The 144,179-nt window shown below is 45.5% G+C and overlaps 2 protein-coding genes and 1 pseudogene across 2 annotated transcripts; all 3 read left to right on the forward strand.

Moving 5' to 3' along the window:
* The first annotated feature begins 28,935 nt into the window (after positions 1–28,935).
* Positions 28,936–34,896, forward strand: LOC130490985 (zinc finger protein 501-like). The gene is made up of 3 exons (XM_056864813.1): positions 28,936–29,008; positions 33,329–33,443; positions 33,864–34,896. The coding sequence occupies exons 1-3, from the start codon at positions 28,936–28,938 to the stop codon at positions 34,894–34,896; spliced, it is 1,221 nt and encodes a 406-aa protein (XP_056720791.1).
* A 16,888-nt stretch (positions 34,897–51,784) lies between these two features.
* LOC130491071 (zinc finger protein 493-like) lies at positions 51,785–119,387 on the forward strand. Its single transcript, XM_056864833.1, has 9 exons — positions 51,785–51,844; positions 52,616–52,745; positions 62,030–62,138; positions 62,220–62,829; positions 82,917–83,916; positions 84,337–84,791; positions 114,508–114,637; positions 117,990–118,180; positions 119,379–119,387. The coding sequence occupies exons 1-9, from the start codon at positions 51,785–51,787 to the stop codon at positions 119,385–119,387; spliced, it is 2,694 nt and encodes an 897-aa protein (XP_056720811.1).
* A 9,700-nt stretch (positions 119,388–129,087) lies between these two features.
* LOC130491135 (zinc finger protein 347-like) lies at positions 129,088–130,913 on the forward strand (annotated as a pseudogene).
* The last annotated feature ends 13,266 nt before the right edge of the window (positions 130,914–144,179 follow it).

The following is a 144,179-nucleotide window of genomic DNA, read 5'->3' on the forward strand; positions in this document are numbered from 1 at the left end:
CCTTAGCTGACTTTGATCCTGACAGAAGTCAGCTCCAGGTAGCCAACTCAAGGTTGACTCAGCCGTGCACCCTTCTGAGGTGGATAAAATGAGGACCCAATTTGCTGGTAGTAAAGTGTACATGACTGGTGAAGGCTATGGCATACCACCCCATATACAAAGTCTGCCTAGTAAATGTTGGGATGTGACATCACCCCATGGGTTAGTAATGACCCGGTGCTTGCACAGGGGACTACCTTACAATTTAAAGAAGACACCAGGATTTTTACTTCATAGATATTCAATTACAATAAAGCATAATAATGTGTTGAAAATTGAGCTCGCGACATACGTAATTCTAAGCACTGAGATCTCAGCTGGGAAGTTCTGTGGGTCAAATTGGTCTGTATTTCTGTATGGAGTTTTGACTGCAACAGTAATAAGCAACATCCATGGTGGTCCATTGGCAAATAAACGAGAACCCAATTGGCATGTGCCTCCGCAGCTTTTTTTAGTGATTCTGAAATGGACATTGAAAGGGTGCTTTGAGGATATCAGAATGATTTCAGTCATCAGATAATGTCCTTATCACAGTTTCATAACATAAAGTTGAAAGAAAACATCCTTCATTTTTAAAATCACTTTCTACATTTTAACTCTTAAACAGACCTACTACTGCACACACACACACACACACCCAAATTTCAAGTTTGGGAAATGGGGTTTACTTGGCCTTGTCACATAGCCCTCCTTCCCCCCATCTCAAGAAAAAACATTACATAGATAAATGAAATAATTGGCCTGGTTACACACCAACATCTAGAAAATCCATTTTTTCCGTTTGGTTTGCAACCCAATTTAAATTGCAAAACCTGCCCTCCATAGTACCCTGAATGTATGATATGTGGTGTATGAGATGTGGTGCTCAAAACTTAATTTTAGGGTGCAGAAGGCTCACAAATGTCCCAAACATTTCTTCACAATACAGGATTTTCAGGAGCCACCACAAATAGAAACAGGTGATACCAGAACCAGTGTGTGGACCGAGCACCACTGCATGTCCTCTTGAAGGGGACAGTAGTTCCCTATTCAAAACGTCTTTGCAATACAGGTTTCTGGGGGTGGGGAACGACCCAGAAAGAAGGCAGTGGTGCCAGAACCAGTGTTTGCACCAGGCACCCCGGTATGTCTTCTTGGAGGGGACAGTCTCTGGAGTGTGGGGATGTGTCATTTGGGGTGGTCCAAAGATTATTTTGGGGTGCAGTGTCTGTATGTGCATCTGTCCTGGGTCACCCCACTTGGGAGCCGCTGGCACAAGAACCGGACTTTGGACCAGGACCCAGCACACGCCATCTCTAAGAGCACAGCCCCCTGAATGTGGGGGTGTATGATATTTGGTGATCCAATCCATATTTTGGGGTGCAGAGCTTGTGCATTGTCCTCAAAATCATTCAGCAACTAGGAAATGTGAATAAGGAACTGGGAATAGGCAACGAACTGGGAATAAGGAACAAACTTCAGCCTCCTCTTAGGCTGCAGAGTGCTGAGTGTTCTTTACCCTGCATCTCTCACCCACCAAGCCCTGAGGATCACAGGGCCTGGGTTTGTTGGGGGTGGGGGGAAGAGAACCAAAGACAGGATGGCCTAAATTAGGTCAATTAACATTTGCTAAGATGGATGCAAACTTAAGAGTAGCACAGAAAGCTTCTGCAGAAAAAGATGTTTAAAGCAGAAACCTACGAAATTACGATTTCTGTGTATGTTTGCAGTTACACATGAAAGGTAGTTCTGTTGTTGAACCTGGTGTACAGTCAAATTGGTCATTCCCCCCCCCCCCATTTAATTGGACTTGGCCAAAAGAAGCCCACTTCTGTGCATTTTTCTGAATTTGTATTTCTTGGAAACTTTCAGTATATTCTACTTGTCAGAAGTTGGGGGAAAAAAACGTATACAATTGTCATTGCTGTCGGTTTGATGTACATAATTCTTTTAATCGGTTGACTGGTCAGTGGTATTCTTCTTTGTTCCTTGAATGCTTGGGGACAGGAATAGATGATCAAATGGGCCATCTTTTCCTCTTTCAGAGATCTCTGCTGTCTCTTGAGGAGGTAGCCGTGTTCTTCACGGAGGAGGAATGGGCTCTGCTGGATCCAAGCCAAAGAAAACTCTTCTGGGAAGTTATGGAGGAAAATTCTGAGAATGTGGCCTCTCTGGGTAAGGATTTTTCCTTTTTATTGTGAATGAAGAAGAGAAGGGTGGGGGTGGCAGCTTTGTCATGGGCTAGGATCAACATGAAGAATAATATGCTCATAGAATCCCATATCAAACTCTTAGATGTATCAAATGAAGCAGAATAATGCTGTGATATATTATTGTAATGATTATTCAGTGCTTGTTCTCAGTACTTCTCTGAGGAGGGCATGGTTTGCAGCTCTCTGTTACAAGGTCATGAGCTGGGTATAGTCGCCTGCCATGTGGATGTGTGAGACACCAGCACTACTTATCAGAGGCAAAGGGATTCCCTTCCTTTTATGAGTTGAGCTGATAGTGCTGTCTTGGAGCAATGTCATGAACTAAAGGGTCTTGCTCCTCTAGGAGTGAGAGCTCCTCTCAAGGTCAGATAAGAAGTGAGGAGATGTTTAAATATCCTGTGAAAGTGCTGACTGTGAACTGTATGATGTAATGGTGTGGTAGGTTAGCCTTTCTCGCAGCTGCTAACCTAGAGAAATAGACTATTCTCCTTATTGTATCCTTGCCAAAGATGCAGTGCTAACGCATTGTCAAGGACAAACCTCCCATTCTGCAGGTACAGAAGGTCCACAACCCTATATTCCACAGGTGCAGGAGACAACTTTCCAAGGATTCCCAGGTGCAAGAGCACCATAACCAAGGGTGTGGAAGCCCTGCCACATACTGCAGGAACATCTCCCCTTAGATAACCATTGATCTGGAGAGGATATAAGGGAGAGCCAAACACGCAGAAGGCAGAAGTGTGAGTGGAGGACAACAATGGTTGTCTGGCCATTTGCTTTCTCCATCTCTTGCATGAGACGTAAGAACTGAGTTATCGGAGGGCAGCATTTCTGTCTGGCCATGGCTCATTCCATCATTCCATTTCTTGCGTGAGATGGAACTCTAACATTTCACAAGCTTCATTGTGAGAATGGGAAAGACTCCTCTTGAAGGAGACTCATTTCAAGATGACTGAAATGAATGCTTGCAGACTATTCCATAAGATGGAGGCTCTTACAATTGCTACTAACCTTAATGTGGATCTAAGAATATTGGATCATTCCATATTTGGAAACACTGACATCTCATTAATTCTAGCAAGGATTGATGGGTTCTCACTAAAAGATCTAAATGGTCTAGCTTGACTTTCCTTGCAAGACATGGAAGTTGTGAAACCCAGAGCTTCCTTAATACAGGTCCTTCACAGAGCTGAAGAGACTAAGCATATAATTCATGGAGATACTCTTAGAGATTCCTCTAACCAACCAGAGATATCTCTCAGGGCAAGAGCCAGACGTTTTCCCAACAAAAGAGGGGAAGCTTCTGCACTCAGTGACATGATAGTGCATACACAGAAACTCTTGCACAGAACTGTAGGTTCACATACAGATCTCTCTACAATTGGCATATAGAGAGACTTCAGAGGTTTAAGAACAACTCTTGAATAATAAAGCTACACATAGCTACAAAGCACTGACTGATTTCAGCTTTGCATACAGATAAACCTGTTCCTAACATGGATCAGAGGCCTTTACATAGGCTGAGAATAATGTAAGAATTCTCCATGGTTTCCTAAAACTGACATGGACTACTTAAAGAGCTTTTTGACTACACCTCTCATATAAACTAGGAACCAGAGATTCTCTGACCTTTGCATATCCCAAAGTGTATGTAAGAACATGGAACTATTGGAATAATACTATGTCCTTACAGAAAAAGGTTTGCATATCCTGAAAATGAATAGAGGTCCTAATTTATGTTTAAGCCTTTACAAAGCTCCCTAAACTAAGCATATGAGCTGATGAGATTTAGAAATAATATGAGATTATACTTGGATTACTACAATTTATGTCTGACATTTCAGGTACTCTGAATTAAGATGCTTTTAACTATCACAGGTCTTTTTTCCCTTGGTACTAATCATATTTTACAGGATTTCTGTAACTGTTATATTCCTGAATGAAAGTACATTACAGGTTTAAGGTTTGAACTCTTATATAGAGAAATATAAAGAAACATAGAAACTGCTTAAGGTTGTTTAAGATTGCTTGCATATATGACATGTAAAAGAATCATAATGTTTGTACTTCATGACATGTTTTGAGAGTGTGTAAATATTCACATGCATACATTTTATGTGAAATAAATGGTAAAATGAAACCCACTGTTTATAAATTTACTGTCACATTTCAGTAGAAAGTCTGCTTTGGTAGGAATCTTTGAGTCCTGCTTATTGGGTAACTGGCTGAATAAGATAATATATCACCTCAGGAAGTGGTCCTTTCTAAGAGCCTAGTTACTTTAACAGCATGACCCGAGACAGCTTCCGTTGGCCCTCTTGAATTTCTGGACATAGTTGTATTTGCCACAGAGGAAAGGGTGGAGGTTCCACAACTGGCATCTGAAAAAGAAAGCATTCAACATTTCATGCTGTAAAGAGCAATCTGTTGATCAAGAGGGCTCTGATTGGGAGAGATGGACAATCTCCAGTAACATTGCAGCTAACAACAAACCCGTGCAGCTCCTATTTTCTTCTCTGTCCTTTCCATTTTGATGCAGAGTGGCTCTTCCACAGTCCTTTGTTTGAGTGACTGAGGCTGATAGAAGGAGAAGGTCTTCTTGATTTGACTGGGCCAGAGGAAGGCTCCTCCCTCAGTGGCAGAGCGCCTGTTCTGCCTCTGGAAAGTCTGGAGTTCCATCCATGGAGCTTGAAAAAGGGTTTAACCCGGAGGGTCTTTGGTTGCAAGGTTGGGAAAGGCCTGCGACCCTCCTGAGGCACCACCCCTTGGGGAGAATCAGCTGGAAAATTTACGGCTTTCAGTTTTGTTCTTGTGGTATAAGCCTTCCCTTCAGTGACAAGATGTTCTGAGGGTAGGAAGCTGCACCAACTCTCCAGGAATTTTCCAGCACGGTGTTTACAGTCCTATCTCTGCTTTTTGACGAAAGGTTTGCAGCAATACCCTACAAAGGAACAGCCTCCGAGATCATTATTTCCTGGCAGACTATGGGCAAAATGAAACGTATAACAAACGTCCTACTGCCTTTCCTCCCTGTGGGGTCCCAAAGTCACTGCTGTGAGGTAAGTTTTGTATTAAGCCTGAAGGGGACAGAAATCACCCAAGCAGGTGGTTTCAGAAAACAGCAAAGATTTATGTATTGCTATACATGTGAAGCTGCCCCACACAGTGACAAATAAACAATGAAACTTTATTTTCCACGTTCCCAAATACTTCAGGTTTTGTATTCTGTTTGCGTCCATTTGCAGGGAACTACATTTCCCAGAGGACCTTGCGAGCACCAGAGAAGTCAACCCTGCCTTTCCTAGGTGTCCATGGGGTGGTTTTTCCGGAAGGCGGAGAAGGAAGTGCATGGAATGGGCAGTTCCACGGGGCCTCTCTTCTTTCTCGTTTCCCCCGGCCTGAGGGAGGATTTGGCTCTCGCACCTCTGCTGGAAAGGTGAGTTGGGGATTTCTTCAACAGCATGAACGGGGGTGGGGTGGGGAGGAAGTCTGTGGAAGTGGAAGAGAAAGAGGAGGCATTGAGAGAGTGGACCTTAAAGCCATTAAAAGCATCCTTGAAAAGGATCCAATGTTATTTACCGTATATACCCGTGTATAAGCTGACTTGCGTATAAGCCGAGGTGCCTAATTTCTCCCCAAAAATGGGGAAAAATTAGGCACCCGCGTATAAGCTGAGGGTTGGCTTATAACCCCTCCCCCCTGCAGGCTTACCTGATCAGGCTCCAGGCACGCAGGCAGGCGGCGGCCCCCTCCTCCTCGCCGGGGAAAGGTGCGTGGGCACGGCGGCGGCGCGGCCTTCCTGTGGACGCAGGAGGCCCCCCCAGGCCGCTGCTGGCTGGGGAAAGCTGCGCGGGCCCGGCGGCAGTGGTGCGGCCTTCCTGCGGGTAAGCCGTGCAGATCCGGTGGCGGCCTTCCTGTGCCTGCAGGAGGCCGCCCCAGGCTGCTGCTGGCCAGCGGCAGCAGCGTGGGCCCGGCAGTAGCGGCGCGGCCTTCCTGTGGGCGCAGGAGGCCCCCCCAGGCCGCTGCTGGCCGGGGGAAGCCGCGCTGGCCCGGCAACGGCGCGGCCTTTCTGCGGGCGCAGGAGGCCCCCCCAGGCCGCTGCTGGCTGGGGGAAGCTGTGCGGGCCCGGCAGCGGCGTGGCCTGTCTGCGGGCGCAGGAGGGCCCCCCAGGCCGCTGCTGGCCGGGGAAAGCCGCGCGGGCCCAGCGGCAGCGGCGCGGCCTTTCTGCGGGTGCAGGAGGCCCCCCCAGGCCGCTGCTGGCTGGGACAAAACATCATTTTAAGTTAAAAATATATTGAAAATACTTCTTGCCTGCTTCACACTGAGTGTCCAATGGGATCCTTTCTTCTTTCTTGAATACTGGAAGACAAGAATCGATGACCAACAGTGACATATTTTCCTCTTTCAGAGATCCCCAGTGTCCTTTCAGGAGGTAGCAGTCTTCTTCACTGGGGAGGAATGGGTTTTGCTGGATCCAGGCCAAAGGAAACTCTACTGGGAAGTGATGAAGGAAAGTTATGAGACGGTGGCCTCTTTGGGTAAGGATCTTTTCCCTTTTATTATGATCATGGAAGGGAGGGGACGGCATCTTCCCTTTTCCCTGTTGAATTTCAGAACACACTTCAATCCATCACAGACAAAATAACGGAGCTCCCAGGGGTATGGAAAGTACCTTGCCTGAAAATGAAAGCATTAATTATTTCCTTGCGGTAAAGAGAAATGTGTTGATGAAGAGGGCTCTGATGTGGAGAGAGGTACAATATCTGGTTAGGTTAGAATCATAGAGTTGGAAAGGGCCATACATGCCATCTACTCCAACTGTGCTCAATGCAGGATCAATCTAGATCATCCCAGACAAGTGTTCATCTGACTGTTGCTTTTAGACTGCCAGCAAGGGGGAGCTCATCACCCCCCCAGCCCATTCCAACGAGAAATGCTGCACAACCTCTTATTATAAAATAAAATTACTATTTAGCCTTTCCGTCCCTAATTGATAGCCATTATTGGGTATGGGACAGACTTTCAATACATCAAGAGAGCAATTGTGTCCCCACTCAATTTCTTCCTGACTGAACATTCCCAAGTTCCTCAGCCTATCCTCGTAGGGCTTGGCCTCCAGGGCCCTGATCCTCCTTGTCGCTCTGCTCTTCACCCACTCCATTCTGTCCACATCCCTTTTGCAGTGAGGCCTCCAGAACTGCACACAGTAGTCTGGGTGCAGCCTGACCTATTTGGAATACAGCAAGACTATGACATCTTTCAATTTACATGTTGTGCCTCTGTTGATAGACCATAAGACCGCATAAGCCTTTTTTGCAGCTGTTTTGTAGAGGGGAGATAATTCCCATCCTCTGTTTGCTGTGGCACTTTTCACCACCAACCATAGCTTTGAATGCTAAAAGCACATGGCACCGGGCTGGAGGGGGGAGTCGGGGTTCCTTGGTCCAGGATGGTCCAGTTCCTTGAATAGTTGGCATAGTTTCTGGGGGCAACTAATGTCCCACCATATCCCCTGTCCAACACTATTACCTGTTTCCTTCCTTGTGGCAATCCCCATTTCCTCACCATTTCATTCATTCATCTCTCTTTCCCACCTACCAGCCAACCTACCTTTATTCCCCCCCCCTTCTTCAGCTTTCCTTCTACCTGAGAGAAATCTGGCCTAGTAATGTGCCTGCTCAGCTGCTAGGCTGGGCCCAGTTGTGTGGTGCTGGCTGGTCACTGTTTTCTGCCTGTGCCTCTAACTGACAGAAACCAAGGCTTGAAAACTGACAGTACTGTGTGATGGCCTTGCAATGGCCACTGAAGGCATGCGTGTCTTACGTTACAGGCACTACTTCTATTATTTTGGGTGTTCTACGCCACAATGTTTCTTTTCACCAGATTTTTCTGCAAGCCTGGATCATTTTCCAGGTTTGTAGAAAGAGCTACCTTGTCTGTCCATGTCTTCAATCTCTAGATTTGTTTATTTCTTTTATTTGTATTTAGATTTGTATCTTGCCCTCTATCCTGGCTTAAGCCAGGCTCAGGGTGACTAACATCAATGATATCATTAAAACATAATAAAACAATAAATGCAATTCATAATTAATTTAAAAACAATCATTCCAGATTGAACTATAACATTAGTGGTGCTCTGTTTCAATGATAGGACTTTGGCCAACTTGAAAAGGCGGTCAGGCTTTTCCACTTAGATGGTAGGAAGAACGTAGGGGGAGGTGGGAGGCCAGCTTCATGTGAACCATTTCAGCCCTCAAACATAGGCCTGGCAGCACATCTCAGTTTTATAGGCCCTGCAGAACTGCGACAGGTCCTGTAGGGCCCTGGTCTCCTCTGAGAGGGAGTCCCATCAGTCCTGGGCAAGGCCGAGAAAGCCCTGGCCGAGGAAAGCCGGACAATTCTCAGGCCATCTTTCCATCTTTCATTCCTTTTGTCATGATTTTAAAAAAAACATTTCTTTCCCTATTCTCTTTCTGTATGTTTCCTAAATAGGCACCAGAAAAAATACTAACCTGAATGTGGTCTCAAGAGCAGCTTTCTGCCCCTTCCTTTGGTCATCTTTTTCTCTTTTTCCTAGTCATCCTAGTGTGTGGTTAAATTTTGCTGACATTTGTCCAGGACTGTGGCTTCCATTATAGGAAATGCCATTCACTAATGACTTTACGTGATTACTGGTAGTTGGGGTAGGTTCATTCTTACTTAATTTTTCTCTCTCTTATGCGGTTGCAGATGTGAGGGAGATGCTGAGTGAAAAGGAATTAGGAAGGAGAGTTTTGGAAAAAGATAAAGATCAGCAGGTGGAAGTGAAATCTGGGGATCAAACAGTACCAAAGAAGGACTGCAGAAGGAAATGGAAAGTAAAAGCGAAGAAGAGGAAGGAATTGGTTGGCTGTCAGAGCACAAATAAGCCAGAGGTCGCTGCCCAAAATGAAACACGGAAAAGAAAGAGAAGGCGTAAGGGTTCAATGGAGAAGAATGGGTTGAGCTGCAATTTCGGAAGTAGTGTGCTAAAAACACATGAAAGGATACACTCAGGGGAGAAGCCATATAAATGCTTGGCGTGTGGAAAGTGTTTCTCTCATACTCTGAGCCTAACCACACATGAAAGGATTCATACAGGGGAGAAGCCATATAGATGCTTGGAGTGTGGAAAGTGCTTCTCTAATAATAGCAGCCTGACTACACATCAGAGGGTTCACACAGGGCAGAAGCCATACAAATGCTTGGAGTGTGGAAAATGCTTCTCTCTGAATAGCAACCTTACTGCACATCAAAAGACTCACACAGGGGAGAAGCCATATAAATGCTTGGCGTGTGGAAAGTGCTTCTCTCAGAATGGTAGTCTAACTGCACATGAGAAGATTCACACAGGGGAGAAGCTATATAAATGCTTGGAGTGTGGAAAGTGCTTCTCTCAGAATGGTAGTCTAACTGCACATGAAAGGGTTCATACAGGGCAGAAGCCGTATAAATGCTGGGAGTGTGGAAAGTGCTTCTCTCATAATAGCAACCTAACTAAACATAAAAGGGTTCATACAGGTGAGAAGCCATATAAATGCTTGGAGTGTGGAAAGTGCTTCTCTGAAAATAGCAACCTTACTGAACATGGAAAGATTCACACAGGGGAGAAGCCATATAAATGTTTGGAGTGTGGAAAGTGCTTCTCCCACAGTAGCGGCCTTGCTACACATCAAAAGATTCACAGAGGAGAGAAGCCGTATAAATGCTTGGAGTGTGGAAAATGCTTCTCTCATACTAGCACCCTAAGGAGACATCAAAATATTCACACAGGGAAGAAGCCATATAAATGCTTGGAGTGTGGAAAGTGCTTCTCTCAGAATGACAATCTAACTGCTCATCAAAAGACTCACACTGGGGAGAAGCCGTATAAATGCTTGGAATGTGGAAAGTGCTTCTCTCACAATGGCACCCTAACCATACATCAAAATATTCACACAGGGAAGAAGCCATATAAATGCTTGGAGTGCGGAAAGTGCTTCTCTCACAATGGCACCCTAACCAGACATCAAAAGATTCATACAGGAGAAAAGCCATATAGATGCTTGGAGTGTGGAACGTGCTTCTCTAATAATAGCAACCTATCTAGACATCAAAAGATTCACACAGGAAAGAAGCCATATAAATGTTTGGAGTGTGGAAAGTGCTTCTCTGATAATGGCGTCCTAACTAGACATAAAAAGATTCACACAGGAGAGAAGCCGTATAAATGCTTGGAGTGTGGAAAGTGCTTCTATAGGAATAGCCACCTTACTCAACATCAAATGATTCACACAGGGCAGAAGCCATATAAATGCTTAGAATGTGGAAAGTGTTTCTCTCACAATAGCCACCTTACTGTACATGGAAAGATTCATACAGGGGAGAAACCATCTAAGGACGGTGTGTTCACAGTCTTCCCTGCCGCCCCCCTCGAAGGCCTCCGCCAGCAGCACCGAGCCCAGCCCGGGGGGCGACAGCGGCGGCAGGGAGGCCAGCAGCAATGAGGCCAGGCCTCCTCCAGGCTCCAGCAGCAGCAGCTCCTCCTTGCCGCCTTCCTCCTCCTCGTCCCCCTCAGGCGGCTCCCATCTCCAGGCTGCTGCCACTGTTGTCCCCCAGGCTGGGCTTGGTGCTGCTGTCACTGGTGGAGGCCTTCGAGGTGGTGGCAGGAAAGAGCACCAATACACTGCCTCCCCCCCCACATGCGCACGCAGCCCAGCAGGGCTGAAGGCTTCCTGCCTCGCCTGCCCGCATGCACATGGCTTCCTCTTCCCCCCCCTCCCACCGCCTGACAGCTGACCAGCAGTGAGTGGAGGTTTAAAGGGTGCCTCAGTATTCCTGCAATCTGCGGCTTCTGGAACAGTTTTGGGGAGGGCTGTGCTGTGCTGCGTTTCAATGGCAGGGCCCTGGAGCTCCCGGGGCCATTGAAAATGTCCTCGCGGGCCCGATGTTGCCCATCCCTGGCCTAGAGCATCTGTGACGTGCTTGTCCTGCCTCTGCTTAAAGACTGCCAGTGACGGGGATCTCACCACCTCCCTAGGTAGCGGATTTAAATTTCCCCCCCTAATATCCAGCTGTTACCTTTCCACCCTCAATTTAAACGCATAATTCTATCTATGGTCCCAGAATCCAAATCGCTCCTGCCTGCACCACCAACTCAGCCAGTGGTTCACCTTCGTTATCTTATGTTCCCGTCATATTCCCCTTCCTCTGACAGGAAGGACTGAAGAGAATACCTGCGCCCCCGTTCCCTTCTGCTTCCTCCTGAGAGCTTCATAGTCAGTCTTAACATTTTTGATGGTGTTCATGGCTGTGTCGTTGGTTCCCACATGGACCATCACAAATGGGTAATGAACTTGAGGTCTGGCCAGTTTTGGTATCTGCTCTACAATATCTTTAATTTTCGCCCCTGGCAGGCAACACACTTTTCGGACCATGGGGTCAGGCCTGGACACATGACATTCTATACCCCTCAATAGGGAGTCACCAACAACCAACACCTTTCTTTCCCTTCCGGTGCTATTTCTTCATGTCTCCCTATTCTCCTCCCTCTGTCTTCCTTGTGCTTGTGATTCTTCTGCTGGCAGCGTTTCCAGCTCTGCTGCCCCCGCAAGGACCTGGAATCTATTCCTGAGTTCTGATGGCACACAGTACCATCTTGCTCAACGCCTTTGGGGACATCCTGAAACGCTCTGTTACAGGCTTTGACATATTAGAACATGAACTGTTGTATTCGGGTTGTACATATGCAGAATTCTTCAACGTACAACCATATTTTTCATGAAAAGCCGTTAGAGGCTTGTCTTTCATTTAAAACAGGGGTGGGGAACCTTTTTTCTGCCAAGGGCCATTTGGATATTTATAATATCTTTCGTGGGCCATACAAAATTATCAACTTAAAAATTAGCCTGCTATATTCTTGGGTGGTCCTAGCAGCTCCATAGCTAATGACTCTTCTGCAAGGGAAAAAAGGTTCCTTTTCTCAGCAAAACAAACTCACATCCACCTTGAATAGAGGCTATTCCTGTCCACGGGAGGGGGTGGATCACCAGTCTTAGATCCTTCTGAGCTAGAGATCTGCCAGGACCCACGAAGGGCCAGACCAAATGATTTCGCGGGCCTTAAACGGCCCCCAGGCCTGACGTTCCCCACCCCTGATTTAAAATGACACGCCTGGCCAAAAGACTCTTTTTGTCTTCTAAGCATAAGAACTTATTTAAACGATCTTTTGGTTATTTACGCTGTCGTATTGAACAAGCCGTATTTAGCCGATTAACTAACTAATAATGACTGCATAGAATGACTTGGTCAGCTGCAGCTGTCTGAAACATTACCTAATGGTGTTGTATAAATGTTATACTGGGTTTGAAGGTTTAAATATGAAGGAGTTGTAGTAGAATATTGAAAATATATTCATTTTTATTGTGTTCTTTAGGAGATGAAGATGTTGGTAAAATTAATCATTATAGAGATATAACAAAACTAAAAACTGACTGTCTAGGAAATAGCTATGACCAGCAAATAACCTGCTGGAAGAGGAAATCCTTATATGGTAGTCTGCAGGAAGCTTGCAGCTACAGAGGATGTGTTGTAAAAAAAAATACCAAGTCATAAATAGGTGACTTTTGACAGTATAAATAAAGGAAAGGCTAGAAAATTAGATCTCTCTAAGTCTTTGGACTAAGAGAATCTCAGAAGGGATTGGCTTTTGGTATTTACTTATATACTATTCTAGATAGTGTGAATCAGATTCTTTTAACTAAATCAGACTTCTTTAACTGTTATATTTTAAGTATTGGATTTTAAAACTAAATAGTATGTAGAACTTGCTTGCATTCTTGTATACATTATTACTGCTTTGAATACTTTGTAATACTGGCATATACACATACATTACGTTGAAGCTATTCAACAAAAAGACTTTTGTGAGTAAATTGAGTCCTGTTTAGTAGGTGACTAACTGAATCAGATAGCATACCACTTCTCAGGAAGGGGTCAATTCTAAGAGCGTAGGCACTGAAAGGCACTGACCCGCTTCAGCTCTGTGGTGTCTCCTTAGGGCAGTGTCAGCGAGGGCCCCGGATAAACGAGCTCCGGCTCCTTTCCACACACACACCCCGTTCCCATTACTTTGTTCGCCAGGCATTTGCATTTCACTAGAGATCCGCTGTAAGGTCTCTGGCGCTGCGGAACATTGCCTGGGAGCCCGAGTGATCACCCAGTCGTTTACTAACCAATTCCACCAGGAGTCTTACTGTGAGCAATCACCGGCGAACACTTCCTTGTTGTCCCCTTGTGTCCTTTGAAATTCTAAACAACTCTGCTGTATGTCACCCTTTCATGTCTTACCTATGATGTAATCAATTGTATGTTCCGTATAAAGTTGACCCTTATTCCCCCAATCTTCATTCTAACCTTAAGTTTGTATAGACATGCTGACCCGTTTGCTTTCTTAATAAATCTTAAAACTCTCTGCAACGCCTGGAGTAAAGTTTATTGCTGAGATGCAACGAGGTACTGAAGTCTGACAGGCAGGCAACCCTACTGTTGACCTTCTGAATAGTCTCCCCTTCCTTATGCATGGCCTCCAGGCTTCTGTTAACAAAATCCTCCCCTTTTTTGATGCCATGGAGAGTAGCAATCCTCTCCTCCAGACTCCGAACCTTCTGAGAGACCTACCAATTTATTCTTGTGGCATGTGAAGTCCATCTTGTCCTCAGGGAGAAACACAAACATGGCACACTCCTTGAGGTGACTGGAAATGGTTTGGGAGCATCCATCATCACCCTCGTAGTGAATCTTTTCACACCGGAAATACCTCGGTGTGTTGATCTAACCTGAAACTAACAAACCTCGCCTGCAGCTCTGTCTCCTGCTCTGACTTCTGCCTCAGCTCTGACCCCACTCTGCCTCTGGCAAGGAGAAGCATAGCAGTTTAAAGGATCACAGCCCCACCTCTCAACAGCCAACAGCACAGGTTGGGGCCTGCAATCAACCCCCAGGCAAACAAGTCCTTTTCACTCAGCAACGACTCGACAGCCACTGTGTCTCCTGCTCTGACTCCCAGCTCAGCTGCCTCAGGTCTGATCCAACTCACGAGGCAAAAGAGTGTTGTTGTTGTTTTAGTGGACGTACCCCTCCTGTTTTTGCTTCTACTTAAATATAAGGCTCCATCTGTCCATCCATCTGTCTGTGGCAGGCATAACTCTTCCAAAGGGGTCTCTCACCTCTGAATGATGACAGGAATTTCCAAGTTGATACGGAACCATCATATTCAAGGTTATTTCCAGAGCGTTCCCTTCCCCCCCCCCCATCCGCATGTGTACTGGAAGCTATGGTTGTCTGTGGCTGGCATAACTCGTCCCGAACTAAAGCCAGGAGCCTCAAAATTGGCCCCCTGCTTCAGGGTGATGGTGGGCCCTTCAGAGCCAAAAATGAAGGGAATCACACCCTCCGGGCACAAATTAGCTGCACAACATCACTCTGGTGTTTGTGATAGAAACAAAGGTCTACTCGTGTGAAGCCAGGTAAGTGCCGGCAGCAAAGACAGGGAGGGTGGAAAACTCTAGATCGTGAAAAAACACCGGGTGGTGGTGGAGGATAACCTGATTCTTAGAGTCATCATGAAGAGAAAAACTAAAGAACCAACTTGCCAGAATCATCTTCCTGATGCTTCACTCATGCCGATCTATCTACCTTCATGTATGTCAGTGTATGCTAGGAAGTTACACGTTTCTATTTTATTGCACCTACTCATTTGCCTTATGTATGTACATGAACCTTTCAATATTCCTTTTAAGAAAATGCTTTTATTGGTGTGCTTTACTGCATATGCAAGAGTCCTAACCAGTCTCAGTTGAGCTACCTTAAAGGGGATTAATCCCAGGGCTCCAGGTTTGGGAGAGGGGGAATGAATCACCCAGGCAGACTGGAAAATCCCATCTGTCTGTGATAGTGGGGAATGGTGTCTTGACTTGCTGGGAAACTCCCTTAGGCCAAGGATGTCCCTGGAAAGCACTCTGATCAACAGCCACCACAACTCGGAGATCTCCTGCAAACATCTAGACTTGGCCTGCTGAGAAGGCATCCTTCTAGCACACTCAGCAAAGATCCTTGTGCTGTAGTCGCAGTCGCTTCCATTGCAATGTTTTTAAAAACTTGCACAAGCAATCAGCTCTTCCAAAGGCCAACCAGAAGCCTCGCTGTACCAAAGTCTCATACGGCCTTGCCCATTTCCCAAAAATACTTGGTGGGTGTGAAGAAATTTTTTGGCAGGCACCATGACCCCTACGAGCCCTGCATTAGGGACCCATATGCGGGTGTGAGGCATATAATACCCAATTTAATGTACTGCATTTGTGTTATTTATGGAGAGAAAGAGGGCATCCTTCCTGCCCTCCCTTGGGAAAAGTGTCAGGCCCTTGAATGGCGTTGCCAGCCTCCAGGTGGGGCCTGGAGAAAATGGGTGCTTGGGGAGGTGGGCTCCATCATGGCCCTGTAGCCCACTGGTGTCCTCCCCAATCTCCAGACGCTTCCCCGTCCAGAGCTGCCAACCCCACCCATCAGGTTGTCGATGCCTGGGAAAGTGCGGTTCCCAGCAGGAGAACAAAGTGCTGTGACCAACTGTACACTTTTAGGCAGAGGAGGTTTCTCCTTCCCCTTCGCCTTGGGTCACTTTCCCAGCCTCTCTCCAGCCAGCCTCTCCTGATGCAGTGGGGGGGTCAGAGGAAGCTGCCCCCCCCTCACCCACCCACAGCCCCACAAGAGCAAAGAAATGGCCTTTCCCCAAAGACCTCTGTTCTGGGTCTGGTTGTTGCAGGGAACTACATTTCCCAGAAGGCCTTGCGAGCACATTGCTCTCAACCCTGCCTTTCCCACGTGTTGGACGGGGCGGCTCTTCTCAGAGAGGGAGAAGGACAATTGTGGGCAATGGAGCCCCTCGGGGTCTCTCCCCTTTCTGGTCCCCCCCGGCTGGAGGGAGGGTCTGGCTTTTGCACGTCTGCAGGGGAGGTGAGTCGAGGGTTTCATGCAGCAGATCTTGGGCAAGAAGAGGGGGAGAGAAGACACGTGTGAAGCGGAGGGAAAGAGGAAGAGGGGGCCGGAAGGGAGGATATTTTCTCTGCATCCAGCCTGGGTTTATTTTGTTCTTAAAAGCCCAACGGACCCCTGATCGGATCCAGCAGGGCTCGTGGCCTATTAGTGGCCCCCGTGGCTCGATGCACATGGAGTTTGGCCACCTGCTGCTAGCTGCATTTCCTGTGCATGCGGTTGCTTTTTTCTGGTGTCTGATCCCAGTGAGCAGCATCCTCAAGAAGATCTCTCTGACCTGGCCATTGGTATTCAGTTTAAAAATGGAACTCAAGCAAAGCGTTAGACATTAAATGGTGCAAAAATTACATTGCATGATCCTACTTACAGTAAACTATACCCACAGGTAGAGGCCATAGTCCCTAACAGATGCACCGGGGTTTGGGCACATGTTGCTAGCTGCATTTTCTGTGCATGTGTGTTTGTGTGTTGTGCCGTCAAGTCGCTTCCGACTCATGGCGACCCTATGAATGAAAGTCCTCCAAAATGTCCTGTCTTTGACAGCCTTGCTCAGATCTTGCAAATTGAAGGCTGGGGCTTCCTTTACTGAGTCAATCCATACGGTTTTCTGTGCCTACTACGGTTGCTTTTTTCTGCTGTGTGATCCCAGCGAGCAGCATCCTCAAGAAGATCTCTGACCTGGCAACTGGCCTTCAGTTTTGCAAAGGAGCCGGAGGGGGTCTGATTCAGACTCCCTGCCTGTCCGGCCTCCGCCTTCCTGGCCAACCTTTAGTGGACCATCACCCCCATTGCAAAATATTAGAGGGATTTTGTGTTGTTTGTCTGGGCCAAGAGGTTTCCATCCCCTGGGTTTTGGGCACTGGGACTCCCACAGTCATTCTGAGGCTGGTGCCAATTTCCAGACTCTTAGTTTTCGTCTTCTTCCATATGAGAATAAACCCCCATTCAGTAAATCTCCTGCCATATGTTAATCTTTGCCTGAAACCATTTCTTTTGTATGCAGTTTACATCCTTTGAGCTGATGCACTACTAGCTTCCTGCTCTTGACCCTGCGTCTCTCACCCACCAAGCCCTGCGGATCACAGGGCCTGGGATTGTTAGGGGGGAAAGAGAACAAAAGACAGGACGACCCTAATTAGGCCAGTTGATGTTATCAGAGCTGGACACAAGTTTAAGAGTAACACAGAACGCCTCTGCAAACAATTATGTTTAAAGCGGAAACCTTCAGTGGAATTACAATTTCTTTCTGTGTCTGCAGTTACGCATGCAAGGTAGTTCTGTTTTTGAACCCACTATACAGTCAAATGGGTTTTTTTTTTTTTTAATTGGACTTGACAAAGAGAAGCCCAGTTCTTTGCAGTTTTCTAAATTTGTATTTCTTGGAGACTTTCAGTATCTTCTGATTTTCAGATGTTGAAAAACAATGCCATTGCTGTGGGTCTGATGTATATAGTTCTTTTAATCAGTTGGCTGGCCAATGGGATTCTTCTTTCTTTCTTGAATACCCGGGGACAGGAATAAATGATCAACTGGGCCACCTTTTCCTCTTTCAGAGATCCCAAGTGTCCTTTGAGGAGGTAGCCGTGTTCTTCACAGAGGAGGAATGGTCCCTGTTGGATCCAGGCCAAAGAGAACTCTTCTGGGAAGTTATGGAGGAAAATTATGAGACCCTGGCCTCTCTGGGTAAGGACTGTTTCCCTTTTATTATGAAGACAGAAGAGAAAGGAAGGGGTGGCTGCTTCCTTTGGCTCTGTTGAACTTCAGGACACACCTCCAGTTGCCACAGAAAACATTGGAGATCCCGCAACTGGGGGTCTTAACAGCTCCTGCAAAAGAAAGCATTAAATACTTAAGTGCTATAAAGAGCAATCTGTTGATGAAGAGAGCTCTGCTTGGGAGAGACAGACGATGTCCAGGGTTGGTCCTGCTAGCCAATCCCTGAGGCACCTTTTTCGGCCTTTCTGTTTTGGCGCAGAGTAGTTCTTATACAGTATTTTGTTTGAGTGGCTGAGGCTGATGGGAGGAGAGGAGGAATGGCCTTGTTGATTTGACTAAGCCAGAGGAGGAAGAGTTCATGTTCTGTATCTCAACAGTGTGGAGTTCAGCAGTGGCATTTGGGGTTAAGGCAGGAAGATTTTGGGTGGCAGGGCTGGGAAAGGCCCCTGCCTGAGACCCTCTTGAGATACCTCCCCCTTGGGGTGGAATCAGCTGGGCTTGATGGAAAGTTGCAGGCAAAATGTGGGCAGAGGGAAAATGAGAGTCGTCTGTGAGCAGGTCTGTTTTGTGAGAAAGATGGTGAGGAAGGAAGGTGGAATGTGGAAGAAGAAAAGCCAAGCAAGAGGTGCGGCAGCCATGTTCCAGGAGATGCACGTGGATTTGGAAGTCAAGTGGTTCTCTTCGTAATGTTCTGCTGTTCTTTGTCAAGCTCAGAGCAGACCCAGGGGGAGCCAAGCCAGACACAGATCAGGCCCACAATTTAATATCATTAACAGAGTTAACAGTTTTCAGTTGAGTAATTTCCTGCTTTGGGCAGGGGGTTGGACTAGATGACCCTCCCCCCACCATGCAGGATCCCACAATCAAAGCACTCCCGACAGATGGCCATCCAGCCTCTGCTTAAAGACTTCCAAAGACTCCACCACCCTCCGAGGCAGTGCATTCCATTGTCAAACAGCCCTCACTGTCAGGAAGTTCTTCCTAATGTTTAGGTGGAATTGCTTTTCTCTTAGTTTAAATCCATTACTCCGTGTCCTAGTCTCTGAAGCAACAGAGAACAAGCTAGTTCCCTCATCAACATGACATCACTTCAAATATTTAAACATGGCTATGATGTCTCCCCTCAACCTTCTCTTCTCCAAACTAAACAAACCCAACTCCCTAAGTCTCTCCTCATAGGGCATGGATTCCAGACCTCTGACCACTCTTGTCGCCCTCCTCTGGACACGCTCCAACTTGCCCAAAACGACACAGTATTCCAAGTGAGGTCTGACCAATGTAGAATACAGTGGTAGTATTACTTCCCTTGATCTAGTAGAAAAGGGCAAGATGCAGGGGGACCCGGAAAACAAGAAGAAGAGGAGTTGGGTTTTATATGCCGACCTTCTCTACCACTTAAGGGAGACTCAAACCGGCTTACAATCACCTTCCCTTCCCCTCTCCACAAAAGACACCCTGTGAGGTAGGTGGGGCTGAGAGAGCTCTAACAGAGCTGTGGCTAGCCCAAGGTCTCCCAGCTGGCTTCATCTGTAGGAGTGGGGAAACAAATCCAGTTCAGCAAATTAGCCTCCACCAGTTGTGGAGGAGTGGGGAATCAAACCCCGGTTTTCCAGATCAGACTCCACTGCTCCAAACCACCAGTCTTAACCACTACACCACTCTGACTCTCCGCTATCTCTGGAGGAAAGGTGGGGGGGAGTGTGGAGGAGTCTCCACCTGTCTCACAAGGCCACCGCTATCTCTTCCTGTTGCTGCCGGCTTGGCTCGGCTGAAGGGAGGCTCCATTGCTGCCTGTCCTGCTGCCTTTAGGCCTGCCATGCCACGAAAGAGCAAATGAGAAGGGCGCCGTCCACTTCCCGGGCTGCTGTGCGCACTGGCTCCTCCCCGCCTCTGGCTGATAGGGGCTCTCCATCTGCCCAGAGGGAGGGACGCATGCGGTGTGTGTGTGGGGACCATTGGAACCGCCAGCTGTGATGGCCGGGCTTTCGGTGCCCAGTCTCTGTAGCCGCCCTTGCCAGCTCCTCCCAAGATCCAGCCCTGCGGGGAAGTCCGGGGAGGCAGACTCCGGACAACTTTGTCTGCAGAAGCAAAGTCTGCAGCCCACCCAGATCAGGAATGCGGGGGGGTGAGGGGTGGAGCGCGGGAGGTGGCTAGCTCACGGGCCAGATGACAGCCTTTAGGAAGAAGAAGAGTTGGGTTTTCTATGCCAACTTTCTCTACCACTTAAGGGAGGATCAAACCTTCCCTTCCCCTCCCCACTACAGGAACCCTGTGAGGTAGGTTGGGCTGAGAGAGCTCTAAGAGAGCTGTGAATAGCCCAAGGTCCCCCAGCTGGCTTCATGTGGAGGAGTGGGGAAACCAACCCGGTTCACCAGATTAGCGTCCGCCGCTGATGTGGAGGGGTGGGGAATCCAACCCCCTTCTCCAGATCAGAGTCCACCGCTCCAAACCACCGCTCTTAACCACTACACCACACTGGCGGATCCGGTCTGTGGGCCGTATCTTTGACATCTACATCCTAGTCGGACAGTCTACCCAGTAAATCTGTTTCGCACCAATAGGTGAGGGACATTTTAACCTTCTCCCCCCTTGTGTGTGTTTTATAGAGGGCAGATTTTCCACCTTCATGTCTCTACTACTGGCCCTTTCCTGGCTTCTCGTGAGAAAACCTTTGCTTCCCTGGCGAATAGCAGAGAGATGTCGTGGAGCTGATCTATGCCAAGATGGTCTGATGCATTTCCTTTTTGGCACTGCAGGTCGCAACATTATCCCGAAGCAAGTTTCTAGTTTTGAGGCAACTGGCTTTCTTTTATGATGAGTTATGCCTTCCGCCTTCAACCGTAGCTTCCAATGTCGAAAGCACTTGTCTGGGGGTGGGGTCTGGGGATTATTTGGTCCAGGATTTTCCGGTTCCTTCCATCTTTGGCCTGGCTTTTGGGAGGAGGATGCTCATTATTACTCCATCCTCTGTACGATACTCTTTCCTTTTTGTTCTTGTGGTATAAGCGTTCCCCTCAGTGACGAGATGCTCTTAGGGTGGCAACTGTAAAGGCTTTGGGTTGCTGCTGTGAGGTAAGTTTTGTAGTGGGCCTGAAGAGGACAGAGATCACTGTAGCAGGTGGTTTCAGAAAACAGCAGATATTTATTGGTATACCTGTGAAGCTGCCCCACAGAGCAACAAACAAACAACGAAACCTTCTCTTCCATGTTCCCAAATACTTTAGGTTTTTTCATTCTGTTTGGGTCTTGTTGCAGGGAACTGCATTACCCAGAAGGCCTTGCTAGCACCGGAGACGTCAACCCTGCCTTTCCTAGGTATTCACGGGGTGGTTTTTCCGCAACACAGAGAAGAAAGTATATGGAATGAGCAGTTCCACGGGGCCTCTCTTCTTACTCATTTCCTCCAGCTGGAGGGAGAATTTGGCTCTTGCACCTCTGCAGGAAAGGTGAGTTGAGGATTTCATCAACAGCTTGAATAGGGGAGGGGAGAGGAAGTTGTGTGAATGGGAGTGAAAGAGAAAGAGGCACTGAGAGAGCCACTTCTCAGGCAGGATCTGTGTTTCAGGGTGTTGCTTGTGTTTTCACTCGTTTGAATATGTTCCATGTAACCAGCTTGGGTTTATTTTATCGTTAATAGCTAGATGGAGCCCTGGTCTGATCTAGCCAGGTTCATTGTCTGTTCTTTCTGGCCCCCGTAGGTCGCTATGCTTACAATTTTACTTTTTGCATGCTGCACAGGCTAACCCCAAAACAGGCGTTTGGACATATTAGACTCCTATAGTGGAAGTATTTTAAGTACCTTGCTTCCTGTGGAATGTATATCCCATGAGCATCATCCCCAAGAAGACCTCTGAATGGGCAAGTGGTTTGAAGGTTTGTTTTGTGATGGAGGGGATCTAATTCACCCTCCCTGTCTGTGCTGCCCTCCACCTTGCAGGGATTTTCCAGAAATAATCTAGGCCAGGATACTGTGATTCTCAACATTTCTGGAATCTCATGCCAATTTTGAGGCTCCTAGCTTTCATTGTATTGTTATAGATAAGATCATTTCCCCCCACTTACAAGATTTTTATTTTTGCTGTATACCATTGATTTAATGTGAAATCCTAAAACCGTTGAGACGATGCAGCGGCTTTCTTGTAGTTCAAGAATGTGGTGTACAAGCTGAAGCCATTCCACAATCCACAAATATTTGGAAAGATCTCTGACCCTGCCTCTGTCACCCTCCAAACCCCAGGAATCACAACAGCCTGGGGTGATTAGGCCTTGGGTTTGTTAGAAAAGAATGATCAAAAAAACACAGTTGCCTTAATTAGGCCAATTTATGTTTAGAGAGCTGGAGGCAAGCTTTAGATTAACACATGGCACCTCTGCAGACAAACATGTTCAGAGCAGAAACCTTCTCTGGAGATACGATAGGGGGGTCTGCTATAGACCACCAAACCAGGCAGAGGACTTGGATGAAACACTCCTAGACAAGATTACAAAGTTCTCAAAGAGATGGGACATGGTGGTCATGGGAGATTTTAACTACCCGGATATCTGTTGGAAGTCCAACTCTGCTAAAAATGCAAGATCCAATAAATTCCTGACTTGAATGCTGACAACTTCCTTTTCCAGAAAGTGGACAGGCAAACAAGGGGATCTGCTATCTTACATTTGATTCTCACCAACAGGGAAGAACTGGTTGATGAGGTTAAAGTAGTAGGCACCCTGGGTAGTAGTGACCATGCAATCTTGGAATTTACAATCTTGGGGAAAGGGAAAACTGTACATAGTCAGACATATAGGTTGGACTTTAGGAGAGCTAATTTTAACCAACTTAAACTTATGCTGGGTAGAATCCCATGGTCAGAAATACTTGAGAAGAAAGTTCAAGAAGGGTGGGAGTTGCTTAAAAGTGAAATACTGAAGGCGCAATCACAAACTATTCCTTTGAGAAGGAAAAATGGGAGGAGCCTAAAGAGGCCAGGGTGGCTCCAAAAACAGCTTTTTCAAGAGTTGAGAAATAAAAAAGACTCATTTAGGAAGTGGAAGGAGGGCCTTATAACCAAAGAGGAATATGAGCAAATAACTAGTGCTTGTAGGGAGAGTGTTAGGAAAGCTAAAGCTCAGTATGAACTTAGGCTAGCCAGAGATGCTAAACACAACAAAAAAGGGTTCTTTTCCTATGTACAGGGTAAGAACAAGGACAAGATAAGCCCATTGCTGGGACTGGAAAGTGAAATTGTAACAGGAGATGAAGAGAGGGCAGAACTCCTCAATTCCTACTTTCCCTCAGTCTTTTTTTGCGAGGGAAGAGGTGCTCAACATGGCATGAACAGAACACGTGATGAGGGAAGGGATTTGCAGCCAAGGATTGGCATTGGGGGTAGTGCACAAACACCTAGTTTCTTTAAATGAAACAAAGTCCTCTGGGCCAGATGAATTGCATCGAAGGGTACTCAAAGAACTTGCAGGTGTAATTTCGAAACCTCTGTCCATTATGTTTGAAAAGTCTTGGCAAACAGGTAGAATATATGGAGAAACAGTGGACATCCGGTCATATCAGATAGCATAGGTTGGCATGGCAACCCCTTAGTCCAACGGGCCTGGCTCCCACGAGCTTCAAAGCCTAGAGAGGAATGTCAGTTAGGAAAACAGTCCTTGAGCAGAGCAGAGCATCTGCGAAAAACCAAAACAATCCAGAAACGCCGAGAGCAGAAAGCAGGCCTGACAGAAAGTTACTACCTTGCTGGATCAGGGGAATGCTGTAGACATAGTTTATCTTGATATCAGTAAGGCTTTTGATAAGGTTCCACATAGTATTCTAGCTGTCAAATTGGGAAAATGTGATTTAGATCCTATTTCTGTTAGGTGAATCTGTAACTGGTTGACAGATCGCACCCAAAGAGTGTTTGTTAATGGTTCCTCATCCACTTGAAGAAAAGTGACTAGTGGAGTGCCTCAGAGATCTGTGCTGGGCCCTGTATTGTTCAATATCTTTATGAATGATTTGGATGAAGGAATAGAGGGGATGCTTATTACATTTGCAGATGATACTAAATTGGGAGGGGTAGCAAATACGGTAGAAAGAGCCAAGATTCAGGATAATCTTGACAGGCTGGAGAATTGGGCTAAAACTAATAAAATGCACTTCAACAAAGATAAGTGTAAAGTTCTGCATTTAGGTAGGAAAAATCAAAAGCATAACTATAGAATGGAGGAGACTTGCCTCAGCAGTAGTGTGTGCAAAAAGGATCTTGGGGTCTTAGTAGACCAAACACTGAACATGAGTCAGGAGTGTGATGCGGTAGCTAAAAAGGCAAATGCAATCTTGGGCTGCATCAACAGAAGTAAAGTGTCCAGATCACGCGAAGTGATGGTATCACTTTGCTCTGCTCTGGTTAGAGCTCACCTAGAGTATTGGGTTCAGTTTTGGGCACCGCAATTTCAGAGAGATGTAGACAAGCTGGAAGGGGTCCAGAGAAGGGCAACAAAGATGGTGAGGGGTCTGGAGACTAAGTCTTATGACCGTGTTGGCGAACCTATGGCACGCGTGCCGACTCCGGCACGCGTCGCCCTCTCTGCTGGCACGCACGGCTCAGCTGGGTGGCGGGGCCCCTGCCCTCCCAGCCGCCAGCTCTGTGCTGCCTGCAGGCAGCGCGGAGCAGTTCAAAGACCCCACCCCCTTCCCTGGACTCTCCGCCGCCCAGCCTTTCCCCTCTCCCCCCCTCCCCGGCCAAAAAACCCTTTGCAGGGCGCACGAGGCGGCTGCCGCCCTCCAGCCCCCTTCTCCCTCTCCCTCCCCCCTGGCCCAAAACCCCTTTGTGGGCGCACGAGGCAGCCGCCGCCCTCCAGCCCCCTTCTCCCTCCCCCCCTCCCCGGCCAAAAATCCCTTTGCAGACTAAGGAGGCCAACACAGAGCGGCAGCGCCTCCTTAAAAGCGGGCACACATGGCTGGCCTCCACTGTTGGCTTGCTAGTCGCTAGAGGAGATGGTAGGTTGGTAAATTGCTCCTCCTAACCCGAGTCCGCCTCCCTCCCTGAGTCCCCGGGTAGTTCTCCCGACCTGGACTGGAGTCTGCTGTGTTTCCAAGTGCATCTCTTCCCCCGCCCCCGTTTCCTTTCCTCCCAGCCTGGGCTGGAAATGAAGCAGCAACTTTCCTTAGTTGGAGGGGGAGGGTAGTTCTCCCGACCTGGAGCCTGCGGTGTGTCCAAGTGCATCTCTTTTCTCCCCCCCCCCCCCGTTTCTTTCCTCCCAGCCTGGGCTGGAATTCTCTCCTCTGATCCTGGAGAGAATAGCGATGCATCATGACTAGTATCCATTTTGACTAGTAGTCATGAATACCCTTCTCTTCCATGAACATGTCCACTCCCCTCTTAAAACCTTCCAAGTTGGCAGCCATCACCACACCCTGGGGAAGGGAGTTCCACAATTTAACTATGTGTTGTATAAAGTAATACTTCCTTTTATCTGTTTTGAGTCTCTCACCCTCCAGTCTGGCGGCAGGGGGGAAGGAGAGGAGAGTTCTCCCTTTTCTTTCCACCCAGCCTGGGCTGGGCAAGAGGCAGGAGCTGCCCTTTACTAACCCGCAGGAGAGGCAGGCACTGGCCTTGGCTGGCTTGGGAAAAGGGATGTATTAAAATGAATGAGAGGATTGCCCATTTGAAACAGTGGGAGAGGTTGCACAGCCCATTGAAGATAATGGGAGCCAGGATTGCCCATTGACTTGCATGCGCTCCTTTGAAATAGGTTACAGCACAAAAAATTGCAAAGAAAATGTGGCATAGATATTCTATTAAGGTATTTGGGCCTAGCTACATTACTCTGCGACTGGAATGACAGCTGCCAGGACTAGTAGAAGTGTTCTGCGACTGGAATGACTAGCCTTGGAGTGGAATGACAGCCCCTGAGATTAGGAGAATGATTCTGCAACTGCAGTAACAGCCCCAGGAGTGGAATGACAGCCTCTGGGACTAGCAGAAGTGTTCTGGGACTGGAATGACAGCCCCCAGAGTGGAATGACAGCCCGGTCATTCCAGTCCCAGAACACTTCTGCTAGTCCCAGAGGCTGTCATTCCACTCCTGGGGCTGTCATTCCAGTCCCAGAATAATGTAGCTAGGCTCAGAAACCTTACTGGAAAATCCATTCCACATTGTTTTTGCTACTCTTTCTCCATGAAGCTAAGGGTGGCTCATTTATTTAGCCTTAGTTTTATCCTTACAGCACTCCTCAGAGATAGCAAGAGACACCGTGTGTGTGTGTGTGTGTGTAAGTGTGGTTTCCATGGTAGAGTAGGGATTTGAACCTGGGTTTCTCAGATCCTAGTCTGACACCTTAACCACTATATCATGCTGGAGAACAACCAGGAAATTGTTAATCATTTAAGCTAATTAAAACCTCAGTATTCAGGTTAAATTTCCGTGTTGGCACTTGGCGATAAATAAGTGGGTTTTGGGTTGCAGTTTGGGCACTCCGTCTCTAAAAGGTTCGCCATCACTGTCCTATGAGGAAAGGTTGAAGGAGCTGGATATGTTTAGCCTGAAGAGGAGAGGACTGAGAAGTGATATGATAACCATGTTCAAGTACTTGAAGGGCTGTCATATAGAGAGGATGGTGCCAAGTTGTGTTCTGTTGCTCCAGAAGGTCGGACCAGAACCTATGGGTTGAAATTAAAAGAGTTTCCGTTTAGACATTAGGAAGAATTTTCTAACATTGGTTCTTGTAGGTTATCCGGGCTGTGTAACCGTGGTCTTGGAATTTTCTTTCCTGACGTTTCGCCAGCAACGTTCCAGTAAAAGACACAATCTCATTGATTAACCAGATTTTTCCAGAAGATATAACAGCCTTATTTCACCATTGTTTGACAACAAGTTATTTCCTATGGGATCAAGAATTTTATGAACAGATTGATGGAGTAGCTATGGGAAGTCCACTCAGTCCAGTAATAGCAAACTTTTACATGGAATATTTTGAAAAGACAGCATTAGAATCAGCACCTTACAAACCTACAGTCTGGTTCAGGTTCGTAGATGATACATTTACCATTTGGAGCCATGGTGAAGAAAAACTAACGGACTTTCTAAACCATCTTAATAATATCCATCCAAACATTCAGTTTACCATGGAAAAGGAAATTGAGGGTAAACTCCCATTTCTTGATACCCTTGTCATCCGTAAATCAAACCTTCAGTTAGGTCACAAGGTCTACCGGAAACCAACTCACACAGATCGCTACTTACACAAAAACTCCAACCACCACCCCCGACAGAAAAGAGGAATAATCAAAACATTAATGGACCGTGCAAGACGGATCTGTGAACCACAGTTTCTCAAGGAAGAAACTAATCATCTAAATCACGCACTGCTAGCAAACGGCTACTCCAAGAATGAAATCAGAAGGGCCATTAAACCAAACAAAAATCAGAAAACTCAAGAAAAACAGTCTCCCATAGGAAAGGTATTCTTGCCATTTATTAAAGGAGTCACTGATAGGATGGAGAAACTTTTGAAAAAACATAACCTACAAACAGTGTTTAAACCCACCAAGAAAATACAACAAATGCTACGATCAGCAAAAGACAAAAGAGACCCCCTCACCTCTGCAGGAGTATATCGTATACCTTGCAGCTGTGGAGAAGTTTACATCGGGACCACAAAACGCAGCATACAAACAAGGATAAAAGAACATGAAAGATACTGCAGACTTGGCCAACCTGAGAAATCAGCAGTGGCTGAACATGGACTGACACAAACAGGACACAGGGTCTTATTCCAAGACACTGAAAGACTGGACAATTCTACCAACTATTTTGTCAGATTGCACAGAGAAGCCATTGAAATTCATAAACATCAGCACAACTTTAACAGAAAAGAGGAGAGTTTAAGAATGAATAAGGCTTGGCTTCCTGCCCTGAAAAACCTCCAGACAAAGACAACATTCAACAATAGCCATACAGATTAGCTTTGGATTACACACATTAACAGATCACTTCAGGATACAATGGTTCCATATTAACATACCATACCCTCATTAGCACATTATCTTGATACTTACAGGACAATACTTTTGCAGGACAATACTCAGATCAAACCCAACCCCTTTCTGACTATATATTACTCTCCCTACACCCTTGACACTGAGAGACACTGTCCTTCAGTGTTACTACTCTGAAGATGCCTGCCACAGTTGCTGGCGAAACGTCAGGAAAGAAAATTCCAAGACCACGGTTACACAGCCCGGATAACCTACAAGAACCAATGAACTCTGACCGTGAAAGCCTTCGACAAAATTTTCTAACAGTTAGAGCAGTTTGTCAGTGGAACAGGCTTCCTTGGGAGGTGGTAAGCACTCCTTCCCTGGAGGTTTTTAAGGCTAGATGGGCATCTTTCAGCAATGCTGATTCTATGACCGTAGGCAGATGATGAGAGGGAGGGCACCTTGGCCATCTTCGGGGCATGAAGTATGGGTCACTGGGTGTGTGTGGGGAGGTAGTTGTGAATTTCCTGCATTGTGCAAGGGGTTGGACTAGATGACCCTGGTGGTCCCTTCCAACTCTATGATTCTGATTCAGTATAATTTCTGTGTATTTCCCATGGTTAAACGTGCAAGATAGTGTAGTTGACAGTGGTAGACAGCCAATTAGGGTATGTTTTTAAACATTTGATTGCTCGACCAAGAGAAGTCCAGTTCTTTGCAGTTTCCTGGATTTGTATTTCTAGGGGACATTCAATATATTCTAAGACTCAGAGGCTGAAAAAAATGAATGCAATTTTCCTTTCCATTGGTTTGATTTATTGCATTCGTTCAATCAACTGAGTGTCCGATGGCATCCTTTTTTCTTTCTTGAGTGCTCGGGGACAGGAATTGATGATCAGCACAGACATATTTTCCTCTTTCAGAGATCTCCAGTGTCCTTTGAGGAGATAGCTGTTTTCTTCATGGAGGAGGAATGGGCTATGCTGGATCCAGGCCAAAGGAAACTCTACTGGGAAGTGATGAAGGAAAATTATGACACAGTGGCCTCTCTGAGTAAGGATCTTTCCCCTTTTATCGTGAACACGGAAGAGAAGAGAAAGGAGGGGGTGGCCTCTTCCTTTGGCCTTCTTGAATTTCTGTCAGACTTCAGTACCTCGTTGCATTTCAGTAATAATAAACTTTGCTCCAGACGTTGCAGAGAGTTTCAAAGTTTTATTAAGAAAGCATAACGGATTCAGAAGGTCTATACAACTTAAGGTCAGAATACGGAATACAGAATACTGGTCATCTTTATAGGGAACATACAATACAATTGATTACATCATTGGTAGGACATGAAAGGGTGAGGTGCAGCAGAGTTGTTTAGAATGTGAAAGGATGCAAGATGACAATAAGGAAGTGTTCGCCGGTGATTGCCCCCTACTAAACCTCCTGGTGAGATGCCTAGCAAACAACCGGGCGATCTCTCGGACTTCCAGGCATTGTTTCGCAGTGCCAGAGATCTCGCAGCGGATCTCTATTGAAACGCTAATTCCTGGCGAGCAAGGAATGAGAAAGGGGGGTGGGAAGGAGACAGGGCTTGCTATCCGTGGCTCGGCTGGATGCCCTCTCTGACAATTTCAGAACACACTTGAATTTGCCACAGACGAAAGAACAGAGCTCTCACAGATATGGATTTTGCAACGTCTGAAAATGAAAGCATGAATTATTTCCATGCGGGAAAAAGAAATGTGTTGATGAAGAGGGCTCTGATTAGGAGAGAGGACCTACGAATACGAAAGCCTTTATTGGCATTAAAAGGGAAACGTACAGTGGAGTTTACAGTAAAATCATGAAATAAAGTATGCAGGTATCATCATATGGTAAAGGTTAGTATAAAATCATTTTTATAAGAGCATACAAATCCCACTAGATTGGTTACTTGGTTGTTTAATCCTGAGTTAACCATTATATGGTGCAGAGTAGCAATCCCGTTCTCTAATTACAAGCAAAAAAAACCCTTGCCACTGAGTCAATAATTGTTGGATTCTGCGTGGTCATAAAGTAGGACACCTTTGAATTAGTAGGTAACCATTCCCTATCACTGAGTAACGGATCTATGAGATTGGAACGGCCCCTATCGTAGAGTGGACATGTAAGGAGGATATGTGAAACTGTTTCTACGTCGCCTTCTCCACATGGGAAGACCCGATCCAGAGAGGGCCTATTTCTAGTTAGGTTAGAATCGCAGAGTTTGGAGGGCCATACAAACCGTCTGGTTATCCTTCTGCTCAATGCAAGATCAGCCTAAAGTGTTCATCCAGGTTCTTCTTGACGACTGCCAGTGAGGGGGTGCTCACCTCCTTCCTAGGGAGCTGATTCCACTGTTGAACTACTTTTACTGTAAAACAAACGAATTCCTACTGTCTAGCCGTTACCTTTTTGTCTGTAAATTTTACCCATTATTGCGAGTCCTAACCTCTGCTGCCAACAGGAACAGCTCTCTGCCCTCATCTAAGTGACAGCCCTTCAAATACTTAACGAGAGCAATCATGTCTCCTCTCAACATCCCTTCTCCTGACTGAGCATTTCCTCATCACTCTGTTCTGTACTCACTCACTCTTTTTCACATCTGCCCTTTTTTCCAGTATGTTCAGATCTCATTGAATTCTATATCTTCTCAAATGTTCGCTGCTCCTCTCAATTTTGTTGTCAAGTGCAAATTTCTAAAAATATTGGAAAGTATCTGGCCCCAAACGAAGCCGTGTAGCACCCAGCTGGACACCTCCCTCCAATCACACGAAATGCCACTGACAACTACTCTTTGGGTATGGTTCTTCAGCCAGTTCCCTATCCACTTAATTATCCTAGAGTCCAGTCTGCAGTCCTCCTGTTCACCAACCAGAATATCATGGGGAACCCAGTCAAAAGCTTTACTGCGATCAGGTAAAAAACGGCAACAGCATTCCCACGATCCAGGAAGCCGTTCACTCAACCAAAGAAAGAAATGAGGTTGGTCTGGCAGGATCTGTTGAGGACAAATCTGTGCTAACTTCCCCAGATCACCAAGTTGTGCTTCAGTTGACTGGCAAATTCCTGCAGCTCCTGTTTTCCTCTTTGGCTGTTCACTTTTGACGGGGAGTGGCTCTCCCACAGTCCGCTGTTTGAGTGACAGGCTGATGGGAGCAGAGGAGGAATGGCATTGTACATTTGACGAGGGCAGAGGAGGAATTTCCCACACCAGTGTTTACAAACCTAGCTCTGCCTCCTGACAAAAGAGTTGTGGCAATACTGCAAGAAGCAGCAGCCTTGGAGATCATCCTATCCTGGCAAACTGTAGGCAAAATTAGATGTATAGCAAATCTCTCTACCCACCAAACATAACTGCCTCAGAAAACTCAGGGACAGTCTTCGAACCCTTTTGTTTTGTAAAGGAGACAATGTTTTCCTCTCTCCCCATCTTTGCAGCTTTTCTCCTTTAAGGGGATGCAAAATTGCATGGTCTGATCCCATTCATTTTTGCCACTAAAAGTCCCACTGTCATTGTGAAGCAGGCGTGGGTGCAATTTTGAGATGCGTAGCTTTGTTTTTGGATAAGTTATTCCTTACACCATCAGGCATAGCTTTGAATGCAAAAAGTATTTGGCATGGGGGCGGGGAGTCTGGGGGTTTCATAAACCAGGGTGTTCCAGTTCTTTGAATGGTTGGCACTGCTTCTGGGGGCAGCTAATTTTTCACCGTGTTCCCTCTCCCACACAATTACCTCTCCTTCCTCGTGGCAACCTCCATTTCCTCACCATTCCATTTCCTCACTCAGCAGCTCACCTACTTTTATTCCCCCCTCCCGGTCTTCAGCTTTCCCCTCCCCCTGGCAGCCTCTACCTGGGAGAAATTTGGCCCAATTATGATGTGCCCTCCTAGCTGCTAGAGGCCCTATTGCATGGTGCTGGTAGGACGTGACTCAGTTCCACAGTAGTGAATCGGCAAGGGTTTGTGGAGAGTACTTTATTTTCCCCTTTCCCTGCACTATTTGTCTCCTCTTGGCAGACCTTCAATGCTCCGCTTTCCATCTTCTGTACTTCCCACCCACCAAGTGCCCCCCATGTTCAGCTATACTGATGATTTAGAAGAAGAAGAGTTGGTTTTTATATGCCGACTTTCTCTACCACTTAAGGCAGAATCAAACCAGCTCACAATCACCTTTCCCTTCCCCTCCCCACAACAGACACCCTGTCAGGTAGGTGAGGCTGAGAGAGCGTGACTTACCCAAGGTCACCCAGCTGGCTTCATGTGTAGGAGTGGGGAAACTAATCCAGTTCACCAGGTTAGCCTCTGCCGCTCATTTGGAGGAGTGGGGAATCAAACCCTGTTCTCCAGATCAGACTCTACCGCTCCAGACTACTGCTCTTAACCACTACACCAACCTGGCTCTCATTTGCTTTATATACCATCTTTCTTCCCAATTGTGGTTCAAAGCAGCTTCCACAATTCCCCACTCCTGCATTTTATCCTCTCAACAACTCTGTGGAGTAAGTTAGGCTATGTGTGTGTGATTGGCCCGAAGTCTCCCAGTGACCTTCTATAGCAGAATAGGGATTTGAATCTGAGTCTTCTAGGCCCTATTATGAAATTTTAACCACTCCAACACACTGGCATTTGCAGGGCGGTTGCTTTTGAACAGTAGGGAGGAGCCAGTGCTGAGTGAGCCATGCAATTCGTGTAGCGTCAGGTTTCCTGGCTGTGATTGGTGCTGGGCCTGGCCCAGGGGAATCCTCCCTCAAAGGTCAAAGCAGCCCACCCTGTCTCCTGCCCCTGCCTCTAACCAACAGAAACCAAGGCTTGAAAGCTGACAGTACTCTGTGGTTAACTAACAATGGCCAGTGAAGGCATTTGTTTCCATGTTACAGGCATAGCTTCTATTATTTTGGGGTGTAATAACCCCCAAGGTACTTTACCCCCAGATTTTCTGCAAGTCTGGGTTATATTCCAGGTTTCTAGAAAGCTCCATCTTGTCGGTACATGTCTTCAATCTCTAGATTTGTTTCCATATTTTATACATTTTATTTAAACAAAACTTATTTCAATAAAATTCAAGGTTTTTAAATTTACTTTTTCTATTTTGTTTCTGTGTGATCCCTGAATAAACACCAGAAAACATATTAACCTTAATGTGGTCTTGACCACCTTTCTGCAACAAAAGAAAGAAATCTCCTCTCTCTTCCTTTGGTCACCCATTTCTCCTTTATAAGACATCCTGGTTTGAGGTTAAATATTGCTGAAGTTTTTCTGGGCCCCAGATTTTCATTGTAGAAAACATCATTGACCACTGACTTTACCTGCAAACTGATATTTGCACCTTTTCCATCTTATTTAATTTCTGATTCTCTTTTGCAGTTAAAGAAATGAGGGAGATGGTGCGTGAGACAGAATCCGGAAGGATAGTTGTGGGAAAAGACAGCGAACATCAGGTGGAAACAAAATCTGGGGATCAAGCGGTTCCAAAGCAAGAGTGCAGATGGAAAAGGGAAATACCAAAGAAGAGGAAGGAATTGGTTGCCTGTCAGAGCAGGAATCAACCTGAAACCTCATCCCAAAATGAAATACTAAAGAGAAGACATAGCGGTCCCATGAATCAGAAAGGGTTCAGTGGCAAATTCAGTGTTAAAACATATCAGAAAGTTGCAACATGCTGGAAACGGTGTAAATGCTTGGAATGTAGAAAGAGCATCCGCTGCATTAGTAAGCTAAAAAAACATGAAAGAATACACTCAGGGGAGAAGCCATGTAAATGCTTGGAGTGTAGAAAGTACTTCTCTCACAATGGTCACCTATTTAGACACCAGAAGGTTCACACAAGGGGAAAACCATATAAATGCTTGGAATGTGGAAACTGCTTCTCTCGGAATTACACCCAAACTGCACATCGAAGGATTCATACAAGGGAGAAACCATATAAATGCTTAGAGTGCGGAAAGTGCTTTTCTCAAAACAGTGGCCTATTTAGACACCAGAAGGTTCACACGGGGGAAAAGCCATATAAATGCTTGGAGTGTGGAAAGTGCTTTTCTCAAAACGGTGACCTATTTAGACACCAGAAGGTTCACACGGGGGAAAAGCCATATAAATGCTTTGAGTGTGGAAAGTGCTTCTCTCAGAAGGGCCAGCTAACTACACATGAAAGGAGTCATACAGGGGAGAAGCCATATAAATGCTTGGCATGTGGAAAGTTCTTCTCCCACAGTGGCGGCCTTGCTACACATCAAAAGATTCACACAGGGGAGAAGCCATATAAATGCTTGGAATGTGGAAAGTGTTTCTCTCGGAATGGCAGTCTAACTACTCATCAAAAGACTCACACAGGGGAGAAGCCATATAAATGCTTTGAGTGTGGAAAGTGCTTCTCTCAGAAGGGCCAGCTAACTACACATGAAAGGAGTCATACAGAGGAGAAGCCATATAAATGCTTGAAGTGTGGAAAGTGCTTCTCTCAGAATGCTGGCCTACTTAGACACCAGAAGGTTCACACAGGGGAGAAGGCATATAAATGCTTGGAATGTGGAAAGTGCTTCTCTCGGAATGACCGCCTAACTACTCATCAAAAGATTCACACAGGGGAGAAGCCATATAAATGCTTGGAGTGTGGAAGGTGCTTCTCTCAGAATAGTACTCTAAGTGAACATCAAAGGGTTCACACAGGGCAGAAGCCGTATAAATGCCTGGAGTGTGGAAAGTGTTTCTCTCACAATGGCAATCTAACTACACACGAAAGGAGTCATACAGGGGAGAAGCCATATAAATGCTGTGAGTGTGGAAAGTACTTCTCTCAGAAGAGCCACCTAACTACGCATGAAAGGAGTCATACAGGGGAAAAGCCATATAAATGCTTGGAGTGTGGAAAGTGCTTCTCTCGGAATGGTTACCTACTTAATCACCAGAAGATTCACACGGGAAAAGCCATATAAATGCTTGGAGTGTGGAAAGTGCTTCTCTCGGAATGGTTACCTACTTAATCACCAGAAGATTCACACGGGAAAAGCCATATAAATGCTTGGAGTGTGGAAAGTGCTTCTCTCAAAATAGTGACTTAAGTAAACATCAAAGGGTTCCCACGGGATAAGCCATATAAATGCTTGAAGTGCGGAAAGTGCTTCTCCCACAGTGGCCACCCTGCTACACATCAAAAGATTCACACAGGGAAGAAGCCATATACATGCTGGGAGTGTGGAAAGTGCTTCTCTCAAAATGGCAACCTAAGTAAACATCAAAGGGTTCACACAGGGCAGAAGCCGTATAAATGCTTGGAGTGTGGAAAATGCTTCTCTCAGAATGGCAATCTAACTACTCATCAAAAGACACACAGGGGAAAAGCAATATAAATTCCTGGCGTGTGGAAAGTGCTTCTCTCTGAATGACAGTGTAACTACTCATCAAAAGATTCATACAGGGGAGAAGCCATATAAATGTCTGGAGTGTGGAAAGTGCTTCTCTATTAATGGCAACCTAACTACATCGAAAGGTTCACATTGGAGAAGCCATTTAAATTCTTAGAGTGTGGAAAGTGCTTCTCTAATATCAAGCTGACTACACATCAGAGGGTTCACACAGGGCAGAAGTTGTATGAATGCTTGGAGTGTGAAAAATGCTTCTCTCAGAATGGCCACCTAACTGCTCATCAAAAGACTCACACAAGGGAGAAGCCATATAAATGTTTGGAGTGTGGAAAGTGCTTCGCTGAGCATTCCTACCTAACTGAACATAAAAAAATTCACATAGGGAAGAAGCCATATAGATGCTGGGAGTGTGGAAAGTGCTTCTTTAATAATAGCAAGCTGACTGCACATCAGAGAGTTTACACAGGACAGAAGCCATATAAATGCTTGGCGTATGGAAAGTGCTTCTCTTGGAAAGACAGTATAACTACTCATCAAAAGTTTCATTCAGGGGAGAAGCAATATAAATGCTTGGTGTGTGGAAAGTGCTTCTCTGAGAATGACGTCCTAACTGCACATCAGAGGATTCACACAGGGGAGAAGCCGTATAAATGTTTGGAGTGTGGAAAGTGCTTCTCTAAGAATAGCAACCTAACTGCACATCGAAAGGTTCACATGGGAGAAGCCATATAAATGTTTGGAGTGTGGTAAGTGCTTCTCTCACAATAGCCACCTTACTAGACATCAAAAGATTCACCCATAGAATCATAGAATGATAGAGTTGGAAGGGGCCATACAGGCCATCTTGTCCAACCCCCTTCTCAATGCAGGATCAGTCTAGAGCAGGGGTGGGGAACCTTTTTCCTGCCAAGGGCCATTTGCATATTTATAACATCATTCGGAAGCCATACCAGGCATAGATCACCAGCAGGGGATGGGGGGAGAGATGCTAGGATTTCCAGGTCTCCAGCCACCACCTGGAGGTTGGCAACTCTTGGAGAGGAAGAAGGGAGGGAAAGAAAGGGAGGAAAGGGAAGGAAGAAAAATGAAAGAAAGTGGGACAAAGAAAGTAAGTGGGAGGAACAGAGAGAGAAGAAGGAAGGAACTGGGAAAGGAAAGAAGGAAGGAACTGGGGAAGGAAGGGAGGGAGGGAGGGAAAAAGGGGAGGGACAAAGAAAGGAAGGAAGGAACTGGGGATGAAAGAGAAAGGAAGGGGGAGGGACAAAAAAGAAATGGAGGGAGGAGAGAAAGAACATAATGGAGGGACACGGCAGGCCCTTCTATGGTGGACGCGCAGCTGCTGAGGGGTTGTCTGGCCCTCCGCGAGCTCCCGGAGGAGGAGGTGGCAGCAGCTGCCTGGAGCTGGGCGAGGAGGAGCTGCTGCTGACGTGCGCGGATGTGCGGGGGGAGGCAGTGTGTTTGCGCTCTTCCCTGCCGCCCCCCTCAGAGGCCTCCGCCATCAACACCGAGCCCAGCCCGGGGGGCAACAGCGGCAGTTGGGAGGCCAGCAGCAATGAGGCCAGGCCTCCTCCAGGCTCCAGCAGCAGCTCCTCCTCATCGCCTTTCTCCTCATCCCCCTCAGGCGGCTCCCAAAAGTCCAGCTCCAGACCTCCGCTGCTGTCATCCCCCGGGCTGGGCTCGGTGCTGCTGCCGCTGGTGGAGGCCTTTGAGGGGGGTGGCAGGGAAGAGCACCAAGACACCGCCTTCCCCCCCCCCCACATGCGCATGCAGCCCAGCAAGGCTGAAGGCTTCCTGCCACGCACGCACGCACATGGCTTCCTCTTCCCCCCTCCCTCTTGCCGCCCAACAGCTGACAGGCGGTGAGTGGATGTTTAAAGGGTGCCTCAGCGTTCCTGCACGCTGCGGCTTCTGGAACAGTTTCGGGGAGTGCTGTGCTGGGCCACGTTTCAATGGCAGGGCCTTGGAGCTCCTGGGGGCCACTGAAAATGTCCTCGCGGGCCTGACGTTCCCCATCCCTGGTCTAGAGCATCCGTGACGTGCTTGTCTAACCTCTGCTTAAAGACTGCCAGTGATGGGGAGCTCAACACCGCCCTAGGTAGCTCATTTAAAATTTTTTTTCCTAATATCCAGTTGGTACCTTTCCACCCTCAATTTAAATTCAAAATTCTGAGTCCTATCCTCTGCTGCCAACAGGAACAGCTCCTTGTCCTCTTCTAAGTGGCAGCCTTTCAAATATTTAAAGAGAGCAATCATGTTTCCCCTCAACCAGACTAAACATTCCCAACTCCCTCACTATCCTAGAGTCTAGTCCATAGTCCTCTAGTTTAGCAGTTAGACTGTTAGAACATTACCGAAATCCAGGTAAACAGCATTTACCACAATTTCTCAATCCAGTAAGCTCGTCACTCAATCACATAAGAAAATGAGGTTGGTCTGGCAGGACCTGTTGGGGACAAATCCGGACTGACTTCCCTGGATCTCCCAGATTGTCTTTCTGATGCTTGTAGATTTATTGTAGTAGAATATTGAAAATATATTCATTTTTATTGTGTTCTTTAGGAGATGAAATGTTGGTAAAATTAATCATTATAGAGATATAACAAAATTAAAAACTGACTGTCTAGGACAGTGGTCGGCAAACTCTTTAGTCAACAGAGCCAAATATCAACAGTACAACAATTGACATTTCTTTTGAGAGCGAGTTTAAACCCCCCCCAGCTGTCCGACGAAGCAGTTTAACCCCCCCTGCCAGTTTAACCCCCCAGGAAGCCTGGCGGGGGGTGTCTTTAAACTTCTCCGCGCTGCCTGGAGACACGCCAGAGGCCATGGGAGTGGGGGCGTTGGGGCGTCACACCTGCTCGCAGCTGGAGGGGGGCGCGGAGGGCAGCGTCGCAGACAGGCGCTGCGCCCTGTGGGGCACCGGGACTGTAGTGGGATGCCTGGAGCGCCGTTGCCTGGTGCGGGACGGGCCGGCGGGGGGCGCAGGCCCAGCGCAGCAGCGCCTCCAGCTGCAGGCGCGCCGCTTCCCGCTCGGACTAGGGCGGGGCCGCCCCACCCGCCACCTCCTCCCGCACCAGCACACCCATTAGGCTGTTGGCCAGCACCAGCTGCCAGCGCACGTCGCGCACCAGCTCGCCCAGCTGCCGCCACGCCCGGCCGGCACAGCACGCAGGCCAACGGACACCAGGGCCAGCGCCGGCCAGGCCCCACACGCGCCTCAGCCCGCCGCCCTGCTGAAGAGGTCCCGCGCAAAGCGCTCCAGCAGCGCATGTGGCAGCAGCTCCCCGGCCCGCCGCTCAGCCACCAGCAGTAGCTGCTGCCGGCCACCAGCGCTTCCAGCTCCCGCAGTGCCGCCGCCGGGTCCATGCGCACGCTCCGCCCCACGGCCACCACCTTTTTTTTGGCCGGGGGATGTGCCGGGAAGTCCCGGGAAGCCTGGTGGGGGTGGGGTCTTTAAACCCCCCCGCCCGGTTGCCTGACTAACAGCTGATGGGCGGGGGGGTTTAAACTGCCGCGGTTTGCCGACCACTGGTCTAGGAAATAGCTATGACCAGCAAATCACCTGCTGGAAGAGGAAATCCTTCTATGGTGGTCTGCAGAAAGCTTGCAGCTACAGAGGATGTGTCGTAAAAAACATACCAAGTCGCAAATAGGTGACCTTTGACAGTATAAATAAAGGAAACGCTAGAAAATTAGATCTCTCTAAGTCTTTGGACTAAGAGAAGGGATTGGCTTTTGGTATGTATGGATTTTCTTATATACCATTCTAGATGGTGTGAATCAGATTCTTTTAACTAAATCAGACTTCTCTAACTGTCATATTTTAAGTATTGGATTTTAAAAGTAAATACTACGTAGAACTTGAATTTTTGTATACATTATTACTGCTTTTAAGACTGTAATACTTGCATACACACATATATTACGTTGAAGCTATTCAATAAAAAGACTTACTTTTGTGAGTAAATTGAGTCCTGCTTAGTAGGTGACTAACTGAATCAGATAACATACCACTTCTCAGGAAGGGGTCAATTCTAAGAGCGTAGGCACTGAAAGGCACTGACCCGCTTCAGCTCTGAGGAGTCTTATTAGGGCAGGCAACCCCACTGTTGACCTTCTGAATAGTCTCCCCTTCCTTATGCATGGCCTCCAGGCTTCTGTTAACAAAATCCTCTCTTTTTTTGATGCCATGGAGAGTAGCAATCCTCTCCTCAAGACTCCGAACCTTCTGAGAGACCTACCAATTTATACTTGTGGCAGGTGAAGTCCATCTTGTCCTCAGGGAGAAAAACAAACATGGCACACTCCTTCAGGGGACTGGAAATGGTTTGTGAGCATCCATCTTCACCCTCGTAGTGAATCTTTTCACACCAGAAATACCTTGATGTGTTGATCTAACCTGAAACCCACAAACCTCACCAGCAGCTCTGTCTCCTGCTCTGACTTCTGCCTCAGCTCTGACCCCACTCTGCCTCTGGCAAGGAGGAGCCTTGCAATTTAAAGGATCGCAGCCCCACCTCTCAACAGCTGACAGGAGAGGGTGGGGCCTGCAATCAACCCCAGGCAAACAAGTCCTTTTCACTCAGCAACGACTCGACAGCCACTGTGTCTCCTGCTCTGACTCCCAGCTCAGCTGCCTCAGCTCTGATCCAACTCACGAGGCAAAAGAGTGTCGTTGTTGTTTTAGTGGACGTACCCCTCCTGATTTTGCTTCTACTTAAATATAAGGCTTCATCTGTCCGTCCATCTGTCTGTGGCAGGCATAACTCTTCCAAAGGGGTCTCTCACCTCTGAATGCTGACAGGAATTTCCAAGTTGATACAGAACCATCCTGTTCAAGGTTATTTCCAGAGCATTCCCCCCCCCCCCGCATGTGTACTGGAAGCTATGGTTGTCTGTGGCTGGCATAACTCATCCAGAACTAAATCTAGGAGCCTCAAAATTGGCCACCTGCTTCAGGGTGATGGTGGGCCCTTCAGAGCCAAAAATGAAGGGAATCACACCCTCCTGGCACAGATTAGCTGCACAACATCCCTCTGGTGTTTGTGATGGAAACAAAGGTCTACTCATGTGAAGCCAGGTAAGTGCCGGCAGCAAAGACAGGGAGGGTGGAAAACTCAAGCTTGTGAAAAAACACCAGGTGGGGGTGGGGGATAACCTGATTCTTAGGGTCATCATGAAGAGAAAAACTAAAGAACCATCTTGCCAGAATCATCTTCCTGATGCTTCACTCATGCCAATCTATCTACCTTCACGTATGTCAGTGTATGCTAGGAAGTTACATGTTTCTATTTTATTGCACTTACTCGTTTGCCTTATGTATATACATGAACCTTTTAATATTCCTTTCAAGAAAATGCTTTTATTCATGTGATTTACTGCATATGCAAGAGTCCTAACCAGTCTCAGTTGAGCTACCTTAAAGGGGATTAATCCCAGGGCTCCAGGTTTGGGAGAGGGGGAATTAATCACCCAGGCAGATTGGAAAATCCCATCTGTCCGTGATAGTGGGGAATGGTGTCTTGATTTGCTGGGAAACTCCCTTAGGCCAAGGATGTCCCTAGAAAGCACTCTGATCAGCAGCCACCACAACTCCGAGATCTCCTGTGAACATCTAGACTTGGCCTGCTGAGAAGGCATCCTTCTAGCACAGTGCTGGATCAATATCGAGGTGACAGGGTAGAAACCCGAGGAAATATCTTATAACCAACTGTGTAGGGCCCATGCCATCCAGCATGTAGGAAAGAGACTCAGAAAAATATCCCAGAGAAACAGGATGTGTTCAGTTAAGCCAGGGGTCGGCAAACTCATTAGTCAAAAGAGCCAAATATCAACAGTACAACGATTGAGATTTCTTTTGAGAGCCAAATTTCTTAAATTATATAGGTAGGTACACTGTTTATTAACTTAATAAACTTTAATTAAAGTTTTAAGTCTTAATTAAACTATAGGTACACTGAATAAAACTTGATATCATACTTAATAGTGATCTTATTTATTGATAAAAAATAAATTGTAAGTCCCTGCCATTTCCCCCTCCCCATCCGGAGTCTTCGTCTGGAAGCCTGGTCTACCGCCATAAAAGCTTATTGGTAGACCTGGCCTCCGGCTGAGTCCCATTGGGAGTCCAGGTCTACCCATTGGCTTTCTTGGCAGTAGACCTGGCCTCCGGAGGCCCATAGAAGCCAATTGGTAGACCTGGCCTCTGAAGGGGGACTTTTCCCCTCCTCGGAGTCCAGGTCTACTGCCAAGTAAGCCAGTGGGTAGAAATGGCCTCTGAGGAGGGAAAAAAGTAAGTAAGGTATCCATAAAATTAAATCATGACAATGACTGACAAACAATGTGAACAATGTGAGCAAAATATTGTCGAAGGCTTTCACTGTCAGAGTTCATTGGTTCTTGTAGGTTATTTGGGCTGTGTAACCGTGGTCTTGGTATTTTCTTTCCTGACGTTTCGCCAGCAGCTGTGGCAGGCATCTTCAGAGGAGTAACACTGAGCAAACTTCTCTCTAGATTCACAGATGCAATAAACACATGAGAACATAAGAAAGGCCATGCTGGATCTGACCAAGACCCTTCAAGTCCAGCAGTCTGTTCCCACAGTGGCCAACCAGGTGTCTCCAGGAAGCCCACCAGCAAGACCAGTGCAGCATCATTGTCCTGCCTGCGTTCCATAGCACCTGATATAATAGGCCTGCTCCTCTGATCCTGGAGAGAATAGACATGCATCATGACTAGTATCCATTTTGATTAGTAGCCATGGATAGCCCTCTCCTCCATGAACAGGTCCACTCCCCTCTTAAAGCCCTCCAAGTTGGCAGCCATCACCACCTCCTGGGGCAGGGAGTCCCACAATTAAACCACGCGTTGTGTGAAGATCTATATAGGTACCGGTAGGAACACTGTTTATTAACTTAATAAACTTTAATTAAAGTTTTAATTAAACTATAGGTACACTGAATAAAACTTGATATCATACTTAATAATGATTTTATTTATTGATAAAAATTAAATTGTAAGTAAGGTATCCATAAAATTAAATCATGACAATGACTGACAAACACTTAATGTGAACAATGGCCTTGCATCTCCCTGACCCCCACTGACCTCTCGGCGGCCGCCCTGGCTCATCCCGGCCGCCTCGGCCTCCCGCGTTCGCCTCTCGGCCTCCTCGCCCCTGCCGCCATCTGGGCTCTTTCCTTCCTTCCCTCCCCGGCCAGCCTGCCGTCTGCCTGTCTGCCCCTCCTTAGTACCTCGGCCTCCGAGAAGCAGTAGGAGGAGGAAGAAGAGGAGGAAGGCGGATGGGTGTTCTCCCCCCCCTCCCCTCTTGCTGGCGTTCTCTAGCGGCGGAAGGGAAGGGCAGGCCACGAGGGGGACGCGGTGGAGCTTGCAGGTAAGGAAGGAGGGGGAGGGTGTGTGTGTGCTGGATCGGGGCCTCCCTCCTCCCCGGTGCTCGGGCCAGCACGTTGCAAAGATCCACACACACACCCCGAGGCGCGGCGGCTCTGAGCTGGCTTTTGCAAGACTTCTGAGTGCGCGCAGAGCCCGGCCGGGGCAGGGAAGGGATGCCAGGATCTCCTCCGCCGCGACGTGCAGCCCCGATCCTCCGCCGAAGGAAGCCAGCCCGCGCCCTCCGCGCCCGGGGAAGGTGGCTTCTCTCAGGTGGGTGGCCACGATCCTGCAGTCCAGAGCCGCACTCAAGGGGCCAAAGAGCCGCATGCAGCTCTCGAGACGCAGTTTGCCTACCCCTAAGCCAAAAAAAGGGCTTTATATATATTAAAGGTTTATTATAAAAGAGAGAGAAAGGATGAAGAGGATGGGATTGGAATAGGGGTGGGGAAAGGACACCCAAGAACACAGCACACCGAATTCCAAACGAAAAAATACAGCTTACGTGGCTCAAAGTGGTAAGCTGCAGTACTGCAGTCCAAGCTCTGCTCAAGCCCTGATTTCGATCCCGGAGGGAGTCAGTTTCAGGTAGCCGGCTCAAGGTTGACTCAGCCTTCCATCCTTCCAAGGTCGGTAAAATGAGTATCCAGCTTGCTGAGGGTAAAGGGAAGATGACTGGGGAAGGCACTGGCAAACCCTCCCGTAAACACAGTCTGCCTAGTAAATGTCGGGATGTGACGTCACCCCATGGGTCAGGAATGACCCAGTGCTTGCACAGGGGACCTTTACCTTTAATTCAACTATGTACACTTTATCTAGGCTGTAACAGGTTCTACAGAGCATGTATCGAGTTCTTTGCAGGAATAAGCTGTTGGAGGAGTATTTAACTCCTACCTGACTTCCTGTCGCATGGACCCCTTGAAGCAGCTCCATTCTGAAAAGAGAAGGTGAGGGCAGAGGGCGCCCCCCCCCAATCTCTCCAACCTAGACCAGAGGGGCATCAGCCATTTTCATTCTTCTCTCCACCGTCTGTGACAGAGACAACGTTGGAAGGAACCATGTTTGCCTTGATCTTGCTTGAATCCTTCTTCAATCACCCCAAATCCCAGGGCTGCTCTTGGGTCAGCCGGTCTCGGGCCAATAGGCTGCTGGCCCACTTAGCTCTGAGCAACCAGCATAAAACCAACAGAGACCTCATCCCACTGACAAAATGTGGGGGCCATTTCAGTCTCCAGCTGGAGTTTCCAAGGTCCCCCTGGGGCCTGGAGATCTGCTATTATAACTCATCTCTCGGCAACAGAGAGCAGTTCCCCTGGAGAAAACGGCTCTTTGGAGGGGGACTTCATGGCCTTACACCCCATTGAAACCCCTCCCCAAACCCCACCCTCCCCAGGCTCATGCCCCAAAAGAAATCTCCAGGAGTTTCCCACCCCGGAGCTGGCAACCCCAGATCCCCACAGCTGAATATTTTTTTCTGACCCTGCTTTTCACAGCAGCTTCCTTGTGCAGAGGGTTAGCAGGCAAGGCCTTTCCAATATTTGCTTATTTCCAAATATAAAAGTTAGGTGAAGGATGTGGCTGCCAACAGGCCTGGAAGAAAACATCCTGTCCCTTTATCAGAGGCTTCATGTGTAGAAATGGGACGCTGAAGCTTTCCCTAGGATGGAGAGAGATCACCTTGCCAGGTAAAGGAGAGGTGTGAAAAGGTCAGGACATTTTCTCTCCAGGCAGTTGGCAACCGCAGGGGAAGGGGGCAGGCAGGGCTTTAAATGCAGCCCACCCACTTCAGTCATCTGTAAGAGGAGAATGGGTGGCTGAAATCTGCCCTGTGAACTCCAGAGCTTTGTAGGGGAAGAGCAGCCGTGCTGGGTGAGACCACAGGACCCTCTGATCCAGCATCCGTTTTCCGACGGGCCCGTCAGACAACCCCCCCGAAGACATGCAAGCAGGGCCACACAGGTCCAATTCCTCCCCTACTATTGGCCCCTAGCAAGGAGGGGCTGTGGCTGAGTGGCAGAGCAGCTGCTTGGCATGCGGAAGTCCCTGGCACCTGCATCAGGTAGACCAAGGGTCTACCTCAGGGAAAGGCAGGTTCATTTCGGGCGGCAAAAAACTGGTTTCCCTCATCTCACTCGCATTCACCCACCTGAATCTCTACGAAAAAGAGGATGACTCTGGCTTTCCATCAGGGCCGCCCCTGACTTGTGATCTACAGAGGTAACGTGGTTGGGACAACCACGTTTCCTTCTTTATGAGTCTGCTTTGCCATAAAGAACACAGCTGTAGGAGGGGAGGACTCGAACCTGCATCCCCGGAGCTCCCTGGTGGGTGTTTCTCCCACCCCCTCCCACTCATGCCTGCATCACCCTCTTGCTGTGTCCTTCCTGTGGGCAACAGTGTGCCGATCTGCGGCTGCATCAGGGCACCCTGGTTGGCCGCTTCCATCTCTGCCGGTCACAGGGATGCCTGTGCCACAATTGGCAGATGCTGACTGCATTTTTGCGGATGCCATTGATACTGCTATGCTCTCCAGACCTTGGCATTGGATGTTTATTTTGATCTCCTCTGCTAGGTCATTGGATATTTATTTTGATCTCCTCTGCTAGGTCATTGGATATTTATTTTGATCTCCTCTGCTAGGTCATTGGATATTTATTTTGATCTCCTCTGCTAGGTCATTGGATATTTATTTTGATCTCCTCTGCTAGGTCATTGGATATTTATTTTGATCTCCTCTGCTAGGTCATTGGATATTTATTTTGATCTCCTCTGCTAGGTCATTGGATATTTATTTTGATCTCCTCTGCTAGGTCATTGGATATTTATTTTGATCTCCTCTGCTAGGTCATTGGATATTTATTTTGATCTCCTCTGCTAGGTCATTGGATATTTATTTTGATCTCCTCTGCTAGGTCATTGGATATTTATTTTGATCTCCTCTGCTAGGTCATTGGATATTTATTTTGATCTCCTCTGCTAGGTCATTGGATATTTATTTTGATCTCCTCTGCTAGGTCATTGGATATTTATTTTGATCTCCTCTGCTAGGTCATTGGATATTTATTTTGATCTCCTCTGCTAGGTATGCACTGAATCCCAACTGGGGCCCCCTCCCCAGCCCCTGACCAACAACGTATCAAGGTTTGAGGTTTAAGCTCGGGTTGCCAACCTCCGAGCGGAGCTTGGAGATCTCCTGGCATTGAACCCCGCTGAGGTCCCTCCCACCCCCAAACCCCACCCTCCTCAGGATCCATCCCCAGATCTCCAGGTAGGTTCCCAACCAGAGCTGGCAACCCTACGCTTTAACATGTCGGTGCTTGGAAAACGGTAGTTCCCAGCAGCAGAACAAAGTGCTGTTAACAACCCCTAAAGATTTATTCACAGTGGGTCGCCGTGTTAGTCTGTCTGCCGTCGGAGAAAAGGGCCAGAGTCCAGTAGCACCTTAAAGAGGTAACTAAAATATTTTCTGGCAGGGTATGAGCTTTCGTGAGCCACAGCTCCCTTCTTCAGATACAGCTAGAATGTGAATCCATCTGTCTTTAATTCACTCTCCTCTACTTAAAGACAGATGGATTCCCATTCTAGCTGTATCTGAAGAAGGGAGCTGTGGCTCACGAAAGCTCACACCCTATCAGAAAATATTTTTGTTAGTCTTTAAGGTGCTACTGGACTCTGGCCCTTTTCTGCTCCTAAAGATTTAGGCAGAAAAGGTCTCTTCCCCGTCGCCTTCTGTCTGTTTTTCAGGATCTGTACAGCCGGCCTCTTCTCGTGCAGTGGGGCCGTCAGAGGAAGCTGCCCCCCAGCCCCAGAAGAGCCAAGAAACCCCCTCTTTCCAAAGACTTCTGTTCTGTTCTTCCTTCTGGGTCTGGTTGTTGCAGGGAACTACATTTCCCACAAGGCCTTGCAAGAAGCATTGAGGTCAACCCTGCCTTTCATTCATGGGGAGGGGGGGGGAGAAGGAAATTTGGGCAACATGGAGTCCCTTAGGGCCTCTCTCCTTTCTGGCTCCCCCCAGCTGGAGGGAGAATCTGGCTTTTGCAGGTCTGCAGGGGAGGTGAGTCGAGGGTTTCATGCAGCAGATCTTGGGCAAGAACAGGGGGAGAGAAGACACCTGCATGGTCGTTTTATCCTCCTTTAATCCCTGTTTTAGCCAGGATCGAACGCATAGTGTGCTGATTGTATTTTCTGTGCATACGCTTTTCTGTGCATACTCTTGTGCATTACTCTTGCTTTTCCTGGTGTCTCCTCAAGAAGATCTCTAAACTGGCAACTGGTCTGAAGTTTTGTGAAGGAGGGGATCTGATTCACACTCCCTGCCTGTCCAGCCTCCGCCTTCCTGGCCTCCCCTAAGTGGGCCATCATTACCATTGCAGAATGTGTGTGTGTAAAGGGCCGTCAAGTCGTAGCCGACTTATGGCGACCCCTTTTTGGGGTTTTCATGGCAAGAGACGAACAGAGGTGGTTTGCCAGTGCCGTCCTCTGCACAGCAACCCTGGTCTTCCTTGGTGGTCTCCCACCCAAATACTAACCAGGGCTGACCCTGCTTAGCTTCTGAGATCTGATGAGATCAGGCTAGCCTGGGCCATCCAGGTCAGGACCACTGCAGAATATTAGAGGGATATTCTGTTGTTTATCTGGGCCAAGAGGTTTCCATCCCCTGGATTTTTGGCACTGGGACTCCCACAGTCATTCTGATGCTAATGCCAATTTCAAGACTCCCAGTTTTCATCTTGTTCTTCTAGATAAGAATAATCCCCCCATTCAATAAATCGTTTGCCGTATGTTAATCTTTGCCTGAAACTGTTTCTGTTGTATGAAATTTTACATCCATTGAGATGATATAGTAGCTTACTTGGAGCTGAAAGGCGTGTTGTACAAACTTTAGTCATTCCACATTGCATAAATATCTGAAAAGATCTCTGAGGCAGCAGGTTTGTGCTGGGTGTTCTTTACCCTGCATCTCTCACCCGCCAAGTCCTGAGGATCACATGGCCTGGGATTGTTAGGGGGGAAAGAGAACAGAAGACAGGATGGCCTTAATTAAGCCAGTTTACGTTTGCAGAGATGGACGCAAGTTTAAGAGTAACACAGAACGCCTCTGCAGAAAATTATGTTTAAAGCAGAAACCTTCTGTGTTATTACAATTTCTGTGTATGTCTGCAGCTACACATGGAAAGTAGTTCTGTTGTTGAACCTATACAGTCAAATAGGGGGGGGTTGTTTGTTTTTTTCCATTTAATTGAACGACAAAGAGAAGCCCAGTTCTTTGCAGTTTTCTAAATTTGTATTTCTTGGAGACTTTCCAAATATTCTATATGTCAGAGGTTGAAAAAAATGAATGCAGTTTCATTGCTGTCGGTCTAATGTATATCATTCTTTTAATCAGTTGACTGGCTAATGGGATTCTTCTTTCTTTCTTGAATGCTCGGGGACAGGAATAGATGATAAACAGGGAAACATTTTCCTTTTTCAGAGATCCGCTGTGTCCTTTGAGGAGGTAGCTGTGGTCTTCACGGAGGAGGAATGGGCTCTGCTGGATCCAGGCCAAAGAAAACTCTTCTGGGAAGTTATGGAGGAAAATTATGAGACTATGGCCTCTCTGGGTAAGGATCTTTTCCCTTTTATTATGAACGCAGAAAAGAAGGGAAGGAATGGCAGCTTCCTTTGGTCCTATTGAATTTCAGGACACACTTCCATTTGCCACAGAGGAAGAAGAAGAAGAGTTGTTTTTTATACGCCAACTTAAGGAAGAATCAGACCAGCTTACAATCACCTTCCCTTCTTTCCCCTCCCCACAACAAACACCCTGTGACTTAGGTGGGGCTGAGAGTGCATGACATGCCCAAGGTCACCCAGCTGGCTTCATGTGTAGGAGTGGGGAAACAAATCCAGTTCACCAGATTAGCCTCTGCCACTCATGTGGAAGGGTGGGGAATCCAACCCAGTTCTCCAGATCAGAGTCCACTGCTCCAAACCACCACTCTTAACCACTGCACCACGCTGGAGATCCCGCACCTGGGGATCCTACAGCCCCTGAAAAAGAAAGCATTAAATACTTAGCATTAAATATTTAGATGCAGTAATGCGTTGATGAAGAGGGCTCTGATTGGGAGAGACAGACGATATCCAGGCTTGTTCCTATAGGAAATCCCTGGTGCTCCTTTTTTGGCCTTTCTATTTTGGCACAGAATGGTTCTCCCACAGTCCTTTGTTTGAGTGGCTGAGGCTGATGGGAGGAGAGAAGGGATGGCCTTGTTGATTTGACTGGGCCAGAGGAGGGGCCCTCTGCTCAGTGGCAGAGCTCCTGCCCTGCATCTCAAAAGTCTGGAGCTCAGGGATGGCACTCGAAAAAGGGTTTAGACAGGAAGGTTTGAGGTTGCAGGGCTGGGAAAGGCCCCTGCCTGAGACCCTCTTGCGGTACCTCCCCTTTGGGGTGGAATCAGCTGGGCTTGCTGGAAAGTTGCAGGCAAAGGGAAAACGAGAGTCATCTGTGAGCACTTCTGTTTTGTGAGAAAGATGGTGAGAGAGGAAAGTGGTATGTGGGAGAAGAGAAGCCAGCAAGAGACACGGCCGCCATGTTCCAGGTGATGTGTATGGATTTAGACGTCAAGTATAGAAACTAGAATAAACTGTGGTAGCCAAAAAAAAAAGCCCCCCACCACCACCATAGGACCCGAGTCAACTTATGGATTCTCAGACTCAGGTCAGATGATGCAGTTCTTCCAATCACCGGGTCACAATGAATAAACCTTCCAGATGACTCAAACCAGTTCTGACCAGAACATTCTCTGAGTGAAGATGAGGGAACTCACACCCCCTCCCAACTTTTCATGGCAGATGATGGGAGGGAGGGCATCTTGGCCATCTTCTGGTCACTAGGGGTGTGTGGGGGAGGTAGTTGAGAATTTCCTGCATTGTGCAGGGGGGTTGGACTTGATGGCCCTGGTGGTCCCTTCCAACTCTATGATTCTATGAATGTCCTTTGAAGCTAACAGCTGGCCTTGAAGCTGCAGGTGTAAGCACTTACTACAAGCTTCTAGGAAACTACAGAGACCAAGAACTTAACAAACAAGAGGGGAGCAATGCAGTCGTCAATAAAGATACTTTCTCCACAGTAGGTTAGGCTAAGAACGTGTGCCAGGCCCAAGGTCAGCCAGCAGTTTTCAGTTGCGTAGTCAGACAGCCTGCCCACTAAACCTATACTTAATTTTTTTCATAGAGTGGAGATTTTCCACCCTCCTGTCTCTGCTACTGGCACTTTCCTGGCTTCTAGTGAGTAACCCTTTGCTTCCCTGGCAAATAGCGGAGGGAAGTTGTAGAGCTAAACTAGGCCAGGATGGTCTGATTCAATTCCTTTTTGGCTCTGCAAGTCGCATCGTCATCCTGAAGCGAGGGGCCAGTTTTGATACATCGGTATGTCTTTTTTGACAAGTTTTGCCTTCCGCCACCAACCGTCACTTTCAAGGCAAAAAGGACTGTGCCAGGGGTGGGGCCTGGGGATTAAGTGGTCCAGGATTTTCCGATTCCTTCCATATTTAACATGGCTTTTTTGGGGAGGGGGGCAGCTTATTGTTACTCTGTCCCCTGTTCCACACTCTTTTCTTCTTGTTCTTGTGGTATAAGCCTTCCCTTCATTGATAAGATGTTCTTAGGGTAGCAAGTGTACAGGCTTTGAGTGGCTGCTGTGAGGTAAGTTTTGTATTAAGCCTGAAGAGAAATCACTGAAGCAGGGTGTTCCAGAAAACAGCAAATATTTATTTATTGGCATACATGTGACACGCAGCGACAAACTATGCAACCTTCTCTTCCACATTTCCAAACACTTCAGGTTTTTTATTCTGTTTGGGTCTTGTTGCAGGGAACTACATTTCCCAGAAGGCCTTGCGAGCACCAGAGAAGTCATCCCTGCCTTTCCTAGGTGTCCATGGGGTAGTTTTTCCACAAGGCCAAGAAGGAAGTGTATGGAATAAGCAGTTCCATGGGACCTCTCTTCTTTCTCATTTCCTCTGGCTGGAGGGAGAATTTGGCTCTTGCACCTCTGCAGGAAAGGTGAGTTGAAGATATTGTCGAAGGCTTTCACGGTCAGAGTTCATTGGTTCTTGTAGGTTATCCGGGCTGTGTTACCGTGGTCTTGGAATTCTCTTTCCTGACGTTTCGCCAGCAGCTGTGGCAGGCATCTTCAGAGTAGTGACTACTCTGAAGATGCCTGCCACAGCTGCTGGCGAAACGTCAGGAAAGAAAATTCCAAGACCACGGTTACACAGCCCGGATAACCTACAAGAACCAGTGAGTTGAAGATTTCATCAACATCATGAAGAGGGGAGGGGAGAGGAAGTCTGTGTGAATGGGAGTGAAAGAGAAAGAGGAGGCGTTGAGAGCAACTTCCCGGGCAAGATCTGTTCTTGGAGGGGGTGATTCTGTTTTCACTCGCTTGAATGTGTTCTGTCCAACCAGCATGGGTTTATTTTATTGTTAATAGCTAGATGGACCCCTGGTCTGATCCAGCCAGGTTCATTGTCTGTTCCTTCTGGCCCCTGTTTGTCATTATGCTTGCAATTTTGCTTTTTGCACGTTCCATAGGCTAGCCCCCAAACAGACGTATGGCCATATTTTACTCCTATCGTGGAAGTATTTTAAGTACCTTCTGTTGCTTTCTGTGGAACGTGATTCCCATGAGCATCATCCTGAAGAAGATCTCTGAATTGGCATCTAGTCTGGAGGTTTGTTTTGTAACAGGCGATCTAATTCCCCCTCCCGGTCTGTGCTGCCCTCCACCTTCCTGACTTCTCGCAAGTCGAAAAATAAGCTATAAAATGGGGAGGCGATGCCATCTATGGAATAGGCTTATTGGTCTCAGCCGTTTACGTATTCCACTCGTCCGAAGACAGAATTTGGCTACTTGGAAGGTTGTCTCCTGGGGAAGTATCTGCGACAAGAAGGGAAACATAAAATTCTTCAGATGTTCCGGGAAAGGTTGACAGAATGGGGACAATATACGGAGATCTAATATCGTTGTGAAAAGGGCAGTGCAGCAAGACATGTTCTGTAGATTCCACTTTTGCAGTTCCACATGGTCATAGTCGTTGGGAAAGAGGAATACGGTGGAATCTGCCATCCAGGAGGGCTAAAGGTAGAATATTGAAATGTGCAAGGGTGAATGACCTCCGGTATTTGGGAATTTCCCAACACACATATTACTAATTTTTCTTCAAGATGTTTATCTTTGCCGTACTCCGTTGCTTTTATGTGAAATCCAAAATCAGTTAGATGATGCAGCAGCTTACTTGTAGTTGAAGGGTGTGTTGTATAAGCTGCATCCATTCCACAATCCACAAATGTCTGGAAAGGTCTCTGAGGCTGTAGGTCTGTGTTGGGTTTTTTGTGTCCTGCATCTCTCAGCCACTGAGCCACAAGGATCACATGGCCTGGGGTAAATAGGCCTTGGGTTCATTAGGAAAAAATCGAAAAAAGGACATGATGGCCTTAATTAGGTCAGTTTATGTTTAGAGAGCTGGAGGCGAGCTTTAGAGTAACACAGAATGCCTCTGCAGACAAAAATGTTCAAAGCAAAAACTGTCTATGTAGACATGTTCTTTGTGTTTCTGGGTTTAAACGTGCAAGATAGTAAACCGTGGTAGAGAGTCAATTAGGGTCTCTTTTTAATATTTGATTGGACTTGGCGAAGAGAAGCCCATTTCTTCAGTTTCCTGAATTTCTTTCTTTGAGACTTTCAGTATATTATACTTGCCAGAGGCTCAAAACACAAATGGAATTTTCCTTGCTCTTGCTTTAATGTATTCGATTCTTTTAATCAACTGAGTTTCTGATGGGATGTTTTTTTCATTCTTGAATGCTTGGGGTAGGAATCGATGATCAACAGGGACATATTTTCCTCTTTCAGAGATCCCCAGTGTCCTTCGAGGATGTAGCTGTGTTCTTCACGGGGGAAGAATGGGCTCTACTGGATCCAGGCCAGAGGAAAATCTACTGGGAAGTGATGAAGGAAAATTACGAGATGGTGGCCTTTCTGGGTAAGGATCTTTTCCCTTTTATTATAAATCTGAAAGAGATGCGAGGAGGTGGCATCTTCCTTTGACCATCTTGAATTTCAGAACAGACGAAACTCCCACATATATTAATATTACAACGCTGGAAAATGAAAATATTACTTATTTCGAAGGCTTTCACGGTCAGAGTTCATCGGTTCTTGTAGGTTGTCCGGGCTGTGTGACCGTGATCTTGCTAGTTTCTTTCCTGACGTTTCGCCAGCAGCTGTGGCAGGCACCTTCAGAGGAGTAACACTGAAGGACAGAGGAGTAACACTGAAGGAGACACTGTCCTTCAGTGTTACTCCTCTGAAGATGCCTGCCACAGCTGCTGGCGAAACGTCAGGAAAGAAACTAGCAAGACTACGGTCACACAGCCCGGACAACCTACAAAAACCGATTACTTATTTCCATTCTGTTTAGAGAAATGTGTTGATAAAGAAGGCTCTGATTGGGAGAGAGGGACAAAATTTCATAGAATCATAGAGTTGGAAGGGACCACCAGGGTCATCTAGTCCAAACCCCTGTACAATGCAGGAAATTCACATCTACCTCCCCACTCACACCCCCAGTGACCCCTACTCCATGCCCAGAAGATGGCCAAGATGCCCTCCCTCTTATGATAGGCCTAAGGTCATAGAATCAGCATTGCTGACAGATGGCCATCTAACCTCTTCCTAAAAACCTCCAGGGAAGGAGAGCTTACCACCTCCCAAGGAAGTCTGTTCTACTGAGCTACCGCTCTAACTGTCAGAAAACTCTTCCTAATGTCTAGACGGAAACTCTTTTGATTTAATTTCAACCTGTTGGTTCTGATCTGACCTGGGGCAACAGAAAACAACTCGCCACCCTCCTCTATATGACAGCCCTTCAAGTACTTGAATATGGTTATCATATCACCTCTCAATCTTCTCCTCTTCAGGCTAAACATACCCATCTCCTTCAACCTTTCCTCATAGGACTTGGTCCCCAAACCCCTTACCATCTTTGTTGTCCTCTGGACACGTTCCAGCTTGTCTACGTCTTTTTTAAATTGCGCTGCCCAAAACTGAACACAGTACTCTAGGTGAGGTCTAACCAGAGCAGAGTACAGCGATACCATCATTTCACGTGATTGCATTTGCCTTTTTAGCTACCGCATCACACTGCTGACTCATGTTCAGTGTTTGGTCTACTAAGACCCCAAGATCCTTTTCACACACACTACTGCTGAGACAAGTCTCCCCCAACCTATAATTTTGCATTTGATTTTTCCTACATAAATGCAGAACTTTACATTTATCTCTGTTGATGTTCATTTTATTAGTTTTAACCCAACTCTCCAACCTGTCATCCTGTATTCTGGCTTTGTCTTCTACCATATTTGCTACCCCTCCCATTTTAGTATCATCTGCAAATTTAATAAACATCCCCTCTGTTCCTTCATCCAAATCATTTATAAAGACGTTGAACAACACAGGGCCCAGGTCTAATCCCTGAGGCACTCCACTAGTCACTTTTCTCCAAGTGGATGAGGAACCATTAACAAGCATTCTTTGGGTGTGATCTGTCAACCAGTTACAGATCCACTTAACAGTAATAGGAACTAAACCACATTTTCCCAATTTGTCTACAAGAATATTATGTGGAACCTTGTCAAAAGCCTTACTGAAATCAAGATAAACTATGTCTATAATATTCCGCTGATCCAGCAAAATAGTAACTTTGTCACACACAAAAAAGGAGATAAGATTAGTCTGACACGACTTATTCTTGAGAAACCCGTGCTGGCTCTTAGTAATCAGATCCATCCTTTCTAAATGCTGAAGGACTGACTGTTTGATGATTTGTTTGAAAACCTTTCCCGGTATAGAAGCTGATGGGTCGGTAGTTACCTGGATCCTCCTTTTTTCCCTTCTTGAAGATGGGACAACATTTGCCCACCTCATATGAACATAAGAAAAGCCCTGCTGGATCAGACCAAGGTCCATCAAGTCCAGAAGTCTGTTCACACAGTGGCCAACCAGGTGCATCTAGAAAGCCCACAAACAAGATGACTGCAGCAGCACCATCCTGCTTGTGTTCCACATCTAGTCCAACCCCCTGCACAATGCAGGAAATTAACAACTACCTCCCCCCACACATCCCCAATGACCCCAACCCTTGCCCGGCAATGCAGGATCCCACAATCAAAGCACTCCCGACAGATGGCCATCTAGCCTCTGCTTAAAGACCTCCAAAGACGGACTCCACCACCCTCCGAGGCAGCACATTCCACCACTGAACAGCCCTCACCGTCAGAAAGTTCTTCCTAATGTTTAGGTTTATATTCAGCATGCTCCTCTGATCATGGAGAGAATGGGTATGCATCATAACTAGTAGCCATGAATACCCCTCTCCTCCATGAACATGTCCACTCCCCTCTTAATGCCTTCCAAGTTGGCAGCCATCGCCACATCCTGGGGCAGGGAGTTCCACAATTTAACTATGCGTTGTGCGAAGTAATACTTGCTTTTATCAGTTTTGAATCTCTCACCCTCCAGCTTCAGCAGATGACCCCGCGTTCTAGTATTATGAGAGAGGGAGAAAAGCTTCTCCCTGTCCACTCTCCCCAAACCATGCATAATTTTATAGACCTTTATCATGTCTCCCCTCAGCCGCCCACTTTCCAAGCTAAACAGCCCTAAGCATTTTAACCTCTCCTCATAGGGCAGTTGCCCTAATCATTTTGGTTGCTCTTTTCTGCACTTTCTCAAGCTCTGTAATATCCTTTTTTAGATGTTGACCAGAACTGTACACAGTATTCCAAGTGTGGTCTCACGATAGATTTGTACAAGGGCAGTATGATATCAGCAGTTTTATTCTCAACTCATCTAATTATGGCCAGCATGGAATTTGCCTTTTTTACAGCAGCCGCACTCTGGGTTGACATCTTCACTGAGCTATCCACTACCACCCCAAGATATCTGTCGCTTGGTTTGTTGCTGCCAGCACAGATCCCATCAGTGTATATGTGAAGGTGGGATATTTTGCCCCAATATGCATCACTTTACACTAGCTCACACTGAATCTAATTTGCCATTTTAATGCCCATTCTTCCAGTTTGTAGAGATCCTTTTGGAGCTCTTAACAGTCCGATTTTGTTTTAACCACCCTAAATAATTTGGCGTCATCTGCAAAATTGGCTACTTCACTGTTCAACCCCAACTCCAGGTCATTGATGAACAGGTTGAAAAGCAGCAGTCCCAACACAGATCCCTGAGGGACCCCACTGCTCACATCCCTCCATTGTGAGAACTGACCATTGATTCCTACTCTCTGTTTCCTATTTTTCAGCCAGCTCTCAATCCATAAGAGAACCTGTCCTCTTATCCCATGACTATGAAGTTTGCTTAGCAGTCTTTGGTGGGGGACTTTGTGTATTTGGATTTCCAAAAGGCTTTTGACAATCTCCACAGGCTTATTGACACTTTCAAAAATCTCTAATAGGTTAGCAAGACAGGACCTACCTTTACAAAAGCCATGTTGGGTTTTGCTCAGCAGTCCTTGCCCTTCTATATGCTAGACAATTCTATCTTTAATTATGCTTTCCATCAATTTACCTGGAACAGACATTAAGCTAACTGGCCAGTAATTTCCTGGGTCCCCCCTGGAACCTTTTTTATAAATGGATGTTACATTGGCCATTCTCCAGTCCTCTGGTATAGAGGCTGATCGAAGGGTCATGTTACATATCTTTGTTAGGAGTTCAGCAATTTCCCATTTGATGAATACCGTCTGGTCCATGTGATTTGTTAGTTTGCAGTTTGTCTAAATGTTCTAGGACCTCCTGCCTTGTTACCACTATTTGCCCTAGTTCCTCATTCTCCCCTCTCCAAAATCTCTGTTCAGGAGAAGGAATCTGCCCTGTATCTTCAACAGTGAAGACAGATGAGAAGAATTCATTTAGTTTCTCAGCAATAGCTTTAGCCTCCTTAAAAAGGTAAAGGTCCCCTGTGCAAGCACCGGGTCATTCTTGACCCGTGGGTTGACGTCACATCCCGACGTTTACTAGGCAGACTGTGTTTAAGGGGTGGTTTGCCAGTGCCTTCCCCAGTCATCTTCCCTTTACCCCCAGCAAGCTGGGTACTCATTTTACCGACCTTGGAAGGATGGAAGGCTGAGTCAACCTTGAGCCAGCTACCTGAAACCAACTTCCGTTGGGCTCAAACTCAGGTTGTGAGCAGAGCTTTGACTGCAGTACTACAGCTTAACACTCTGCGCCACTGGGCTTTTACCTATCCTCCCTTAGTGTTCCTTTATTCCCATTGTCATCCAATGGTCCAACCGCTTCCCTAGCCGGTTTCCTACTCCTAATATACTTAAAGAATTTCTTATTGTTTGTTTTGATGTTTAGCAATATGCCCCTCAAAATATTTTTTTGTATCTCTATCTGTTTGCATTTCCTTTGTGCAAGTTTGTGTTTGCTTTTGTTTGCCTCATTTGGGCAATCCTTCCAGTCTCTGAAGGAAGCCTTTTTTTCTCTAATTGCTTCCTTCACCTTACCCGTTAGCCATGGTGGTGACCTCTTGGACTTATTACTACCTTTCCTGACCTGCGGCATACAAGCTAGCTGAGCCTCTAGTAATGTGGATTTGAGTAACCCCCAAGCCTTTTCCAGAGATTTAACCCTCCTAATTGTTCCTTTCAACTTGCTCTTTACCAGGTTTCTAATTTTAGAGAAGTTATCTCTTTTAAAGTCAAAGGTAATTGTGCGAGATTTCCCAGTCACTTTCCAACTTACGTACAAATTAAATTTGATCCAACAGGCTCAACTACATCCACATCCTGCACTAAGTCACTGGCAGCACCACAGAGTATTAAATCCAGGATTGCCTCCCCGCTGGTTGGGTCTATGACCACCTGTTCGAGGGCACAGTCATTTAGGATGTCTAAAAATTTTCTGTCTTTGGCTTGACTGGAGCAAACATTTATCCAGTCAATATGAGGATAGTTAAAGTCTCCCATTATTACTACTTCATTACCTTTACATGCTTCCCTAATTTCATTCTCCATCTCAAGATCACCCTGAGCTGTTTGGTCAGGGGGCCGATAGAACGTCCCCGGTACTAAATCATCTTTGGGGCCTGAAATTGTCACCCATAAGGATTCTGTGGACAAGTCTTCCCTTTTTATGGTTTCTAGCTTATTTCTAGCTTCCTTGATATACATAGCATCACCCCCCCCCCCAAATACGCTTTTCCCTGTCATTTCTATACAGTTTATAACCAGGGATGGCCTTATCCCACTGGTTTTCCCCTCCACCAGGTTTTTGTAATGCTCACTATATCTATGTTTTCTCTTAAAACCATGCACTCTAACTCCCCCATTTTTGTTTTGAGGCGTCTAGCATTAGCATAGAAACACTGTCTCTTTCGACTTGCCTGGCATGTGCCTTTGGGCATCCTTAAGTGGCTATTCCACTTTTTTTTAAACCATCTCCTTTCATGTCTATGCCATTTTTATGTGGGTAATCTGAAGCAATTTTCCCTTTGTCCTTCTGTCTTCTGGCACCTCACCTGTTCTCCAAGACTTCTTGGACAGAGGCTCAGAAATTACATCTGCAAGTTCTTTGAGTACCCTTGGATGCAATTCATCTGGCTCTGAGGACATTGTTTCATTTTAAGAAACTAGGTGTTTGTGTACCAACCCAATGCCAATCCTAGCCTGGAAATCCTTTCCCTCATCATGTGTTCTGTTTATGACATGTTGAGCAACTTTTCCCTTGCAAGAAAAGACTGAGGAAAAGAAGAAATTGAGGAGGTCTGCCCTCTATTAATCTCTTGTTACAATTTCACTTTCTGGTCCCTGCAATGGGCTTATCTTGTCCTTGTTCTTAATCTTACTCTGTACATAGGAACCCTTTTTTGTTGTTTAGCACCTCTCGCTAGCCTTTAGCTTTCCTAACACTCTCCCTACAAGCACTAGTTATTTGTTTATATTCCGCTTTGGTTATAAGGCCCTCCTTCCACTTCCTAAATGAGCCTTTTTTACTTCTCAAATCTTTAAAATGCTGTTTTTGGAGCCACCCTGGCCTCTTTAGGATCCTCCCATTTTCCCTTCTTGTAGGAATGGTTTGTGATTGCGCCTTCAGTATTTCATCAGCCAGTTCTTCCCTGATGGTGAGAATCAAATCTAAGATAGCAGATCCCCTGGTTTCCCTGTCCCCTTTCTGGAATAGGAAGTTGCCAGCAAGACAATATAGAGCTAAACACAACACCAACCTATGTAATAGGAACAGTAAAACTGAAGTCACATAGAATGGCCACAATACACTTCACAATATCAAAAATGTATTCAACATCCAATCTTATCTATTAACAATCCAATATAATCCTAAATGTGCACAACTACTAATCCTATACATACATATATATATCACAAGACACACAAACCATAACAAGCTCATACCCTGCCAGAAAATATTTTTGTTAGTCTTTAAGGTGCTACTCGACCCTTGCTCTTTTTTATAACAAGCCATAACGCACCAATTACCGTATTTTTCCGTCTATAAGCCCCATGTATAAGACGACCCTTATTTTTTAAAGGGAAACTGAAGGGAAAAAAGGGGTCGCCTTATACATGGGGGCATCTTAAGCTCTCTTTCTCCACCTGTCGGCTGACAGGCGGAGAAAGAGAGCTAGTAGCCAGAGTCTTGTCCCCTGATGCCGGCGCCCAGCATTCAACCCGGTCACCATCACCCCTGACGGGGGCGGTGACCGGTTTGAACGCCCAATGCCAGCAGCCAGGGGACAAGACTCTTCCCCTTGCTCTCTTTCTCCACCTAACAGCCACCTTCCGTGTATGAGATGGCCCCCCCTAATTTTGAAAGGGGAGAGATATAATGTTATCGAAGTTCCTCATAAAGTGGCATTCCAAGAGCACATGAGCTAATGAATCAATAGAGCCAGAAGAGCAAGGACAGGTCAGCATTCCTGCCGGATACCCGTCTGTCACTGTCTCTACTCTAGGCTGCAAGCTATAATGGGGACATTTTTGGTTGTAACATTGAGGTGCACTCTTTGCACCTACTATATATATTATTGGTATTGTGGTTTAGGCTGTGTACCACAATTGAAACATCTGGACCAGCAAGGCAAGTCAGGAATTTATTGGATCTTGCATTTTTAGCAGAGTTGGACTTCCAACAGATATCCAGTTAATTAAAGTCTCCCATGACCACCGTGTCCCGTCTCTTTGGGAACTTTGTAATCTGGTCTAGGAGTGTCTCATCCAAGTCCTCTGCCTGGTTTGGTGGTCGATAGCAGACCTCCACCATAATATCACAATTATTTTTTACTCCTTTTATTTTATTTTTGCCCATAGACTCATCTGAACTACCATGCTCAGATTCAGGTATTTCTTCACAAGTATGCACATCTTTGGCATACAATGCTACTCCTCCCCCCTTCCTTATCTGTCTGTCCCTTTTAAACAAGTTGTACCCCTCAATCTTAATATTCAAATCGTGAGTGATATCCCGCTAAGTTTCAGTAATGCCAGTTAGGTCAAAACTGTCTTCCTGTATTAGGGCTTCAAGTTCTTCCTGCTCGTTTCCTATACTCTGTGCATTAGTGTACAGACATCAGAATCCATGGTTTATGTGCTGGGCCTGGCCCAGGGGAATCCTCCCTGAAAGGCCAAAGCAGCCCTCAAATGGGTACTGTTGCCTTACTCTGCCTCAAACATACAGAAACCAAGGCTTGAAGGCTGACAATATTGTGTTGTGGCCTAGCAATGCCACTGAAGGCATTTGTTTTTTATGTTACAGGCACTGCTTCTATTGCATGGTGTTATAACTGCCCATTGTACTTTCCCCCCAGATTTGCTGCAAGCCGGGGTCAAATTCGTTTTTTAGAAATGTCATTTCAGTAACATTCAAGATTTAAAAAACCAGATTTCTTTCCCTATTCTTTTTCTGTGTGTTCTCTGACTAAACACCAAAACAAACAAACATATTAACCTTAATGTGGTCTCAAGCACCTTTCTGCAACAGAAACAAGTATCCCCCTATCCCCGTGTTGGCGAACCTATGGCACGGGTGCCACTTCCGGCACGCGTAGCCCTTTCTGCCGGCACTCACTGTTCCTCCAAGCCGCTGGCCTTTCCGGCTCTGCCCCACCCCGGATGGGGGAGGCTGTAGCCCAGGGGTGGGGAACCTCCGACATCATTGGCTGTGGCCCCCAGACTCTCCCACAGAAGCTGCCGCCATTGCCGCCGCTGGAGCGTGCGCAGCCGGCCAGGCGGGTGGGAGAGCGGGGAACAGAAGCCGAGCGCTCACACTCGGCATGGCCGGCGGCTTCTTCGGCGCCCTCTGGGCCTGTGCGGGCGGAGGGGCATGGCTGGTCGGTGGGTGCGAAGGAGGCGCCCTCTGCCCCACCCTGCTCGCCTCTCACAAGCCTGCCGCCGAGCCCCACCGAGTGGCAAATCCAAGACAAAACCTCCCATGCATAAATGGCCTCTTTCTTTTTCTGTCTCCCTCTGTCCTTTTCTTTCTCTCCCTTGCTCCATTTCTTTCTCCCTTTCTCTCTCTTTTTCTTTCTTTCTCTCCCTCCCTTCCTTCCCTTTCCCCCTCCCTTCCCTTCTTTCCTTCCTTCTTTCCCTCCAGCGGCTTCTCCGGCACCCTCTGGGTCTGTGCGGGCGGAGGGGCGTGTAGTCCTATTCCACCTTTGAAGTGCCCACAAGCTATCCTCCAAACACCTTTCCATTTGTCTTGATATGTAGAGAGAAAACACTAAGGAACTAGTTGCCAATCTCCAGGTACTAGCTGGAGATCTGCTATTACAGGTGATCTCCAACCAATAGAGATCAGTTCCCCTGGAAAAAATTGCCACTTTGGCAATTGGACTCTATGGCACTGAAGTCCTTCCCCAAACCCCGCCCTCCTCAGGCGCCACCCCAAAAACCTCCCACTCATGGCGAAGAGGAACTTGGCAACTCTAGCCTCTCCCTCTGGGCCCCCTCTGGGGGTGGTATTCAGGTTAAATTGCCGCATTGGCACTCGGCGATAAATAAGTGGGTTTTTGGTTGCAGTTTGGGCACTCGGTCTCTAAAAGGTTCGCCATCACTGCCCTATCCTTTGGTCACCCATTTCTCCTTTTCCAAGACATCCTAGCTTGTGGGTAAATATTGCTAAAGTTTTTTCAGGCCCCACACTTTCATTGTAGAAAAACCCATTGACCACTGACTGTACCTGCTAACTGTTATTAATATTTTTTCATTCTTATTTGATATCTGCCTTTCTTTTGCAGTTGCAGATGTGAGGGAGATGATGTGTGAGAAGGAATCTGGAAGGATAGTTGTGGAAAAAGACAATGATCAGCAGGTGGAAGAAAAATCTAGGGATCAAGCAGTTCCAAAGCGAGGCTGCAGAAAGAAAAGGGAAGCAATACAGAAGCCATATAAATGCTTGGAGTGTGGAAAATGTTTCTCTCATAATAGCAACTTAACTAAACATCGAAGGGTTCACACAAGAGACAAGCTATATAAATGCTTGGAGTGTGGAAAGTGCTTCTCTCTAAATAGCTACCTAACTAAACATCAAAGGGTTCACACAGGAGAGAAGCCATATAAATGCTTGGAATGTGGGAAGTGCTTCACTCTAAATAGCTACCTAACTCAACATCAGAAGAGTCACATAGGTGAGAAGCCATATAAATGCTTAGTGTGTGGAAAGTGCTTCTCTTGCAATGACTACCTAACTAATCATCAAAGGGTTCACACAGGGGAGAAGCCATATAAATGCTTGGAGTGTGGAAAGTGCTTCTCTCATAATAACAACCTAACTAAACATAAAAAGATTCATACAAGGGCGAAGCCATATAAATGCTTGGAGTGTGGAAAGTGCTTCTTTTGGAATTTCGACCTTACTGCACATCAGAGGGTCCACACAGGGGAGAAGCCATATCAGTGCTTGGAGTGTGGAAAGTGCTTCTCTCGGAATGAGTCCCTAACTAGACATAGAAAGGTTCACACAGGGGAGAAGCCATATAAATGCTTGGAGTGTGGAAAGGGCTTCTCTCGGAATGCCTTCGTAACTAGACATCAAAAGGTTCACACAGGGGTGAAGCCATATAAAGGGTTGGAGTGTGGAAAGGGGTTCAATCAGAGTCGAAGTGTTACCTTACAGCACAAGATTCACATGGGCAAAGAGCCAACCGATCACATGGGCAAGAAACTTATCTGTTTACCCCCTTTTCCCTTTCCCATATCCTTTTTAATTTTGTACCCTAAACCCCCCCAATAAAAACTTCTTTTTTTAACCAACTTATTTTTCTCTAAAACCCTCTTACATTTCTCTGTAAAATCCTGTTTTGTTAATGGGTAATTCACCAAGGCGGTGAGATAGCTTAATACCTCACATTACCTCTTATAAAATGCAGGGCCATAATTTTCCAGCGGGAAGTTAGAATAATTTGAAACGGTGTCATATTGTCTATTAAATTTCATGGAGGGCCGGTCTACCAAGGAGTCTCCATGTTCAGAGGCATTTGAATACCAGTGCCAGGAACAATGAAAAAAATTGATTGTGGAATTAAAAGGGACAGGAAGATACAAAATAAACAAGAAGATATTGGGAGAGTCTTTACTGACTATTACCTTATATGCAAAGGACCATCTGAAAGAACAAGGACTCTCAATATTTTTTGAATGCCCACTTACCAAAACTTTCTTTCAAAGATCAGGAAACCTAAATCAAAACCATAAATGATACAAACATTCCACAGTAGGGCCCTTGTTTCAGCATGCTAAACACCATAGTATATAAACCACAGTGCCTAATAATTTATCCAAGTAACTTTGTGAAACATTTAGTACAGTGCACCTGTATTGCCCACGTAGAAAGCCCTCTTAAATAATCCAGTATTGCATAGTTGGCAGAAAGCCAGGAGAGTGGAGCCTTCCTGACCTCCTCGGGTAGGCCGTTCCACAATCAATGCAGTTACACTGTTCAGATGGCACTGAGTTCTAATTCTGAAATTCCATCCTCTGCGTGGTTTGACAAACTGTGTCGGATACTATCTTGAGCATTGTTTCTCATTTTTGTAATCCTCAGATCCTTGCTCCACCCCTCTTCCCTTTGATCTCATAGACTTGTGTAAATCAGGTGTGTGGTTTTTGCTGTGTATGTGTGCACGATCCAAGTTAATTTCAATAAAATACCTTAAAATTTATACGCTTCTTTATTGACAGTCTTCCTGCTGGTGTGCCCATCACCATGAAATTCCATTAAAATATCCTGCACCCCAAACCTCATGCTAAACTACATTTCCACAATATAATTCCCCCACTAAAAGGATTAATTGGGGTAAGAAGACGACGACGAAGACTTGGTTTTTATATGCCAATTCCCCCAACAAAAAGGAGAATATCTAATTGGGGTAAGAAGAAGACAAAGAAGAGTTGGTTTTATATGCCAATTTTCTCTACCCTTTAAAGAGAATCAAACTGGCTTACAACTTCCTTCCCTGTCCCCACAACAGACACCTTGTGAGGCAGGTGAGGCTGAGAGAGCTCTAAGAGAACTGTGACTAGCCCAAGGTCACCCAGCTGGCTTCATGTGTTGGAGGGGGGAAACCAACCCAGTTCACCAGATTAGAGTCCGCTGCTTATGTAGAGGAGTGGCGAATCAAACCCACTTCTCCAGTTTAGAGTCCATCGCTCCTAACCAATGTGCCACGTTGGCTCTCCCTAGGCTGATCCTCCACTAAGCAGGGGGTTGGACTAGATGGCCGGTATGGCCCCTTCCAGCTCTGTGATTCTAAATGTCCCAAAATGTGCTTTATGAGGCACGGAGCCCAGAAGCTGCAACCCGAGAGAAAGCAATTGGTGAGAAACCTACAAGTTACTAGTAGATGAACTCTGGCACAAAAGTGGAAAAAAAGAAGCTTCCTGACTAAAATGTCTGGTTCTTCCCTTAAGCTCTCTTTCTCCGCCTGTCGGCTGACAGGCAAAGAAAGAGAGCTAGTAGCCAGAGTCTTGTCCCCTGGTGAGAAACCTAGGTACTACTAGATGAACTCTGGCCTTTCCAATATTTGCTTATTTACCGATACAAAAGTTAGGTGAAGGGTGTGGTTGCCAACCTTCGGGTGGGAATTAGAATTCAAAGAGGACACCCTCCAAGCTGAAGCTCCAAGGATACTAAGGACAAGACAGCACCGATGGATAAGTGGTATAGGTAGTATAGGTAACTATAGGTCGTTCAACAATATAATACACAACGTTCTACAATAAAGCCTTCCCCAAATGATCTCAAGCGTGATGATTTTGAAAAAAAATATTTTGAAATAATCACACTTGAGATCGTTGTTTTGAGGAGGCTTTATTGTAGAACGTTGTGTATTATATTGTTGAACGACCTATACTTCCCTGGTATACTACTTAGCCATCGGTGCTGTCTTGTTCTTAGTAACCTTCAGGTGGGGCCTGGAGATCCCCCACTATGACAACCTGAGCTCCAGGCGGCAGAGGTCGGTTCCCCTGGAGAGGATGGCTGCTGTGGGAGGTGGGGGGCTCTGCGGCACTGAAGTCCAGAGGAGGTCCCTGTCCTCCCCATCCTCCAGCCCCAAACCTCCAGAAATGTCCCCATCCACAGCTGCCCTTTTAACCCCTGTCCTCGGAACAGGGCGCTTCCCAGCAGCAGAACAAAGTGCTGTTAACAAACCCTAAAGATTTGGGCAGAAGAGGTTTCTCCTTCCCCATCGCCTTCTGCTCTTTCAGCATCTCTCCAGCTAGTCAGAAGAAGCGGCCCCCCCACCCCCCACCCCCTCCCAGCCCCAGGAGAGCCAAGAAACCCCCTCTTTCCAAAGACTTCTGTTCCTCCCTCTGGGTCTGGTTGTCGAAGGGAACTACATTTCCCACAAGGCCTTGCGCGCGCCATTGATCTCAGCCCTGCCTTTCCCACGTGTTGGACGGGGCGGCTCTTCTCAGAGAGGGAGAAGGACCATTGTGGGCAATGGAGCCCCTGGGGGTCTCTCCTCTTTCTGGCTCCCCCCGGCCGGAGGGAGGACCTGGCTTTTGCACGTCTGCAGGGGAGGTGAGTCAGTGGAGGGTTTCATGCAGCAAAGTTCTTGGGCAAGGAGAGGGGGAGAGAAGACACGTGTGAAGCGGAGGGGAAAGAGGGGGGCGGAAGGGAGGAAGTTTTCTCTGCAACCAGCCAGGGCTGCCTTTGTTCTTAAAGGCCCAACGGACCCCTGATCGGATCCACCGGGGTTAGTGGCCTGTTGGTGGCTCGATGCCCTGGTGTGTCACGGCCATATGCTGCTATTTGTATTTTCTGTGCCTACTCTTGCTTTCTCTGGTGTAGGATCCCAATGAGCACCATCCTCAAGATCATCTCTGGACTGGCAACCGGTCTGAAGCTTTGTAAAGGTCGGAGGGGGATCTGATTCAGGCTCCCTGCCTGTCCGGCCTCCGCCTTCCTGGCCTCCCCTGAGTTGACCATCACTCTCGTTGCAAAATATTAGAGGGATTTTCTGTTGTTCATCTGGGCCAAGAGGTTTCCATCCCCTGGACTTTGGGCCCTGGGACTCCCACAGTCATTCCGACGCTGGTGCCAATTTTGAGTCTCCCAGTTTTCCTCTTGTTGTTCTAGATAAGAATAATCCCCCCATTCAGGAAATCTCCTGCCATGTATAAATCTTTGCCCGAAACAGTTTCTGTTGTATGAAATTCTACATTTACTGAGACGATGCAGTAGTTTACTTCCAGTTTAAAGGCGTTTAAAGACTGCAGTCATTCCACAGAGCATAAATCTCTGAAAAGATCTCTGAGGTTTGTGCTGGGTGTTCTTGACCCTGAACGTCTCACCCGCCAAGCCCTGAGGATCCCACGGCCTCGGATCGTTAGGGGGGAAAGAGAGCAAAAGACAGGATGGCCGTAATTAGTCCAGTTTTTGTTTGTAGAGCTGGACACAAGTTTAAGAGTAACACAGAAAGCCTCTGCAGAAACTTTTGTTTAAAGCAGAGTCCTTCTGTGGAATTACAGTTTCTGTGTATGTCTGCGGTTACACATGCAAAGTAGTTCGGTTGTTGAACCCGCTACACAGTCAAATGGGGAGGGTTGTTTTTTTCTCTTCATTTTTTCATTTAATTGAACTTGACAAATCAATGTTAAACTGGGCCATCTTTTCCTCTTTCAGAGATCTGCAGTGACCTTGGAGGAGGTAGCCGTGTTCTTCACAGAGGAGGAATGGGCTCTGTTGGATCCAGGCCAAAGAGAACTCTTCTGGGAAGTTATGGAGGAAAATTACGAGACCCTGGCCTCTCTGGGTAAGGATTGCTTCCCTTTCATTATGAACACAGAAGAGAAGGGAGTGGGTAGCATCTTCCTTTGACTCTCTTGAACTTCAGGACACATTTCCATTTGCCCCAGAGGAAAGAATGGAGATCCCGCACCTGGGGATCTTAACAGCACCTGAAAAAGAAAGCACTAAATACTTAGATGCTGTAAAGAGCAGTCTGTTGGTGAAGAGGGCTCTGATTGGCAGTCTTGGTCCTGCTAGCAAATCCCTGGGGCTACTTTTTTGGCCTTTCTATTTTGGTGCAGAGTGGTTCTTCCACAGTCCTTTGTTTGAGGCTGATGGGAGGAGAGGAGGAATGGCCTTGTTGATTGGACGAGGCCAGAGCAGGGGCCCTCGCTCACTGGCAGAGCTCCTGTCCTGCACCTCAAAAGTCCGGAGTTCAATGATGGCAGGAAGGTTTTGTGTTGCAGGGCTGGGAAAGGTCCCCTGCTTGAGACCCTCCTGAGGCCCCAGTCCTTGGAGTGGAATCGGCTGGGTTTGATGGAAAGTTGCAGGCAGAATGTGGGCAGAGGGAAAACGAGAGTCATCTGTGAGCAGGTCTGTTTTGTGAGAGGGATGGTGAGGGAGGACGGTGGTATGTGGGAGAAGAGAAGCCAAGCAAGAGACACAGCAGCCAGGGTCCAGGTGATGCGTATGGATTTGTAAGTCAAGTGCTTCTCTTCCTAATGTTCTGATCTTCTTTGTCAAGCTTAGAGGAGTCTCAGGGGGAGCCAAGCCAGGCACGGATCAGGCCCATCATTTAATATTGCTAACAGAGACCAAGATGGATGGGTAGGGGGGAATCCTTTCTCTCCTCTCTGCTCTGCAATTGGAATATTTTTCTGGACGTTCGGAAGAACAAGGAGGTGAATTTTGGCCTCCCAAGATCATCCTAAAGCTGATGGCCAAGTTTCCTGCGGGGGTCTGACTGCCACAAAAATAATGACAGGCAGGTCCCTTTATTAATATAGACTAGACCCCGCCTGCTCCCTCCCCTCACCAACCCCAAAGCTTGCTGCACTCGCAGTATTTTTTCATAAAGGAAAGACCCCTGCGCCCTCTGTGGGTTAACACCTGAAGTTCTGTTTAGCCATATTGTTGCCTATATTGGGAAGTATTTTCAGTACAATCCCTTCCTCAAGATCTTTGCTGCTTCCCATACAGGATGATTCCAATGTCAATCATGTGCCAGTAGACCACTGGCAAGGTCATCTTGGCCCAGGTGACCTCCAGGAACCCCCGGCCCCTTCCTGTTTCCTGGTATTATGTACGATAGCCCACCCCTTCTCGCTCCGCTTCCCATCGTCCGCTGCAATTGCTGTGTCCTATTGGTAGATGCATGCTCGTGATATTTAATGGTAGTTGCCTAGGGATGCCATCCTCTAGGTGGGGCCTGGAGATCACCCTGAATTACAAGTGATCCCCACACTACACCGATCACTATCTCTGGAGAAAATGGCTCCTGCGAACGATCAGCTCTAGGTCCTTATCCCCTGCTGAGGCCCATTCCCTGCCCTAACTCCACCCTCCCTAGGCTGCACCCCCAAATCTCCAGGAATTTCTGGGGTTTACAAGCCTAGCTCTGCCTTCTGACAAAAGGTTTGTGGCAATGATGTACAAAGGAAAAGCCTCGGGGATCAAACTGGCAAACTTTCCTGGGAAACTGTAGGTCAAATTAGATTTAGAAGAAATGTCCTACTGCCTTTCCTCCTTGTGGTTACCCAAAGTGGCTTAATTTGTTGCTTTATCCACTTTATCTTCACTACAACCCTGTGAGGTAGGTTAGGCTGAGAACTCCAGCCAGCAGTTTCCATTTGCATCGTGGCCATTTGGCCCTGTACCTCCGAGACCCTCGTCAGACTGTCTGCCCACTAAACCTGTACTCCACTTTTGTCATAGAGTGGAGATTTTACACCCTCCTGTCTTTGCTACTGGCACTTTCCTGGCTTCTCATGAGTAACTCTGCTTCCCTGGCAAATAGCGGAGGGATGTCGTAGAGCTAATCTAGGCCAGGATGGTCTGATTCAATTCCTTTTTGGCTCTGCAAGTCGTATTGTCATTCTGAAGCGAGTGGCCAGTTTTGAGACATCTGGCTATCTTTTTTGACAAGTTTTGCCTTCCGCCACCAACCATCACTTTCAAGGCAAAAAGGACTGGGCCAGGGGTGGGGTCTGGGGATTAAGTGGTCCAGGATGTTCCCGATTCCTTCCCTGTTTGACATGGCTTTTTGGGGTGGGTGGAGCAGCTCGTTATTATTTTATCCTCTTTTCTACACTCTTTTCTTCCTGTTGTTGTGGTATAAGCCTTCCCCTCAGTGACAAGATGTTCTTAGGGTAGGAAGTATACAGGGTTTGGGTCACTGCTGTGAAGTATGTTTTGTACTGAGCCTGAAGAGGACAGAGATCACTGAAGCAGGGGGTTTCAGAAAACAGCAAATATTGATTTATTGGTATATATGTGAAGCTGCCCACACAGTGACAAATGAACAATGAAAATTTCTCTTCCATGTTCCCAGATACTGTAGGTTTTTTTCATTCTGTTTGGTCTTGTTGCAGGGAACCGCATTACCCAGAACGCCTTGCTAGCACCAGAGACGTCAACCCTGCCTTTCCCAGGTGTTCATGGGGTGGTTTTTCCGCGCGGCCAAGAAGGAAGTGTATGGAATAAGCAGTTCCACGGGGCCTCTCTTCTTTCTCATTTCCTCCGGCTGGAGGGAGAATTTAGCTCTTGCACCTCTGCAGGAAAGGTGAGTTGAGGATTTCATCAACATCATGAAGAGAGGAGGGGAGAGAGAGAGTCTGTGTGAATGGGAGTGAAAGAGAAAGAGGAGGTGTTGAGAGCAGCTTCCCGGGCATGATCTGTGTTTGGGGAGGGTGATTCTGTTTTCACTCGCTTGAAAGTGTTCCATCCAACCAGCATGGGTTTATTTTATTGTTAATAGCTAGATGGACCCCTGGACTGATCCAGCCGGGTTCATTGTCTATTCCTTCTGGCCCCTTTTTGTCATTATGCTTGCAATTTTGCTTTTTGCACGTTCCACAGGCTAACCCCCAAACAGACGTATGGCCATATTTTACTCCTATTGTGGAAGTATTTTAAAGACCTTCTGTTGCTTCCTATGGAATGTAATTCCCATGAGCATCATCCTCGAGAAGACCCCTGAATGGGGTCTGAAGGGCTTTTTTTGTGACGGAAGGGATCTAATTCACCCTCCCTGTCTGTGCTGCCCTCCACCTTCCTGACTTCTCGCAAGTCGAAAAATAAGCTATAAAATGGGGAGGTGATGCCGTCTGTGGAATAGGCTTATTGGCCTGTGGCTTAGTGGTAGAGCATCTGCTTGGCAGGCAGAAGGTCCCAGGTTCAATCCCCGGCATCTCCAGTTAAAGAGACTAGGCAAGTAGGTGATGTGAAAGACATCTGCCTGAGACCCTGGAGAGCCGCTGCCGGTCTGAGTAGACAATACTGAGTTTGATGGACCAAGGGTCTGATTCAGTATAAGCCAGCTTCATGTGTTCATGTGTATCCCATTCGTCCGACGACAGAATTTGACTACTTGGAAGGTTATCTCCCGGGAAGTATCTGCAACAAGAAGGGAAACATGAAGTTCATCAGATCTTCCGGGAAACGTTGACAGAATGGGGACAATATACTGAGTTTGAATATCGTTATAAAAAGGGCAATGCAGCAAGACATGTTCTATAGACTCCACTTTCCCTGTTCCACATGGACAAAGCTGTTTGGTAAGAGGAATGCGATGGAATCTGTCATCCAGGAGGGCTAAAGGTAGAACATAGAAACGTGCAAGGATGAAAGACCTCTGGTGTTTGGGAATTTCAAAGGATATGAGATCCTCTGCAGATTGAAAATATTTGGCGTATTGCTGGATGGATGAGTATTTGTGTATCTGAACCCTATCTGATTGTCACAAGATCGTTTTTTGCAGAGTAGCAGTCTGCATCAAACCAACTCTTCGACTTACGTTTCCTGAACAGTTGGATGTTGCAGTCCAGTGATTGCTTTAGAAGGATTTGTGACCATCCGGAGATAGAACGCTGGTGTAATGTAATCACTGAGGTTGTTGGGTTGCCCGAAGTCACGGCGTTTGGAGTTGTAATGTGCCATATTAGAAGTAAAATATTTCTTACATTGTTGTTGCAATTTCTCAGACCAGAGTGGTCTTCGGTAGGTCGGGAAAGATCCTTGATCTACATAGCGTGCATTGGTTGGAACTAGGATTTTGCAAAAAAAAAAATGGTAAATTTCCAGTTTGGGTTTATTGGGCCTGGTTTTTTTCAGTAAGCCCAGAATAAGCCAAATACCCATACCAGTAAATTTGTATTTCGGCTTTTTTCCCGGGTTTACCGAAAAATTCTGGTCCATTATAGTCCATGGGTTTTTCCTGAAGCTCCTGTGGGGGCATTTTTGGGAGTAGAGTTTCCAAATATTCAGGGTAGCTTCAAGGGACTCTCCTTGCATGTACCGCGAAGTTTGGTAAAGATTGGGATGGGGAGTCTAATTTTGTGTGGTCCGGAAGGGGTAGAGCCCCTCCTCCATAGAGGTGTATAGTAAAGTTTTCAATGCTTCTCTATGGAGGAGGGGGCTGCCCTTCTTGACCCCATAAAATTGGACCCTATGACCCAATCTTCTCCAAACTTTATGATTTTTGCAAGGAGAGTCCCTTGAAGCAACCAGGAACATTTGGGAACTCTACCTCCAAAAATGCATCCCCCAGAGCTCATTTTAAAATTCCTATAGGAAAAAGCCTCGGTTAAGCCAAAGCTGAAAAAAGCAGCTTCGGCTTTATTCCCAGGTTTTGGTTTTTGGTAAAACTGACACCTGAATATTGCTCAGATGGCTGATTTTGGGTTTATGTTCGGTTCGGGTTCATCGATATGCACAACCCTAGTTGGGACAAAAGTATATCCTGATGAATTGCAGATGTGAAGAGCCAGAGTAACTGGAAGATGGTCAGTGTCTTGTCTGGACTGAACTTTAAAATATGGGTTGGTAGTGAGCAAGTCCTGAGAAGTCAAAATAAAGCCAATAATACTTGCACCATGTTAGGACCCGAAACTATACTCCCTAGGGATGTCTCCTTGAATAGCCCCGTAAAGGATAACAAGGTCTTCCCTGGACGCAAGTTCTAATAAGCGTGAGCCTTTCCAGTTGGACTTGGTATCCTTGACGATTCTGGGAGGAAGAATATCTAATAAGTCCTTTGCTTGTGGTATGAAATTCAGGGCGTTATAATAATAATTTATTATTAGGTCTATGACCGCAGTCTTGGACCAAGGGAGGAAGAAAGGAAGGGAGGGGAAAATGAGAGAAGATGGGAAGCATAATACATAGTATAATACAATCTTAACTTAACAAAGCCCAATAAGTAAAATTCCTAATTAAAATAAACTGGGGGCAGAGCGAACTGACTAAAAGTTGCCAGAGCTAGGTGTTGAGAGTTCTTTCTTCTTAAGAGCAGCCACTCTGGCCAGAAAGCAGGCAACATTCAATGTGGCTGCACCATTAGTTGAGTCGCCAAGCAAAAAAGGCAACACCCAGGCATGTAGAGGGAGGTTCAAGCTGGTGAGGATTGGAGCAATAAGAGCATCTCTATCTTGAGACCAACAGGGACAGCAGAGCATCAAATGGTCCAGCGTTTCAATTTCGCCCGTGTTACATAGGCAGAGACGTCCGGAAAAGGTATCCCGGTATATCTGCCCAACATGACCATGGATGGAAAGGCATTTAAATGAGCTAAAAGGAGAGCCCGACGATGTGAGAAGATTGAAACCGTAGAGTGGAACTCTGGAAGCTTCTCTGCTGGGGGGAGTCCCAAGACCAGATCGAAGCAAGTACGTCGGGCCCTCCCAACCGTACTGGCCCAATCTAACTCCTTCAATCTCTTCAAGATTGCCGTTAAATGAGATGGAACCAGATTGTCAGAGGGAGTAAAGATTGGGAGTCCCAGTACTTTTAGTTTTTTCCGCTAACAGATTCAGCCAGGGGTTGGGGGCTGGGTCCTTAAGAGTAAGATGGAGAAACCCTGCCTGGGACGGGAGATTGTCGTCCGGCAACTTAAACCTAAGCTTAATTGCTCTCCTCCACGCATGTGCCTCAAGCGAGGGTTGGGCCAATTCCATACGGAGGGCAGGCCCAGCAACACACCTCGGAGTTCCAGTAATTCTCCTGAGGAAATAGTTCAAAAGGCAGTCTAGCTTCTCATGCACCCGGAAATCCAAATGTCTGCTCCATACAGAATCTGGGAAACCACCTTTGCGTTAAAGACATCAATGGCAGACGGGATGCGCTTGGCCCCCTTGGTTCAAAAAATCCTCTCTACCATTATAGTGGTGGATCTTGCTGACTTCTTCACATGGTCCAGATGGGCAGACCAAGATAGGTTGTAACTGAAGACAATGCCCAAGTAGCGGAAGGTGGAAACCCATTCGAGTTGTTTATGAATTTCAATGGCTTCTCTGTGCAATCTGACAAAATAGTTGGTAGAATTGTCCAGTCTTTCAGTGTTTTGGAATAAAAGAACAGAGATAAAAGGATAAAAGAACAGGAAGCCATTGAAATTCATAAACATCAGCACAACTTTAACAAAAAAGAAGAGAGTTTAAGAATGAATAAGGCTTGGCTTCCTGTCCTGAAAAACCTCCAGACTAACAAAGACTACAGCCCACAATAGCCATGCGGATTAGCTTTGGATTTCACATATTAACAGATCACTCCAGGATACGATGGTTCCATATTAACATACCTCACCCTCATTAGCACATTATCTTGATACTTATAGGACAATGATTAGCACATTACCTTTGATACTTTTTGCAGGACAATGATTCAGCTCAAACCCAACCCCTTTCTGACTATATATTACTCTTCCTACACACTTGACACTGAGAGACACTGTCCTTTAGTGTTACTCCTCTGAAGATGCCTGCCACAGCTGCTGGCGAAACATCAGGAAAGAAAATACCAAGACCACGGTCACACAGCCCAAATAACCTACAAGAACCAAGCCAAAACTTTATTCTTGGTGTCTGAATGTGATTAAGATAGAGCAAGTACACTGCTATAAATACCTGGGTGTGGTCTTCCAGGCAACAGGTTCAAGAAATTCTCACATAGCCCATGCCGCCGCGAATGCCCAAAATAGTGCCACAGCTATACAAAAAAATCTCTGGAGTAAGGGAGGACGTTCAGTCACAGCTGCTGTCCAGTTATTTAAAACTAAAACCCTTTCCCAAATGTTATGTGGGGCACCACTCATTACTACAGCAAACAACTCCATGAGGGAGAAAATCCAATCCAAATTCCTGAGAGCTCTTTTACAAGTCCCTCCCAGCGTCTCCAATGCTGCAGTTCGAATGGAGACGGGGGAGGTCACAATTGAAGCAAGGCTATGGATTGCTTCGATCTCCTATTGGCTTAAAATAGCTTTACGTCCTAAAGGACTTGTTAATTTAATTTTGCGTGATACTTTTGTTTCCCCCTGGTTGAGAAACCTAAAGAACAACTAGGCTACGATGGTCTCTCACAACATCTGCTCCTATTGATGGACTATTTACAGGCCAGGGCCTTGATAAGGCAAAGAGTTCTGGATGTAGAAAGACAGCATGACCTAAATAGAGTTAAAAATGTGTGTTACAACTGCAGCACTCTTACCAACGTGGTCCCGATGTCTTATCTTAACCACTTGAATAATCCAGACTACAGGAGGGCCTTCACCTTTTTTTTTTTCTTTTCTTTCAATAAGGATACAGGAAAGGAAAAAGGGAAAGGGGTAAATGTTAGCATAGTAAAAACAAAACAGTATTGTAAGATAATTTCTAATAAAGTATGGTTACAAAGTGACTTTAGTATGTTGTTCTTACTTCTAAATAATCTCTGGTATTTTAAAAATTATAGTTCTTGTTTAACAGTTAACTTAGCTAAAAAAGAAGAAAAAAATTTTAAGCAAAGTTGGTTATAGTATTTTAGCATCCCTTATTCGTGCTAATTAGACATCATATATAAATAAAAAGATGCCCACTTCTCCTGAAATTGCTCGGAAGATTCACTGGATTTAGCATTCAGTTCATCAGTCAATTTTGCCATTGCTGCATATTCTAACAGTTTTTCTTTCCAATTATCAATATCTGGTATATGAGTTTGTTTCCATGTCCTTGCTAAGAGGGCCTTCACCTTGATGCCATGTTTTTTACATATATATTTATTTAGGTCTTGGACCAGGGAAGGGGGAGGAAAAGGGATAGGGAAGGGATAAAAGACATAAAACAATTTTAAATTAAACAATGCTAAAAAAAACCAGGTGTCAGCCCAGGGAATAAAATTTCCTGACTAAACTAGACTGTGGTGGAGCAAGCTGACTAGAGATTGCCAACGGTAGGCATCGTGAATTATTTCTTCTTAGAAGCAGCCACCCTAGCCAAAAAGCATGCCACATTCGATGTTATCAAGCCATTGTTTGGATCGCCAAGCAAGAATGGCAACACCCAGGAATGTGAAGGGAGATTCAGGTTGGTAAGAATTGGAGCAATAAAGGCCTCTCTGTCTTGGGACCAGCGAGGACATCGGAGTATCAAATGGTCCAAGGTTTCAATTTCACCCATATTTCCAGGGCAGAGACGTTCTGAATTGGTTATCCCATTGAACCTACCCAGCATAACCATAGATGGAAAGGCATTCAGGTGGGCCAAAAGAAAAGCCCGACAATGTGAAGAAATTTGGACCGTAGTATGAAAGTCTGGAAGTCTCTCTGGTGGAGGAAGCCCCAATACCAAACCAGAACAAGTACGTCTAGCCCTCGCAACCTTGCTGACCCAGTCTAGCTCCTTCGCTTGATGCGATGTAACGTTCTCCCTTCAGCTATTTTGGAAGGGAGATACAAGAAGTTACCTTATGGTGAACTTTTATGCCCCTGTTCTGATGGGAGTATAGAGACCCTCGAACATGTCATGTTTGACTCTAAAATTTATACTAAGATACGAGAAGCCATTTCCTCTGTAATAGCTGGTTTCCCAGGGAGATCCAGAGCAATCCATCTCTCTAACAAGCTCTCAGATAAGGACATGGAGCTAACTTTTAAAGTGGCCAAATTTGGACGGCAAGCTATGAGGACTAAGCGTGCATGGGTTGAACTCAATGGTTGAGCGATTTTAGACTTCTATTTATGTTGATTCCAATTATGTATTATATTTTAAAAACATGCTCTCAACGGCTTTTTATGAGTGAGTGATGACTCGTGACAAGTATTTATTGGGGTATATACATGCTCTCCTTTTTATGTATGTATATGTATATTTATGTACCGTATATACTCATGTATAAGCCGACCCGCGTATAAGCCGAGGTGCCTAATTTCTCCCCCAAAATGGGGAAAAATTAGGCACCCGCGTATAAGCCGAGGGTCGGCTTATAACCCCTCCCCCCCCGCAGGCTTACCTGACGGGCTCCCGGTGAAGGCGGTGGTGGCGGCGATGGGCCCCCCGCAAGAGGCTTCCAGGGCGGGGGGAGCCAGGCGCGCCCGGCAGCCGGCTTCCCCCGGCCCTTGCAGAGCGGGGAGGTGGGGCCAGGCGCGCTCGGCGGCGGCGGCCGCGCGGCCTTGGAACGGCCGCAGCAGGCTTTCCCCAGCCCTTCCAGGGCGGGGGGAGCCAGGCGCGCCCGGCGGCGGTGGCCGCGCAGCCTTGGAACGGCCGCAGCAGGCTTCCCCCAGCCCTTCCAGGGCGGGGGGAGCCAGGCGCGCCCGGCGGCGGTGGCCGCACGGCCTTGGAACGGCCGCAGCAGGCTTTCCACAGCCCTTCCAGGGCGGGGGGAGCCAGGCGCGCCCGGCAGCCGGCTTCCCCCGGCCCTTCCAGGGGGGGGGGGCCAGGCGCGCCCGGCGGCGGCGGCCGCGCTGCTTTGGAACGGCCGCAGCAGGCTTTCCCCAGCCCTTCCAGGGCGGGGGGAGCCAGGCGCGCCCGGCGGCGGTGGCCGCGTGGCCTTGGAACGGCCGCAGCAGGCTTCCCCCAGCCCTTCCAGGGCGGGGGGAGCCAGGCGCGCCCGGCGGCGGCGGCTGCGCAGCCTTGGAGCAGACGCAGGAGGCCCTCACAGGGCGCTCCTGGCCAGGCGAAGCCGCATGGGCCCAGCAGCGGCAGCGATGGCGGTGGTGGTAAGTTGCCTCCTCCCCCCTCCCCCCTCCCCCTCCCCCCTCCCTCCTCCCCCTCCCCCCTCTCCCCTCCCTCCTCCCCCCTCCCCTACCGTATTGACCCGCGTATAAGCCGAGGCCGGCTTTTTCAGCCCTTTTTTTGGGCTGAAAAACTCGGCTTATACGCGAGTATATACGGTATATCTTTTATTCGCTGAGTAAAGTTGACAAAGGAAGAAATAAAATAAAAAAGAGGCGAGCTGAGTTCCAACATTACTAGTAAGAACATAAGAAAGGCCATGCTGGATCAGACCAAGGTCCATCAAGTCCAGCAGTCTGTTCACACAGTGGCCAACCAGAGTGCCGCCATCTTTCTTGGAACTCCCCTTCTCGCAAGGGAACCTTCGCTTCCATTCCTACAAACACAGGGATGGTCAGGAGGGAATCTGGGCTAGGATATTGTGATTCCCATCATTTCTGGCATCACAATTCCCACAAATATCCTGAATCTCATTTCATTTTATTATTAATGATGAAATTATTCCCCCCAAAACACACATTATTAATTTTTCTTCAAGATGTTGCTTTTATGTGAAAACCAAAATCAGTTTAGATGATGCAGCAGGTTGCTTGCCTTTAAACGGTGTGTTGTTCAAGCTGCATCCATTCCTCAATCCACAAATGTCTGGAAAGGTCTCTGAGGCTGCCAGTTCGTGCTGGGTCTTTTGTGTCCTGCATCTGTCGGCCACCAAGCCCCAAGGATCACACGGCCTGGGGTGAATACGCCTTGGGTTCATTAAGAAAAAACCGAAGAAAGGACATGATGGCCTCAATAAGGCCAGTTTATGCCTAATGAGAGGAAGGAGGGCATCTTGGCCATCTTCTGGTCACTAGGGGTGTGTGGGGGGGGAGGTAGTTTTGAATGCCCTGCATTGTGCAGGGGGTTGGACTTGATGTCCCTGGTGGTCCCTTCCAACTCTATGATTCTATGCTTAGAGAGCTGGAGGCAAGTGTTAGAGTAACACAGAATGCCTCTGCAGACAAAAATGTTCAGAGCAGAAACCTTCTCTGGAAACATACTTTCTGTGTAGTCCTGTGCAAAATGGTATAGTAGACAATGGTAGACCGACAATAGGGGAACCTTTTTAAACATTTGATGGGACTCAACCAAGAGAAGAACAGTTCTCTGCAATTTTCTGAATATGTATTTCTTGCAGACCCTCAGTATATTATACATGTCAGAGACTCAAAAAGAATGCAATTTTCCTTGCTGTTGGTTTAATGTATTGGATTATTTTAATCAGCTGACTGTCTGATGGGATCCTCCTTTCTTTCTCGAATGCTCAGGGACAGGAATCGATGGTCAGCTAGGCCATATTTTTTTCGTTTCAGAGATTCCCAGTGTCCTTTGAGAAGGTAGCCGTGTTCTTCACGGAGGAGGAATGGGTTCTGCTGGATCCAGGCCAAAGAAAACTTTTCTGGGAAGTGATAAAGGAAAATTACGAGACGGTGGACTCTCTGGGTAAGGATCTTTTCCCCTTTATTATAAATTGGGAAGAGAAGGGAGGAGGTGGCATTTTCCTTGGACCCTCTTGAATTTCAGAACATACTTTAATTCACCACAGATGAAAGAACGCAATTCCCACAGATACAGATATTATACCGCCTGAAAATGAAACCATTACTTATTTTTATGCTGTTTAGAAAAATGTGTTGATGAATAAGGCTCTGACTGAGAGAGAGGGAGAATATCTAGTTGGGTTAGAATGAAAAAAATTAGAAAGGGCCATACAGGCTCAATGCAGGATAAGCCTAAAGCATCCTTGACAAGTACTAGTCCGGCCGCTGCTTGAAGACTGCCAGCAAGGGGGAGCCTGCCTCCGCAGCCAATTCCACTGCTGAACTACTCTGACTAAAGATTTTTTTCCCTACCATCCAGCTGGTACCTTTTCGTCCGTAATATGTAACTGTTATTGCAAGTCTTATCCTCTGCTGCCAACATTTTAACAGCTGCCTATCCTCTTCTAAGCAACAGCCTTTCAAATAGTCAGCAGTTGTCTCTCCCCTCAGTCTCCTCTTTTCCTGACTGAAGATTCCCAAGTCCCTAAACCTTTCCTCGTAGGGCTTGGTCTCCAGGCCCCTGATCATCTTCATTGCTTTCTTCTGCACCCACTCCATTCTGTCCACATCCCTATTGAAGTGAGGCCTTCAGAACTGCACGCAGTACTCTAGATGGAGCCTGACCAGTGCGGTGTACAGCCGGACTATCACATCTTGTGATTCAGATGTTGTACCTCTGTTGATGGACACAAGACTGCATTAGCCTTTTTTTGCCGCTGCATCACACTGTTTAGTTTACAGGCCACCCCTGCCCCAAGATCTTATTCACACTTACTGCTACCCAGAAGTGTGCTGCCCATCCAGTATGCGGGCTTCTCATTTTTGTTACCCAGTTGTAGAACTCAGTCTTTATCTTTGTTGAATTGCATCGTGTTCACATCTGCCCTTTCTTCCAGTGTGTTCAGATCTCATTGAATTCTGTCTCTGTTTGCTACTCTTCCCAATTTGGTGTCATGTATAAATTTCTAAAAATATTGAAAAGTGCCAGGCCCAAAACCGCATCCCTTTTGCACCCACCTGGACACCTCCCTCCAATCAGATAAAACCCCATTGACAACTACTCTTTGAGTGCAGTTCTCCAACCAGTTCCCTATCCACCTAACTATCCTAAGTCCAGTCCACAGTCCTCCAGTTTATCCATAAGAAAATCATGGAGAACCCTGGCAAAAGCTTTACTGAAATCAGGTATACAACGTCGACAGCATTCCCATGATCCATTAAGCTCGTCACTCGATCAAAAAGGCGTCAAGGTTGGTCTGGCCGGACCTGTTTGGTACAAATCTGTGCTGACTTCCCCAGATCACCAAGTTCTCTATCAGATAGATAGACAGATGCCCATAGCTCCCCTTTTCTACTTCAGCCTTTCCATTTTGAGGCAGAGTGGTTCTCCCACAGTCCGTTGTTTGAGTGACGGAGGCTGATGGGAGGAGGGGAGGAACGGCATTGTTGATTTTACAAGGCCAGAGGGTGAATTTCCCACCCTGGTGCTTACAACCCTGTCTTTGCCTCCCAACAAAGGAGTTGCGGCAGTTCAACAAGTAGCAACAGCCTTAGCAATCATCCTTTCCTGGGAGACTGTAGGCAAAATTAGGTTTATGTCAAATCACTCAGCCCACTAAAGCTAACCGCCTTGAAAAGTTCTTCAAACTCCTTTGTTTTGTAAATGAGGGAATATTTTCTGCCTGTGCAGCTTTTCTCCTTTATGGGGACACAAAACTGCCTACGTTGTTCTCCTTCCTCCATTTGATCCTTACAACAGTCCTGCCAGGTAGGTCTGGCTGAGAGGGTGTGACTGGCACCAGGTGCCAGTGTCTCTTAGATCCAAGTTGGACACTCCGACCCCCACACTGTGCTGGATCTGATAGGTCAGGGAAGTTGCTGGGTCCCGTTTGTTTTGTAAATGGGAGATATTTTCCACCCTCCCTGTCTGTGCTGTGGCAGTTTCTTGTCTTCTCACGAGCAAACGTTTGTTCTCATTGCATATAGCAGAGGGATGTCGAAGAGCAAATCTGTGTCCAGGATGGTCTGATGCCTTTCATTTTTGGCACTGCAAGTCTCACCTCTTAACCTGAAGCCAGGGGCCAATATTCAGACACATAGCTTTATTGTTATTGTTATTCCTTCCACCGCCAACCATAGGTTTGAATGCAAAAATCACATGGCTTGAGGGGGGGATCTGGGGGTTTCTTGGTCCAGGGTTTTCCAATTCCTGGAAAGGTTGGTAAAGCTTCTGGGAGCGACTCGTTTTCTACTGTATCCCTTCTCCCACATTATTACCTCTTTCCTTCCTCATGGCAACTTCCATTTCCTCACCATTCATTTTGTTCATCTCACCTTCCCACCCACCAAACTGACTCTTCTCCCATCTTCAGCTTTCCCTCCTTTCCTCCCCCTGGCAGCATCTACCTGGGAGAAATCTGAGCCACTTATGATGTGCCGGCCCAGCCGCTAGGGTGGATTCGGATGTGTGGTGCTTGCCGGTCTGGATCCCATTTGAGAGCGGGGAAATTGTGAGGACTTGTGGGAAGTCGCTTATTTCCCCCTTTATCTCCCTCCCTGCACTGTCAATCTCATGCTGGCAGCCCTCACATGCTCCGTTTTCCATCCTTCCCACCCACCAGCCTGCCCTCCATGTTCATCTGCATTGAGGATATGTTTGCTTTACACACCATCTTTCTTCTCAATAGTGGTTCAAAGCAGCTAACACAATTCTCTGCTCCTGAATTTTATCCTCACAACAATCCTGTGGAGTAGGTCAGGCTGTGTGTGTGATTGGTCCAAAGTCTCCCAGTGAGCTTCTAGAGAAGAAGGGGGATTGAATCTGAGTCTCCCAGACGCTAGTCTGAAACTGGCTTTGGCAGTGTCATGTTGCCTGGCTGCAAAAGGTGCTGTTCCTGGCCCAGGGGAATCCTCTCTCAAAGGCCAAAGCAGCCCTCAAATGGGCACTGTTGCCTGACCCTGCCTCTAACATACAGAAACCAAGGCTTGAAAGCTGACAAGACTGTGTTGTGGCCCTTCAATGGCCATTGAAGGCATTTGTTTCTTATGTTATAGGCACTGCTTCTATTATTGTGGGGTGTTAGAACTGCCCAATGTACTTTCCCCCCAGATCTTCTCCAAGGCTGGGCCAAATTACAGGTCTTTAGAAAGCTCTGTCTTGTCTGTCCAAGTCTCCAATCTCCAGATTTGTTTCCATATTTTTTTCATTTTTTTCATTTTATTTAAACAATAATTATTTCAATAACATTCAAGATTTTGTTAAAAAAACCTTTTCTTTCCCTATTCTTTTTCTGTGTGTTCTCTGAATATACCCCAAAAAACAAATTAACCTTAAGGTGGTCTCGTGCACCTTTCTGCAACAGAAACAAGAACAACCCCCCTCTTCCTTTGGTAACCCATTTCTCCTTTTCCAAGACATCCTGGTGTATGGTTAAATATCACTGAGGTTTTTCCAGGCCCCACACTTACATTGTAGAAAAAAATCATTGACCACTGACCATACCTGCTAACTGGTATTAGTATCTTTTCATTCTTATTTGATATCTGCCTCTCTTTTGCAGTTGCAGATGTGAGGAAGATGGTGCGTGAGAAGGAATCTAGAAGGATAGTTGTAGAAAAAGACAGTGATCGGCAGATGAAAGGAAAATCTGGAGATGAACCAGTTCCAAAGCGAGGCCGCAGAAGGAAAAGGAAAGCAATACAGAATCCATATAAATGCTTGAAGTGTGGAAAGCGCTTCTCTCAGAATGCCCACCTAACTGCACATCAAAAGTTTCACACAGGAGAGAAGCCATATAAATGCTTGAAGTGTGGAAAGTGCTTCTCTCATAATGACAGCCTAACTGCACATCAAAGGGTTCACATAGGGGAGAAGCCATATGAATGCTCAGAGTGTGGAAAGTACTTCTCTAGGAACAGCAGCCTTACTGTACCTCAAAAGATTCACATAGGGGAGAAGCCATATAAATGCTTGGAGTGTGGAAAGGGCTTTTCTCAGAATGGCACCCTAACTGCACATGAAAAGATTCACTCAGGGGAGAATCCATATGAATGCTTTGAGTGTGGAAAGTGCTTCTCTCAAAATAGCATCCTAACTGCACATAAAAAGATTCACACAGGGGAGAAGCCATATGAATGCTTTGAGTGTGGAAAGTGCTTTTCTCGTAATGGAACCCTAACTGCACATAAAAAGATTCACACAGGGGAGAAGCCATATGAATGCTTTGAGTGTGGAAAGTGCTTCTGTCACAATAACAACCTAACTAGACATCACAAGATTCACACAGGGGGGAAGCCATATAAATGCTTGGAGTGTGGAAAGTTCTTTTCTCAGAATAGAAGCCTTACTGCACATCAGAAGATTCACACAGGGGACAAGCCATATAAATGTCTGGAGTGTGGAAAGTGCTTCACTTGCAATGGCTCCCTAACTCAACATCAGAAGATTCACACAGGGGAGAAGCCATATAAATGCTTGGAGTGTGGAAAGTGCTTCTCTCGGAATTACCACCTAACTGCACATCGAAAGATTCACACAGGGGAGAAGCCATATAAATGTCTGGAGTGTGGAAAGTGCTTTTCTCATAATAACGACCTAACTAAACATCACAAGATTCACACAGGGGAGAAGCCATATAAATGTCTGGAGTGTGGAAAGTGCTTCTCTCACAGTAACGTCCTAACTAGACATCAGAAGATTCACACAGGGGAGAAGCCATATAAATGCTTGGAGTGTGGAAAGTTCTTTTTTCAGAATAGAAGCCTTACTGCACATCAGAAGATTCACACAGGGGAGAAGCCATATAAATGTCTGGACTGTGGAAAGTGCTTTTCTCATAATAACGACCTAACTAGACATCACAAGATTCACATAGGGGAGAAGCCATATAAATGCTTGGAGTGTGGAAAGTGCTTCTCTCGGAATTACCACCTAACTGCACATCGAAAGATTCACACAGGGGAGAAGCCATATAAATGTCTGGAGTGTGGAAAGTGCTTTTCTCATAATAACGACCTAACTAAACATCACAAGATTCACACAGGGGAGAAGCCATATAAATGTCTGGAGTGTGGAAAGTGCTTCTCTCACAGTAACGTCCTAACTAGACATCAGAAGATTCACACAGGGGAGAAGCCATATAAATGCTTGGAGTGTGGAAAGTTCTTTTTTCAGAATAGAAGCCTTACTGCACATCAGAAGATTCACACAGGGGAGAAGCCATATAAATGTCTGGACTGTGGAAAGTGCTTTTCTCATAATAACGACCTAACTAGACATCACAAGATTCACATAGGGGAGAAGCCATATAAATGCTCCGAGTGTGGAAAATGCTTCACTTGCAGTGGCTCCCTAACTCAACATCAGAAGATTCACACAGGGGAGAAGCCGTATAAATGTCTGGACTGTGGAAAGTGCTTCTCTCAGAATAGCAGTCTTACTGCACATGAGAAGATTCACACAGGGGAGAAGCCATATAAATGTCTGGAGTGTGGAAAGTGCTTCACTTACAATGGCTCCATAACTCAACATCAGAAGATTCACACAGGGGAGAAGCCGTATAAATGTCTGGACTGTGGAAAGTGCTTCTCTCAGAATAGCAATCTTACTGCACATCAGAAGATTCACACAGGGGACAAGCCATATAAATGTCTGGAGTGTGGAAAGTGCTTCACTTGCAATGGCTCCCTAACTCAACATCAGAAGATTCACACAGGGGAGAAGCCATATAAATGCTTGGAGTGTGGAAAGTGCTTCTCTCGGAATTACCACCTAACTGCACATCGAAAGAGTCACACAGGGGAGAAGCCATATAAATGCGTGGAGTGTGGAAAGTGCTTCTCTCACAATAGCGACCTAACTAGACATCACAAGATTCACACAGGGGAGAAACCATATAAATGCTTGGAGTGTGGAAAGTGCTTCTCTCGGAATACTGTCCTAACCAGACATCAAAGGATTCATACAGCGCCACTTCAGGGAAAGGCAGGTTTTTTTTGGGAGGCAAAAAGCTTGTGTTCCTAAACTTTCTAGCACTCACCCACCTGAATCCCTGCGAAAGAGAGGATGACTCTGGCTTTCCATCAGGGCTGCCCCTACCACGTGATCTATAGAGGATTGGGTCAGGAGTAACATGGTAGGGACAACCGTGTTTCCTTCTCTGTGAGTCTGCCTTGCCATAAAGAACCTGACTATAGGAGGAGGACTCGAACCTGCATCCCCTGAGTTCCCTGGTGGGTGTTTCTCCCACCCCCTCCCACTCATGCCTGCATCACCCTCTTGCTGTGTCCTTCCTGTGGGGGACAGTATGCTGATCTACGGCTGCATCAGGGCACCCTGGTTGGCCGCTTCCATCTCTGCCAGCCACAGAGATGTCTGTGCCGTGATTGGCGTATGCTGACGGCATTTTTACCGATGCCAATGGTATTGCTATGCTCTCCTCATCTTGGCCTAAAACGTTTACTTTGATCTCCTCTACTAGGTAAGCACTGAATTCCAACTAGGGTTCCCCCCCCAGCCCCTGACCAGCAACGTATAGAGATTTTAAGTTCAAGCTAGGGTTGCCAATCTGAAGATGGGGCCTGGAGATCTCCTGGGATTACAACTGATCTCCAGACAGAGCGGACTCCGTGGCATTGTACCCCGCTGAGGTCTTTTCCAATCCCCAAACACCAACCCCGTCAGGATCCATCCAGAAATCTCCCAACCCAGACCTGGCAACCCTAGTTTAGGCGGTTGTGGATTCAGATCCAGTCAAGATAGTGAGGGGTCTGAGGTCCTATGAGGAAAGGTTGAAAAAGATGGGGATGTTTAGACTGAAGAGGAGAAGACTGAGGGGACATGATGGCCAACTTCAAGTATTTGAAGCACCGTAATATACAGGATGGTGGAATTTGCAGCAAGAAGGGGAAAATCAGCAAAGAATCCTTTCCCTTCCCCATAGACTTGAGAAGCCACTCAGATTAAACAGCCCTTTTAAGATCCAAGCTTATGAAGGAACAACTCTGATTGATTTTATTTGCGTTCTAGTTTGCCTTTCTCACTGAGACTCAAAGTGGAACACACACACAAAACCTTTTGGCAACGCTGTAGTTTTGTGTGTGTGTGTTCCACTCTGAGTGTAAGGCAGGGGTTCCCAACCTCTTTGAGCCGACGGACGCTTCTGGAATTCTGACACAGCATGGTGTGCGCATCCCCAAAATGGCTATTACATAATGGCTACTACAGGGGACGGAGCCAGCCACAAAGTGGCTGCTGCAACTTATATTCCGTCACACCAGGAAGATCCTTGTGCTGTAGTCGCACTCGCTGCCATAGCAGTGTTTTTAAAAACTTGCACAAGCAATCAGCTCTTTCAACGGCCAGTCGGAAGCTTTGCTGTACCAAAGTCTCATACGGCCCCGTCCACTTTCCAAAAATACTTGTTAGGCGTGAGGACATTTGTCGGCAGGCACCATGACGCCCATGGGCACTCCATCAGGGACCTCTGGTGTGACGAATATAATACACAAAGGAATACTGTTGGATTACAAAGTTAGAAAATCATGTTTTGTATTTACGTTATTTATAGTCCACCTTTCTCATATGGACTCAAGGTGGATTATGCACGGTAAGTCAATATAGTCATCAGGTTGGGACATACAATGCCATAGGAATTAGGGTTGTAGAACAAACCAGAAATCTAAAAACAGAACTGCAGCAAAGCGTAAGCATTAACATGACATCTTTAACGATGCAAACAATCTACAGCAGGGCCCTAGTTTCAGCATGCTAAACACCATAGAATAAACCACAGTTCCTAATAATTGATCCAAGTAACTTTGTGAACCAGTTAGTGCAGTGCACCTGTATTGCTCTGTATAAAAGCCCTCTTAAATAACCCAGTATTGCATAGTTGGCTGAAAGCCAGGAGAGTGGGAGCCTTTCTGATAGTCTCGGGCAGGCCGTTCCACAATTGACGCAATTGCACTGTTCTGATGGCACTGAGTTCTAATTCTGCAATTCCATCCTCTACTTGGTTTGACATACTGCGTCGGATACTGTTTGAGCATTGTTTCTCATTTTTGTAATCATCCTTGTGTCCACCCACTCTTCCCTTTGATCTCCTAGACTCTTGTGTAAATCGAGTGCGTGGTTTTTGCTGTGTGTGTGTGTGAGTGCACAATCCAAATTAATTTCAATACAATATTTTAAAATTTATACAACACTTCTTTATTGACAGTCTTTCTGCTGGTGTTCTCATCACTGTAAAATTTCATAAAAAGATCCTGCACTCCAAACCTCTCGGTAAGCTACGTCTCCTCAAGCTAATTCCCCCAACTAAATGCAAGCTATCTAATTGGGGTAAGCAGAAGAAGAGTTGGTTTTTATATGCCAATTTTCTCTACCTTTTAAAGAGAATTAAATTGGCTTACAATTTCCTTCCCTTCCTCTCCCCACAACAGACACCTTGTGAGGTAGGTGAGGCTGAGAGAGCTCTAAGAGAACTGTGACTAGCCCAAGGTCACCCCACCGCTCATGTTTTGGAGCTGGGAATCAAACCCGGTTCTCCAGATTAGAGTCCACCGCTCCTAAACACGACACCACGCTGGCTCTCCCTAGGCTGATCCTGCACTAAGCAGGGGGTTGGACTAGATGGCCGGTATGGCCCCTTCCAGCGCTGTGATTCTAAATGTCCCAAAATGTGCTTTATGAGGCATGGACCCCAGAAGCTGCAACCAGAGGGAAAGGAATTGGTGAGAAACCTACAAGTTACTAGTAGATGAACTCTGGCACAAAAGTGGAAAAAAAATAAGCTTCCTGACTGAAATAACTGGATTCGTCAAGCCTGGTTCACTTTGCTAATGAACATGGTGACCGTAATGAAAACGTTCTGGGATGGGTTGAGGAAAATACAAGAAGAATCTGTTAAAATTTAGCAGCTGTTCATTATTTACCGGAATAAAATTAAGCCAGAAGAAAATGTGAGGGGAGAAATCCTGAGATGTAGTTAAAATGTACTAGAACTGGTACTGAATTATATTTACAGTTAAGATATACTTCGAATGTATTGTCGACTGTGTGGATTAGTGTTTTTGTGCATCATGTACTATTTCACCATTTTATGAATGTTACAAATGTGAAACCTAATATGTTTTTTTAAATTAAAAGAATAATCTGCTAATGAACATGGTGACGACAATTCATATCTATCAGCTGGTATAAAGAAGGGGAAAAGGAAGAAATTGTACAAGAAACCTAAACATACTCTGACAAGGCTTGCATCATGGGATGCTGTCCAAAGAAAAGGAACTTTGGAAATGTGTACATCTCATTGTGCCAGCTGAAAGATTTACAAAGCCAGTCACCACAAGGATAAAAACACTGAAGGGAAATCTCCAGTGATAAATGTAGTGGGACGCAGAGAGTATTTCAACCAGAGGAGCACCCTTCTTCAGCTTCCTGTCCATGCATAAAAAACAGGAAGAATCTCTCCCCAATGTTAACGTTGCCATCCCGAAAACTGATCCCCGTGCAGAAGAAAGGACAATCTACAAAAATGGAGATGGGGGCTGAAAAGAAAGAGAGGAGAGAGCGGGAGACTCGGTGTCATGGCAGCAACACGCTCTTCGGCTTGGTTTCGGCACAGAAAGGGGCATAAAGTCTTCTTCTGGCTCAGGAGTCAACCCACCACCGAGGCCTTCAGAGCAAGGGGTGTGGGAGACGGCGAGGACCCCGCAAAAAGAGGGCCTCGATGGCAGCTTCCTCCGAGGGGGAGAGCCGGATTTCGGTCTGGGCAAGGAGGTGGAGGGGCTGGGAGAGGGAAAGGACCGCAGAGGGTGGCTCTCTTCTGACCGCAGGAGAGGCTACTCAAGGGTCGCTGTGAGTCCGAAGCAACCAGACAGCACTGGACACACAACACAGAAGGAACAGAGGGGGTGGGGAGAGAGTGACCAGGCCCCACCTGGAGGTTGGCAACCCTAATAACATCACCCCTTCAGGGCACAAAGAAGAGAGGCTCTGCCTCCTGTTTCCCAGCAGGAGCAGGAATGGCACCGACTCCCTCTCTGCTCAGCTGGGAAGGAAAGGTCCTCTCCTGCCCTGTGTGTTTTGAGGCCAGGCCTTCCTCTTCCCTCCAGCTCCCCTCATTCACATGAAGACGAAGAGCTGGTTTTTACATGCCGACTTTCTCTGCCACTTAAGGGAGACTCAAACCGGCTTACCGTCACCTTCCCTCCCCCTCCCCACAACACACACCCTGTGAGGTAGTGTTGTAGCAGACTTTAGGAGCTAGATTTTCAAACACAAAGACTCAAAGCCAGCTTTGGAAGAATCAGATTTATTATTGCAAATAGCTATTTGAGTCTCCAGACTCTGCCCTTCCGAGGCTTTCAAGATGGAGTTGGGGCCCTGAACATAAGTGTGTTCAGACTTTTAATTAGCTCATTATAAAATTCTAACTACGCATATTACATAGTAACTTGTCATTGGCTCAGAGTTCTAGGGAATGATTCCATTGGCTTATAATACAAATCAGAATTACTTTCATTGGTTACAAAAATAAGGAAAACCATTGGTTTACAGAAATATAAGAATAATTCCATTGGTTTAGATCACTGGTTCCCAACCGGGGGTCCGCAGACCCCCAGGGGTCCATGAGAACTAAATTAAGGTCCACGAAACAAAGTTATAAACCCATAATAAATTAATATTTTCAATTAAAAGCTCTCTATTATAAAAAATATATTCAAATATTATTCTAAGTTTAATGTTTAACAGTTATGATTAAAGTTTATTTTCAAATTCTCGGAATTTTTATTTTGACCCTTGGGGTCCCTGCACCGAACAAAAAAGGTCCTAGTGGTCCCTGGTCAAAAAAAGGTTGGGAACCACTGGTTTAGATCATACTTATTATTAGTGCACCTGGTATTTTTATCTAGTTACAACTAATCTTCCCTCCCTTGACATTCCAGCCACCGTGGCATCTGGGTCTGTTGGCCAGCCTTGAGATGAACAACAGTATTGTATAGCTATCTCATCTTGAATTCTCGTCTCGTCTGTCTTTAACTCCTAAATATATATCTCCAGAGGCCCTCTGAGTTTGGAGTTTTAATATTTCTCAATTTTTAACTCTTACAGGTCTGCTGCCTCAGTAGGTGGGACTGAGAGAAGTGTGACTAGCCCAAGGTCACCCGGCTGGCTTCGTGCGTAGGAGAGCGGACACAAATCCAGGTCACCAGATGAGCCTCCGCCGCCGCTCACGCGGAGGAGTGGGGAATCCAACCCGGTCCTCCAGGTCAGAGCCCACCGCTCCAAACCACCGCCCTTAACCACGACACCATGCTGAAGGGGAGAGAAAGGAGGGATCCTTCCTGCCCTGTCTTGGGGAAAAAGTTTCACTCCCTTTCAGTGGAGTTGCCAACCTCCTTGCGGGGCCTGGAGATCTCCCACTATGACAACCTGAGCTCCAGGCTGCAGAGGTCGGTTCCCCTGGAGAGGATGGCTGCTGTGGGGAGGTGGGGGCTCTGCGGCACTGAAGTCCAGAGGAGGTCCCTGTCCTCCCCATCCTCCAGCCCCAAACCTCCAGAGATGTCCCCATCCACAGCTGCCCTTTTAACCCCTGTCCTTGGAACAGGGCGCTTCCCAGCAGCAGAACAAAGTGCTGCAACAAACCCTAAAGATTTGGGCAAAAGTGGTTTCTCCTTCCCCATCGCCTGCTGTCTCTTTTCCAGCATCTCTCCAGCTGGTCAGAGGAAACGGCCCCCCTCCCCACCCCTCCCCTCCCCTCCCCTCCCAGCCCCAGGAGAGCCAAGAAACCCCCTCTTTCCAAAGACTTCTGTTCCTCCCTCTGGGTCTGGTTGTCGCAGGGAACTACGTTTCCCAGAAGGCCTTGCGAGAAGCATTGATCTCAGCCCTGCCTTTCCCACGTGTTGGATGGGGCGGCTCTTCTCGGAGAGGGAGGAGGACCATTGTGGGCAATGGAGCCCCTGGGGGTCTCTCTCCTTTCTGGCTCCCCCCGGCTGGAGGGAGGATCTGGCTTTTGCACGTCTGCAGGGGAGGTGAGTCAGTGGAGGGTCTCATGCAACAGATCTTGGGCAAGGAGAGGGGGAGAGAAGACACGTGTGAAGCGGAGGGGAAAGAGGGGGGCCTGAAAAGAGGTAGTTTTCTCTGCAACCAGCCAGGGCTGCCTTTGTTCTTAAAGGCCAAACGGACCCCTGATCTGATCCACCGGGGTTCGTGGCCTGTTGGTGGCTCGATGCCCTGGTGTGTCACGGCCATATGTTGGTATTTGTATTTTCTGTGCCTACTGTTGTAGGATCCCAGTGAGCACAATCTTGAAGAAGATCTCTGGACTGGCAACCGGTTTGAATTTTTGTAAAGGAGGGAGTCTAATTCACCTCCCTGCCTGTCCGGCCTCCGCCTTCCTGGCCTCCCCTGAGTAGACCATCACTCCCATTGCAAAATATTAGAGGGATTTTCTGTTGTTTATCTGGGCCAAGAGGTTTCCATCCCCTGGACTTGGGGCCCTGGGACTCCCACAGTCATTCTGAGGCTGGGGCCAATGTCGAGACTCCCAGTTTGCATTTTCTAGATAAGAATAATCCCCTGATTCAGGAAATCTCCTGCCATATCTTTGCCCAAAATCATTTCTGTTGTATGAAATTCTACATTTACTGAGACGATGCAGTAGTTTACTTCCAGTTTAAAGGCGTTTAAAGACTGCAGTCATTCCACAGAGCATAAATCTCTGAAAAGATCTCTGAGGTTTGTGCTGGGTGTTCTTGACCCTGCATCTCTCTCACCTGCCAAAAGAGAACAGGGTGGCCATATTTAGGCCAATTTTTGTTTGTAGAGCTGGACGCAAGTTTAACAGTAACACAGAATGCTTCTGCAGAAAATTTGGTTTACAGCAGGGACCTTCTGTGGAATTACAGTTTCTGTGTATGTCTGCGGTTACACATGCAAAGTAGTTTGGTTGTTGAACCCACTACACAGTGAAATGGGGAGGGATGTTTGTTTTTTTTCGTTTAAGTGAATTTGACAAAGAGAAGCCCAGTTTTTTGCAATTTTCTAAATTGGTATTCTTGGAGACTTTCAGTACATTCTAATTGTCCCATGTTGTAAAACAATGTCATTGCTGTGGGTCTGATGTATATAATTCTTTTAATCCGTTGGCTGGCCAATGGGATTCTTTTGTTCATTCGTTCTTTCGTTCTTTCTTTCGTTCTTTCTTTCGTTCTTGAATACCAGGGGACAGGAATCGATGTTCAACTGGGCTATCTTTTCCTCTTTCAGAGATCCCCGGTGTCCTTTGAGGACGTAGCCGTGTTCTTCACGGAGGAGGAATGGTCTCTGTTGGATCCAGGCCAAAGAGAACTCTTCTGGGAAGTTATGGAGGAAAATTACGAGACCCTGGCCTCTCTGGGTAAGGATTGTTTCCCTTTCATTATGAACACAGAAGAGATGGGACGGGGTAGCATCTTCCTTTGACACTCTTGAATTTAAGGCACGCTTCCATTTGAGGAAAGAATGGAGATTCCGCACTTGGGGATCTTAACAGCACCTGAAAAAGAAAGCACTTAATACTTAGATGCTGTAAAGAGTAATTTGTTGATGTAGAGGGCTCTGATTGGGAGTGATAGATGATATCCAGTCTCGGTCCTGTTAGCAAATCCCTGGGGCTCCTTTTTCGGCCTTTCTGTTTTGGCACAGAGTGGTTCTCCCACAGTCCTTTGTTTGAGTGGCTGAGGCTGATGGGAGGAGAGGAGGGATGGCCTTGTTGATGTGACTGGGCCAGAGGAGGGGCCCTCGCTCAGTGGCAGAGCTCCTGTCCTGCACCTCAACAGTGCGGAGTTCAGTGATGGCATTTGGGGTTAAGACAGGAAGATTTTGGGTTGCAGGGCTGGGGAAGGTCCCCTGCCTGAGACCCTCCTGAGGCACCACCCCTTTGGGTGGAATCGGCTGGGCTTGATAGATTCTTGCAGTCAAAATCTTTGCAGAGGGAAAACAAGAGTCGTCTGTGAGCAGGTTTTGTGAGAAATATGGTGAGGGAGGGAGGTTGTATGCGGGAGAAGAGAAGCCCAGCAGAGGCGCAGCAGCCCGGTTCCAGGTACTGAACATGGATTAGAGAGCCAAGTGCTTCTCTTCGTAACGTTCGGCTGTTCTTTGTCAAGCTCAGAGCAGACCCAGGGGGAGCCAAGCCAGGCACGGATCAGGCCCACAATTTAATATCATTCACAGAGTCCAAGGTGGACTGTGGGATGAATCCTTTGTCTCATCTCTGCCCTGTTCTCTCTGTGGGTTAACACCTGAAGTTCTGTTTAGCCAAGTTTTTGCCCTACAATGGTATTTTCAGTACAATCCCCTCCCCAAGATCTTTGCTGCTTCCCGTACAGGATGATTCCAATGTCAATCATGCTCCAGTAGACCTCTTCATTGGCAAGGTTATCTTGGCCCAGGTGACCTCCAGGAACTCCCACTCCCTTCCTGTGTCCTGTTATTATATATGATAGCCCACCCCTTCTCGCTCTGCTTCCCAATCCCATAGTTCACTGCAAATGGTGTGTCATATTGGTAGACGCATGCTTGTGATATTTAATGGTAGTTTCCATTCTGAATGAGCAGCTCTGCCTAGGGATGCCATCCTCCAGGTGGATTTCAACAAATTACAGTCGTGTGGCACTTGCTATATAGACTATAAAACAACTTTTGCATGAGCAAGGCTTATATCTTATAATGTATTTATTTATAATCACTTAAGTTTAACTTATACAAGCCTATATTTTGGCATATTCAATTTGGCGTGCAAACTCAATTTAACAACACAAAAATATATTATTTTGCAATTCATACATTGATAGTTGAAATCTCATTTGAGGGTCATCCATATTGAATGAGCAGCTCTGCCAGGTGGAGCCTGGAGATCACCCTGAATTACAAGTGATCTCCCGACTACACCGATCACTATCTCTGGAGAAAATGGCTCCTGTGAACGATCAGCTCTAGGCCCTTATCCCCTGCTGAGGTCCGTTCCCTGCCCAAACTCCACCCTCCCTAGGCTGCACCCCCAAACCTCCAGGAATTTCTCAACCTGGGGTTTACAAGCCTAGCTCTGCCTTCTGACAAAAGATTTGTAGCAATAATGTACAAAGGAAAAGCCTCGGAGATCATTCTTTCCTTGCAAACTGTAGGCAAAATCAAATGTATAACAAATGTCATACCGCCTTTCTTCCCTGTGGTTACCCAAGTGGCTTAATTTGTTGTCAGCCAGCAGTTTTAATTTGCATAGTGGCCATTTGGCCCAGAACCTCCAAGACCCTAGTCAGTAAATTTATACTTTACTTTTTCATAGAGTGAATATATCCCATCCTCATGTCATAGAATCATAGAATTGGAAGGGACCACCAGGGTCATCTAGTCCAACCCCTACACAATGCAGGAATTTCACAACTACCTCCCCCACACACACCCAGTGACCACCTACTCTGTGCCCAGAAGATAGCCAAGATGTCCTCCTTCTCATGAACTGCCTCTCATGAACTGCCTAAGGTCATAGAATCAGCATTGCTGACAGATGGCCATCCAGTCTCTGCTTAAAAACCTCCAGGGAAGGAGCACTTATCAGCTCCCGAGGAAGCTTGTTCCACTAAGGAACTGCTCTAACTGTTAGAAATTTCTTCCTAATTGCTAGATGGAAACTCTTTTGATTTAATTTTAACCCGTTGGTTCTGGTCCAATCTTCTGGGGCAACAGAAAACTACTCAGCACCATCCTCTATATGACAGCCCTTCAAGTACTTGAACATGGTTATCGTATCCCCTCTCAGTCTTCTCCTCTTCAGGCTAAACCTACCCAGCTCCTTCAACCTTTCCTCATAGGACTTGGTCTCCAGACCCCTCACCATCTTTGTTGCCCTTTTCTGGACACTTTCCAGCTTGTCTACATCTTTCTTAAATTGTGGTGCCCAAAACTGAACCCAGTACTCTAGGTGAGGTCTAACCAGAGTAGAGTAAAGCGATATCATCACTTCACGTGATCTGGACAGTATACTTCTGTTGATGCAGCCCAAGATCGCATTTGCCTTTTTAGCTACCCCATCACACTGCTGACTCATGTTCAGTGTTTGGTCTACTAAGACCCCAAGATCCTTTTCACACACACTACTGCTTAGACAAGTCTCCCCCATCCTATAATTATGCATTTGATTTTTCCTGCCTAAATGCAGAACTTTACATTTATCTCTGTTGAAATGCATTTTATTGGTTTTAGCCCCATTTTATTGGTTTTAGCCCAATGTCTCTGCTACTGGCACTTTCCTAGCTTCTCGTGAGTAAACCTTTGCTTTTTCTGGCAAATAGCGGAGGGATGTCGTGGAGCTAATCTATGCCAGGATGGTCTGCTTCAATTCCTTTTCAGCATTGCAAGCTGCTTCATCATCCTGAAGCGAGTGGCCAGTTTGGAGACGCCCATCTTTCTTTTTTGATGTGTTCTGCCTTCCACCATCAACCATAGCTTCCAGTGCCAAAAGCACTTGGTTGGGGTCTGGGGATTATTTGGTCCAGGATATTCTCATTCCTTCCATGTTTGATATGACTTTTTGGGAGCGGGGAGAGGGGAGCTCATTATTACTCAATCCTCAGTTCCACAATCTTTCATTTTTGTTCTTGTGATATAAGCCTTCCCCTCCATGACAAGATGTTCTTAGGGTAGGAAGTGTACAGGCATTGAGTGGCTGCTGTGAGGTAAGTTTTGTATTGAGCCTGAAGAGGACAGACATCACCGAAGCAGGGGGTTTCAGAAAACAGCAAATATTTATTTATTGGTATATGTATGAAGCTGCTCCACACAGCAACAAACAACACAACTTTCTCTTCCATGTTCCCAAATACTTTAGGCTTTTTCATTCTGTTTGGGTCTTGTTGCAGGGAGCTACATTTCCCAGAAGACCTTGCGAGCACCTGAGAAGTCATCCCTTCCTTTCCTAGGTGTCTATGGGGTAGTTTTTCCGCAAGGCCGAGAAGAAAGTGTATGGAATAAGCAGTTCTACAGGGCCTCTCTTCTTTCTCATTTCCTCCGGCTGGAGGGAGAATATGGTTCTTGCACCTCTGCAGGAAAGGTGAGTTGAGGATTTCATCAACATCATGAGTAGGGGAGAGGAAGTCTGTGTAAATGGGAGTGAAAGAGAAAGAGGAGGCATTGAGAGTGGCTTCCCACATCTGTGTTTGGGGAGGGTGAGTCTGTTTTCACTCGCTTGAATGTGTTCCATCCAACCATCATGGGTTTATTTTATTGTTAATAGGTAGCTAGATAGACCCCTGGTCTGATCCAGCTGGGTTCATTGTCTGTTCCTTCTGGCCTCAAACAGACATTTGGCCACATTTTACTCCTATTGTGGAAGTATTTTAAGTACCTTCTGTTGCTTCCTGTGGAATGTGATTCCCTTGAGCATCATCCTGAAGAAGACCCCTGAATGGGTAACTGGTCTAAAGGTTTGTTTTTTAATGGAGGGGATCTAATTCCCCCTCCCGGTCTGTGCTGCCCTCCACTTTCCTGATTTCTCGCAAGTCGAAAAATAAGGTATAAAATGGGGAGGTGATGCTATCTGTAGAATAGACTTATTGGCTTGTGGCTCAGTGGTAGAGCATCTGCTTGGCATGCAAAAGGTCCCAGGTTCAATCCCTGGCATCTCCAGTTAAAGGGACTAGGCAAGTAGGTGATGTGAAAGCCATCTGCCTAAGACCCTGGAGAGCCACTGTCGGTCTGAGTAGACAATACTGACTTTGATGGACCAAGGGTCTGATTCAGTACAAGGCAGCTTCATGCGTATCCCACTCATCCGAAGACAAAATTTGGCTGCTTGGAAGGTTATCTCCTGGGAAGTATCTGCAACAAAAAGGGGAAGATAAGGTTCTTCAGATCTTCTGGGAAAGGTTGATAGAATGGGAACAATATGCTGAGATCTAATATCGTTATAAAAAGGGCAATGCAGCAAGACATGTTCTATAGTCTCCACTTTAACTGTTCCACATGGACAAAGTCATTGGGTAAGATGTCATCCAGGAGGGCTGAAGGCAGAACATTGAAATGTGCAAAGGTGAAAGACCTCTGGTGTTTGGGAATTTCAAAGGATTTGAGATCGTCTGAGGATTAAAAATATTTAGTGTATTTCAGGATGGATGAGTATTTGTGTATCTGAGCCCTATCTGATTGAAGGGCGTGATCCCGAAGCCTTTGTTTTATCATTTCTTTTGCTTTTTGGTATCCCAGGGGCAGTAAGGTGGTAAAGTACTAAACACTGATCTATCATAGAATGTCCAGCTTTATCCAACCAGTCCAGAAGTTTCCAATATAAGTCTCTTGAGTCGATTGGTTCTTGTAGGTTATCCGGGCTGTGTAACCGTGGTCTTGATATTTTCTTTCCTGACGTTTCGCCAGCAGCTGTGGCAGGCATCTTCAGAGGAGTAACACTGAAGGACAGTGTCTCTCAGTGTCAAGTGTGTAGGAAGAGTAATATATAGTCAGAAAGGGGTTGGGTTTGAGCTGAATCATTGTCCTGCAAAAAGTATAAAAGGTAATGTGCTAATCATTGTCCTGTAAGTATCAAGATAATGTGCTAATGAGGGTGTGGTATGTTAATATGGAACCATTGTATCCTGAAGTGATCTGTTAATGTGTGAAATCCAAAGCTAATCTGCATGGCTATTGTTGGCTGTAGTCTTTGTTAGTCTGGAGGTTTTTCAGGACAGGAAGCCAAGCCTTATTCATTCTTAAACTCTCTTCTTTTCTGTTAAAGTTGTGCTAATGTTTATGAATTTCAATGGCTTCTCTGTGCAACCTGACAAAATAGTTGGTAGAATTGTCCAGTCTTTCAGTGTCTTGGAATAAGACCCTGTGTCCTGTTTGGGTCAGTCCATGTTCAACCACTGCTGATTTCTCAGGTTGGCCCAGTCTGCAGTATCTTTCATGTTCTTCTATCCTTGTTTGTATGCTGCCTTTTGTGGTCCCGATGTAAACTTCTCCACAACTGCAAGGTATACGATATATTCCTGCAGAGGTGAGGGGGTCTCTTTTGCCTTTTGCTGATCGTAGCATCTGTTGTATTTTCTTGGTGGGTTTAAACACTGTTTGTAGGTTATGTTTTTTCAAAAGTTTCTCCATCCTATCAGTGACTCCTTTAATAAATGGTAAGAATACCTTTCCTATGGGAGACTGTTTTTCCTGAGTTTTCTGATTTTTGTTTGGTTTAATAGCCCTTCTGATTTCATTCTTGGAATAGCCGTTTGCTAGCAGTGCATGATTTAGATGATTAGTTTCTTCCTTGAGAAACTGTGGTTCACAGATCCGTCTTGCACGATCCATTAATGTTTTGATTATTCCTCTTTTCTGTCGGGGGTGGTGGTTGGAGTTTTTGTGTAAGTAGCGATCTGTGTGAGTTGGTTTCCGGTAGACCTTGTGACCTAACTGGAAGTTTGTTTTACGGATGATAAAAGTATCAAGAAATGGGAGTTTACCCTCAATTTCCTTTTCCATGGTAAAAATTCTTGAGTCGAGTTTGCTAGCAATGCTGAGGAGACTGATTGTACAGTAAGTGGCAGGCTCTGGTTTTTCTTCTTTTTTGTATATTGGGACAATAAGTGAAAGTCCCCAGTCTGGAGGGATGAGGGCCGACTGGTTAATGTGGCCTGCAGTCATTTGGCCTGCAAGCATTTCGGTCCACCAATCTATATCGGACTTTATCGTCTCTGGGATTATCATATCACTTCCAGGGGACTTACCAGGTCTTAGTTGGTTTATTAGTTTTTTCAGTTCTTTAGCCATTACCAGAGGGCATTCTGGAAGGCTTTGCAATTGGGCCTTCGGGAAAGAATGGCAGTCTGTTTTGGATGAAAAAAGTGCACAGAAAGGAGATTCCCAGAGACGAGGGAAGAGGTAGCAGCCTAACTTTGGGGGCTGTGTGCGGAGGTCAGCTTTAATTAGGTGCCAGAAAGTTGTTGAGTCCTTCAATTTGGAAGCTTGGCTCAGCTGAGACCAAGAGTCTCTTTGTGCTCTTCATTTTTTCTCGACTAGGAGATTTTCGTAACACCGGTTAGGATTTTGAACTCTGGGGGAATGTTGGTTATGTTACTTTGTCACAAGATTGTTTTTTGCAGAGTAGCAGTCTGCATCAAACCAACTCCTTGACTTACTTTTCCTGAAAAGTTAGATGTTGCTATCCTGTGGTCGCTTTAGAAGGATTTGTGTCCATCGAGAGATAGAACACTGGTATTACATAATCACTGAATTTGTTGGGTTGCCCGAAGTCATGGCGTTTCAGAGTTGTAATGCCATATCAGAAGTACAATATTTCTTACATTATTGTTGCAGTTTCTCAGACCAGAGTGGTCTTCTGTAGGTTGGAAAAAATTCTTGATCTTACGTTGAGTGTGTTGGTTGGGACAAAAGTATATCCGGATAAATTGCATATGTGAAGAGCCAGAGTAACTGGAAGATGGTCACTGTCTTGTGTGGACTCAACTTTAAGCTATGGGTTGGTAGTGAGCAAGTCCTGAGATGTCAAAATAAAGTCAATAATACTTGCTCCACTTTAGGACCAGAAAGTATACTCCCTAGGGATGTCTCCTTGAATTGTCCTGTTAAGGATAACAAGGTCTTCTCTGGACGCAAGCTCTAATAAGCGACCGTCTTTCCAGTGGAACTTGGTATCCTTGATGATTCTGGGAGGAAGAATGTTTAAAGAGTCTTTTGCGGGTGGTATGAAATTTTGGGCGTTATATAATGATTCATCTGTAGGGCCAAGTCTGGCATTATGTCTCCTGCAACTACCATAGATGCATTTAAATGAAATGTAAGAAGCGAATCCAAATACTGTTCACATTTGGACCAGATTTCCTGTGTCTGTTGTTTAATGCCAAAAGAAGGGAGGTATACGTTTATAATCAGGAGGGTTTGTTTCCTGAACTGGAGTAGGGAGGCCTGTGCCCCGTGGTCGCAAGGTGTCAGCGAAGTGACTGTCACGTATAACCTTGCAGCTGTTTCTTTTCTCTCCCTGGAGATGGCTTGAAGGTTGTTTATTAAAAATTCATCAACCTGCAACAAATCTTTGGACCAGGTTTCTTGAAGGCAGATGATATCTTGTAAGGCCAGAAAGGAGTTAAACGAACCATCAATCCTCTTGGAGACCCAGCCTGCAATATTCCACGTTATGAATTTAATTGGGTTCTTTGACCTTGGTCCAAAGGGAAAGTGATTGCTGACGGAAATTTTAAATGTGGCCAGGAATTTCTGCATTTGCAAATTGCATAGTTGGAATGACAGGGCTACTGAATTCCAGGAGTGTTCTTAGGGAGTTTTTGCGAGCCTTTCAAATTCTTCAAAGTCAACAGACTGGGGTTCTATACACAACAGGATCTGACTTACGGAATTCAGTGCTGTTCTCTTTGTTGTCCAGCGCCCTTGGTTGATATAATTCTCTTCTATAATTAGGGCGATTTGATTTCTTTGCAAACAACACTAGACTCCAGACACACACACTCACTTTGTCCGATCAGGTTTCAAACTGTTATTATTTAATTGGCTTGGAGATATGTGCATATCATGAATTGTTTGGTTTAGGATTGGATCCTTCTTGCCACAAATCTGAAAGGGGCCAGTGTGGTGTAGTGGTTAAGAGCAGTGGTTTGGAGCTGTGGTTTGGGGCCAGCGTGGTGTAGCAGTTAAGGGCAGTGGTATGGAGATCTCCAGACTCTGATTTGGAGAGCTGGGTTTGATTCCCCACACCTACACATGAAGCCAGCTGGGTGAACTTGGTCTAGTCACACCTCTTGGAGCCCTCTCAGCCCCACCTACCTCACAGGGTGTCTGTTGTGGTGAGGGGAAGGGATTGTAAGCCGGTTTGATTCTTCCTTAAGTGGTAGAGAAAGTCAGCATATAAAAGCCAACTCTTCTTATTCTGTACCTCCATTCCAGTGGATTTGGAGGTGGGGGGGCTCTCTGTAGGCAATGCCTGTGGCTGGACCTCTGACCCAGGTGAGCCTTCGGTGCTGGGTGGCTGCAGGTATAGGGAGGACCTATCTGCCTCTGGCTGCTCAGCCTACTGCTGCTTCTCTCTTTCGTAGCCTTCAGTTTCAGGGTCTTCCTCCTCTGAGGAAGCCCCAGCAGGCTGACCCATGACATCGGCCATGTTCTCCTTTTTCAGAGCTCCCCAGTATCCTTGGAGGAGGTAGCCGTGTTCTTCACAGAGGAGGAATGGGCTCTGCTGGATCCAGGCCAACAAAAAATCTTCTGGGAAGTGATGAGGGAAAATTACGAGACAGTGGCCTCTCTGGGTAAGGATCTTTTCCCTTTTATTATAAATTGGGAAGAGAAGGGAGGAGGTGACATCTTCCTTTGGCCCTATTGAATTTCAAAACAGACGAAAGGATGGAACTCCCACAGATACGTATATTACATATGAACATATATGAGGCTGCCTTATACTGAAATAGTCTCTTGGTCCATCAAGGTCAATATTGTCTACTCAGACCGGCAGCGGCTCTCCAGGGTCTCAGGCTGAGGGCTTTCACATCACCTACTTGCCTAGTCCCTTTAACTGGAGATGCTGGGGATTGAACCTGGGACCTTCTGCATGCCAAACTGATGCTCTGCCACTGAGCCACAGCCCCTCCCCAACTCCTGAAAATAAAAACATTACTTATTATTGCAAGTCTTATCCTCTGCTGCCAACATTAACAGCTCCCTACCCTCTTCTAAGCAACAGCTTTTCAAATAGAGAGCAATCAGGTCTCTCCCCCCCCCCCCAGGCTCTTCTTTTCTTCTTTTCCAGACTGAAGATTCCCAAGTCCCTCAATCCTTCCTCTTAGGGCTTGGTCTCCAGGCCCATGATCATCATTATTGCTTTCTTCTGCACCCACTCCATTCTGTCCACATCCCTATTGGAATGAGGCCTCCAGAGCTGCACGCAGTACTCCAGATGCAGCCTGACCAATGCGGGGTACAGCAGGACCAGCACATCTTGCGATTCAGATGTTGTGCCTCTATTCATAGCCCAAAGACTGTATTAGCCTTTTTTGCTGCTGCATCACACTGACTGCTCATTATTAGTTTACAGGCCACCCCCACCCCAAGATCTTGTTCACACACACTGCTACCCAGAAGTGTGCTGCCCATCCAGTATGCGGGGTTCTCATTTTTGTTACCCCAATGTAGAACTCGTGCCTTTATCTTTGTTGAATTGCATCTTGTTCACATCTGCCCTTTCTTCCAGTGTGTTCAGATCTCATTGAATTCTATCTCTGTTTGCTACTCTTCCCAATTTGGTGTCATGTGCAAATTTCTAAAAATATTGGACAGTACCAGGCCCAAAAACGAGCCCTGTGGCACCCACCTGGACACCTCCTTCCAATCAGATAACTTGCCACTGACAACTACTCCTTGAGTGCAGTTCTCCAACCAGTTCTCTATCCACCTAACTATCGTTAAGTCCAGTCTGCAGTCCTCCAGTTTACCCATCAGAACATCATGAAGAACCCTGCCAAAAGCTTTATTGAAATAAGGTAAACAACGTCGACAGCGTTCCCAGGATCCATTAAGCTCGTCACTCGATCCAAAAGGCATCGAGGTTAGTCTGGCCGGACCTGTTTGGTACAAATCTGTGCTAACTTCCCCAGATCACCAAGTGCTCTTTCAGATAACTGACAAATAAGAACATAAGAAAGGCCCTGCTGGACCAGACCAAGGCCCATCAAGTCCAGCAGTCTGTTCACACAGTGGCCAACCAGGTGCCTCTAGGAAGCCACTAACAAGACGAGTGCAGCAGCACCATCCTGCCTGTGTTCCACCACACCCAAAATAATAGGCATGCTCCTCTGATACTAGAGAGAATAGGTATGCAGCATGACTAGTATCCATTCTAACTAACAGCCATGAATACTTCTCTCCTCCATGAATATGTCCACTCCCCTCTTAAAGCCCTCCAAGCTGGCAGCCATCACCACATCCTGGGGCAGGGAGTTCCACAATTTAACTATGCATTGTGTGAAAAAATACTTCATTTTATCTGTTTTGAATCTCTCACTCTCTAGCTTTAGCAGATGACCCCGTGTTCTAGTATTATGGGAGAGGGAGAAAAACCTCTCCCTGTCCACTCTCTCCAAACCATGCATAATTTTATAGACCTCTATCATGTCTCTCCTCAGCCACCTTCTTTCCAAGCTAAACAGTCCCCATAGGACAGTTGCTCTAGTCCCCTAATCATTTTGGTTGCTCTTCTCTGCACCTTCTCAAGCTCTGTAATATCCTTTTTTAGGTGTGGTGACCAGAACTGTATACAGTATTCCAAGTGTGGTCTCACCATAGATGTGTACAAGGGCAGTGTCAGTTCCTTTTTTTTATTCTCTATTCCTCGTCTAATTATAGCCAGCATGGAATTTGCCTTTTTTTAAAGCAGCCGCACACTGGGCTCAATCTTCATTGAGCTATCTACTACCACCCCAAGATCCCTTTCATGGTCTGTTGCTGCCAGTACAGATCCCATCAGTGTATATGTGAAGTTGGGATTTTTTGTCCCAATGTGCATCACCTTACATTTACTCACATCACCTTATATTACTCACATTGAATCTCATTTGCCATTTTAATGCCCATTCGTCCAGTATGCAGAGATCCTTCGGGAGCTCTTCACAGTCCGATTTTGTTTTAACCACCCTAAATAATTTGGTGTCATCTGCAAACTTGGCTACTTCACTGTTTAACCCCAACTCCAGGTCATTGATGAACAGGTTGAAAAACACCGGTCCCAACACAGCTCCCGGAGGCACCCCACTGTTCACATCCCGCCATTGTGAGAACTGACCATTGATTCCTACTCTTGGCTTCCTATTTTTCAGCTAGCTCTCAATCCATAAGAGGACTTGTCCTCTTATCCCGTGACTATGAAGTTTGCTTAGCAGTCTTAGGTGGGGGACTTTGTCAAAAGCTTTTTGGAAATCCAAATACACAATATCCACAGGCTCATTCCTGTCCACATGCTTATTGACTCTTTCAAAAAACTCTAATACGTTAGTGAGACAGGACCTACCCTTACAGAAGCCATGTTGGGTTTTGCCCAGCAGATCTTGCCCTTCTATATGCTTGACAATTTTATCTTTAATAATGCTTTCCATTTATTTACCCGGAACAGACGTTAAGCTAACTGGCTTGTAATTTCCTGGGTCCCCCCGGAACCTTTTTTATAAATGGGTGTTACATTGGCCATTCTCCAGTCCCCTGGTACAGAGGCTGATCGAAGGGACATATTACATATCTTTGTCAGAAGTTCAGCAATTTCCCATTGGAGTTCTTGAAGAACTCTAAGATGAATACCGTCTGGTCCCTGTGACTTGTTAGTTGGCAGTTCGTCTAGACGTTCTAGGACTTCCTGCCTTGGTACCACTATTTGCCTCAGTTCCTCTTTTTCCCCTCTCCAAAATCTCTGTTCAGGAGAAGGAATCTGCCCTGTATCTTCAACAGTGAAGACAGATGAGAAGAATTCATTTAGTTTTTCAGCAATCGCTTTATCCTCCCTTACAGTTCGTTTACTCCCATTGCCATCTAATGGTCCAACCGCTTCCCTAGCTGGTTTCCTACTCCTAATATACTTAAAGAATTTCTTATTGTTTGTTTTGATGTGTTTAGCAATATGCCCCTCAAAATCTTTTTTTGCATCTCTAATTATCTACTTGCATTTCCTTTGTGCAAGCTTGTGTTTGCTTCTGTTCGCCTCGTTTGGGCAAACCTTCCAGTCTCTGAAGGAAGACTTTTTTTTCTCTAATTGCTTTCTTCACCTTACCCGTTAGCCATGGTGGTAACCTCTTGGACTTATTACTACCTTTCCTGACCTGCAGTATACAAGCTAGCTGAGCCTCTAGTAATGTGGACTTGAGTAACCCCCAAGCCTTTTCAAGAGATTTAACCCTCCTAACTGTTCCTTTCAACTTCCTCTTTACCAGTTTTCTCATTTTAGAAAAGATCCTCTTTTAAAGTCAAAGGTAATTGTGTGAGATTTCCCAGTCACTTTCCCACTTGCATATAAATTACATTTGATGCTATTGTGATCGCTATTGCCAACTGCTCAACTACATCCACATCCCGCACTAAATCACTGGCAGCACCACAGAATATTAAATCCATGATCGCCTCCCCTCTGGTTGGGTCTATGACCAACTGTTCAAGGGCACAGTCATTTAGGATGTCTAAAAATTTTATCTCTTTGGCTTGCCTGGAGCATACATTTATCCAATCAATATGAGAGAAGTTGAAGTCTCCCATTATTACTACTTCATTACCTTTACATGCTTCCCTAATTTTATTCTCCATCTCAAGATCACCCTGAGCCATTTGGTCAGGGGGCCGATAGAACGTCTCCAGTACTAAATCTCCTTTGGGCCCCGGAATAGTCACCCATAAGGATTCTGTGGACAAGTCTGCCCTTTTTATGGTCTCTAGCTTATTACACACTATGCCTTCCTTGATATACATAGCCACACCCCCTCCAATACGCCCTTCCCTGTCATTTCTATACAGTTTGTAACCAGGAATGACTGTATCTCACTGGTTCTCTCCCCTTCACCAGGTTTCTGTAATGCTCACTATATCTATGTTTTCTCTTAAAACCATGCACTCTAATCCCCCCATTTTTGCTTGGAGGCTTCTAGCATTAGCATAGAAACACCTCCACACTGTTGCTCTCTTTCGACTTGCCTGGCATGTGCCTTTGGACATCTTTAAGTGGCTATCCATCATTTTTTTCCCATTCCCTTTCATGTCCAAGTAATTCCCATGTGGGCAATCTAAAGCAATTTTCCCTTTGTCCGTGTGCCCTAAGTTTGCCCGAACCGGATACTTCTCAGCTCCTGACGGCTTCCCCCCCAAATGCCCGTAGCTCCCGTTTTCTACTTCAGCCTTTTCATTTTGAGGCAGAGTGGTTCTCCCACAGTCTGTTGTTTGAGTGATGGTGGCTGGTGGGAGGAGAGGAGGAATGGCGTTGATTTCACAAGGCCGGAGGGTGAATTTCCCACCCTGGTGCTTACAACCCTGCCTTTGCCTCCTGACAAAGGAGTTGCAGCAATACAACAAGTAGCTACAGCCTCAGCGCTCATCCTTTCCTGGGAGACCGTAGGCAAAATTAGATTTATGTCAAATCACTCCACCCACTAAGACTAACCACCTTGAAAAATTCAGGGATATTCTTGAAACTCCTTTGCTTTGTAAAGGAGGAAATATTTTCTGCCCTCCCTGTCTGTGCAGCTTTTCTCCTTTGTGTCTCTGTTAAGTGCCATCAAGTCGTTTCTGACTCATGGCGACCCTATGAATCAATGTCCTCCCAAAGTGTCCTATCCTTAAGAGCCTTGCTCAGATCATGCAAATTGAGGGCCATGGTTTCCTTTATAGAGTCAATCCATCTCTTGTTGGGTCTTACACTTTTCCTGTTGCCTTCAACTTTTCCTAGCATGATTGTCTTTTCCAGTGACTCTTGTCTTCTCATAATATGTCAAAAGTATGACAGCCTCAGTTTAGTAATTTTAGCTTCTAGGGTCAGTTCAATCTTGATTTGGTCTAAAACTCACTGATTTTTTTTATTTTTTTTTGGTCCAGGATATCTGTAACACTCTTCTGCAACACCACATTTCAAAGGAATCTACTTTCTTCCTATCAGCTTTCTTCATTGTCCAGCTCTCACACCCATACATAGTAATAGGGAATACGATGGCATGAATTAGAACAAGACCCATCCAGTCCAGCAGTCTGTTCACACAGTGGCCAACCAGGTGTCTTTAGGAAGCCCCCTAGACGACTGCAGCAGCACCATCCTACCTGTGTTCCCCAGCACCTAAGATAATTAAGAATCTTTTCTAGCTCCTTCATGGCTGCCCTTCCCTGTCTCAATTTCCTTCTGATTTCTTGGCTGCAGTCTCCCTTTCTGCTTTATGGGGACACAAAGCTGCTTACATTGTTCTCCTCCTCCCTCCATTTGATCCTTACAACCGTCCTGCCGGGTAGGTCTGGCTGAGAGGGTGTGACTGGCACCAGGTCCTTGCGTCTCCTAGATCCTAGTCGGCCACTCCAACCCCCACACTGTGCTAGATCTGATAGGACAGGGAAGTTGCTGGGTCCTGTTTGTTTTGTAAAGGGGAGATATTTTCCACCCTCCCTGTCTGTTCTGTGGCACCTTCCTGTCTTCTCATGTGCAAATGTTTGTTCCCATTGCATATAGCAGAGGGATGTTGAAGAGCTAATCTGTGCCCAGGATGGTCCAATCCCCTTCATTTTGGGCATTGCAAGTCTCACTTCTTAACTAGAAGCCGGGGGCTAATATTGAGACACGTAACTTTTATTATTATTATTATTATTATTATTATCATTATTATTATCATTATTATTATCATTATTATGAGAGTTATTCCTTCCACCATCAACGATAGCTTTGAATGCAAAAAGCACATGGCATGGGCGGGGGAAATCTGGGGGTTTCTTGGTCCAGGGTTTTCCAGTTCCTGGAAAGGCTGGCAAAGATTCTGGGAGCAACCCATTTTCCACTGAATCCATTCTCCCACATCTTTCCTTCTTCATGGCAACTTCCATTTCCTCGCTATTTTTTTCATTCATCTCTGCTTCCACCCACCAAACTACCCCCCCATTTTCAGCTTTCCCTCCTTCCCTCCCTCTTTTCATTCTTGTTTGATATTTGCCTCTCTTTTGCAGTTGCAGATGTCAGGGAGATGGTGAGTGAAAAGGAATCTGGAAGGGTAGTTGTGGGGAAAGACTATGATCGGCAGACGGAAGGAAAATCTAGGGATCAAGCCGTTCCAAAGCGAGACAGGAGAAGGAGAAGGAAAAGGAAAGCACTATGGAAGACATATGAATGCTTGGAGTGTGGAAAGCGCTTCTCATGGAATTGCCATCTAACCGCACATCGAAAGATTCACACAGGGGAGAAGCTATATGAATGCTTGGAGTGTGGAAAGTGCTTCTCTCGAAATGACCACCTAACTGCACATCGAAAGATTCACACAGGGGAGAAGCTATATGAATGCTTGGAGTGTGGAAAGTGCTTCTCTCGAAATGACCACCTAACTGCACATCGAAAGATTCACACAGGGGAGAAGCTATATGAATGCTTGGAGTGTGGAAAGTGCTTCTCTCGAAATGACCACCTAACTGCACATCGAAAGATTCACACAGGGGAGAAGCCATATGAATGCTTAGAGTGTGGAAAGTGCTTCTCTTACAGTAACGACCTAACTAGACATCACAAGATTCACACAGGGGAGAAGCCATATAAATGCCTGGAGTGTGGAAAATGCTTCTCCCAGAATAGCAACCTTACTTCCCATCAAAAGATCCACACAGGGGAGAAGCCATATCAATGCTCGGAGTGTGGAAAGTGCTTCTCTCACAATGGCAATCTTACTTCCCATCAAAAGATCCACACAGGGGAGAAGCCATATAAATGCTCGGGGTGTGGGAAATGCTTCTCTCATAATAGCAGCCTTACTACTCATCAAAAGATTCATACAGGGGAGAAGCCATATAAATGCCTGGAGTGTGGAAAGTGCTTCTCTCAGAATGGCAACCTTACTTCCCATCAAAAGATCCACACAGGGGAGAAGCCATATAAATGCTCGGAGTGTGGAAAGTGTTTCTCTCATAATAGCAGCCTTACTACACATCAGAAGATTCACAGAGGGGAGAAGCCATATAAATGCTCGGGGTGTGGAAAATGCTTCTCTCATAATAGCAGCCTTACTGCACATCAAAAGATTCACACAGGGGAGAAGCCATATAAATGCTTGGAGTGTGGAAAGTGTTTCTCTCAGAATTGCCACCTTACTATCCATCAAAAGATCCACACAGGGGAGAAGCCATATAAATGCCTGGAGTGTGGAAAGTGCTTCTCTCATAATAGCAGCCTTACTGCACATCAGAAGATTCACAGAGGGGAGAAGCCACAAAAATGCATAGAGTGTGGAAAGTGCTTCTCTCGGAATGACAGTCTAACTAATCATCAAAAGATTCACACAGGGGAGAAGCCATATGAATGCTTTGAGTGTGGAAAGTGCTTTTCTCACAATAACGACCTAACTAAACATCACAAGATTCACACAGGGGAGAAGCCATATAAATGCTCGGAGTGTGGAAAGTGCTTCTCTCAGAATAGCAAACTAACTATTCATCAAAAGATTCATACAGGGGAGAAGCCATATAAATGCCTGGAGTGTGGAAAGTGCTTCTCTCAGAATGGCAACCTTACTTCCCATCAAAAGATCCACACAGGGGAGAAGCCATATAAATGCTCGGAGTGTGGAAAGTGTTTCTCTCAGAATTGTCACCTTACTGCCCATCAAAAGATCCACAGAGGGGAGAAGCCATATAAATGCTTGGAGTGTGAAAAGTGCTTCTCTCAGATTAGTGCCCTAACAAAACATAAAAAGATTCACACAGGAGAGAAGCCATATAGATGCTTGGAGTGTGGAAAGTGCTTCTCTTTGAATCGCCACCTTACTTCACATCAAAAGATTCACACAGGAGAGAGGCCATAATGCTTTGAGCGTGGAAAGTGCTTCTCTCAGAATTCCATCCTAACTGAACATCAAAAGATTCACACCAATAGAAGCATATGCAGACTTCGCAACTAGGAGAAAAAATGACTTATTTACTTATAATGATTGTATTAAGAAAGATGATCAAGTAAAAACTTCACAAGAACTTCGAGATGAGAACGTTAAAATTTCATGGTTCGTGTACCATCAAATAATACACGCTTTAGGAAAAGACTATGTACGAGAAGGCAAACAAAGGAAACCAACAGAATTTAAAACTCTGGTTACTAAAACACAAGATCATCTTCTGTCTAAAATCTAGAAATTATTGTTGTCTATAGAAAAAGCATCTGAGCAAGTCAAAACATGTATGGTCAAGTGGATGCAGAACTTAGGAGAGATGATTCCGATGCAGACCTGGGAGAAACTGGAAAACAGATATTAAGTTCACCAGATCACAAGCTGTAAAAGAAAATTGGTATGTTTTTCAGATGGCACTATGCACCGAAAGACCTGCAGAAGATGTACAAAGCAAATCAAGCAAACTGTTGGAAATGCTCCGAAAAAGAAGGAACTTATTTTCATCAATGGTGGATATGCAAGAAAGTACAAACTTTTTGGAAAAAAATACATAAAGAAATACAAGACTTTACGAACACCAACTTCCAACTAGAAGCTAAATACTTTTTATTAGGTATAATCCCACCTCAAATTACACCCAATCAAGAGAACTATATCAATACACAACAAAGCGGCGAGACTAGTTTTGGCCCCAAAATGGAAAGAAAAACAGATACCAGATTTAAACATGTGGATTACAAAAATGTATGAATATGCAAAACTATCCACCATGCTACATCATGAATCATATGAAGAACACAATCAAAAATGGAAATCTTTTTATGACAAATATGATAGACCATAAGTACATATTTTAGATAATATTGTTCAGATATTGGTGATTGTTTTTAGTAATAGATTAAAAGGTAACATTAGAGATATTAAAAACTTGGAATGTTATAGTAATAAACCAAAAGTAAGATTATGATAGAAATAATGACATCGAATGTCTGTACGCCGGTGTAATAGAAATGTAAGTGAATATAATCAAATTATCCCTTTCCCCGTTTTCCTTTTCCCATACCTTGTAATAAAAACAATTAAAAAAAGATTCATACAAGGGAGAAGCCATATAAATGCTTGAAGTGTGACAAGTGCTTTTCTCAGAATGGCCACCTAACTATACATCAGAAGGTTTACCTAGGGGAGAAGCCATATAAATACCACTATGAATTTGATTGATTTGAAATGTGGTGCTGTTCGAGAGTGTTATGGATAGTGTGGACTACCAAGGAGATTTGGTTTATACTCCACATTTGTATATAGTAAGGAGTCTCAAAGCAGCTTGCAATCACCTTCCCTTCCCACCCCCCACAACAGGCATCTTGTGAGGTTTGTGGGGTTGAGTGAGGTCGGTGGGGCTGAGTGAGATCTGAGAAAATGGGGCCTAACCCAAGATCTTCCAGCAGGTTTCATGTGGAGGAATGGGGAAAGCAGTCTGGTTCTCCAGATTAGAGTCTGTTGCTCTGAACTTCTATACCACACGCTAGGTTCTAGATCAAATCAAGCCTGAACTGTTCCTAGAAACTGAAATGACGGTGGCTATTGTACTTTGGCCACATGATGAGAAGATAAGTGTCACTGGAAAAGACAATTAAAAGTTAAAGGCAGTAGGAAAAGAAGAAGGCTTGAGATGGATTGGGTGTATAGCAGAATGTTCCTCTGACGCAATGACTTTATGTTTCACACCAGAAGCAATGTTGAATATCTTAGTCACTCCAAATTACTTCTTCCCACCCCTGAATTTTCCAGCCTGAATGCCACTGCCATCTGGTGACCATATCTGCTGTCAAGATGTCCTTGGGAGAAAGGGTCTCCTCAAGAGTCAGTAAAGGGAGGTAAAAACTGTTAGGAGAAGGGGGGAATAAAAGTCTGGAGCGGGAGGAATTGGGTCTCTGGCACAGGCTGCAAGTTGAGCAGGAAACCAACCAGTCAAGTTGGGTGGGAGTCCTTTTGCACCCTGAAGTTATTGTGAACCCAGGGAGAATTGACAGGCAGAATCCCTGCCCATGAAATACACCTGTTGCAAGGTGATGGTGAGCAGCGTAGTACCAAAAATAAAGGGAATCGGACCTTCCTGGCACAGATTAGCTGCACAACATCACTTGAGTGTTTGCGATGGAAGCAAAGGTTTACTTAGAAGCCAGGAAATGCCAGCAGCACAGACAGGGAAGGTGAAAAATACTACCTCGTGAAAAAAAAACCAGGGAGGGGTTTTTAACCTGATCCTTAGAGTCATCATGAAGAGCAAAAGATGGGAACCATTTTGCCCTCCTGATGCCTCACTTATGCTGATCTTCGTGTATGTCAGTTTATTGCTAGGGAGTTAGATGTTTTTATTTTATTCCACCTACTCACTACCCTCATGTTTGTACTTGAACTTTTAATAGTCCTTTTAATAAAGCCTAATGTTTTACTGTGGTTTACTGTGCATGCAAGAGTCCTACCCAGCCTCTGTTGAGCTTCACGGGCTCCTGCAAATAAGGAGAAAAACATAGATTTTTCCCATTTGAAATCCATATAAACTGCATGTGTAAGAAGCTGACAAGGTTTTTAGCAGCCTGCTTCTCAAAGGACATGACTCGGCTTAACTATTTTTAGTCAAGGAGATGCAGACGCTGAGGAGATACAGAATGACCTTAAAGCCAGCAAGGTGGCTTACAGGATATCCTCCAAAAAGAGAGCAACGGGGTGTTGCTGACTTCTGTATGAACTTTCTGTATTCTGTATGAGCTTTCCCGCTGTACTCTGATAACTTTTGCTGACTGTGAGCAATGATGTAATGAAATAACTGATGCAATGTTGTGTGAAGTTTATATATTCTTTTAGAGTTAAGAAAGTCTTTTAAAGGTAAGACAGATCAAATTTGAAGCGGGTCAATGCCTTTTGAGTGACTATGCTCTTAAAATTGACCCCTTCCTGAGAAGTGGTATGTTATCTTATTCAGATAGTCACCTATTAAGCAGGACTTAACTACTTTACTCACTTAATAAGTAAGTATTTTAATTGATGTACTCCAATGTAATTGTGTATATATATATGTGTGTGTATATATGTATATTACATATATAATATGTATATTTTATATTACATATGTAATATGTATATTACAAAGTCTTAATATTCAGTAACAATGTATACAGTACAGCAAGCAAGTTCTACATACTATTCAGTTTTTAAATCCAACACTTAAAATATAACAGTTAAAGGAGAGGATGGCTGCTGTGGGAGGGGGGGGGGGGCTCTGCGGCACTGAAGTCCAGAGGAGGTCCCTGTCCTCCCCATCCTCCAGCCCCAAACCTCCAGAGATGTCCCCATCCACAGCTGCCCTTTTAACCCCTGTCCTTGGAACAGGGCGCTTCCCAGCAGCAGAACAAAGTGCTGCAACAAACCCAAAAGATTTGGGCAGAAGAGGTTTCTCCTTCCCCTTTGCCTTCTGTCTCTTTTCCAGCATCTCTCCAGCTGGTCAGAGGAAGCTGCCTCCCCCACCCCCCCTCACAGCCCCAGGAGAGCCAAGAAGCCCCCTCTTTCCAAAGACTTCTGTTCCTCCCTCTGGGTCTGGTGGTTGCAGGGAACTACATTTCCCAGAAGGCCTTGCGCGCGCCATTGAGGTCAGCCCTGCCTTCCCCACGTGTTGGATGGGGCGGCTCTTCTCAGAGAGGGAGAAGGACGATTGTGGGCAATGGAGCCCCTCGGGGTCTCTCTCCTTTCTGGCTCCCCCCGGCTGGAGGGAGGACCTGGCTTTTGCACGTCTGCAGGGGAGGTGAGTCGGTGGAGGGTTTCCTGCAACAGATCTTGGGCAAGGGGAGGGGGAGAGAAGACACGTGTGAAGCGGAGGTGAAAGAGGGGGCCGGAAGGGAGGAAGTTTTCTCTGCAACCAGCCTGGGCTGCCTTTGTTCTTAAAGGCCAAACGGACCCCTGATCTGATCCAGCGGGGTTTGTGGCCTGTTAGTGGGCCCCGTGGCTCGTTGCCCTGGTGTGTCACGGCCATATATTTCTATTTTCTGTGCCTACTCTTGCTTTCTCTGGTGTAGGAGCCCAATGAGCACCATCCTCAAGAAGATCTCTGGACTGGCCACTGGTCTGAAGCTTTGCAAAGGAGCCGGAGGGGGATCAGATTCACACTCCCTGCCTGTCCGGCCTCCGCCTTCCTGCCCTCCCCTGAGTGGAGCATCGCTTCCATTGCAGAATATTAGAGGGATTTTCTGTTGTTTGTCTGGGCCAAGAGGCTTCCGTCCCCTGGACTTTGGGCCCTGGGACTCCCACAGTCATTCTGAGGCTGGTGCAGATTTCGAGACTCCCAGTTTGCATCTTCTAGATAAGAATAACACCCCCATTCAGGAAATCTTTTGCCATATATAAATCTTTGCCCAAAATAATTTCTGTTGTATGAAATCCTACATTTATTGAGACGATGCAGTAGTTTACTTCCAGTTTAAAGGCGCTGAATACAAACTGCAGTCATTCCACAGAGCATAAATCTCTGAAAAGATCTCTGAGGTTTGTGCCGGGTGTTCTTGACCCTGCATCTCTCACCCGCCAAGCCCTGAGGATCCCACGGCCTGGGATCGTTAGGGGGAAAACAAAACAAAATACAGAATGGCCTTATTTAGGCCAGCTTTTGTTTGTAGAGCTGGACGCAAGTGTAAGAGTAACACAGAACGCTTCTGCAGAAAATTTGGTTTACAGCAGAGACCTGTGGAATTACAGTTTCTGTGTACGTCTGCGGTTACACATGCAAAGTAGTTTGGTTGTTGAACCCACTGCACAGTGAAATGGGGAGAGATGTTTGTTTTCGTTTAAGTGAATTTGACAAAGAGAAGCCCAGTTTTTTGCAATTTTCTAAATTGGTATTTCTTGGAGACTCTCAGTATATTCTAATTGTCAGATGTTGTAAAACAATGTCATTGCTGTGGGTCTGATGTATATAATTCTTTTAATCAGTTGGCTGGCCAATGGGATTCTTCCTACCTACCTACCCGGGGACAGGAATCGATGTTCAACTGGGCCATCTTTTCCTCTTTCAGAGATCCCCAGTGTCCTTTGAGGATGTAGCCGTGTTCTTCATGGAGGAGGAATGGTCTCTGTTGGATCCAGGCCAAAGAGAACTCTTCTGGGAAGTTATGGAGGAAACTTACGAGACCCTGGCCTCTCTGGGTAAGGATTGTTTCCCTTTTATTATGAACACAGAAGAGAAGGGAGGGGGTAGCATCTTCCTTTGACACTCTTGAATTTCAGGATACACTTCCATTTACCACAGAGGAAAGAATGGAGATCACGCACTTGGGGATCTTAACAGCACCTGAAAAAGAAACCACTTAATACTTAGATGCTGTAAAGAGCAATCTGTTGTTGTAGAGGGCTCTGATTGGGAGTGATTGACAATGTCCAGTCTTGGTCCTGTTAGCAAATCCCTGGGGTTCCTTTTTCGGCCTTTCTGTTTTGGCACAGAGTGGTTCTCCCACAGTCCTGTCCTGCAACTCAAAAGTTCGGAGTTCAATGATGGCATTTGGGGTTAAGGCAGGAAGATTTTGGATTGCAGGGCTGGGGAAGGACCCCTGCCTGACACCCTCCTGAGGCACTCCCCTTGGGCTGGGATTAATGGATTCTTGCAGTCAAAATCTTTGCAGAGGGAAAACAAGATTCGTCTGTGAGCAGGTCTGTTTTGTGAGAAAGATGGTGAGGGAGGGAGGTGGTATGCGGGAGAAGAGAAGCCTAGCAGAGGCGCGGCAGCCATGTTCCAGGTGCTGTGCATGGATTAGGGAGCCAAGTGCTTCTCTTGGTAACTTTCTGCTGTTCTTTGTCAAGCTCAGAGCAGACCCAGGGGGAGCCAAGCCAGGCACGGATCAGGCCCACAATTTAATATCATTAACAGAGTCCAAAGTGGACTGGGGGGTGAATCCTTTGTCTCTGCTCTGCTCTCTCCGTTGGTTAACACCTGAAGTTCTATTTAGCCATGTTTTTGCCCTACAATGGTGAGTATTTTCAGTGCAATCCCCTCCCCAAGATCTTTGCTGCTTCCCGTACAGGATGATTCCAATGTCAATCATGCTCCAGTAGACCTCTTCATTGGCAAGGTCATCTTGACCCAGGTGACCTCCAGGAACCCCCGCTCCTTTCCTGTGTCCTGTTATTATATATGATAACCCACCCCTTCTCGCTCCGTTTCCCAATCCCATAGTTCACTGCAAATGGTGTACTGAATGAGCAGCTCTGCCTAGGGATGCCATCCTCCAGGTGGATTTCAACAAATTACAGTCGTGTGGCACTTGCTATATAGACTATAAAGCAACTTTTGCATGAGCAAGGCTTATATCTTATAATGTATTTATTTACAATCACTTAAATTTAACTTATACAAGCCTATTTTTGGGCATATTCAATTTGGCGTGCAAACTCAATTTAACAACACAAAAATATATTATTTTGCAATTCATACATTGATCGTTGAAATCTCATTTGAGGGTCATCCATACTGAATGAGCAGCTCTGCCAGGTGGAGCCTGGAGATCACCCTGAATTACAAGTGATCTCCAGACTAACCGATCACTATCTCTGGAGAAAATGGCTCCTGCGAATGATCAACTCTAGGCCCTTATCCCCTGCTGAGGTCCGTTCCCTACCCAAACTCCACCCTCCCTAGGCTGCACCCCCAAACCTCCAGGAATTTCTCAACCCGGGGTTTACAAGCCTAGCTTTGCCTTCTGACTAAAGATGTGTAGCAATAATGTACAAAGGAAAAGCCTCGGAGATCATTCTTTCCTGGCAAACTGTAGGCATAATTAGATTTATAACAAATGTCATACCTCCTTTCTTCCCTGTGGTTACCCAAAGTGGCTTAATTTGTTGTCAGCCAGCAGTTTTAATTTGCATAGTGGGCATTTGGCCCAGTACCTCCAAACCCTAGTCAGTAAATTTATACTTTACTTTTTCATAGAGTGAATATTTTCCATCCTCATGTCATAGAATCATAGAATTGGAAGGGACCACCAGGGTCATCTAGTCCAACCCCCTGCACAATGCAGGAATTTCACAACTACCTCCCCCACACACACCCAGTGACCACCTACTCCGTGCCCAGAAGATGGCCAAGATGTCCTCCCTCTTATGAACTGCCTCTCATGAACTGCCTAAGGTCATAGAATCAGCATTGCTGACCGATTACCATCCAGTCTCTGCTTAAAAACCTCCAGGGAAGGCGCACTTATCACCTCCCAAGGAAGCTCGTTGCACTAAGGAACTGCTCTAACTGCTAGAAATTTCTTCCTAATTTCTAGATGGAAACTCTTTTGATTTAATTTTAACCAGTTGGTTCTGGTCCGACCTTCTTGGGCAACAGAAAACTACTCGGCACCATCCTCTATATGACAGCCCTTCAAGTACTTGAAGATGGTTATCATGTCCCCTCTCAGTCTTCTCCTCTTCAGGCTAAACATACCCAGCACCTTCAACCTTTCCTCATAGGGCTTGGTATCCAGACCACTCACCATCTTTGTTGCCCTCCTCTGGGCACGTTCCAGCTTGTCTACATCTTTCTGAAATTGTGGTGCCCAAAACTGAACCCAGTACTCTAGGTGAGGTCTAACCAGAGTAGAGTAAAGCGATATCATCACTTCACATGATCTGGACACTATACTTCTGTTGATGCAGCCCAAGATCGCATTTGCCTTTTTACCTACCCCATCACACTGCTGACTCATGTTCAGTGTCTGGTCTACTAAGACCTCAGGTTCCTTTTCACACACACTACTGCTTAGACAAGTCTCCCCCATCCTATAATTATGCATTTAATTTTTCCTGCCTAAATGCAGAACTTTACATTTATCTCTGTTGAAATGCATTTTTTTGGTTTTAGCCCCATTTTATTGGTTTTAGCCCAATGTCTCTGCTACTGGCACTTTCCTAGCTTCTCGTGAGTAAACCTTTGCTTTTTCTGGCAAATAGTGGAGGGGTGTCGTGAGCTAATCTATGCCAGGATTGTCTGCTTCAATTCCTTTTTGGCACTGCAAGCTGCATCATCATCCTGAAGCGAGTGGCCAGTTTGGAGATGCCCATCTTTCTTTTTTGACGTGTTATGCCTTCCACCATCAACCATAGCTTCCAATGCCAAAAGCACTTGGCTGGGGTCTGGGGATTATTTGGTCCAGGATATTCTCATTCCTTCCATGTTTGATATGACTTTTGGGGGCGGGGAGAGGGGAGCTCATCATTACTCAGTCCTCAGTTCCACAATCTTTCATTTTTGTTCTTGTGATATAAGCCTTCCCCTCCATGACAAGATGTACGTAGGGTAGGAAGTGTAGAGGCTTTGAGTGGCTGCTGTGAGATAGGTTTTCTATTGAGCCTGAAGAGTACAGAGATCACTGAAGCAGGGGGTTTCAGAAAACAGCAAATATTTATTTATTGGTATATGTGTGAAGCTGCTCCACACAGCAACAAACAACACAACTTTCTCTTCCATGTTCCCAAATACTTTAGGCTTTTTCATTCTGTTTGGGTCTTGTTGCAGGGAGCTACATTTCCCAGAAGGCCTTGCGAGCACCTGAGAAGTCACCCCTGCCTTCCCTAGGTGTCCATGGGGTCGTTTTTCCGCAAGGCCGAGAAGGAAGTGCATGGAATAAGCAGTTCCACGGGGCCTCTCTTCTTTCTCATTTCCTCCGGCTGGAGGGAGAATATGGTTCTTGCACCTCTGCAGGAAAGGTGAGTTGAGGATTTCAACAACATCATGAGTAGGGGAGAGGAAGTCTGTGTAAATGGGAGTGAAAGAGAAAGAAGAAGCATTGAGAGTGGCTTCCCACATCTGTGTTTGGGGAGGGTGAGTCTGTTTTCACTCGCTTGAATGTATTCCATCCAACCAGCATGGGTTTATTTTATTGTTAATAGCTGGATGGACCCCTGGTCTGATCCAGCTGGGTTCATTGTCTGTTCCTTCTGGTCCCTGTATGTCAGTACGCTCTCAATTTTGCTTTTTGCACGTTCCACAGGCTAAGCCTCAAACAGACGTTTGGCCACATTTTACTCCTATTGTGGAAGTATTTTAAGTACCTTCTGTTGCTTCCTGTGGAATGTGATTCCCTTGAGCATCATCCTGAAGAAGACCCCTGAATGGGTAACTGGTCTAAAGGTTTGTTTTGTAACGGAGGGGATCTAATTCCCCCTCCCGGTCTGTGCTGCCCTCCACTTTCCTGACTTCTCGCAAGTCGAAAAATAAGCTATAAAATGGGGAAGTGATGCCATCTATAGAATAGACTTATTGGCTTGTGGCTCAGTGGTAGAGCAACTGGTTGGCACGCAGAAGGTCCCAGGTTCAATCCCTGGCATCTCCAGTTAAAGGGACTAGGCAAGTAGGTGATGTGAAAGACATCTGCCTAAGACCCTGGAGAGCCGCTGTCGGTCTGAGTAGACAATACTGACTTTGATGGACCAAGGGTCTGATTCAATATAAGGCAGCTTCATGGGTATCCTACTCATCCGAAGACAGAATTTGGCTCCTTGGAAGGTTATCTCCTGGGAAGTATCTGCAACAAAAAGGGAAAGATAAGGTTCTTCAGATCTTCTGGGAAAGGTTGATAGAATGGGAACAATATGCTGAGATCTAATATCGTTATAAAAAGGGCAGTGCAGCAAGACATGTTCTATAGTCTCCACTTTCCCTGTTCCACATGGACAAAGTCATTGGGTAAGATGTCATCCAGGAGGGCTGAAGGTAGAACATTGAAACGTGCAAGGGTGAAAGACCTCTGGTGTTTGGGAATTTCAAAGGATTTGAGATCATCTGAGAATTGAAAATATTTAGTGTATTTCAGGATGGATATTTGTGTATCTGAGCCCTATCTGATTGAAGGGCATGATCCCGAAGCTTTGGTTTTATCATTTCTTTTGCTTTTTGCTATCCCAGGGGCAGTAGGGTGGTAAAGTACTAAATATTGATCTATCATAGAATGTCCAGCTCTATCCAACCTGTCCAGAAGTTTCCAATTTAAGTCTCTTGAGTCGAGTTTGCTAGCAATGCCGAGGAGACTGATTGTACAGAAAGTGGTAGGATCTGATTTTTCTTCTTTTTTGCATATTGGGACAATAAGTGAAAGTCCCCAGTCTGGAGGGATGAGGGCCGATTGGATAATATGGCCTGCAGTCATTTGGCCTGCAAGCATTTTGGTCCACCAATCTATATCGGACTTTATCGTCTCTGGGATTATCATATCACTTCCAGGGGCCTTACCAGGTCTTAGTTGGTTTATTAGTTTTTTCAGTTCTTTAGCCATTACCAGAGGCCATTCTGGAAGGCTTTGCATTTGGGCCTTCGGGAAAGAATGGCAGTCTGTTTTGGATGAAAAAAGTGCACAGAAAGGAGATTCCCAGAGACGAGGGAAGAGGTAGCAGCCTAACTGTGGGGGCTGTGTGCGGAGGTCAGCTTTAATTAGGTGCCAGAAAGTTGTTGAGTCCTTTGATTTGGAAGCTTGGCTCAGTTGAGACCAAGAGTCTCTTTATGTTCTTCGTTTTTCTCGACTAGGAGATTTTCGTAGCACCGGTTAGGATTTTGAGCTCTGGGGGAATTTTGGTTATGTTACTTTGTCACAAGATTGTTTTTTGCAGAGTAGCAGTCTGCATCAAACCAACTCCTTGACTTACTTTTCCTGAACAGTTGGATGTTACGATCCTGTGGTCGCTTTAGAAGGATTTGTGTCCATCGAGAGAGAGAACGCTGGTATTACATAATCACTGAATTTGTTGGGTTGCCCAAAGTCACGGCGTTTCGGAGTTGTAATGCCACATCAGAAGTACAATATTTCTTACATTGTTGTTGCAGTTTCTCAGACTAGAGTGTCCTTCTGTTGGTCGAAAAAGATTCTTGATCTTACGTTGGGTGCGTCAGTTGGGACAAAAGTATATCCGGATGAATTGCGGATGTGAAGAGCCAGAGTAACTGGAAGATGGTCACTGTCTTGTCTGGACTCAACTTTAAGCTATGGGTTGGTAGTGAGCAAGTCCTGAGATGTCAAAATAAAGTCAATTATACTTGCACCACGTTAGGACCAGAAAGTATACTCCCTAGGGATGTCTCCTTGAATTGTCCTGTTAAGGATAACAAGATCTCGTCTGGAGGCAAGCTCTAATAAGCGACCCTCTTTCCAGTGGGACTTGGTATCCTTGACAATTCTGGGAGGAAGAATATTTAAAGAGTCTTTTGCTGGTGGTATTAAATTTCAGGCATTGTATAATGATTAATCTGAAGGGCCAAGTCTGGCATTAAGTCTCCTGCAACTATCATAGATGCATTTAAATGAAATGTAAGAAGCGAATCCAAATACTGTTCACATTTGGACCAGATTTCCTGTGTCTGTTGTTTAATGCCAAAAGAAGGGAGGTACACGTTTATAATCAGGAGGGTTTGTTTCCTGAACTGGAGTAGGGAGGCCTGTGCCCCGTGGTCGCAAGGTGTCAGCGAAGTGACTCTCATGTGTAACCTTGCAGCTGTAAGGATGGCTTGGCCTCCTTTTGCTCTTCCTTTTCTCTCCCTGGAGATGGGTCTTTCTGGGATGTCTGAGAATCTAAAGTAGCTTCATTCACTGCTTTCTTTTGAAGGCTTCAAGCCCGGTTTGTACGTTGGTCAGGAGTGGAGAGATTAGAAGAGTGTGCGAGAGGTTGCTACACAGGGACCGGGACCTGTGAAGTTATGATTTCATAGGAGATGTACTATATTACACCAAGCCAGGATTGAGAATTGTTTCCACAGAAATAGGTTTCAATGACAGGACTTTCAGAGTTGAAATGTAAATCATTGGGAAGACTAACCGATATGGCTATAAGATTGTGGGTTTGGGTTGAGTCAAGATTTATTAGGGGAGTTTCTTGCATGTCTTCTTGGAGTTGAGTTTTGTCTCGATGGAAATCTTTTCCTAGGCTGGACCTCTGGCGAAAGTTTTTTAGAGGAGCAGCTCTAGCTTGTAGACTCACTAGAGATCTCTCTAGGTCTGATGAGATAGGCTCTGCATCTTTGTGTTCTCTAGTTGCTGAAGTTATGGGGAAGTTAAGTGGCAGTGTTTCTTCCTGTGTTTCAGTAGATAAATTTCCTTGCGTTCTGGCAGTTGGCTGCAAACCAGGGCTCGACCTGCTTGCAGTGTGAGACGAGGACTGCAGTCTGTTGCTTTCAGGGGCGACACAATCAGGAGCTGGCAAAGGTACCTGTGTCCGTTGCTGAATAGGAAAAAGAGAATCTATGCATTCATCAAAGAAAACTCTGCTGACGGAAATTTTAAATGTGGCCAGGAATTTCTGCATTTGCAAATTGCATAGTTGGAATGACAGGGCTACTGAATTTCAGGAGTGTTCTTAGGGAGCTTTTGTGAGCCTTTCAAATTCTTCGAAGTCAACAGACTGGGGTTCTATACACAACAGGATCTAACTTAAGGAATTCAGTGCTGTTCTCTTTGTTGTCCAGCGCCCTTGGTTGATGTAATTCTCTTCTATAATTAGGGCTATTAGTTTCTTTGCAAATGACATTAGACTCCAGAAGTCCCCCCCCCCACTTTGTCCGATCAGGTCTCAAACTGTTAGTATTTAATTGACTTGGAGATATGTGCATATCGTGAATTTTTTGGTTTAGGATTGGATCCTTCTTGCCACAAGTCTGAAAGGGAGCCAGTGTAGTGTAGTGGTTAAGAGCAGTGGTATGGAGTTCTCCAGACTCTGATTTGGAGAACTGGGTTTGATTCCCCACACCTACACATGAAGCCAGCTAGGTGAACTTGGTCTAGTCACAGCTCTTGGAGCTCTCTCAGCCCAACCTATCTCACGGGGCGTCTGTTGTGGGGAGGGGAAGGGATTGTAAGCCGGTTTGATTCTTCCTGAAGTGGTAGAGAAAGTCGGCATATAAAAACCAACTCTTCTTCTTCTTCTGCACCTCTGTTCCAGCGGATTTGGGGGGAGGGGGCTCTCTGGAGGCACAGCCTGTGGCTGGACCTCTGACCCAGGTGAGCCTTCAGTGCTGGGTGGCTGCAGATATAGGGAGGACCTACCTGCCTCTGGCTGCTCAGCCTACTGCTGCTCCTCTCTTTCATAGCCTTCAGTGTCAAGGTCCTCCTCATCTGAGGAAGCCCCAGCAGGCTGATCCATGACATAGGCCATATTTTCCTCTTTCAGAGCTCCCCAGTATCCTTGGAGGAGGTAGCCGTGTTCTTCACAGAGGAGGAATGGGCTCTGCTGGATCCAGACCAACAAAAACTCTTCTGGGAAGTGATGAAGGAAAATTACGAGACGGTGGCCTCTCTGGGTAAGGATCTTTTCCCTTCTATTATAAATTGGGAAGAGAAGGGAGGAGGTGGCATCTTCCTTTGGCCCTCTTGAATTTCAGAACAGACGAAAGGATGGAACTCCCACAGATTTGTAGATTACATATGAACATATATGAAGCTGCCTTATACTGAAATAGACCCTTGGTCCATCAAAGTCAGTATTGTCTACTCAGACCGGCAGCGGCTCTCCAGGGTCTCAGGCTGAGGTCTTTCACATCACCTACTTGCCTAGTCCCTTTAACTGGAGATGCTGGGGATTGAACCTGGGACCTTCTGCATGCCAAGCAGATCCTCTATCACTGAGCCACAGCCCTTCCCCAACTGAAAATAAAAACATTACTTATTATTGCAAGTCTTATCCTCTGCTGCCAACATTAACAGCTCCCTATCCTCTTCTAAGCAACAGCTTTTCAAATAGAGAGCAATCGGGTCTCTCTCCCCCCCCCCCCCCACAGTCTCTTCTTTTCTTCTTTCCCAGACTGAAGATTCCCAAGTCCCTCAATCCTTCCTCTTAGGGCTTGGTCTCCAGGCCCATGATCATCATTATTGCTTTCTTCTGCACCCACTCCATTCTGTCCACATCCCTATTGAAGTGAGGCCTCCAGAGCTGCAAGCAGTACTTCAGATGCAGCCTGACCAATGCAGTGTACAGCAGGACCAACACATCTTGCGATTCAGATGTTGTGCCTCTGTTCATAGACCGAAGACTGTATTAGCCTTTTTTGCTGCTGCATCAAGTGTGCTGCCCATCCAGTATGCGGGGTTCTCATTTTTGTTACCCAATGTAGAACTCGTGCCTTTATCTTTGTTGAATTGCATCTTGTTCACATCTGCCCTTTCTTCCAGTGTGTTCAGATCTCATTGAATTCTATCTCTGTTTGCTACTCTTCCCAATTTGGTGTCATGTGCAAATTTCTAAAAATATTGGACAGTACCAGGCCCAAAAACGAGCCCTGTGGCATCCACCTGGACACCTCCTTCCAATCAGATAACATGCCACTGACAACTACTCCTTGAGTGCAGTTCTCCAACCAGTTCTCTATCCACCTAACTATTGTCCAGTCTGCAGTCCTCCAGTTTACCCATCAGAACATCATGAAGAACCCTGCCAAAAGCTTTATTGAAATAAGGTAAACAACGTCGACAGTGTTCCCATGATCCATTAAGCTCGTCACTCGATCCAAAAGGCATCGAGGTTAGTCTGGCCGGACCTGTTTGGTACAAATCTGTGCTAACTTCTCCAGATCACCAAGTGCTCTTTCAGATAACTGACAAATAAGAACATAAGAAAGGCCCTGCTGGATCAGACCAAGGCCCATCAAGTCCAGCAGTCTGTTCACCCAGTGGCCAACCAGGTGCCTCTAGGAAGCTACTAACAAGACGAGTGCATCAGCACCATCCTGCCTGTGTTCCACTGTACCCAAAATAATAGGCACTCTCCTCTGATACTAGAGAGAATAGGTATGCAGCATGACTAGTATCCATTCTAACTAACAGCCATGAATACCTCTGTCCTCCATGAATATGTCCACTCCCCTCTTAAAGCCCTCCAAGCTGGCAGCCATCACCACATCCTGGGGCAGGGAGTTCCACAATTTAATTATGCATTGTGTGAAAAAATACTTCCTTTTATCTGTTTTGAATCTCTCACCCTCTAGCTTTAGCAGATGACCCCGTGTTCTAATATTATGGGAGAGGGAGAAAAACCTCTCCCTGTCCACTCTCTCCAAACCATGCATAATTTTATAGACCTCTATCATGTCTCTCTTCAGCCGCCTTCTTTCCAAGCTAAACAGCCCTAAGCGTCTTAACCGCTCCCCATAGGACAGTTGCTCTAGTCCCCTAATCATTTTGGTTGCTCTTCTCTGCACCTTCTCAAGCTCTGTAATATCCTTTTTTAGGTGTGGTGACCAGAACTGTATACAGTATTCCAAGTGTGGTCTCACCATAGATGTGTACAAGGGCAGTGTGATCTCCTCAGTTTTATTCTCTATTCCTCGTCTAATTATAGCCAGCATGGAATTTGCCTTTTTTTAAAGCAGCCGCACACTGGGCTCAATCTTCATTGAGCTATCTACTACCACCCCAAGATCCCTTTCATGGTCTGTTGCTGCCAGCACAGATCCCATCAGTGTATATGTGAAGTTGGGATTTTTTGTCCCAATGTGCATCACCTTACATTTACTCACATCACCTTACATTACTCACATTGAATCTCATTTGCCATTTTAATGCCCATTCGTCCAGTATGCAGAGATACTTCGGGAGCTCTTCACAGTCCGATTTTGTTTTAACCACCCTAAATAATTTGGTGTCATCTGCAAACTTGGCTACTTCACTGTTTAATCCCAACTCCAGGTCATTGATGAACAGGTTGAAAAGCACCGGTCCCAACACAGCTCCCGGAGGCACCCCACTGCTCACATCCCGCCATTGTGAGAACTGACCATTGATTCCTACTCTTGGCTTCCTATTTTTCAGCCAGCTCTCAATCCATAAGAGGACTTGTCCTCTTATCCCGTGACTATGAAGTTTGCTTAGCAGTCTTAGGTGGGGGACTTTGTCAAAAGCTTTTTGGAAATCCAAATACACAATATCCACAGGCTCATTCCTGTCCACATGCTTATTGACGCTTTCAAAAAACTCTAATACATTAGTGAGACAGGACCTACCCTTACAGAAGCCATGTTGGGTTTTGCCCAGACAATTTTATCTTTAATAATGCTTTCCACTAATTTACCCGGAACAGACGTTAAGCTAACTGGCTTGTAATTTCCTGGGTCCCCCCTGGAACCTTTTTTATAAATGGGTGTTACATTGGCCATTCTCCAGTCCCCTGGTACAGAGGCTGATCGAAGGGACATATTACATATCTTTGTCAGAAGTTCAGCAATTTCCCATTGGAGTTCTTGAAGAACTCTAGGATGAATACCGTCTGGTCCCTGTGACTTGTTAGTTGGCAGTTCGCCTAGACGTTCTAGGACTTCCTGCCTTGGTACCACTATTTGCCTCAGTTCCTCTTTTTCCCCTCTCCAAAATCTCTGTTCAGGAGAAGGAATCTGCCCTGTATCTTCAACAGTGAAGACAGATGAGAAGAATTCATTTAGTTTTTCAGCAATCGCTTTATCCTCCCTTACAGTTCCTTTACTCCCATTGTCATCTAATGGTCCAACCGCTTCCCTAGCTGGTTTCCTACTCCTAATATACTTAAAGAATTTCTTATTGTTTGTTTTGATGTGTTTAGCAATATGCCCCTCAAAATCTTTTTTTGCATCTTTAATTATCTACTTGCATTTCCTTTGTGCAAGTTTGTGTTTGCTTCTGTTCGCCTCGTTTGGGCAAACCTTCCAGTCTCTGAAGGAAGACTTTTTTTTCTCTAATTGCTTCCTTCACCTTACCTGTTAGCCATGGTGGTAACCTCTTGGACTTATTACTACCTTTCCTGACCTGCAGTATACAAGCTAGCTGAGCCTCTAGTAATGTGGACTTGAGTAACCCCCAAGCCTTTTCAAGAGATTTAACCCTCCTAACTGTTCCTTTCAACTTCCTCTTTACCAGTTTTCTCATTTTAGAAAAGTTCCCTCTTTAAAAGTCAAAGGTAATTGTGTGAGATTTCCCAGTGACTTTCCCACTTGCATATAAATTACATTTGATGCCATTGTGATCGCTATTGCCAACTGCTCAACTACATCCACATCCCGCACTATATCACTGGCAGCACCACAGAATATTAAATCCAGGATCGCCTCCCCTCTGGTTGGGTCTATGACCAACTGTTCAAGGGCACAGTCATTTAGGATGTCTAAAAATTTTATCTCTTTGGCTTGCCTGGAGCATACATTTATCCAATAAATATGAGGGAAGTTGAAGTCTCCCATTATTACTACTTCATTACCTTTACATGCTTCCCTAATTTCATTCTCCATCTCAAGATCACCCTGAGCCATTTGGTCAGGAGGCCGATAGAACGTCCCAGGTACTAAATCTCCTTTGGGCCCCGGAATCGTCACCCATAAGGATTCTGTGGACAAGTCTGCCCTTTTTATGGTCTCTAGCTTATTAGACACTATGCCTTCCTTGATATACATAGCCACACCCCCTCCAATACGCCCTTCCCTGTCATTTCTATACAGTTTGTAACCAGGAATGACTGTATCCCACTGGTTCTCTCCCCTCCACCAGGTTTCTGTAATGCTCACTATATCTATGTTTTCTCTTAAAACCATGCACTCTAATCCCCCCATTTTTGCTTGGAGGCTTCTAGCATTAGCATAGAAACACCTCCACGCTCTCTTTCGACTTGCCTGGCATGTGCCTTTGGACATCTTTAAGTGGCTATCCATCATTTTTTTCCCATTCCCTTTCATGTCCAAGTAATTCCCATGTGGGCAATCTAAAGCAATTTTCCCTTTGTCTGTGTGCACTGAGTTTGCCCGAACCGGATACTTCTCAGCTCCTGACGGCTTCCCCCCCAAATGCCCGTAGCTCCCGTTTTCTACTTCAACCTTTCCATTTTGAGGCAGAGTGGTTCTCCCACAGTCTGTTGTTTGAGTGATGGTGGCTGGTGGGAGGAGAGGAGGAACGGCATTGTTGATTTCACAAGGCCGGAGGGTGAATTTCCCACCCTGGTGCTTACAACCCTGCCTTTGCCTCCTGACAAAGGAGTTGCAGCAATACAGCAAGTAGCTACAGCCTCAGCGCTCATCCTTTCCTGGGAGACTGTAGGCAAAATTAGATTTATGTCAAATCACTCCACCCACTAAGACTAACCGCCTTGAAAAATTCAGGGATATTCTTGAAACTCCTTTGCTTTGTAAAGGAGGAAATATTTTCTGCCCTCCCTGTCTGTGTAGCTTTGTGTCTCTGTTAAGTGCCATCAAGTCGTTTCTGACTCATGGCGACCCTATGAATCAATGTCCTCCCAAAGTGTCCTATCCTTAAGAGCCTTGCTCAGATCATGCAAATTGAGGGCCATGGTTTCCTTTATAGAGTCAATCCATCTCTTGTTGGGTCTTCCTCTTTTCCTGCTGCCTTCAACTTTTCCTAGCATGATTGTCTTTTCCAGTGACTCTTGTCTTCTCATAATATGTCAAAAGTATGACAGCCTCAGTTTAATAATTTTAGCTTCTAGGGTCAGTTCAACCTTGATTTGGTCTAAAACTCACTGATTTTTTTTATTTTTTTGGGTCCAGGATATCTGTAATACTCTTCTGCAACACCACATTTCAAAGGAATCTACTTTCTTCCTATCAGCTTTCTTCATTGTCCAGCTCTCACACCCATACATAGTAATAGGGAATACGATGGCATGAATTAGAACAAGACCCATCCAGTCCAGCAGTCTGTTCACACAGTGGCCAACCAGGTGCCTCTAGGAAGCCCCCTAGACGACTGCAGCACCATCCTACCTGTGTTCCCCAGCACCTAAGAAAATTAAGAATCTTTTCTGGCTCCTTCATGGCTGCCCTTCCCTGTCTCAATTTCCTTCTGATTTCTTGGCTGCAGTCTCCCTTTCTTCTTTATGGGGACACAAAGCTGCTTACATTGTTCTCCTCCTCCCTCCATTTGATCCTCACAACCGTCCTGCCAGGTAGGTCTGGCTGAGAGGGTGTGACTGGCACCAGGTCCCCATGTCTCCTAGATCCTAGTCGGACACTCCAACCCCCACACTGTGCTAGATCTGATAGGACAGGGAAGTTGCTGGGTCCTGTTTGTTTTATAAAGGGGATGTTGAAGAGCTAATCTGTGCCCAGGATGGTCCAATCCCCTTCATTTTGGGCATTGCAAGTCTCACTTCTTAACTAGAAGCCGGGGGCTAATATTGAGACACGTAACTTTTATTATTATTATTATTATTATCATTATTATGAGAGTTATTCCTTCCACCATCAACCATAGCTTTGAATGCAAAAAGCACATGGCATGGGCGGGGGAAATCTGGGGGTTTCTTGGTCCAGGGTTTTCCAGTTCCTGGAAATGCTGGCAAAGCTTCTGGGAGCAACCCATTTTCCACTGTATCCATTCTCCCACATCTTTCCTTCTTCATGGCAACTTCCATTTCCTCGCTATTTTTTTCGTTCATCTCTGCTTCCACCCACCAAACTACTCCCCCATTTTCAGCTTTCCCTCCTTCCCTCCCTCTTTTCATTCTTGTTTGATATTTGCCTCTCTTTTGCAGTTGCAGATGTGAGGGAGATGGTGAGTGAAAAGGAATCTGGAAGGATAGTTGTGGGGAAAGACTATGATCGGCAGACGGAAGGAAAATCTAGGGATCAAACCGTTCCAAAGCGAGACAGGAGAAGGAGAAGGAAAAGGAAAGCACTACGGAAGACATGTGAATGCTTGCAGTGTGGAAAGCGCTTCTCACGGAATTGCCATCTAACCGCACATCGAAAGATTCACACAGGGGAGAAGCCATATGAATGCTTGCAGTGTGGAAAGTGCCTGTCTCGGAATGACCACCTAACTGCACATCAAAAGATTCACACAGGGGAGAAGCTATATGAATGCTTTGAATGTGGAAAGTGCTTCACTTGCAATGGCTCCCTTACTCAACATCAGAAGATTCACACAGGGGAGAAGCCATATGAATGCTTTCAGTGTGGAAAGTGCTTCTCTTACAGTAACGACCTAACTAGACATCACAAGATTCACACAGGGGAGAAGCCATATAAATGCGTGGAGTGTGGAAAGTGCTTCTCTCGGAATAGCATCTTAAGTGAACATCAAAAAATTCACAGAAGGGAGAAGCCACATAAATGCTTAGAGTGTGGAAAGTGCTTCACTTGCAATGGCTCCCTAACTCAACATCAGAAGATTCACACAGGGGAGAAGCCATATAAATGCTTGGAATGTGGAAAGTGCTTCTCTCAGAATGGCCACCTAAGTTCACACCTCAGGATTCACACAGGGGAGAAGCCATATAAATGCGTGGAGTGTGGAAAGTGCTTCTCTCACAATAGTGACCTAATGAAACATCAGAAGATTCACACAGGGTTGAAGCCATATACATGCTTGGAGTGTGGAAAGTGCTTCTCTCACAATAACGACCTAACTAGACATGAAAAGATTCACACAGGGGAGAAGCCCTATAAATGCTTGAAGTGTGGAAAGTGCTTCTCTCAGAATGCCCACCTAACTGCACATCAAAATATTCACACAGGGGAGAAGCCATATAAATGCTTGAAGTGTGGAAAGTGCTTCTCTCGGAATAGCACCCTAACTAAACATCAAAGGGTTCACACAGGACAGAAGCAATTTAAATGCTTGGAGTGTGGAAAGTGCTTCTCTCAGAATGGTGCCCTAACTGAACATCAAAGGCTTCACACAGGACAGAAGCCATATAAATGCTTTGAGTGTGGAAAGTGCTTCTTTCAGAATTACCACCTAAGTTCACACCTCAAGATTCATACAGGGGAGAAGCCATTTAAATGCTTGGAGTGTGGAAAGTGCTTCTCTCAGAATGGCAACCTAACTAAACATCAAAGGGTTCACACAGGACAGAAGCCATATAAATGCTTTGAGTGTGGAAAGTGCTTCTCTCAGAATGGCCACCTAAGTTCACACCTCAAGATTCATACAGGGGAGAAGCCATATAAATGCTTGGAGTGTGGAAAGTGCTTCTCTCTGAATAGCCACCTTACTGCACATCAGAAGATTCACACAGGGGAGAAGCCATATAAATGCTTGGAGTGTGGAAAGTGCTTCTCTCACAATAACGACCTAACAAAACATCAGAAGATTCACACAGGGGAGAAGCCATTTGAATGCTTGAAGTGTGGAAAGTGCTTCTCTTGGAATGACAGTCTGACTGCACATCAAAAGATTCACACAGGGGAGAAGCCATATGAATGCTTTCAGTGTGGAAAGTGCTTCTCTCAGAATGGCAACCTAACTAAACATCAAAGGGTTCACACAGGACAGAAGCCATATAAATGCTTTGAGTGTGGAAAGTGCTTCTCTCAGAATGGCCACCTAAGTTCACACCTCAAGATTCATACAGGGGAGAAGCCATATAAATGCTTGGAGTGTGGAAAGTGCTTCTCTCGAAATGACCACCTAACTGCACATCGAAAGATTCACACAGGGGAGAAGCCATATGAATGCTTGGAGTGTGGAAAGTGCTTCTCTCACAATAACGACCTAACAAAACATCAGAAGATTCACACAGGGGAGAAGCCATTTGAATGCTTGGAGTGTGGAAAGTGTTTCTCTTGGAATGACAGTCTGACTGCACATCAAAAGATTCACACAGGGGAGAAGCCATATGAATGCTTTCAGTGTGGAAAGTGCTTCTCTTACAGTAACGACCTAACTAGACATCACAGGATTCACACAGGGGAGAAGCCATATAAATGCGTGGAGTGTGGAAAGTGCTTCTCTCGGAATAGCATCCTAAGTGAACATCAAAAAATTCACACAGGGGAGAAGCCACATAAATGCTTAGAGTGTGGAAAGTGCTTCACTTGCAATGGCTCCCTAACTCAACATCAGAAGATTCACACAGGGGAGAAGCCATATAAATGCTTGGAATGTGGAAAGTGCTTCTCTCAGAATGGCCACCTAAGTTCACACCTCAAGATTCACACAGGGGAGAAGCCATATAAATGCGTGGAGTGTGGAAAGTGCTTCTCTCACAATAGCGACCTAACGAAACATCAGAAGATTCACACAGGGTTGAAGCCATATACATGCTTGGAGTGTGGAAAGTGTTTCTCTCACAATAACGACCTAACTAGGCATGAAAAGATTCACACAGGGGAGAAGCCCTATAAATGCTTGAAGTGTGGAAAGTGCTTCTCTCAGAATGCCCACCTAACTGCACATCAAAATATTCACACAGGGGAGAAGCCATATAAATGCTTGAAGTGTGGAAAGTGCTTCTCTCGGAATAGCACCCTAACTAAACATCAAAGGGTTCACACAGGACAGAAGCAATTTAAATGCTTGGAGTGTGGAAAGTGCTTCTCTCAGAATGGTGCCCTAACTGAACATCAAAGGCTTCACACAGGACAGAAACCATATAAATGCTTTGAGTGTGGAAAGTGCTTCTTTCAGATTTACCACCTAAGTTCACACCTCAAGATTCATACAGGGGAGATGCCATTTAAATGCTTGGAGTGTGGAAAGTGCTTCTCTCAGAATGGCGACCTAACTAAACATCAAAGGGTTCACACAGGACTGAAGCCATATAAATGCTTTGAGTGTGGAAAGTGCTTCTTTCAGAATTACCACCTAAGTTCACACCTCAAGATTCATACAGGGGAGAAGCCATTTAAACGATTGGAGTGTGGAAAGTGCTCCTCTCAGAATGGTGCCCTAACTAAACATCAAAGGGTTCACACAGGACAGAACCCATATAAATGCTTTGAGTGTGGAAAGTGCTTCTCTCAGAATGGCCACCTAAGTTCACATCTCAAGATTCATATAGGGGAGAAGCCATATAAATGCTTGGAGTGTGGAAAGTGCTTCTCTCTGAATAGCCACCTTACTGCGCATCAGAAGATTCACACAGGGGAGAAGCCATATAAATGCGTGGAGTGTGGAAAGTGCTTCTCTCACAATAACGACCTAACAAAACATCAGAAGATTCACACAGGGGAGAAGCCATATAAATGTTCGGAGTGTGGAAAGTGCTTCACTTGCAATGGCTCCCTAAATAAACATCAGAAGATTCATACAGGGGAGAAGCCATAAAAGTCCTTGGAGTGTGGAAAGTGCGTCTCTTAGAATGGTGTCCTAATTGAACATAAAAGTGTTCACACAGGAGAGAAGCCATATAAATGCTTTGAGTGCGGCAAGTGCTTCTCAGAATGGCCACCTAATTATACATCAAAAGGTTCACCCAGGGGAGAAGCCATATAAACACCCCTGAATATCAGTGCCAGGAACAATGAAGGAATTTGATTGATTTGAAATGTGGTGATGTTCGAGAGTGTTATGGATAGTGTGGAATGCCAAGAAGATTTGGTTTATACTCCAATTTTCTATCTAGTAAGGAGTCTCAAAGCAGCTTGCAATCACCTTTCCTTCCCACCCCCACAACAGGCATCTTGTGAGGTTTGTGGGGCTGAGTGAGATCTGAGAAAATGGTGCCTAGCCCAAAATCTCCCAACAGGTTTCATGTGGAGGAACGGGGAAAGCAGTCTGGTTCTCCAGATTACAGTCTGTTGCTCTGAACTTTTATACCACATGCTAGGTTCTAGATCAAATCAAGCCTGAACTGCTCCTAGAAGCTGAAATGATGGTAGCGATTGTACTTTGGCCACATGATGAGAAGATAAGTGTCACTGGAAAAGACAATTAAAAGTTAAAGGCAGTAGGAAAAGAAGAAGGCTCGAGATGGATTGGTTGTATAGCAGAACATTGCTCTGACACAATGACTTTATGTTTCACACCAGAAGCAATGCTGAATATCTTAGTCACTCCAAATTACTTCTCCCCACCCCTGAATTTTCCAGCCTGAATGCCACTGCCATCTGGTGACCATATCTGCTGTGGAAGTGTCCTTGGGAGAAAGGGTCTCCTTAAGAGTCATTAAAGGGAGGCAAGAACTGCTAGGAGAAGGGGGGAATAAAAGTCTGGAGTGGGAGGAATTGGGTCTCTGGCACAGGCTGGAAGTTGAGCAGGAAACCAACCAGTCAAGTTGGGTGGGAGTCCTTGCACCCTGAAGGAATTGTAAACCCAGTGAGACCTGACAGGCAGGATCCCTGCCCAGGAATACACTGTTTCAGGGTGATGGTGAAATATGTAGTACCAAAAATAAAGGGAATCAGACCTTCCTGGTACAGATTAGCTGCACAACATCACTTGAGTGTTTGCGATGGAAGCAAAGGTTTACTGATTAGAAGCCAGGAATTGCCAGCAGCACAGACAGGGAAGGTGGAAAATACTACCTTGTGAAAAAAACCCAGAGAGGGGGTTTTAACCTGATCCTTAGAGTCATCATGAAGAGCAAAAGATGGGAACCATTTTGCCAGATTTGCCCTCCTGATGCCTCACTTATGCTGATCTTCCTATCTTCGTGTATGTCAGTTCATGCTAGGGAGTTTGATGTTTTTATTCCACCTACTCACTACCCTCATGTAACTGAACCTTTTAATATTCCTTTTAATAAAGCCTAATGCTTTTTATTGGTGTGGTTTACTGTGCATGCAAGTGTCGTGGTTCGGGCCGTTAAGTGCCTACACTCTTAGAATGTACCATTTACTGAGAAATGGAGTTATCTTATTCAGCGAGACACCACTAGACCGGAATCAACGGTTCCTAGAAACTTGTTATTGCTTCTAGGACATCTCTTGAACACGCCAATAAATTTATAATAATGGACAAGAGTAGAAGTATATATAAAAAACACATTTATTTACATTATACAATATATGCTTTTTGGTTGCAAAGCCTTAAAATATCATATAAGGAGAGACATCATTAGTCTTAAACATGTTTATGTAGCAAGTAATCATTCACATTATGCCTCCATAAAGAAGTATCTTAGACAGAATATACTCATAAAGTATCCTTAGTGCAATGCACCTTCATTCAGAATATAAGGTTACAGAAATCCTGTCAAAATATGGTTAATTCTTTGGAGAAAGATTTGGTTAGAAGCATCCTAACTTAAATCATTCAAAACATCATAACATTTCTGTACAGAAGACACACTATACCTTGCTGTGTCATCTGTGTCACCTGGAGTCCTTTAAAGACTTCTATTAATATTCTTAACTGATCATCATTAAGATCAGGCATTGTGTATGTACATGCTATGCATGCTCTTTCTAGTTTTAGACAGCAATGCTGAATATATAAATACTATGTGTTAGCTTAAAGCTATTTACAGTCTCTTTGACTGTGCCAATCTGTGTATGTGCATTGTGCATATCTCACAGAGTACAGAGAATCTCCTTTCCCTTCAGGAACTTCTCTGGTCTCTTGCTCTGAGGAGGTTCAGAAGTCCCTCTGTTAAGTAGAGGACGTTCTGACACAATCTCAGAGGTCTAGCTATTATCCCTGTATTCAGGATGCTTCTTAGCATTGGTAAGCCAAATAGGCTTAGTTTGTAAGAATCCATAAATCTGATGGACTCTCAGTGTTCCAATACATGGAAAGATCACTGCACTTAGATTCCTATTCGAAGTATAGGAATTCTAAGGGTCTCTATCCTCTTCTAGGAATAGAGCAGTCTCACAAGAAGACTGTAAGTAAGATATGTTGAAATATCCAGATCTTGATATTTCAAGATATCTCAGAACTACTGTCCACGCAAGAACAGAGTTTCAATGTTTTACATCTCAAGCCTTTTGAGATGGAGGTACTACGCCAGACAGCTGCAGTCTGCCAGTCATAGCATTCTAAAATGCAAGCTGGACTAAAATGTGGCTGGTATTTATACAATTTCTAGACCCATTAAGAGTGAAGATTGTTCCTTTCTCCTCTTCCTGAGCCCTCGAAAGGGTACCTTTATTTCCCTTTCTTGTCCAAAACCAGGAGCTTAGTGGCTTCTTTTCCTGTCTTCTGATATCTTGTTGTCCAAATATGGACATCCTTCCCTTTCAGTCCTCTGTGCCTAAAGTATAAATCCTCATTTCTGAGTTACATGATCAAGTTACATATTTAATTTCTATACCATCCTCTTCGCTAGGACTATACGCATTAAATGAGACTACTTAGAAATCTGTAGCACAACGTTTAACTATATAACTCATGAAACATAATTTTAGCTGACATTGTCACTTTGCAAAGTGTTTTGTTTACATTAGTTAGCAGGTTTGCATTCTGGCAAGATTACAGTAGAGCAAGGAAGCATATTACTCTCATCGTTGAGAGAACTATAATGCCAACTATTCCAACTATTAATGCACTCTTAGTACATTAAGATTCTGACATCTGGCAGCTAAGTCAGAAAGATGACTTTTACGCTGCCCCTTCAAGGGCAAGCCAGAGTAACTTTAGTAGTTAGCTTTGATTAGAGCTAACCTTGAGCTAGCCTGTCAGCATGACACAGACTTTCATTATACATTACACAAACCTCTGTATGTGTATGATGTGTTTAAGCTCTATATGGAATTAATTCTGCACATGTTCACAAGATACCATGATCATGTCAGAGACTGCTACACCCTCTCCTATGAACATTTGCAGCATTTATTCCCGCAAAATATTCAACATGTCACAGAAATACAAAAACACAACTTAGGTACATTCATTAAGTTGTAGAGTCTTTCAATTTTCTTGGATCTGTCATTCCAATTTTTTGAATCCTCCATTTTTATCCATTTGTTCATTAGGAAATAGTCCATAAGCAAATCTTCTTATCTGTTCTCACTCCAAGGCTTAAGGGAGAGAGAGACCCTTAGTTAAAGGGTCCAAGACAGTAAAATAACTTAATTTTGTATAAAGCTTCTCTGCACATTTCAGAGAAGTACTGAAACCAAGTATTGAATACAGCAGTATTCTACCTCATTTTATACATTTAAGAATATGATATGGGAATCCATGAGCATAGCATGCCTCATGAATCCCCCCCATGCTTATGGAATACCATAGAATCAATCACCAAAATTAAGTAGCAGTGAGAAACAGTATCACTATTATATAACAATACAAATCAAACCGATATACAGCAGAGCCATTACATGTAGGCTATTACAAAATATTACAAAATAACAATGAAGTACAATGAAGGAGATGCCTTTACATAAGTCTTCATGCCATAATATAATGTCTTCTTTAATCAGTTGTCTTCAAACATTTGCATCTGTAAATCCATAGTTCTTCCTACCTCAGTGGAGGAAAGTATTTAAAAACAATCTGTTAATTATAATTCCAAAGCATTTAACAGTAGCTTTACTTTTCAAACCAATTGTGGCATATATGCATTCCTTTTAGCAATGGTTATAATTGCATTGGAAACCTCAGTTTCATAAAAGCTTATTCAGTGAACGAGAGAGAGTAGAGAGTTACACATATCTTATCTGAAGCTGTTGGCTCTGAGCCCAGACACAGCTCTCTTCATTTTTTCTAAAGTCAAGCCTCGGCACAGGAAAAAAGTGGTCGTTTTAAAATGTACTGTAAATGATAGAACGCTTGTTCGTTCTTAAAAAAGGTTAATCTCATGTAGATTGAGATGAGCCCTCAAGTTATGTATGATTTCGTAGGGTTGCATTAAACCCATTCCAGAATTGGTCTTTTTGGCTTTTGGTTTAAAAGCATGGCCAAACGTTTGTCTCAAACAAATTGGAGTTGCAAGGTTAACATTGCAATATTCTACAAAAATATGTTCTGGGTTCTTCCCTTCAGATTGACATCCGTACAGTTATAGTTCAATTCTGTATAATACTAATACATTCTGAATTGTAACAAACATGAATAGTATATTTATAATATACTCACACACCTACTATATACTCCCATAAATCTTAAGACCTGCTCACTGCAGAGACCAGAAACTTGTGTCTCCCATAGTGGGCAGCACCTCTTATGGGTGTACAATTTATGTGTGTAAAATGTAAAATGTAAATGTGAGAAGCTTTCACATTCTTAATATACAAGTATAGGCAATACCTTACATTCAATTAGGCATATAATCAATTATGCCATACATTCCCTGTGGGAAACATATCATTTTTACCTCCAATTACCTGGTGCCATGAAATACTCTAGGAAATATTCTTGTTTACACCCTTGGCATAATCACTTTGTATTCAGCTTTCAAAACTCGAGACCATATTATTTCCATCTCTGGATACATATCTTCTTTGAAGCACTTTACTTGCTTGTAGTCATATTTTGCTGAACTTTGAGCTTTTCTCAGCCATGTTAGCCAGCATATGAACATCAGTATATAGAAATCTATACAGTCTTGTTTGACTATTCCTTCTTATCACCAAAGCTTCTTTGGAGTATAAACCTACAACATTGTTGTGGTTTTTTATGATCTTCCACTTTAAGTTTATCTTCAGGAAGAATAAGATTACAGTTTCTTTCTTTCTGTATCATTTTGTAAAAAATATTATTTCTCATTCTGGTCATCATAATACAATTCTTCTTGTTGTGCTGTTTAGTCTTGGATAATCATCCGCAATGAACTCTTTTGTGGGCCATTCACGAAGTTTTCTCCAAGAGGAATAACACAAAAAAGAGTCTTAATGTCCCGTTTACATAGCTACATATCTTGGAGTTAAGCAAACTGAAGTCCCTCTCCTTAGGATAGAATGAGGTTAAAGCTTCCAGCTTCTCTTGTATATGGAGCTTCCATCATACAGACTCACTGATCTTTAATTCTTTTTCCAATGGCATTGGAATATACTGTAATATACTGAAGCATAATTATTTCTTGCTTCTTTATCATAAAGCATTTATGCTAGTCTTGCATTTTCTTCTTGGATGCAAAGTATATAAAAAAGTTCACTGTACCTTTATCAAGGCTGTCTTCAATCCTTTGTTGAATGACGAATATGGTTGATATGGTTGTTTCTTCCATATTTCTTCTGACATGAATATTGATTCATCACATTTATGGTATCATCAGTTCCTCCAGCCCATATAAGTTTGCATTTTAGACAGTCTCTGAGGAGTTTGCCTCAAACTCATAAAGGTCTATCATGAGAGTCCTTATTTCAAAAGTCCTCCGTGCAAAGGTTTTGACTTGCTGCAATCCGATGTACACCTACTGGGTGGTATCCCAAAGCATCAATTGCTCACAAGCTTAGTGGTATACTTGCTTCTGAGTATATAAATGGGTTGGATGGATAAACAGTTGTTTTCACGCATAACATATATCACATCATTTTTCAGACATCCATACCTGCTTCTGATGGTTAGTATGGATAACCAGTGTCGAGTCACCAAGCAGGGGTAGGTTCCAGATCAGAGTTGGTCACTTATTCTGGGGGGTGACTTTTTCTGCCAATTCAATCAGAGACTCATCAAGTTAGTCTCTATATATTCTCTTCTTCAGCTGCACATCTTATGTAGCAGATGGATTCCAGTACAGTTCAGATACAGTAGGCCTTAGACATCTGTCTGTTGATTATAGCTGTGGAGTAAATACAGTTTTACTTACTTCTTTAACAATGATCCCTTTGGGCTATGTTCCATCATATTATGTTCCACTATGTGATTTTCACAACTCTTCAAAATATTCTCTTCAGATCATTGTTCAATTATTTTCTTCATACATATATGGTCCATTATTCTCAGATGACCTCAGTCTGGTGATGGCATTTCACCAAATTCTTCTTTCACATCTGCTGGAAAGTAAGATCTAGAACACTTGTACTTTCTGAAAAGTATAACATATACTTATATAAAATATCTCCATGTTTCTGAACATTATTATTGGTCTGAGTAACATCAGCTGAACCTTATCCAAATTCCTAGACACCAAGATTCCTTTTACTCTATTTGGAGATAAAAACGAAATATTTTTACAATGAATCATTGTATATTTTCTTTCAATCATATTTATAATGCATGATATTTACTTAGTAATTACACATTGGGGAACAAATAGGAGTTCAATCCTACTACATGTCATTCTGTCCTTTTTTCGCTCCACTTACCCACTACTTAGGGTGTGACAAACGCTCCTGTATTTATGATCATAATTGCCCAGGTTTCAGTTTGTCTATCCAGCAGACAACTGTTTGTCCTTAGTACAATAATCTCATAATAGCATAATGAGGAACAGAAAAGTGAGTAGCAGACATCCCTTCAACCACCTGAACACTCGTGGGTTAAGAACCAAGTAAAGAAACATACATTCCATTTCATTAATATTCATTTGTATTCATCATGTTTTACATTCTCTTATATAAATACATGTTTCAGAAATTCCAGATATTTTCTAATCTGGCATATAGCATTGTATGTGTACCTTAGTACTTCAATTCAACATATCAATACATTTAAAACCTTATGTACCTTAGTACAATCATCAATACATCTTAATGTATCTTAATATATCTGACTGCATATCATACAGTTATCACATAGAGTTGCTTACTTGCTCAGCCACTTGTAGGCTGTTATTGAAAAGACTAGTACAGTATAGTAGCCTTCATTTCTCTATAAGTACTTAGAGAAATGCCCATTGGTTTAGTTGTGCCCTGGCTCAATGTACAGTATACAAAGGGCAGTAGATTGCAAAGTAATGTTACCTTTACCTTCACCTTATGAAGTCAGTCAAATCCTGACTGTGGTATTGTCATTGTAGTCACTTCTACAAGCTTTGCAAATATATAGAGCCAAAATCTCCTAAGCCGTGCTTTAGGATCCTGCAGGAATAAATACCAATGGTTTAAATTGTGTGCTTGCAAAACACTCTGAATTCGAACCCACGTCTGGATTCAAACCCTTCGCTCTGTCCTGCCGCGGTCGCCAACTGTCGCGGTTCGGGCCGTTAAGTGCCTACACTCTTAGAATGTACCATTTACTGAGAAATGGAGTTATCTTATTCAGCGAGACACCACTAGACCGGAATCAACGGTTCCTAGAAACTTGTTATTGCTTCTAGGACATCTCTTGAACACGCCAATAAATTTATAATAATGGACAAGAGTAGAAGTATATATAAAAAACACATTTATTTACATTATACAATATATGCTTTTTGGTTGCAAAGCCTTAAAATATCATATAAGGAGAGACATCATTAGTCTTAAACATGTTTATGTAGCAAGTAATCATTCACATTCTCTATGCCTCCATAAAGGAGTATCTTAGTCAGAATATACTCATAAAGTATCCTTAGTGCAATGCACCTTCATTCAGAATATAAGGTTACAGAAATCCTGTCAAAATATGGTTAATTCTTTGGAGAAAGATTTGGTTAGAAGCATCCTAACTTAAATCATTCAAAACATCATAACATTTTTGTACAGAAGACACACTATACCTTGCTGTGTCATCTGTGTCACCTGGAGTCCTTTAAAGACTTCTATTAATATTCTTAACTGATCATCATTAAGATCAGGCATTGTGTATGTACATGCTATGCATGCTCTTTCTAGTTTTAGACAGCAATGCTGAATATATAAATACTATGTGTTAGCTTAAAGCTATTTACAGTCTCTTTGACTGTGCCAATCTGTGTATGTGCATTGTGCATATCTCACAGAGTACAGAGAATCTCCTTTCCCTTCAGGAACTTCTCTGGTCTCTTGCTCTGAGGAGGTTCAGAAGTCCCTCTGTTAAGTAGAGGACGTTCTGACACAATCTCAGAGGTCTAGCTATTATCCCTGTATTCAGGATGCTTCTTAGCATTGGTAAGCCAAATAGGCTTAGTTTGTAAGAATCCATAAATCTGATGGACTCTCAGTGTTCCAATACATGGAAAGATCACTGCACTTAGATTCCTATTCGAAGTATAGGAATTCTAAGGGTCTCTATCCTCTTCTAGGAATAGAGCAGTCTCACAAGAAGACTGTAAGTAAGATATGTTGAAATATCCAGATCTTGATATTTCAAGATATCTCAGAACTACTGTCCACGCAAGAACAGAGTTTCAATGTTTTACATCTCAAGCCTTTTGAGATGGAGGTACTACGCCAGACAGCTGCAGTCTGCCAGTCATAGCATTCTAAAATGCAAGCTGGACTGTGGCTGGTATTTATACAATTTCTAAACCCATTAAGAGTGAAGATTGTTCCTTTCTCCTCTTCCTGAGCCCTCGAAAGGGTACCTTTATTTCCCTTTCTTGTCCAAAACCAGGAGCTTAGTGGCTTCTTTTCCTGTCTTCTGATATCTTGTTGTCCAAATATGGACATCCTTCCCTTTCAGTCCTCTGTGCCTAAAGTATAAATCCTCATTTCTGAGTTACATGATCAAGTTACATATTTAATTTCTATACCATCCTCTTCGCTAGGACTATACGCATTAAATGAGACTACTTAGAAATCTGTAGCACAACGTTTAACTATATAACTCATGAAACATAATTTTAGCTGACATTGTCACTTTGCAAAGTGTTTTGTTTACATTAGTTAGCAGGTTTGCATTCTGGCAAGATTACAGTAGAGCAAGGAAGCATATTACTCTCATCGTTGAGAGAACTATAATGCCAACTATTCCAACTATTAATGCACTCTTAGTACATTAAGATTCTGACATCTGGCAGCTAAGTCAGAAAGATGACTTTTACGCTGCCCCTTCAAGGGCAAGCCAGAGTAACTTTAGTAGTTAGCTTTGATTAGAGCTAACCTTGAGCTAGCCTGTCAGCATGACACAGACTTTCATTATACATTACACAAACCTCTGTATGTGTATGATGTGTTTAAGCTCTATATGGAATTAATTCTGCACATGTTCACAAGATACCATGATCATGTCAGAGTCCTACCCAGCCTCTGTTGAGCTACCTTAAAGGGGATTAATCTCAGGGTTCCAGGTTCTGGACAGGGTGATTGAATCACCCAGGAGGGTTGGAAAGCCCGGTCTGTCCCTGATAGTGGGGAATGGTGTCCTGGCTTGCTGGGAAACTCTCAAAGACCTAAGGTTCCTTGGAAAGCACCCTGGTCATCAGCCGCCACCGCTCTGGGATCTCCTGCGAACATCTAGACTTGGCCTGCTGAGAAGGCATCCTTCTAGCGCAGGGCTAGCTCAGTAACAAAGTGACAGGGAAGAAACACTAGGAAGCAACTTATAATCAACTATGTAAGGTCCATGCCGTACAACGTGTGGGAATGTCAGGTCTCAGCAACACGTTGCATTCCTGGTAATAAAGACTTTCCTCCAGACGGTGCAGCGAGTTAAAAGTTTTATTTCAGCAAGTCAGCGAGTTCAGCAGATCATAGAAACATAAGGCTAGAATACAGACATGGGGAAATATCGGTACATATATAGGGTAAATACAATTGGGTTGATTAGGTTAGAGAAACAAAGAAACAATACAGAATTTAACTACCGGCAAGTATTTAAGCAAACGCATACAGAAAATAAACGTGCGCGTTAACTGGCTGATCTTCCCGGGCTCCATCATTGTTTTGTGGGACCCGGTATCAGATCAGCGATTTCCCGGGCTGGTCTCCAATGAGGTGCAGATCTTGGGAGGGAGACCGGGTGTAAACGGGGGGGGGGGGGGAGACCGAGTGCAAAAACTCCATTTTGTCCGAGGGGGAAACCATCTTGTTCTATATCCGGGGCCGGCAGAGAGCCTATCTGACAGGGACAGAGATTCAGAGAAATAGAAGTGTGTGAAGTGAAGCCCAAAAGGGCTTTATATATTTGAAAAGGTTTATTATTAAAGGGAGAGAAAAGGGGGATTGGATTGAAAAGGGGTGGGGAAAGGGCAGAACAAAATAGAGTTACACCTTAGAACACAGAGCACAGGATTCCAAAATAAATAGCAATACAGTTGAGCTATAACAGCTAAGCCCACTTGACCTCAGCTGTAACAGGTTCCACAGAGCATGTACCGAGTTCCTTGCAGTAACAAATGTTGGAGCGCGGGTCGCAAAAGTGCAGCTCCCGAGCCGCATCCGGCTCTTTGAGCCCTTGACTGTGGCTCTTTCCACGTGCGGGCGCATCAGGGCTGCCCCTACCAAGTGATCTATAGAGGCCTGGGTCAGGAGTAACGTGGTAGGGACAACTACGTTTCCTTCTCTGTGAGTCTGCCTTGCCATAAAGAACCTGGCTGTAGGAGGAGGACTTGAATCTGCATCCCCGGAGCTCCTTGCTGGGTGTTTCTCCCACCCCCTCCCACTCATGCCTGCATCACCCTCTTGCTGTGTCCTTCCTGTGGGCAACAGTGTGCTGATCTACGGCTGCATCAGGGCACCCTGGTGGGCCGCTTCCATCTCTGCCAGTCACAGGGATGTTTGTGCCGTGATTGGCGGATGCTGACGGCATTTTTACCGATGCCAGTGGTATTGCTATGCTCTCCTCATCTTGGCATTGGACGTTTACTTTGATCTCCTCTACTAGGTAAGCACTGAATTCCAACTAGGGTCCCCTCCCCAGCCCCTGACCAGCAACGTCTAGAGATTTTAAGTTTAAGCTGGCGTTGCAATCTCAAGGTGGGGCCTGGCGATCTCCTGGGATTATAACTGATCTCCAGACAGAGCGGACTCCGTGGCATTGTACTCTGCTGAGGTCTTTTCCAATCCCCAAATACCAACCCCGTCAGGATCCATTCCCAAATCTCCTGAAATCTCCCAACCCAGACCTGGCAACCCTAGTTTAGGCGGTTGTGGATTCAGATCCAGTCAAGACAGTGAGGGGTCTGAAGCCCTATGAGGAAAGGATGGAAAAGATGGGGATGTTTAGCCTGAAGAGGAGAAGACTGAGAGGGGACACGATGGCCAACTTCAAGTATTTGGAGGACCGTAATATACAGGATGGTGGAGTTTGCAGCAAGAAGGGGAAAAACAGCAAAGGATCCCTTCCCTTCCCCATAGACTTGAGAA

The sequence above is a fragment of the Euleptes europaea genome, chromosome 1, assembly GCF_029931775.1.
Source record: "Euleptes europaea isolate rEulEur1 chromosome 1, rEulEur1.hap1, whole genome shotgun sequence".
In the NCBI taxonomy this organism is placed as follows: Eukaryota; Metazoa; Chordata; class Lepidosauria; order Squamata; family Sphaerodactylidae; genus Euleptes; species Euleptes europaea.

What these genes read in the sequence shown, in the direction of transcription:
- LOC130490985 (XM_056864813.1), top strand. Translation starts at nt 28,936, where the DNA reads ATGCTGGATCCAGGCCAAAGGAAACTCTACTGGGAAGTGATGAAGGAA. An exon ending in TGACACAGTGGCCTCTCTGA is followed by an intron (nt 29,009 to 33,328) that starts GTAAGGATCTTT and finishes TCTCTTTTGCAG; the next exon opens with TTAAAGAAATGAGGGAGATG. An exon ending in CAAGCGGTTCCAAAGCAAGA is followed by an intron (nt 33,444 to 33,863) that starts GTGCAGATGGAA and finishes TGCACATCGAAG; the next exon opens with GATTCATACAAGGGAGAAAC.
- LOC130491071 (XM_056864833.1), top strand. Translation starts at nt 51,785, where the DNA reads ATGGTCATAGTCGTTGGGAAAGAGGAATACGGTGGAATCTGCCATCCA. An exon ending in CAGCGCCACTTCAGGGAAAG is followed by an intron (nt 84,792 to 114,507) that starts GCAGGTTTTTTT and finishes TTCCTCTTTCAG; the next exon opens with AGATCCCCAGTGTCCTTTGA. An exon ending in CGAGACCCTGGCCTCTCTGG is followed by an intron (nt 114,638 to 117,989) that starts GTAAGGATTGTT and finishes GTCTTGTTGCAG; the next exon opens with GGAGCTACATTTCCCAGAAG.